Genomic DNA, 144,179 nt, shown 5'->3' with positions numbered 1-144,179 from the left:
ATTCCTCTCTTTCTCTACCCTTCTTTCTAGTTCTCTGCTCATCTCCAACTCTAAACACGATCGGCTGAGCAACAATCATATGAGTTTTATCTGTTTATGTAAGCATATCGGGTCGGTTTCGGGTTTCATGTAGAAGTCACCAATAAAACCCGACCCGAAACCGAAACCGAAACCGAAAATTGTATAATTAGAAAACCGATCCTAACCGAATTACATAGGGTAAGGTCCGATTTCGGGTTTTCTTGGGTCGGTTTTCGGGTTTTTTTCGGGTTGGACCGAGATATGTGCACCCTTAATTAGTATTATAAGACACCGTATAAAATTTATTGTATTTGACTATGTTCCGTTTTTAATGAAACTTAGGTCGAAATGTAGAGAAAAATAAGTATGTTTCAACGACATATTTGTAATGTTATTATTATTATTATAAGATTTGAGTTATAATAATAATAATAATAATAATAATAATAAACACTTAGAGTTTACGTAATAAGTAATAATAATAATAATAATAGTAATATATTAGTAATATAATAATAAAAATTTTGTGGAAAGTACACTGTGCACGTGTGAAGGTGTATAGATAGTTAGGCTGAGGGGTGTGGGGGGCTCTAATGGGGGCTTTAGTGAGGCTCCAGCCAATAATATTATGACGTGTGGCAGAGAGAGAAACTGGATAAGGGGGTTGTTGGAGCCCCCGTTGGAGCCCTGACCCCTGGTGTGGAGGGGCTCCAACAGGGGCTCCAGCGAAATTTTTTTTTTAATTTTTTTATAAATATATTCAAACAACGTATTATTAAAAAAACTCATAAATTATTAAAAAAACACACATTAATAAAAAAAACACATTAATATCTAAAATTCAAATTACAAAAAAAGTTGAGAAGATGAATTGATTTTGGGTGAAGGTTTGAAGTTGTGGTATAAAAATGGGATGAAATGGGGTATTATATAGGGAAAAAAACAATTTTTTTTTAATTAAATAAGAGCCAACGGCTCTTTGTAATAAAGCCAACGGCTCTTTGTCCCTTCCCAAGGCCACTTGCCCCTCTCTTCTGCCGCTAACCCCATCACGCCTGCCTCATTTTTCGTGCTAGCGCCCCGGTTCGCGCCCCGGTGGTGTGATGTTAGCGCCTGGGGGCGCGAGCGGAGGGGCTCTAGCGCCCCCGTTGAAGCCCCACACCCCTCAGCCTTATTAAACTTCATCAATGAATAATTTTATTCTTTCCACAAGATTTGACAGCCACGAATTAAACCGACGTACAAGAGTCGGCAACAGTTGACCATAATTTAAGAGTTGAGGGTAATTCGTGAAATCACATTTGTATTTCAACTTCTGCACATCGAATAGGGTATGTATTTTCCCTTTTATATTCTTGCTAACTAGTTAACTTTAATTATATATATTATTGTAGTAGAAATATAAATAACATTAGGAATCCCATGGTAAACTATATGATCCGAATTTATACCCTGTCAATATTAAAAATAATAAATAATCTGGATAGTCAAGATTAACAACTCACTGGAGTAGGATGTATAGTATTGGCATAACCTGTCTAGTACGTGCACAACTGGTTTTGTGGTATGGTATGACCGCTTTGGTCATAAATAGTTAAGATAAAATGTAAATGACTTGGTATGGTTGTTGAACCATAATATGTTTGGACTTGAATGGTTGTGCACAATAATGACAGCTGTTATGTAAAGGGCCTACGACTGTTAGAATATTACTTCATAGATATATATAAGTAACCTAGTTTATTAAATTATAGATTCCAGTTAAAGTGGGACAAGCCAGAGTAGTTGAAGAAGGCCTGTTCAGGTGAGTTACTTAAACTATTTTCAAAATTCTGATACATGCTCATAAAATTGTTTGGACTGTGATTGATCTTGTATTTGCATGGCACATATGGTGTGGCACCCAAGGTGTTATATATATTATAATGATCATTATATTTTCCCGAAGGGACATACACTTAATACAGCAGCAGACGTACGTAAAGTCTGTATGTGTGAATATATAATGTTGACCTGGCTTTAACGTGAAACAGGAGGGTTATAATTATGGCATGACATGCAATGAGCTCATACTTGATCAATAAAAATTGTTTTAGTATCAGTTTATTAAATATGTCGGTTTATGTGACTCACCAGCTGTGTGCTGACGTATTTTTACCCGAGCATGTTTTTCAGGTTGATAAATAAGGGCATGGAGTTAGCTGCTAAGTGTTGGAATAGTTTTTACGCTTTGTTCTATTATAGTTACGTTTTGTAGTATGTGTAATAGTTAGATATGTAATAGATATTTTAGTAGTTTTTATATATGATTACGTTTCCGCTGTAAGTCTGTGCTGACTGGTCACTGTTAGTGCCCCATCCTGGGTGGGGTGTGACATATGGCCACACTTACGGGTATATGTGACCATAGAGTATTGTTTGTTAGCCACTTATAAGTTTTATATGTGGCTACAACGGTGACAGCAAACAAAACGTGTGACCGTTAGTAGTAAATGGCCACACTTTAATTGTTTCATATGTGGCTAAAAGCTTATGCATGTGGTCACACTTAAGGGGTTTATGTGACCATAAAGCATTATTTTATAGCCACTTATAAATTTTTATGTATGGCTAAAAGCTAACAGTCACATTAAAATAAAAGTGTGACTATTGATAATTAATAGCCACATTCTAATTTTTTTGTGTGACCAACCAGACATCCACCCTTCAGTAACCAATCTGAACCCTAATCCATCACCAGCTGCTAATACTTTCATCACTCATTAACATCGATTGAAGCTCATCTTGATTAGGTAGGTGATTTATACTTTAATTTTGAGAAATTTGGTATTCGAGGGTTTGAATGTAAGCAATTAGGTCTTGGATTCAATCGATTAGTATTCGTTCTAATTTAAACAATCTTGCTACAAGTTGTAAGTGACATTTTTGAATCTTTACTTTTTATCATTGTTGGATTTATATTTTCTAACGGGGGTTTTTAACGTGATTAATTAGAACCCTAGTGATGTCATAAACATGTTAGGGTTTGAGATTTGTTGAGAACAGTTGGCTGACATATTCGTTCTCATTTATTTATTGGTCTGTAACTCGCTGTTAAATGATGATTATTGATCGATTTTTGATTTTAGGATATAGTATTCCGAGTCTAGTTTCCAGAAAGGAAAATTTTGTAATTTTTGGATGAGTATTGAATACCTTTTATGATTTTACAAAAACATATGTCAAAGCTGATTCGGGGAGTTATATTCTGGTCCATTTTTCGGACACCATAACTCCCTAATGACAAACGCAAACGGGTTGGTTCCACTTCTGGAACTTAGTATTACGAGTTTAAAAGATAACCCAATTGGTCTTACACAATTTGGTTTGATGAGTTGATAGAACCATTAAACTAGTTTTTGTTGCGCAATCTGTTGAACTCTTTGTACCTATCTGTAATGGTTGAATTATTGTGAGTTTTCTGTGCTTGAGAAAAATATAATAAAAATTGTTTGAGAAACCTGATTCATATATCATAATGTGGTAAATTTTGTAGAATTTATCCTTAATCTTTTCTTTGTGAATAAAATCAGTTTGTACATGCTAGAATCTGTCTCGTGAACTGAATGATCATAAGTTAAGTTGTATGATGAATATTTGGTTGCTTTGCCATGATATGATGTGTGGATACATGTTAGGACTTTCGGTACTGTTGACATTACTTATTATCACCAACGATTCGTTGGGTCAAGTTTGTGTTTGTGTGTGAGTTCATACGTGGGTCTTAGAGTCATGTGTTGTTGAACATACTCTCATAACTTAAAACACTTGTACTAGGTAACAGTTAACGAGTCAAATGCATTCATTTGGTTTTGAGAAAACTCTGTTACACGTGACACCAGGTTTTGGATTGAAAACACGGACATACTTGCATACTAGTTTTGAAAACACTAAACGTTTGCCTATACTTGTTTTCTGGATTAAAAACACAAAACGTTTTGAAGTATTGGTTATGTAACCTGCTAAAACGGGCAAAAACGAGCTGAACTGTTGATTTTTTATTGCTGAATTGCTGCAAAATTGGTCAAAACGTGCTGAAACGAGCAGTTAAGTGCTGAAACGGACTGAAAAATCGATGAAACGAGCTGTTTAACAAGATGTTTGCTGTAAAAACGAGCTGTTACGTGCTGAAACGAAATGAAAACTTGATGAAACGAGCTGTTTAACATGCTGTTTGCTGTTAAAACGAGCTGTTAAGTGTTGAAACTGACTGAAAAATCGCTGAAATGAGCTGTTTAGCATGTTGTTTGCTGTAAAAACGAGTTGTTAAGTGCTGAAACGAGCTGTTAAGTGTTAAACGGACTGAAAAATCGATGAAACGAGCTGTTTAACATGATGTTTGCTGTAAAAACGAGCTGTTATGTGCTGAAACGAACTGAAAACTTGCCGAAACGAGCTGTTTAACATTTTGTTTGCTGTTAAAACGAGCTGTTAAGTGCTGAAACGGAATGAAAAATCCCTGAAATGAGCTGTTTAGCATGTTGTTTGCTGTAAAATGAGATGTTAAGTGCTGAAACGAACTGGACTGGAACGAGAATTTTAATGATAAAACTAAAACATTTCCTCCGTTGTCCTTGTTAAAAAAAAAAAGACTCGAGACCCGTTTTGACCCGTTCCGACCTTGACCCATTTTGACCCGGACCCGTTATGACCCGAACCTTTTGACCTTGACCCGTTCCGACCCGAACCATAAAAACCTTTTTTTAGTTAACCCGTTCCAACCCTGACACGTTTCGACCCTAACCCGTTCCGACCCATAACCCGTTTCGACCCAACCCACTTCATTTGCCACCCCTATGTTTAATGTATATCGACGGGTTAGGTGAGTTGTACCTCTTAAGACACAATTTAAAATTATATGCATAATGGGCCATTAGAGATTTTAAGGCCCAATATGGCCCATTAGGACATGTATGACTTGTATTTGTCTATTATGGTCTAATATGACTCCCTATAACACGATATAACCTTTAAATATCTAATGTTACATATCACATGCCATAATAGGCCACTAAGAGATTACAAGCACTAATATGGCTCATTAGAGCGACTATGACATGATAAAGGCTATAATGGGCCACTAACACCAACAAGTCCCAATAAGACCTATTGATGAAAGTATCACATGTTATCGGCCATTAACATCTAACTATGACTAATGACATTCCTATACAACCTTCTTAGAGCAACTAAGATGTGATAAAGGCTATAATGGGCCACAAACACCAGTTAAGGTCCAATAAGGCCCATTGATGAAAGTATGACATATTATTGAGCTTTAACCAAACTATGACTCACTAAACTCATATTCAACCCTTTTAGAGCAACTATGATATGATAGAGACTACAATGGGTCACTAACAACAATCAAGGCCCAAGACGGCCCATTAATGCAAAGTATGACATGCTACTGGGCGTTAACACCAACTATGAGTCACTACACTCCTATACAACCTGTTAAATTAACTATGACATGATATAGATATATTGGGCCATTAACAACAATCAAGGCCCAATATGTTCCATTAATAAAAGTATAACATGTTATTGGGCGTTGACACATGACTATGGCTCACTACACTCATATACAACCTCCTTGTAGCGACTATGACATGATAGGTAATATAATGGGCCACTAATACCAATCAACGCCATTTGATGAGACCAACTATGACTCACTACACTCCTATACAACCTGTTAACGTAACTATGACATGATAAACCCATACTGGCCATTAACAACAATCAAGGTCCAATAAGGCCCATTGATGAAAGTATGACATATTATTGGGCGTAACCAAACCATGACTCACTAAACTCATATTCAACCCTTTTAAAGCAACTATGATATGATAGAGACTACAATGGGTCACTAACAACAATCAAGGCCCAAGACGGCCCATTAATGCAAAGTATGACGACCAACTATGACTCACTACACTCCTATACAACCTGTTAACGTAACTATGACATGATAGAGATGATATTGGCCATTAACAACAATCAAGGCCCAATATGGCCTATTAATAAAAGTATGACATGTTATCGGGCGTTGACATATGCCTATGGCTCACTACACTCATATACAATCCTCTTGTAGCAACGGGGACATGATAGATGCTATAATGACCACTAATACCAATCAAGGCCCATTGATAAATGTATAACATGTTGGGCCATTGACACAAATCAAGGCCAAATAAGGTCTATTGACGAAAGTATGATGTGTTTCAGGCGTTAACACCTAACCATGACTAATGACAGTCCTATACAACTCTTTTAGAGCAATTGTGACATAATAGATGTTATAATGGGACACTAACACCGATCAAGAACTAGTATGACCCACTAATGAAAGTATGGTTTATTGGACGTTAACACTGATTACTACACTCTTATACAACTCTTTTAGAGCAACTATAAATATCACTTGTATTTATTTTATATGTTTTTATATTTAAAATACAATTTTTTTATATTATATAAGTTTTAATTAGTTGTTATATATACACACACACACACACACACTAACAACTCTTTATTTTAATTATTAAAAATAAATTAAATTCATATTTAGTTCATATTAATTTCACTTCTCTCAAAATTTCAAATTAAATTCAACACCCTCTTTTCTTTAAAAAATTATAAATTACCCTCCTATTCTTAAATTTAATTTAACCACATATTTAACCTACCTTTTTTTTCTTTGTCTTCATTCCTTCTTATTATTCTTCTTCTTCATCTCTTTACACCCACCATAATCCTCAATCATTAATTCTCTAACCCACTCAATTCTTAACGAAATCCTTTGATTCCGGGCTCGAATCTAATTATTTTTGCGAGAGGAATTCACGTGTGGTGTCGGTTTTCATCAATTCTATCTCGTTTTTTGCCGGATTCGTGTTGAGTGTGAAGAACCCTAAGAACCAAGTTTGGGGATTTTCAATTTTAAGTGTTATTTCTTGTAATTGAAGCTTAGTACATCTTCTTTCATTGCTAAAAAGGTATGTATTTCACTTGTTTGATGACAACAATTTGCTGACATATTCGTTTTCATTTATTTATTGGTATGTAACTTGATGTTAAACGATGATTACTGAACAATTTTTGATTCTATGATATAGAACTATGAGTCTAGTTTCCAGAAAGGTAAAGTTTGTAATTTTTGGACACGTTTTGAATAGTTTTTATGATTTTACAAAAACACTGGTCAAAGCTGATTCGGGGAGTTATATTTTGGCCTGTCTTTCCGACACCATAACTCCCTAATAACAAAACCAAACGGGTTGTTTCCAGTTCTGAAAGTTAGTATTATGAGTTTTGAGACAACCCAATTGGTCTTGCACAATTTAGATTAATGAGTCGATAGAACCATTAAACAAGTGTCTGTTGTGTAATCTGCTGAACTGTTGGTACATATCTTTAATGGTTGAATTATTGTGAGTTTTGTATGTATGAGAAAAATATTATAAATTTTTTTTGAGAAACCTAATTCATATATTCTACTGTGGTAAATTTTGTAGAATTTATACTTATTATTTTCTTAGTGAATAAAATCAGTTTGTACATGCTATAATCTGTCTTGTGAACTAAGTGATCATAAGTTAAGTTGTATGATGAATGTTTGGTTGATTTGCCATGATACAATGTGTGAATACATGTTAGGACTTTTAGTACAATTACATTGATTATTATCACCAACAAGTCGTCGATTCAAGTTTTTGTTTGTGTATACATTATGTCTAATGTGATTGTGCGTGATAGTCGTCGTGCTTTGAGGTTTCACCTCACATTAACCCTTTACTAGTTATGATGCTAATATTTTAACAATTTTAGGTTCAAAAAGTTAGAGCCGAAATGGAAAAAATTGAAAAGAAGTCAAGAAACGAGTTGGAAGAACGAGCGCAACGAATGGAATAAATGAAAAAAGAACTTAAGGAAAACGAAGAAATGAGGCAAAAACAATTTGATTAGTTTATGAGAAAGTTTGAGGTCGGTAGTAATTAGTAGTAGTTTCAAATATTTTGAATTCATAACTTATTAGTGAAGGTTTGTTAATGTAAACTTGTTTTGAATTTATGTTATTGTGTTTGTTAAACTTATGAAATAGCCACATTTATATATGCGTGATCAGAAGTAATATAATAGCCACACTTTATATTACAAAAGCATTATGTGTGACAAACGGTAAGACAATGGCCACACCACAAACTACAAAAGAGTGTTTGACTGGCAAGTTCACATTTTTAGCCACATTGATAATAACCTCCAGTGTCTATATGATATGATTAGCCACACAATACTTCACTATGTGTGACGAAAAGTTTGACAATAGCCACACTTTAAATTACAAAAAGCATTATGTGTGACAAACGGTAAGACAATAGCCACACTATAATCTACAAAGGAGTGTTTGGGTGGCAAGCAAACATTTTTAGCCACTTTTAATGTAATTTCTAGTGTCTGTATGATATAATTAGCCACTCTATTTTTAATTTAAGTGACCATTTCTTTGCTATATCTACACGGTATAGGTCACAATGCAAGCTTAACACAACCCTATTGGCCACATTATTATAAAATTCATGTGGCTTAAACATGAATTCATGTGGCTGTATACGTGCACTGGTCACTCATACTAAATAGTCATGTGGCCATTTTCTACCGTTTAGCCACACTTATTGGAGAGGATTATTGATGGCCAGCAACTAATGCCTGTACCCTTTAGCCACACTTATTACCACATAAGGCCACTAAAAACTGTGTGTGGCCATATCATACCCACGGTGTCACGACCTTTGGCCACATATGACTTGAACCAAATGTGTGTGGCTAAAGGCCTACGACCACACTTTTTTCGTGTGGCCGAAGGTAAATTTTCACGTAGTGTAAGGGTGTGTTTAGGATTCCTTATTTTCCTCTCCTTATGACTTATGAAGGTTGAATAAATCATTTTTATGTTTATAAAGTGTTTGGGAACACATAAGGCCTTTTAAGTTTATCCTTATTATCAAAGTTAAAAAATGAGTTTTCAATAAGTTAGGATTTTGTAACTTATCTCCTTATAGTTTAGAATACTCATTCCACCCTTTCATTCCACCCAAACACTTTTAAAAACAACTTATTCACTTATACAAAAAGAAAAAATTACAAATTTTGTCCTTTTGAATATCCAAAAATATGGATAGAGTCCTTTGCGAAATGAGTTTCACTTTTTATCCTTTATTTGGGTTTTTGCCTCGGTTTTAATCCTTTACACTAACGAGTGTTAAGTTTTCCAGTTAAGTCATCCTATGTGCATTGCACATGAGGGCATTTTAGTCAATTAACCATTTGAAGGATTGTTTGTGTGATAACATATAAGATTTGGTTCTCTTATGAATTTATGAAAAATAATGAATTAAATTATATTAAAAAAAACCTGAGTATATATATTCAGTTAATAAGCTAAAGAAATTAATAACCATTTTTACCACAATCTCCACGGCTCAAACACCACCAACTCCAAATTCCATACACCTTTTACAAAATATTTCGAAACCTGAAGAGGTAGGTCCCAGCAGAGCCCAGTTGGACCCACAGGACTCACCTTGAAGAGAGACGTCTGCGCAGAAACCAACTGGATCCGCAGGACCCACCATGCTCAGAGACGTGACGTCCTTACGCGCAGTACGCAAGCTGTTCCCGCAGGAAATGCCTCCCAATGGTGAAGTACTCCGCCTGTTCCCGCAGCTGCGGATACAAGCCATCAGGGAAGGCCACCCGTGCAGCAAGGCTGCACGCACAAGGCACTTAGCTCTCAATAATTCAGTAGTCACCTGAAGGAATGAGCAAAGCCGGGAACAATCCCGCACAAAGGCGGGAGGGGGAATACTCCTGCCCAAATGAGCCAGTCCGTACGATACTGGAAGATCTTTTGTACTGTACCTGACGAGGTATAGGCAAAAGATCTGACCAGAGATACGACAGCCCATTGACAACAGTATGGCGAGCAGCATGCTCTTGTACTGTATGTCACTATTAGCCGCTACCTACTCACCAACTCCTGTCATACCACGTGCATAGCCTGCAGTTGGTGGAAAAGGAATAGTACACAGCAGGCCTGGTCACTGTCAGCCGCTGCCTACCCACCAACTACCAGCATGGCACGTGCGTAGGCCACAGTTGGTAGAACAGGAATACTATTCAACCGGCTATACCCTCTTGGAAACCTACCTTCGGCTATAAATACCCCAAATGGTATGATCATCTCATCTTATCTTGTATCTTACATCTTATACCTGATATCTGCTCTAGCAATCTCTTAATATACACTTATATTCAAGAGCAATCTAGTCTGATTCTCACGCCAGAGGGTGGTCACAAGGAGGTACCCCCCTTTCTCAGTGACGAGCTCACGGTGTCTGTTTTGCAGGTTATCAGAAGAACCATCTTTGCCGGGTCTAACCCCTCGTGGGAAACATCTATTTAACCCCCAGATTATCCGTAATCTGCCCGGGGTCGATTAGTGTTTCTTCATTGGCGCCATCCGTGCATAAAAGCTAGAACTTCATTTATTTTCAGTTTTTTCAAACTTCTGGAAAGATGGTTAAAGAAACTCCGGTAACCACAACCCCAGCTACTGAGGGGAATACCGGCGACTACACAGTTTTTACGAACACTACCCCGGTTACCCAAGCCGGGGCAAGTGCAGTAAATTTTACGAACACTACCCCAGTTACCCAAGCTGGGGCAAGTGAAGTAAATAATCGCTCACTGGGATTCACCGATACCCAGTTAGAGAGACAACGAACGAGGCTCCCCCGCCAAACACTCGATGAAGTTAAAGCGTGGGTGGAAGCACGTCAAAAAGATTTCCAAGCTGAGTTGTATGAACGCTTACGTTCACTCCAACAGCCTGAGGAATTCGGAGAGTACTGGGACAATGATTCGGAGGAATCCGATAGTGACGCAAACCCTCGTCATAGGGCGAAAGGGAAGCGTAAGGAAACGGACTCCCAACCGAGAAGGCGTTTTGGAGAAACCTTCAAACCAAAAAACGCAGGTGGAAACCCACGTGACTTCTCCAAAACATTTACACCAACTGCTGCAAAGGCGGGAACGTCCAAATTTGCAAGGGACATTGCGGAAGCAATCGTCCCGAAAAGTGCCAAACAGATGTCCAACATCGGCACTTACGATGGTATATCTGATCCAGACGATCATTTGAACAGGTTCATAGCGGGGGCAACCGTCAGTAGTTGGACGGAACCTACGTGGTGTTACATGTTCCAAATGACGCTTGTTGGGGCAGCTAGAGCGTGGTTCGATCGTCTACCGGTCCACCACATCTACGATTGGGAAGACTTCCAGCAGAAATTTAGCCAACAAAGAAAGTATACCGAAGAGCAATGGATAATCCTCAAATGCATTCGAGAGGAAGATGAATCTTTGCCAGACTTCATCACTCGCTTCAACTCAAAGAAGCTAAGTCTGGGTAATATTAGCGAAGATCTTGTTCGCGCTGCTTTCATCCAGGGCGCGAACGACCCAGAGCTCATCCGCACCTTAACGGGTAAAGATGGCATGCCATCCACATGGGATGCCATCATGACAGCAGCTAAACGCTTTGCGTAAAAGGAGAAGCAACTGGGTAGAGATCTCCCCCAGAGCACAAACCTCTACACCCAGAAAACAAAAGAAGACAACGTCCTTACCGCCCGACTAAACAAAAAGCGGAAGCTAGGCATTTGGCAGTCAAGGGTAAACTTTGTCACCTCATCCGGCTTGCAACATCGGTTAGGCGGAAGGGATAACGTACAGTCGAACCAGAACTCCAGGTGGACGCCACTCACCAAAAGCGTCACCGAGATATTCGCCACTGAGGAGCTCCCATGGCCAAAGGCTCCAATAATCCGACATCGTCACAATGCTGATCGGAGCAAATACTGTGACTTTCACAGGACAAAAGGCCACAACACTGAAGAATGCACAGACGTAAAGTACATCGTCGAAGCATTGTCAGAGATGGGACGCTCGCACACCTCGTGGCGTAACGAACGCTGAGCAGGCTGATGCGTGTAGAACCCCAGCTGGGGAAAACACGAATAAAATTGCAGCTTCAATGCCGGAGACTACATACTGCGTAAACAACGAGATCCCGAACCAGGTGCATATCGGCTCGATGGCACTCCCATCCCAACAACATGGAAGGGAGCTCAATTACACAGTTTGCATGTAGATCAATTCCAAATTTGTAAAGAAAAGGCCCAGAGCCACTTCTAATGGAAATGATTCTCCTTAGAACATCGACGCTGATGATTTTACATTTATACTTATGAACTTTCCACACGGATATGCCGGTCTTCACCGCATACATAAGTGTGAAAGAAGTCGTTGCGTGGGGAAGGCGGCAAAACCCGCATAAACCCAAAAAACGGCAAACCTTCACGCAGGTCAGTTAAAGGTAAAGTTCAGTCATCCCACTAAATGAAAGTGCCGGTCTATCCGCACGAATCATGATAAGAGGAAACTGAACACTAACCTATTAACAACCGCGCGTCGAACGGTAATTTATTCAACACTGATGCCGGTACTCACCGCATAATTACGTGGAAAGTCGTTGCGTGGGGAAGGCGGCAAAACCCGCATAAACCCAAAAAACGGTAAACCTTCACGCAGGTCAGTCATAGGTAAACTTTGGTCATCCTACTAAATGAAAGTGCCGGTCCTAACCGCACAAATCATGAGAGGAAACCGAACCTATTGACAACCGCGCGTCGAACGGTTAACTTATTCAAAATACTTTAGAAAATTTCTAACAGAAGGATGAGGAAAACCTCCACGCAGGTTAGATGTAGGTAAAGTTTAGCCATCCTACTAAGTGCAAGTGACGGTCCTACCCGAACAATCACGAAAGAGGAAGCAAAACTTCAACCTATTATCTACTACGTTCAAAGGTTAACTTATTCTAAACACTTAGAAAATTTCTAAAAAGATGAGGAAAACCTCCACGCAGGTCAGATATAGGTAAAGTTTAGCCATCCTACTAAGTGCAAGTGACGGTCCTACCCGCACAATCACGAAGGAGGAAGCAAAACTTCAACCTATTATCTACCACGTTCAAAGGTTAAATTATTCTAAACACTTGGAAAATTGCTAATTTAAAATAAAGTATGCATGAGCAAGTCATATAACGTTTATAAAGCAAGTCATCCAGTGAAAGTAGCGGTCTTACCCGCACAAAGATTTATATTTCATAATATTCATTACAAGAATGGCCGGGTAACTACCCGCCTACAAGAATATAAATCTATACAAGCTAAACCTATCCTAACAGTGGGAAGGGATCTTCAGGATCAAGCTTCAGGACCACTTCCACTTGGACCAGCACCATCAGTAGAGCGTGGCGGTTCAAGGAAAGCTTTAAGGATAGCTAGCCCATCATCAGCAGCAGCAACTTCGTTCACCTTCTCCACCACCGGATGCGGGAAGGCGGCATACTGATTCACTGTTTGGTCATAAACAGCTTCAGTATCCACATCATACAAAGGGAAGTTGGAAGGCGGGATGCCTTTCTCAACAAACCCTAGACCAAGCAGGAAGCCGGCCTTTTCCCCATCCTCATGAGAAGCGTTGAGGGCTGCGCTCTTGGCATCGTCGTATGATGTGTCCGTGAAGACTCGATGCACAACCTACAAAAAAATATACAAGTATCAAAACCTTTTCTATTTACAAAGAAAAGCGTGAAGACATTATGAAGCTAAGCTTACCTGAGACAACGCTTCTCGAAGAAGCCATTCCTTGGTAACCAGAGCTTCCTGGAGGGCAGCTTGAGCTTGGTTACGGGCGCGTTCGGCTTCACTTTTGTTAAGGTTGGCAAGCAACACTTCTTTAGCCGCAGCCTCTTCAACGCCCTTTAGCTTCCGCTCAGTATGGTCAAGCACCCCCCTCTGGTCCAAGATCTCTTGGAGCTTCTTGGCGTCTTCCATCGCCAAGGCATCATGAGCCTGTTGGAGCGCCTCTAGTTTGGCTTTAAGTTCCTCATTCTTGAGGCGTAAAGGCTCAGCAACAGCTTCAGCCTTGGTGGCCCTCTCGGTTGCGTTCCGTGCAGTTTCCTTAGCCAGCCGAAGCTGTTCGTTAACAGCTTGGGCAGCCTTGGAATGGGCCTCGAGCCGGGCCTGAACTTCAACCTCGAGGGCCTTGAAGGCCTTCTCCTTTTCCGCAGCCACTGCGGTAAGCCTCCTATTCTCCTCCCGGACAGCCCGCGCCTGAGCTACTTCTTGGATGCGAGCTGCTTTTAACTTGTCGTTTTCACGACAAAGCAGCTTGACGCGCGGCTGCATCCGGGCCAGGAGAACCCGAAGCTCATTGGTTAGCCTACCCTCCTGGTAGCTAGCCATGGCTTCCCCCAACGCACCATTGGGAGCTGCGTGACGAGCCCACTCCACGCACTCCACAGGCGTGCGAAGGGTTGTTCCTCGGCGGATGTTCCATCGTGGAACATACACTTCATTGGAATCCGACACTGCAAATAACAAAAAGCAGTTAGGAAAAGATGATAAAAAAAAAGGCCAAAAGAACCCTACGCACCTGTTGGGTCGACAACAGGCCGATAGCCGCCAAACCCCTCACCTGAACCCAAGGGAAATCCATCCAAGAGGTCAGGCAGATGGGAAGGAGGCAGAGGTTGGCGAGAAGCCCCAAGCATACCTGGAGGATCGGCCATAGCTGCCGACGTCGGAGGAGGCATGGAGGCCGCCGCGGTAGAAACCAACGGAGGTGAACTCACCGGAGGTGAACTCACAACCGTGGTCGCCGCTGCGGAAGTACCCGCAGGAATAGTCACCGCCGGCTCAGTAACAGATTCAGTAAATATGGCACTGACAGCCGGCGGAGATGTCATCGCAGTTGGAACAGTTGGCTCAACTGGGTGAGCAACTGAACCAACAACTGAAGCAGGCGCAGCCGCCTGGGTCATCGCCTCAGGTAGGTTGACCAAACCTACCGTCATGGGTCCGGAGGTGCTCCTCCCCGCTCCACCCTGGAATGCGGTAGCATCCACGCCTGCACAAAGAAGATATAAGTATAATGGCGGAAAGATATGAAGTTAAAAAGTAAAGGAAGTTTGTACTTACGGGTTTTCTTGAGCCTAAAAGTGCGAACAGGCGGAATTACAAGAGACCCTCTCCCCCTTTATATACTCATCGCAATTAATGCGATGAATTTAATGCAGAAGAGAGAGAAATCGCAGGTGCAATGAAACTATGACACGTGGCAAAGTGCAAGCTGGCAACAGCTGTTGAAAGGACGCGTGCCATTAATTTCGCGGCCACGCGCCCGAAAAATTGCGCCCACGCGTCTGAAAAAGCGTCTGGAATGACCATGTACTGTCACGTCACCATAACTTCCTGCACGTCCTGACACAGTCAGAAGAAACCGTCGGACGACGTTTCAACAGTTTGGACTGTTCTTATCCTTTCACCAACTCTTCGAATTTCAAAATTTCAAAAAGATTCAAAAGTAAGCGGGAAAATACCCCTTACCTTGGCAACCAAGTAACTGTAAGACAGGTGCGAGTACAGTGTTAAGGCAAAACCCTTCACATACTTAGCACCTGCAGGGAATTGAAGCCAAGAATACCTCGGCGACCAAGTAACTATAAGACGGGTGCGGGTACAGTGTTAAGGCAAAACCCTTCACATACTTAGCACCCGCAGGGAATTGACGCCAGGAATACCTTGGAAGTAAAGTAACCGTAAGACGAGTGCGGGTACAGTGTCAAGGCAAAACCCTTCACATACCTAGCGCTCCGCAGGGAATTGAAACCAAGAAGGATCTTCTTGGCAATGCTTGCGGAAATGGGAATAACATCCCCGCATAGCGGGAACGTCGAGAACTACATTGTTTGAAGCTTCAAAATGGAATTGGTGGTTTTAACATAATTGATCACTATGTTCAAAACTACCAAAACCTCATGGAGAATCCACACAAGTGTGACTCAACGCTCCTGACTTGCGAGGAGGTTACAGACCTACCCGCATCATACCCAAAGATCAAGCAGGAAAGTCGGGAATTTCTGCAAGTGACATAAGGACTTCCGCGGGAAGAATCCCTATGGAAAACCTTAAAACTAAACCCTTTTCAAAAACCTTTTGCTTAAGTCCAAAAGTTCACTTCACTTATTAAACACTCATGAGAAGAACATTGGACTGGGGGGACTTGAAGAGGTAGGTCCCAGCAGAGCCCAGTTGGACCCACAGGACTCACCTTGAAGAGAGACGTCTGCGCAGAAACCAACTGGATCCGCAGGACCCACCATGCTCAGAGACGTGACGTCCTTACGCGCAGTACGCAAGCTGTTCCCGCAGGAAATGCCTCCCAATGGTGAAGTACTCCGCCTGTTCCCGCAGCTGCGGATACAAGCCATCAGGGAAGGCCACCCGCGCAGCAAGGCTACACGCACAAGGCACTTAGCTCTCAATAATTCAGTAGTCACCTGAAGGAATGAGCAAAGCCGGGAACAATCCCGCACAAAGGCGGGAGGGGGAATACTCCCGCCCAAATGAGCCAGTCCGTACGATACTGGAAGATCTTTTGTACTGTACCTGACGAGGTATGGGCAAAAGATCTGACCAGAGATACGACAGCCCATTGACAACAGTATGGCGAGCAGCATGCTCTTGTACTGTATGTCACTATTAGCCGCTACCTACTCACCAACTCCTGTCATACCACGTGCATAGCCTGCAGTTGGTGGAAAAGGAATAGTACACAGCAGGCCTGGTCACTGTCAGCCGCTGCCTACCCACCAACTACCAGCATGGCACGTGCGTAGGCCACAGTTGGTAGAACAGGAATACTATTCAACCGGCTATACCCTCTTGGAAACCTACCTTCGGCTATAAATACCCCAAATGGTATGATCATCTCATCTTATCTTGTATCTTACATCTTATACCTGATATCTGCTCTAGCAATCTCTTAATATACACTTATATTCAAGAGCAATCTAGTCTGATTCTCACGCCGGAGGGTGGTCACAAGGAGGTACCCCCCCTTCTCAGTGACGAGCTCACGGTGTCTGTTTTGCAGGTTATCAGAAGAACCATCTTTGCCGGGTCTAACCCCCCGTGGGAAACATCTATTTAACCCCCAGATTATCCGTAATCTGCCCGGGGTCGATTAGTGTTTCTTCAAAACCTAAGAAGAAATTGAAGCAGAAAATGTGGCGGCCTGTACCTGAAATATTTCAAAACCTAGGCGAATCGAGAGTACCATGGCGGCGACCTGTACCTAAAAATGTGGCAACGAGAGAAGACAGAAAAGAGTTAAGAATTATGTGTTGAAAGTGCAAAACTGGCTGATTTGTGCAAAACGAGTTAGGGTTTATGTGTCGGTGATGTAGATCGGTGAAGTCAAGTCCTTTTTCCGGCGAGGTCGGTTTCATATATGCGAAATCGTTTTCATATTTGGGGTTGTTGCCGGAAGAGACGCGGATCGGTAAAGACAAATTAAGGATCACTGTGTGGTGGCGGGTGTTGGGCCGCCGTTAAGACGAATGGTGATGGTTGTTTTCAGGCGAAGGATACGGCGGCCGTTGTGATTGTTTTTCAAAGTGTTGACATGAGTAGAATGTGAGGACTATCGGATCTGTGCGTCGTTTCGTCAATCTAACCGACAACGATAATCGATAGTGGTAAGTAAGGTTAAGAGTCGATGGTGGCAATAGATGTAGTGGTGGAGGGTCAATAGAGGGGATGGTGAGAGTGATGAAGTTGGGTTGATTTTAGGGTTTGGTAGTGTAGGTGATGAAGTGCATATCTTTGAATGGGAGAACCAAATCTTTTACGTTATCACACAAATAGTCCTTCAAATGGTTAGAAGACTAAAATGCTCTTATGTGCAGTGCACATGGGATGCCTTAACTGAAAAACTTAACACTCGTTAGTGCAAAGAACTAAAACCGAGGGAAAAACTCAAATAAAGGATAAAAAGTGTAACTCATTTTCGTAAAGGACCCAATCTGTAATTTTGGGTATTCTAAAAGACAAAATTTGTAATTTTTTATATACAAAAATGTCCTTTTTGGTCATTTACATTAATAAGTTAAACAAAACACTTTTTAAAAAACAACTTATTAACTTATGTTAATCCAAACATTTTTTTGAAAACTCCTTATTAGAAAGTCACAAGTCCCTTTTCACTTATTACAAAACGACCTGTTAAACTTAAATATGGAATCCCAAACACACCCTAAGCACCTAATCCCACCATAGCCAAATATCTTTTTCATGTATTAGGAGGAGGGGGTGGTGCAAAGCTCCTCACACACCACCTCCAATGGTGGTGTGCCACATCACCAACCCCAAATCCATCACATGTGATGGATTTTTACGAGGGGTGGTGGTGTGGTGTGATGGAAATTTTTGTTAATAAATACTAAAAAATAAAAATAAAACAAGATTACATTAAATAAAGACAACTAAATTAAAAAAAAATGACAAAAAAAACAAAACCTACTATCCTTTCCAACCCCACTTTTCGCACATCTCGCGTTTGCGTTGAAATATGATCGATTTAAAGGGTTCCTCAAGATGATCGTGCGGTTGTAGGAGGAAAGTTATATTGACGTTTTTTTTTGTTTTCAATCAAATGGTTGATATACGTCTTCTCACGTTTCATTTTTAAAATATGAGCCTGTTTATTTCGCTCCTTCGTCTCGGCCATTTCCGCCATCTTAGCCGACTTGTATTCGGCGAAGTTTTCGGCCATCGCTTCCTTTCCAAGTCCTGACGATTCCCCACTTTTCTTGCGATTCGGCTGTGCGGGTGTGGGTATGTCTTCGTCAGGATTTTCTTCGGGTTCCTCGTTCAAGTTCATGCTCGGCATGTTGCGTGACAATCCGCCGGTAGACGTTGTGCAGTCCCCAGTCTCAGAAGTTTTTGATCTTTTTGAAGAAGATCATTTCTTCCTTGGAGCCGTTGGTCCATTCAAATCGACCAAGGGAATCGGTTCCCACTTCGCGTGACGTCTCGCAATCTCCCACGCTTTCAAGTGGGGAAAATCCTTACATTTGAAAACTCGGACATATTCGGCCAAAGCGTCCTTTATGATAGTCGCCTCGCTCGCTCCGCTTTGTGGAGTTTGGGACTGCAAAACATTTAGAAAAAATATATATATCAAATTGTAAAAATAAAGTAATAGATTATAAAATAAATAAACTAAAGTAGTTAACTCTTGGATGTAACAAGCATTAAATTTTGACATTTTTTATTCAAATCTCCCCACTTGCCAATTATTTGATCCTTGTTTCGTTCGGTTGCGCCGGGAAGTTGCGAAAAATGGTCTTTAGTACGTCTCCATAATGCTTCTTTTTTTGATGGTTTGAGTGTTTTTTTGATTCGGAGCAATGTAAATAATCCTTGGTCAAGGTGACCTCCTCATCGGGCAACCAACGCCTAGCACTTTTTTGATACGTCTCTTCATCTGCGGATTCATCTTCATCCAAACTTTGCACTTAGTGACGAAAAGCACTTGCTAATTGATGTATAGCCTCGTTATTGTCTAGGGGATCGGCGGACATTTGAGACGGTTGAGATCCAAACATTTGAAAAGCATTATTTGGATAATTTTGGGTAGAAAAAACTGGAATAAAAGGTTGGTTTTGATACGATTGATTTTGGGACGGTTGATAATAACGTTGTTGTTGGGAAGGTTGTTGTTGGTTTTGGGACGGTTGAAAAGATTGTGGATAATAAGGTTATTGTTGGGAAGGTTGTTGTTGGAATGGTTGGGTTGTGTTGGGTTCGTCTTGTAACCAAAATCTCGTCAGTTCGCCTAGATGTTGTTAAACCTTTCGTCGGGTTTGGGTTTTCTTTGAACCCGATCCACGTTTCTTAGAACCCTCCATTTGATATGTTAAAATGATGTGTGTAGTAGAAGATTTTGAGTTGGATTTGAGTTTAGTTTGAGTTGGATTTGTGTATGTTTTGAAGATATGTTTTAGTTATTTATATAGGTAAAATAAGTTTTTTTTTTTAATTTTTAAACCCTCCAACGGCTCCCTCCCATTCTCAACGGATACCTCTCCTCGATAAACACCCAACACTTGCGTGATGACTATCACGCAACCACACCCCATCACGCGTGACCCAACACTGGCGGCGGTGTTAACTTAGCCATCACGCGTGATGGGAGCCTCCTCACGCAATGCCCCGCCCCCTCTTACTAATAACTAATTATAGAGTTGGGTTAGGAGGGAGGTTTTGGATGGATGTTGAAGCCCCCTCTTTACAATAAAAGAAATTAAAAAATAAATCGAAGCTTCTTGAAAGAGTTCACGTGCCTTTGACAAAGGCATGTGATTTTTAACCCAGTAGTTTGATTTGGTTTGTTTTAGTTAAAGTAGAGTAATTTAAATCCATTTAATTTCATTCAAATTCCTTCTTGGATATAAGTGTTTCAGGGTGATAAGAGGACATTGTTGTGTTGCTATGGTTTTTATATCATTTAATATGTAGGATTCAAATTTATAATAATGTGTTACTGGATATCATGTTAAGAGGCATAGATTTTTCGATATTTAATTTTTCAGAAGCTATTTTGCCTCGCGAGGAACAAAGAGATCGAGCGATCAATTGTTTAGTACTGTGGATTTGTTGATAACTTGAGGTATATATAATGAACATTACCTTCAATTTACTTATTTTTGAGCAATACCACATTATTTAAAGTTCTTTTAGTTGCACCACAATAGCTAAAGCATCACATCATGTGCTAATTTCATCATAATCTATCGTGTTAGGATAGTAAGCAAAAACCAGAGCTTTATAAAAATTAAAATAACCCCGATTTATGGTTTCGCTTAAGCTTCAAAATTTTTGAGCCAACCCTACATACAAATCGATCTGTTGGGACTTGGGATGAATAAAGTGCAAAAGACAAGTCATAATATGGTGATTGGTTTCATATCCTGTTTCCTATCTTGTCATCTCACAAACATATTATTATGCACATCGGCCCCACTCTTCTATTTATACTTTTAAAACATACATCCATTATATTAGCCACGTTGTTAAACTTTGACCTCTAAATTCATTTGCCCATAACGTATTCAGATGCAAGTCTACCCGAACTTATTTGATACTTTGCATTTTTTATATAAAAAATTAAAATAATATATCTTAATTCCATTATTGACATATTATATAGGTAATCATAATAAATTAAAATGACCTGATATAGTATCTTTTTTCCAATAATTTCGCTGTCTGTTCATAACCAGCAAATTATTTATTTACATATTTAACGGGAAGTAACATTTTCTTTTTCTTTCGTTTTAGAACATTACAATTATTTATAGAAAGTTAGTTACATCTCTTCGATAAGAAAACATGACCTATTTGGTTATTTTTATTTTCAACGAATAGTTAGTCATAACCATTGTTATGGTGGTGACTAGGTTGGAACCTGACATGAAACCAGCCGATTAATCATCTGACTTATGAACCAGACCAGATGGTTAATATTGAACTGGTTCACCAATTCTGAACCGGTCGGTGACAATTATATCAATGCTACACTCGCTTTATTAAAGTTAAACCAGATTTACTTGCATTGAATTTCATTTATAAAATCAAGTATTTGAATTCATTTGATTTCGATCAAATATGTTTAGCTATTAAAATTAAGTTGATTTCTTACATAGATATACTTCACATTCTTCTCTTGATAGTATTATAGCTTAACTTCAATTTAAAAAGTTAATTAAGTAAAACTATGTGACGATTTCATAATTATTAATATACTAGATTATTGATTTTATGAGTAATATATATCTACTTCTACTATTATAATAAATAAAAACTCATTTGTGCCACTTGGCACCTAATTGTACCATGTTTACGCCACTTGTCAAGTTTTTGTTCAATTATTAAATAAAGGATAATCACAATTGGTAAATGGTTTTGTAATTGACACTTTCTTTAAATATGTCTCTCTTATTATGAGCTAATCTAACTATCTATATAATTGCCTACTATAAAATCCTACGTGTCGCTCTCACATCGCTCCCCTCCCTTTCTAAAGCCACCAGATTGCTTTGTTTGTGAATTAACCTGTTTTTATAAAATTTGCGGGTACGGTTTTTTGATGGGTTTGGATCTGAATAAACGGATTATATCCCACAAACTCTCTCTATCTCTTCTCGCCTCATTCTGAAAATTCTTCAGCACAGCCATGGTTCCTCTCATCTAATTCTTCATCAACGTTCATTGTAATTACAAATCATCATCTGAATCGAAGGTTTGTTTGACTTTAAACACCGTGATTTACTTAATATTTTCTTTAATCATACATAAACCCTAATTAGGATCTGTATTCATCTTCACAATTGGATTCACGGTTTCTCGATGGTGTCGTGGCTGTACGAAGAAGGCGATATCTGGTGGCTCAGCAGCGTCGGTTCGTATTCAGCATACTCACTTCTCATAGCTAAAATTTCATCATCTTGAATCATTACGGTAACTTTTCAATCCATTTTGTTTGTTCCAAATTCGCTGAATTTTATGAAACCTAATTATTTATACATGTTGTTTGATTTCTGTTTGAACTTATTGTTTATAATGTCCTTGATTTTGATGCACCTCATCAAGTCAGAGAATTGAAAAGTAACTTGAATAGGAATTGCAATCAAAAGATAGTCGAATTGCAATTTAATAATTAATAAAAAAATCATCAACATTATTGTACGTAACTTAATCGAGAGGTGTCGTAAAGCCTGTAACAGATCTTTGATCGATTTGTGTTGATTAATTTGGTTATGTTATATTATTATATTGCTTCAAAGATCTACACGGGTTTCTGAGATCTCTCAATTAAGTCATCGAAATAGAAGGTGCAAACAAGCAAACTCACTTTGTTTTCTAATAGGGGTGCCTCGAAATTCCTAAACTGATCTAAATCGACCGGTTTAGGGCGGGTTAGGATTGAATTGCTTTGGTTTACAAGTTGAAAAACCGGATTTTACAGTTTGGTTTATGGTTTAGAACTCTCGAGTGTATTCATGGGATTGAGAAAGGCTACTGGGTGGGTGATAGATTCATCGTCAACGCAATATCGAGTATGCTTACACATTGGTTGTGTAAAAATGGGAAGATTTGCGAAGCCAGAAAGTTGTTTAATGAATTTGAAAAGAGTTCAATTCCAAGTGTTATGACATATAATACACTCCTTTCGGTCATGTGCTCAATTAGATTGCATTATTATTAGCTTATGTACATATTCTAAATAACACTTATTTAAATATCTATGCGATGATGTGGATTATGTAAAGACTTTAAAATTTTTTTTGGAAAAATAAAGTATTATTGAATTAAACTGATTTAAAGTTTGATATGATACAAAAGGGAAATTTGTATATTAATACTTTCGTATTCTCGGTTACATGTATATTTTAACATGATCAAATATCAAATATTAGTTACTAAGCCATAAATTTTCTCACATGCAGCTATGCTTCTGGGATTTGATGATTACATTCCACTGTACGCAAACGTTAGGGGTTGCGACAAACTTGACGAAGTGAATTACGCCTTGCAGTAGCAAGAATCCGAGGCGAAATTTGCAACAATTGGTATGAACACTAATGTTTTACAAATGTGTTCCTTAAACAATAATAAATGATTATTTTTTGAAGTGACTAAATGCTAATAATTCATTCAACTGAATTTCACAAAAGATGAAAAATTTAGAACTTAAATATTCATTTGGACATTATTCTATAGTGTGTGCAAATTAGTTTTGGTTGGCAGGTAAATAGTTACAAAAATATGGTGTCACAAGTGGTAGATATACTTCTAGATAAAGATCGATTCAGCTCAAATCTCAGTTTGATAACCTCGCCTTCCTTCAATCATGAAACCCTAACCACACACCGCATTTCCGTTGTCCAACATCGATCTCTCAAGATCCGACACATGCAACCATCAAGCACCACCGATGCGCCAGAAACAATCGAGCACCGATCACTCCAAATCTGTCTTGTAGGCAGGTTATTTAAATCGAGAACCGTCTATTTGGTATTTGATTTGGATTTGCAATTGTGTTAACAGATTTTGGGTTTAAAATATTGTTGTTCTGCTTGATCAGGTCGTGTTGATAATCAATAAGTGGTGTAAGCAATTCCTTTCAACTGAAGTATTTGAATCTAGAAATAGAACGATTTATAAACTGATATTCTTTTACAGCTTATTTTTAATGCGTTAAATTGGTTCCACTTTGTTTGCAAAGAAACATGGTATTTCTCGACAACCCTTGATTGTAGTTCACTATTTCTAAAAGAAGCCTGTTCGAGTTTTACCAAGAAGTTCATGGTTTGTTACTATTTTTGTTCTTTTTGTAATAGATCTTTATAGTAAACCTATAATTCTCAAGAAATTTATTATTTTTATTTATAAACATTTTTTAGTATAGTTTATTGAATTTTAAGACTCGCTCAATCACTTCTAACAATGGTATATATATATATATTCCTGCAGCTTCGCGACTGTGTAGCGGATGGTATTTATCCTTAAAATGTCTAAAATCTTTAAATGCATTATAAAAATATGAAATTGTTACCCTAAGGGTTGTGAGATGGATGGGTCACACAGTTTGGGTAATATGTTAAAACGAGTTAACATTTTACTATGGGTCATAAATAGTCTGGTAGGTTGGATATGGCTGCTACTTGTTAGAAACACTTTTCATAGATAATTTATGTTAAATACGATTACATAATAAGTTATATAATGATAATATGGTTAATGATATTAGATTGAAATTCTTTTACATTTGTGGATGACAAAGTGTCTAAGAGTTAAGGCTGTCTACATCTTACCCTTCTCAGACCCTACCATAGCTTTGCTATTGGTGGGATATACTGAGTTCGATGATGATGATGATGAAAGTGTCTTAAGAGTTGGTTGATATTTTTTGGCGTCAAGCCCTCTTGATTCGGTTGGCGGATGAATGAATTTCAAAACCTTTACCTTTGTATCTGTTGGTATTCTGTGATAAATTAGTCATTGAGATAGTGACAGTACCTTCATTGATGTACCTTTATACGCCTTTGTTAAAATAAATAGCTATAAGAAGGTTGTGAATGCTTTTGTTTTATGAAAATGAATAAGTTGGTTATGTGAATTACATGTATAAATGAATGATAGTGTAAAAAATGTAAGGAGGTTTATGACAACTAAATAAATGTTTGTGGCATGCAACGTTAGTTGGTGTTGTGTGTCAAGTGATGAGACAGGTTTGTGAAGACTTTTCTATATAATTTGTCGTGATGACCCAAAGTCATTTCTAACTATATTATATCCATTTTGGTTTCTAAATTGTATTTGTCTAGATAATTTTGTATGACAGGCCTACTTTGGAGAAACTACCATTGGAAACCGAATTCTAACAACCATCCTCAACAAGTTAAACATTTATTTTATTTTATTAAAATAGCTAGATTTTAATTAACATTCGTATGGAATTTGCACTAGAATTTGTGTAGTTCTGTCATCGTTATAAAGTGTCTTGCACGACATGTAAGTTTAGTTATTTTTATTTGATGTTGTTATAGGCCCTGCTAAAACTAATGCACTTTGCTTCATTTTCATTTACTGCATAGAACTCTAAATTGATAAGGCAGTGCACCAATAGTTGCAAATATCAAAGCTCATGGTGCCCGGTGAATAAGACTAACACTACATTCTCGGGTTTAAAATACAAGGAAAAGAAATAATAAGATTGGATAGGGGAAGAAAGGGAAATAAATTCTATATTTAAAAGGAATTCTCGAGTTAAAATAAAATAAAAGAAAATGCTAATTATATTCTTGAGTTAGATCGGAAGGAAATGATAGAGAAAAAAATTATAACTTTACAATTATGTCCTCATAACAGCATGGAAAAGAGAATTAAGATAGAGTAAATTATTAATATTGCAATGTGTTATAAACTTTTTCTTCACAATCATGCCATATTTGACTAGAAAGTTTTGAAGGAAAAAAAGCCTAGGTTTTCTTTCCATTCTCTTTCCTTTTAAATAAAAAAAAACTCAGGAATTAAAACAAGAAAAATTTTCTTATATTTTATTTTTCAAACCCTTAAACTCAAAACTCAAGAATGCATTATAAATGTAGTTGTGTGTAAAAGATTACCTAAGAGCATCCACATCCTATCATTTATCTCTAAATTTAAAATTAGACCAAAAATCACTATATTTTCTCTCATTTTCAATTAAATAATACTTTTATACCTCTACAATTACTATTTCTTTCTCTTTCACTCACAACCACTTTAAAAATATATTATAAAATTATAAAAGATGAACAATAACTTTTCAAATATACAGAAAAATCATTGCATCCCCCCCCCCCAACACTATAAACCATTCCTTATATTATAAAAACTCCAATCACATATTTTGATGGATTGAATGCGAATGCTCTAAGACGTAACTTCTGCATATCAACCTCTTTTAGAAAAAACCACAGTAGAATAGGTAGTGGAGAAGTAAGAAGTATTTAGTTTAATTTGCAGATTGAATCGAAAGTAGAAACTTATAATTTAATATGGATAACATACTATATACATTCATTTACTAAGCTGAAAAATCATCATATCTTAAACAACAAAATATTAGCCACAACTATAATTAAAATAAATATTATACGTTCATGCAACTTTTAATTTTACCTAAACACATCATATATGAAAAACATATATTCACAATAATTTAGGGGAAAAAGCTAAAAGTAACCCGCGTAATACGCGGGCTAAAAACTAGTTATTTATGAAGTAATAACAATAACTAATAATAATTGTGTAGCATTGTAATGTAATATTATTATAATTTTTGAGACTTTAAGAATTGAAGTACCTTCACCGGACATGACTCACATGAGCGCATATTATTCTTCCATGAATCATTATCATAATTATTATTTAAAAAACAAGATTAAAGTACTTAGCTTAAAGAATCAGTGCTCGGTTTTTATCATTTCAACATGACAGTAATTATAACATCACGAAAATATCGGGCTAAAAATGTCAAGTTTTCAAACTCCAGGGACTAAAATAAAAAATCCGTCTTCTAGACCTATCGCGCTACGCGACAGACCAAGAGAGACACCCATCGCGTACCGCGATGGGATGTCTGACAGATCGTGACACGTGTGCCACGTGGCACATGGTGGCAATGTCTGCTGCCACGTGTCACCACGTGCCGCAACGTGGCTCGGTGCCTGCCACGTGTCGCCACGTGGCAGGTCTAGGCACTGACTCAGCAAGCCTACATCGCGTACCGCGGTACGCGATGGGCTTGCCAAGTGACCTATCGCGTACCGCGATGGGGTCCAAAGTCAGCCCTATAAATTGCAGCTACGGGTTCAAGCCAAACACACATCAAAATCACACACTTTACTCTCTCTCTCTCTAACTTCTCTCACTACCTCGAAATGTGTGCCATCGATCCACCTCGTTTTACGTGCCTTGTTACCTCGTTTTCCGTGCCCGTCATCTCGATATACGTGCCACTTTCCGACAATGTTTCAAGGAAGGAGGAGGTGCTGCCCTGACGTCCCGATGACTGCCTCGAAGTACGTGCTATATGGTGTGCTGGTCTGAAACCGGAGACAATCAATTGTCTGGACCTGAAATAGTCCAAGAAACCACCGACAAAGTTCTTCAAATCCGCGAACGACTTAAGACGGCACGTGATCGCCAAAAGAGTTACGCCGATGTCCGTCGTAAGCCGTTAGAATTTAATGTCGGTGAAAAGGTTCTTTTGAAAGTCTCGCCATGGAAAGGCGTAGTCCGCTTCGGCAAGAAGGGCAAACTAAGTTCTCGATTCGTTGGACCCTTCGAGGTACTCGAACGAATTGGTACAGCCGCATACCGGTTACGACTGCCCGAGGAAATGCAAGGATACACGATGTATTCCATGTTTCGAATCTGCGTAAGTGTCTAGCCGACAAATCTCTTTCAATGCCACAAAAAGACGTAGAAATTAATGAAAACTTAAAATTCATTGAAAGATCAATCCAAATTGAAGATTTTAAAACAAAGAAACTCAAAAGACGAACATTGAAAATCGTGAATGTAAGATGGGACTCACGAAGAGGGCCTGAGTATACTTGGGAACTCGAGTCCGAGATGAGAAAGAAATACCCCCACTTGTTCTCGTAAGCAATCTCGAGAACGAGATTTATTTCAAGGTGGGGAGGATATAACATCACGAAAATATCGAGCCAAAAATGTCAAGTTTTCAAAGTAAAGGGACCAGATTTGCCAAAACCCAAACTCCAGGGACTAAAATGAAAAATATGTCTTCTAGACCTATCGCGCTACGTGACAGGCCAAGAGAGACACCCATCGCGTACCGCGATGGGATGTCTGACAGATCGTGACACGTGTGCCACGTGGCACACGGTGGCAGCGTCTGCTGCCACGTGTCACCACGTGCCGCCATGGGGCTCGGTGCCTGCCACGTGTTGCCACGTGGCAGGTCTAGGCCCTGACTCAGCAAGCCTACATCGCGGTACGCGATGGGCTTGCCAAGTGACCCATCGTGTACCGCGATGGGGTCCAAAGTCAGCTCTATAAATAGCAGCTACGGGTTCAAGCCAAACACACATCAAAATCACACACTTTACTCTCTCTCTAACTTCTCTCACTACCTCGAAATACGTGCCATCGATCCACCTCATTTTACGTGCCTTGTTACCTTGTTTTCCGTGCCCATCATCTCGATATACGTGCCACTTTCCAATAACGTTTCAAGTAAGGAGGAGGTGCTGCCCTGACGTCCCGACGACTGCCTCGAAGTACGTGCTATAAGGTGTTGGTGTCTCGATAAGCGTGTCAAGGGTTGATCAAGCGTGTGTTGATAAGAAAAATAGAGTCGACGTGCTGCCCGAGTGTGAAGGGTATTTCTAAGCCAAGCAATGTAGGCATAATGTCCGACCAAAATAATAATAAAATATTACAATGGCTTAATACCCAAGTCGATGTTATTCTCTATAAACAAAGAAAGATATAACAAAGAAAGTAAAGAAAAGAAAGATAGAGTATATATACAAATATATATATATATATATATATATATATATAAAAGATTATTCTTTGTTATAAAATATATATTATTTAAGTATAATAAGTATACTTAAATAATGAAGAAAGAAATACGTTTCTTAATGGAGAAGAAACGTCGGGTTTTATAAACTAAAGGTTTATTAATATTACTTTTCAACTAAAGGTTTTAAAGTAAAATAAGAGATTATGAACTAAAGGTTCATCGAGTTAAATAAGACTAAAGGTCTTAAGCCGGATCGTGTATCCGACTAATAAAGTTTATAAGGTGCGAGATAGCAAGAAAGACTCAACGGACGGTGTTGGAAGCCGATCCCATTGAAAGGTTAATACGCCCCACTTTTACAAACTTTTTTCAAACAAACATGTTATGTGTAAAACTTTACATGAGGCTACGTGTCTCTAAAACCATTGTAAATAAGAGTATAAGCCTATACCCCGATACCCCGGGATGGGAAGCCTGTGAACATTGATTGGTGGTATCGGCGTTTATTAAATTATTTTGTAGCGGGAAATTTTATCAGAACCGTAGTTAGGAAAAATTATCAGAGTTATAAAAACACCATGATTATTATTATGATAAAATGAGAATTTAATCCCTTTTGATACAATCATAAGTTTTACAGGGTTAAACCCTTATTTACAAAACACGTTTCTTTATTCTGGTGACAAGCCACTTATTTAAGCTGGAAGCCCGCAGGCATCATTCCTTTGTCTCTAACAAGTCACCTGAAACATGTTTAAAATATTTGATCAGCAAGAAATACTGGTGAGTACATTCATTTGAAAATGACACAGTTTACAGTTATAGCATTAAGATGTTTTTACATCTGTCTGCTTACAAATTACCGAAAGGTACTTGTCACTCGACCGTATCTATGACTGTGGTCATATTACTTATTGGCTAACACTTGTCCAATAAGTAACGTGTAATAGCCAGTAGGCAAGCCTTGTATACAACACCCCATAATTCCAGTAGTAATCATCCCGTAAGTCTACAGAGACTTAATCACTGTAATTTATTTAAAATACTTTAAAAATATATTTGAAAACATTTAGATCATTTGCCATGAGTTTTATAGGTTTTGAAATCATCATGACAATGTCGGAAAAATAGTTGTCTCATGCAAATGTGAGTTGTATAAAAACTCGAATGTCTCACCTTGCAGGTTTACAATTAAAGAAAACCTCCTTGTATTAAGCACCTAAGATAAACACAATGTAGTATCACTAGATTATTATAAAACTAATAATCATAACGATAATCACGAGAGTAGAAACTTTACACGATGGCACAATGTCATACCTTAACAGGCAGAGCTTTTGGATTCGTGTATATTTCTTTCGATCGGATAGGGTATCGCTACGACACTCGGGTATTATACTATCTCTTAATATTATATGTATGTGTGTGTTTTCAGAGAAAGAAAGAAATTTTGTGCGAAGAAATGAAGTCCCGTTCACTTCCTATTTATAGCAAGTTTCGGACCCCATCGCGGTACTCGATGGCCATAAATAGAAAGTTGTCGCGTACGCGAAGCATCTTATAGCTTCGCTGAGTCATCCTAGGCCTGCTACGTGGCACTCCACGTGGCAGGCTACGTGTCATCTGCGTAACCTTCACGTCGCGGTACGCGATGGGTAACCCAAACCCGTCGCGGTACTCGATGGAAGGATTTTTATTTTATTTTAATTTTCAACAAAAATACTAAGGCGGCCCTTAATGCGGCTCGCGGTGATGCGAGCGTGCGAAGTGCGCCATCAAAGCGCCACATTGCGCCCATCGCACTTCGCCCGTGCCCGTGCCCGTACGCGTGCGCGTTCGGGTGCTTCGCACTCTCCGCTAGGACCACTGGGTGTGATATGCCTTATAAGAACATTAACATAGAAATTTTCTTCCTTATAAAGTGCTCACTAGTTTGTTAATCTAGCGATGTAGGACAAGAGTTTACAAACCTATTTATACTATGGTGGTTCCTTCTCCATTTCTTTCCTCCACCAATGTGGGATGGAATTTTCTCATTTCATTTCCTTATTTTTTCCTTTAATTTATTTTGAGGCTTGTTATAGTCTCCCCTCCTTATTTTGAATCTCGTCCTCGAGATTTACTTGGAATAAGTGTGGGTACTTTCGTTTCATTTCGGATTCCAATTCCCAAGTATATTCTGGTCCACGCTTTGAATCCCACTTCACTTTGACCAGAACTATTCTTTTATGCTTGAGATTCTTGATCTTTCTACCTTCAATTTGCAAAGGTTTCTCAACGAATTTCAACTTTTCATTTACCTTTATATCTTGAAGGGGCACTTCTAGTGTTTTATCAGCTAAACATTTTCTTAAGTTACTTACATGAAATACATCATGTATACCTGACATTTCCTCTGGTAATTCTAGCTGATAGGCTACTGGTCCAATTAGTTTGAGAATTTGAAATGGTCCAACAAATCGTGGACTTAACTTTCCTCTCTTACCGAATCGGATTACTCCTTTCCATGGAGATACTTTCAGTAGCACTTTGTCTCCAACTTGAAATAGCAATGGTTTGCGTTGATGATCCGCATAACTTTTCTGACGATCTCGTGCGGTCTTTAATCTTTCCTTAACCTGATCTATCTTATCAGTACTTTCTTGTATGATTTCAGGGCCTGATAATTGTTTTCCTCCTATTTCTGCCCAACATACTGGAGTTCTGCACTTTCGTCCATAAAGGGCTTCAAATGGGGCAGCGTTAATACTTGTATGATAGCTGTTATTATAGGAGAATTCTATTAGTGGTAAATGGTCATCCCAATTTCCACCAAAATCTATTACACATGCTCTTAGAATGTCTTCCAATGTTTGTATGGTCCTTTCACTTTGACTATCAGTCTATGGATGGTATGCTGTGCTCAAGTTTAATTTTGTTCCCATAGCTACTTGGAAACTTTCCCAAAAATGAGAAGTAAAACGGCTATTCCGATCCGATACAATGGATAATGAAACTCCATGTAATGAGACAACTTTGTCTACATACTGCTTAGCTAATTGTTCCATTTTGAAAGTTTCCTTCATTGGTATAAAATGAGCTGATTTTGTTAATCTATCCACAATCACCCAGATTGTGTCATTACCTCTTCTTGTAGTAGGTAATTTAGTAACAAAATCCATTGTTACTAATTCCCATTTCCATTCTGGCATTTCTAATTGTTGAAGTAATCCTGATGGCTTTTGATGTTCTGCTTTAACTTGTAAACAAGTTAAGCATTTTGAAACATAACTGGTTATGTCCTTTTTCATTCCTATCCACCAATAGATTTTCTCAAATATTGATACATTTTATCTCTTCCAGGATGCATTGTGTATTTGGATTTATGAGATTCTTCAAGAATCTTTTCTCGTAATCCTCCTATGATTGGTATCCAAGTCCTGTTCCCCATTCGGAGAATTTTATCATTTCCTTTGACAAGTAGATGAATGGTACCATTTCTTTTCTCATCAGCAATATTATTTTCTTCTATTGCTTGTTTCTGAGTATTCTTTACTTCATCAATTAAATTGATTTGAAGTTCTAACCTTAGAGCTCGCACTCTTTTAGGTTTCTCATGCTTTTTTCTTATTAATGCATCGGCTACTATATTTGTCTTACCTTCGCGGTATAGGATTTCACAATCATAGTCGCTAAGAATTCTCATCCAGCGTCTTTGCCTCATGTTATGCTCCTTTTGCCCAAAGATATATTTTAAACTTTTATGATCTGTGAATACGGTAAACTTACTACCATATAAATAGTGTCTCCAGATCTTTAGGGAAAAAATTATTGCTCCCAATTCTAAGTCATGTGTTGTGTAATTCTCTTCATGCTTCTTTAATTGTCTAGATGCGTAAGCAATGACTTTCTCACGTTGCATTAATACACATCCCAATCCTGATTTAGAAGCATCACAACAGACTGTGAAATCTTCAAGTATTGGGGCATTTGTTAACTTTTGCTTCAAAGTTATAAAAGCTTCTTCTTGCTTAGGTCCCCATTCAAACTTGACATTCTTACACGTTAACTTGGTTAACGGAACTGCTATTCGGGAAAAAATTTGAATGAAGTGTCTGTAGTATCCTGCTAATCCTAAGAAACTTCGTATTTCTGTAGGAGTTTTAGGAATTTCCCAATTAGTAATAGCTTCTATTTTGGAAGGGTCCACGTGAATACCTTCATGGTTAATTAGTGTCCTAGAAACTGTACTTCTTGTAACCAAAATTCACACTTTGAGAATTTAGCATAAAGCTTCTCTTTTCTCAATAGCATCAAAAGTGTATGAAGATGTTTAACATGATCTTCACTGGTTTTGGAATAAATAAGTATATCGTCTATAAAAACGATTACAAATTTATCCAAATATGGTTTACATATTCGGTTCATCATATCCATAAATGCAGCTGGTGCATTGGTTAAACCAAATGGCATGACTGTAAACTCATAATGACCATATCTTGCCCTAAAAGCTGTTTTAGGAACATCTTCTTCTTGCACTTTTAATTGATGGTATCCTGAGCGTAAATCAATTTTAGAAAAGTATCGAGCTCCTTGGAGTTGATCAAATAAATCATCAATTCTCGGTAAGGGATACCGATTCTTAATTGTGACTTTATTCAATTCTCTATAATCGATACACATACGCATTGATCCATCTTTCTTTTTGACAAACAGTGCTGGTGCTCCCCAGGGTGATGAGCTAGGTCGTATGAAACATTTTTCTAACAATTCATCTAATTGCTTCTTTAACTCTAACATCTCTGTTGGCGCTAACCGGTATGGTGCTTTAGCAACAGGCGCTACTCCTGGTATGACATGGATTCTAAATTCAACTTCACGATCAGGCGGTTGTCCAAGTAAATCTTCTGGAAAGACATCAGGATATTCCGATACTACCGGAATTTCTTTTAGCTCTTTTCCTTTGGCGCTAATGATTACAGAGATCATATATACTACGCCTTGTTTCCTTAGATAGCTTGCCGCTTTCATTACTGATATAAACTTTCTAGGCTTGAGCATCTTATCTCCTTGAATTGTAATAATTTCTCCTGTTGGCGAGTGAATTTCAACAGAATTTGTATTACAGAGGATTCGAGCATGATTGGCTGCTAGCCAGTCCATTCCTAATATAACATCGAATCCAGCCAGATTCATTGGAAGTAAATTTGCTTTAAACTGATGGCCTAGTATGTTTATGTTTTCTTCTTGGAGTACTTCATGAATATGAATGGAATTTCCATCCGCCATCTCTACCGTGCAGACTTGCTGGAGTTTGGTTAATAGTTGATTTAAGGCTTGGCAAAACTTTTTGTTTATAAAACTTTGGTTTGCTCCGGAATCAAACAATACTTAGCGTAAACGTTATTGATAAGGAATGTACCCGCAATAACGTCTGGAATCATTGCTGCTTCTTGTGCAGTAAGCTGAAAGGCTCGTGCATTCTTCTTAGGTCCATCTGTGTTCTTTACTTTGTTGTCAGGAACCTTTGTCAGTTTTGAACATTCTGGACGGATGTGGCCAGGTTCTCCGTAGTTGTAGCAAACACGACTTTCCTTTCTTCTACATTCTTCATCCGTATGTCCAGCCATTTTGCAATAATTGCAATACTTGGTTTTCTTAAAAGCGCATCTCCCTGAATGTCTTTTTTTGCAAATTTTACAGAAAGGATGAGCATAAGATTGCCCTATTCCTTTCTTCCAGAATTCTTGGGTAATCTTCTGGGCTAGATTTTTCTTTTTGTTTTCTTCCTGAGTTCGGACTAATCCGTCTGTCAGGGTATTCTCTAGCTCGACTATTTCTTCAATAGTCTGAGGTCTAGCTGACTTTACCAGATCACGGATTTCACTTACTAATCCCCAAATATAACGAGAAATTATTACTGATTCTGGCGAAGCCAAAGCCAGCACCATTCTCGCATATTCGAAGAATTTTGTCGTATACTCACGACACTTCACACCTTCCATCTTGTGGTTTAGGAACATAGTAACAATCTTTTCTCGTTCATGAGGAGGACAAAATTTCCTTTCTACTATTTCTTTAAACTCTTCCCAGGTCATAGTATAAACATCGTTGTTTCCCTTTGATTGGAGGATTGTGTTCCACCATTCTATTGCTTCATTAACGAAGAGATTAGAAGCATATAATATTTTATCTTCTTCAACACACTTGCTGATTCTTATAATGGCTTCCGTATTTTCTAACCAGCGTAATGCTGCAATTGATCCTTCGTTTCCAGAGAATTCGGTTGGCTTACAGGCCAAGAAATCCTTGTAAGTACAACCGCGAACTTTTTGCTTTTTGGGTAATAAGTTCCTACCTCCTCCGTTCACACTGTTACTAGCCACAGTGTTAGACTTTCGCTTATTACTCTCAGTCTTATGCCTAATTACATAAATGGGTTGCTTAATAGCATCAGCAATTAAAGGAATTGCTTCCGCGATTTTCTGAGCTATCATATTTTCAATAGCATTCATATTCAAATGAATTTATTGATTGGAATTTTCATGATTGTGCTTGTTTTCGTGATTATGGTTGTTTTCGTGATTAGAACTAGCTTCATTTGACATCTGAATTACATACAAGAAAAGAATTATTAATATCGTAATCAAATAATAAGGTAAGCAAGATATTAATAACACATAAGCATAAATAACACGTAGGCACAAAATATGTCAAAATCGTCGATCTTTGCGACATTTACTCTTTTTATATATATATGCATCACTATATTTTAGATCTACACACCTTTGTTACATACATACACTCTTTATTTTTTTTATAAAAAAAATTACGATAATGAACATATAAATATTATATATATATATATATAACTTTATATATAAGGATCTCGGTCGTAAAACTTCCAGAGTAGGGTCTCCCCAACATTCCTTAGTCTATTGGCGTGATCCATCAATTCTTCCCCATAGTGACAGAGCTCTGTTGTCATCTCCGGTGTCATAGTGGGGTAGTTTGCGGTTTCTGCCTGGAACGGTGCATATGGGTTATTCATCATTGTTTGATATTGCCAATCATTGGTCCACCATTCCTCTATTTGAGCTTGACTGATAATATCATCATGGGGAAATGTATTATTTGGGTCCTGGGATGGCATATTCGGGTTGCTGGAGCTTCCTGCACCTATATCATTGATTATGGGTTGAAAGATTTCACATTCATCTAGGCATATGCCTAGTTTATCCTCCATTGGTATTGTTGACATGGGTGGTGGTAAAGTTGGTGGTGGCTCTATTGGTTGTTCATGTTGTGGTTGAATTGGTTGTTCGGGTTGTGGTTGAGTTGGTTGTTCAGGTTGTGGTTGAGTTGATTGTTTGACTGTGGTTTTTCTTTTCTTATTTATTTTCAATCTTTGTTGCCAGTCTCTAAGCCTTCTTCTTCTTTTAGGCTTTGGTTTTTCTACAGGTAGGGCTTGAAAGATTATGGGCTCAGGTTGTTGTTGACTAGCTTCTCCTTCTTCTATATCCGTGGAGTTAACGGATATGTGTTCAAAAGCTTCAACTAGCACACTCATGTTGTTAATCAAAAACAATAAAACAACGAACTCCAAGAGAAAATAGTATTTATTTTCACGTGTGTTTAAAATCTTTATACGTATAGTTAAGACATAGGTTACTGCATGTATTTCCTAACTCTTAATTTCTAAGATTAGGTATTATTAAAATACCCATATTGCTTAAACCAGTGGCTCTGATACCACTTCAGCTGTCACAGCCCCCGACCCCGATACCCCGGGATGGGAAGCCGTGAACATTGATTGGTGGTATCGGTGTTTATTAAATTATTTTGCAGCGGAAAAATTTTTCAGAACCGTAGTTAGGAAAAATTATCAGAGTTATAAAAACACATGATTATTATTATGATAAAATGGGAATTTAATCCCTTTTGATACAATCATAAGTTTTACAGGGTTAAACCCTTATTTACAAAACACGTTTCTTTATTCTGGTGACAAGCCACTTATTTAAGCTGGAAGCCCGCAGGCATCATTCCTTTGTCTCTAACAAGTCACCTGAAACATGTTTAAAATATTTGATCAGCAAGAAATACTGGTGAGTACATTCATTTGAAAATGACACAGTTTACAGTTATAGCATTAAGATGTTTTTACATCTGCCTGCTTACAAATTACCGAAAGGTACTTGTCACTCGACCGTATCTATGACTGTGGTCATATTACTTATTGGCTAACACTTGTCCAATAAGTAACGTGTAATAGCCCAGTAGGCAAGCCTTGTATACAACACCCCACAATACCAGTAGTAATCATCCCGTAAGTCTACAGAGACTTAACTGTAATGTATTCAAAATACTTTAAAAATATATTTGAAAACATTTAGATCATTTGCCATGAGTTTTATAGGTTTTGAAATCATCATGACAATGTCGGAAAAATAGTTGTTTCATGCAAATGTGAGTTGTATAAAAACTCGAATGTCTCACCTTGCAGGTTTACAATTAAAGAAAACCTCCTTGTATTAAGCACCTAAGATAAACACAATGTAGTATCACTAGATTAGTATAAAACCAATAATCATAACGATAATCACGAGAGTAGAAACTTTACACGATGGCACAATGTCATACCTTAACAGGCAGAGCTTTTGGATTCGTGTATATTTCTTTCGATCGGATAGGGTATCGTTACGACACTCGGGTATTATACTATCTCTTAATAATATATGTATGTGTGTGTTTTCAGAGAAAGAAAGAAATTTTGTGCGAAGAAATGAAGTCCCGTTCACTTCCTATTTATAGCAAGTTTCGGACCCGCGATGGCCATAATTAGAAAGCCGTCGCGTACCGCGAAGCATCTTATAGCTTCGCTGAGTCATCTTAGGCCTGCTACGTGGCACGCCACGTGGCAGGCTACGTGTCATCTGCGTAACCTTCACGTCGCGGTACGCGATGGGTAACCCAAACCCGTCGCGGTACGCGATGGAAGGATTTTTATTTTATTTTAATTTTCAACAAAAATACTAAGGCGGCCCTTAATGCGAGCGTGCGAAGTGCAAAGTGCGCCATCAAAGCGCCACATTGCGCCCATCGCACTTCGCCCGAGCCCGTGCGCGTGCGCGTTCGGGTGCTTCGCACCCTCCGCTAGGACCACTAGGTGTGATATGCCTTGTAAGAACATTAACATAGAAATTTTCGTCCTTATAAAGTGCTCACTAGTTTGTTAATCTAGCGATGTGGGACAAAAGTTTACAAACCTATTTATACTATGGTGGTTCCTTCTCCATTTCTTTCCTCCACCAATGTGGGATGGAATTTTCTCATTTCATTTCCTTATTTTTTTCCTTTAATTTATTTTGAGGCTTGTTATAGGCGTACCGGCACTTCAACTATGGATACTGCTAATTCTCGTGTCAACAAGGAAGGAACAACTCACAAACCCAAAATGAGAGTAACAATGCCTTACGAGAAGATACACATGCCGACAATGACTGAAGAAGAACCCGAAGAGGAACCAGAAGAAGAATCGGAAAAGGAACCAGAAGGGAACCGGAAGAGGAAACCGATCCCGAGGAAGAATACCCGGACAATCCAAATGAAGTAACCACACCAGAGGAAGAGCAACACTCCACCCCAAGTTATGGTTCTGTCGATCCATACATGAAATTTCTTCACGAACTCAAGGAAAAGGCATCATCAAGTTTCCCACCATACCAAGGCGAGATTCCATCCATTGAAGAACATGCCAATAAGATTCGTGAACAGAATGAAGCAGCCGATGTATTTTTCAATTTTCCCTCTGAAGAGACTGCAACTCCATACCCTGATCCCAAGAACCACTATGACGTTGTGATGATGGGTTACCGCGACCCACCTCCAAGATACGGGTATCCGACTGATATGCCTCTGTCTCAGGAGAAGCATTTGGACCGAGCCTTGCACGAAACTGATGACCTTAGAAAGAAGATTGCTGTGTTAGAGAAGAAAAAGAAGAAGATAGGAGACAAGATTCTTCGTAAATGCAATAAGTTGACAAAGGTGGTGAAGAAATTTATGAAAGACTAGGTGGATAGTGATGATGATGTGTACAAAGAATGAAGTTTATATATGTAAAATAGTTTGTATGATATGTGTGATGTATGTATCATATGTAATAAGGATAGGAAATTATATATCGCTTAAAAACGATATATAAGTATGTTGTAAAATAATATACATATCGTTTATGATATGTATATGAATGTGAAATAAATAAACTTGTATATTAAGAAAAGAAATGTGTTAAAATTTCAGATAAAAGAATAAAAGATAAAAAGAATGTCTAATCGAGAGGTTTCCCGAAAGGAAGCCGAGAGACGAGAAGCAAAAGGGAAAGGTCCCGAGAAAGAGGAACCAATTCCCGACAAATATATGAATCAAATCCAACAATTGATCAGAAAAGCTGTTCGGGAAGAATCTGAAAATAGATCCCGATCTAGACAAACAAGACATACTCAATCTGAAAATCCTTCCCGAAAATCTATTTCTAAAACCCGTACCCGACCCTCACATGAGGAAGAAAGCGAGCATGAGTCAAACGCCTCTGAGGGCGTTAGAAAAGAATTTAAGAAACTTAAAATTAGTGGATGCTCGTTTAAAGATTTTATGTATTATGGGCCAAAAGAATTTCATGGCGACAAATAAGCCATCACAACCGTAAGGTGGCTCGAAGAGATGGAGACAATCCTTATAACAAGCAAGTGTTCGGACGAGGAAAAGATTCAATACTCCGCATTGATGTTTAAAGGCGAGGCACTTGAGTGGTGGAACACGCTGATGATGAGTAGAGGAAGAGAGGTAATGTATAGTATGACTTGGAACGAGTTCAAGGAGTTGTTAATGTCAAAATTCTGTCCGATGCATGAAACGGACCAAATCCAAATCAAGTTCTTGGCTCACAAGGTTGTTGGAACAAACCTTCGTGAGTATAATACAAAATTTCACGAGTATTGTCGTTTGGTACCCCAGCTAGTCACGCCCGAGTCTAGCAAAGTTACACGTTATATATGGGGACTGCCACAAGAAATTCATGATATGGTGAGATCGCACTTGCCACAAACCGCTGACTCCGCGATGGAGTTAGCCGGTTATTTGATGGGCGGAATGATCTGCAACAAGGAAGAAGACAGGAAGGGTGTAACATCACAAGACTCCAAGAAAGAAGGGAATACCCGTTTCAAGGGTAAGGGAATTGACCAACGAAGGTTTGGCTTCAACTCCGGCATCCCACAATGCAAAATCTGTAAGAAATATCATCGGGGTAGATGCCTTTTAGCTCCACGACTTTGTGAATCATGTCACAAACCCGGCCACGCTGCGGCCGATTGCTGGAAAAAGAAGATGACCTGCTACAATTGTAAAGAGATGGGACATCTTAGCTTCGAGTGTCCCAAGAACAAGCCTGCGACTGGTGGTGCGGGTGGTAGCGGTCAGAAGAACGAGCCCAAGAAGGGCAACGCAAGAGTCTTCGTCCTCGATACAAAGAAAGCGGCCGACACACCGGAAACCATCACCGGTACGTTCCTTGTTAACAACGCTAATGCTAGAGTCTTGTTTGATTCAAGAGCCAACTTAAGTTTTATAGATTATAACTTTTGTAATCTATTAAACAAACCTTTAATCAAACTAAATAAAACTCTAAGCGTCGAGACCACTAGTGGCGAAACTATTAAAATCTCCGAAGCTTTAGAAAATGGAAAAATCTTATTAGCCGGTTATGTTTTGCCTATTCAATTACTACCCATGACTCTTGCTGGTTTTGATGTTGTATTGGGTATGGATTGGTTATCCGATAACCATGCTCATATCCTTTGCAATAGCAAGACCGGAACTTCAAGCCCCGGATAAACGAACTATACGAATTGAAGGGGATAAAGACGCTGGTCGAGTTACCCTAATCTCCATGATAAGGGCTAACAAATTTTTAAATCAAGGATGCTTAGCATTCATGGCCTACGTCACCGAAGAATCCAAACCTAAAGAAATCAAAGATGTTCCTGTTGTTTCTAATTATGCCGATGTATTTCCCGATGAACTACCCGGCATTCCTCCCGATCGTGAAGTAGAGTTTAGAATCAATCTTATTCCTGGTACTGCTCCGATTGCTAAAGCTCCATATCGCCTCGCGCCAACTGAGATGAAGGAATTGAAGAAACAACTGGACGAGCTTCTCGAGAAACGATTCATACGACCAAGTTCATCGCCATGGGGAGCGCCGATACTATTTGTCAAAAAGAATGACGGTTCCATGCGCATGTGTATTGATTACCGAGCTCTCAACAAAGTTACAATCAAGAATCAATATCCACTTCCCCGAATCGATGACCTTTTCGATCAACTTCATGGTGCTAGCTTCTTTTCAAAAATCGATCTTCATTCCGGCTATCACCAACTTAAAGTTCAATCCGAAGATATCCCGAAAACCGCCTTTCGAACAAGGTATGGCCATTATGAGTTCACCTTTATGCCATTCGGACTTACTAATGCGCCAGCTGCATTCATGGACATGATGAACCGAATTTGTAAGCCTTACTTGGATAAATTTGTTATCGTCTTCATCGACGACATACTCATTTATTCTAAGTCTAAGGACGATCATGAACATCATCTTAGAACTCTACTTGAAATCCTTAGGATCGAGAAGTTGTGCGCCAAGTTCTCAAAATGCGAATTCTGGTTACACGAGGTGCAATTTCTAGGTCACATTATCAACGTTAACGGCATTCAAGTCGACCCCGCTAAGATTGAAGCTATCTCTAAGTGGGAGATCCCACAGTCGCCAACCGAGATTCTAAGTTTCTTGGGATTGGCCGGCTATTACCGTAGGTTCATTGAAAATTTTCCCGAATCGTTGTTCCCCTAACTTCTTTGACTCGTAAAAACATCAAGTATGAATGGGGATCAAAGCAACAAGAGGCGTTCGATATACTTAAACAAAAGCTTACCCAAGCTCCTATACTGGCTTTGCCAGAAGGTACCGAAGACTTTGTTGTCTTTAGCGACGCATCTCATTCCGGTTTGGGATGTGTGTTAATGCAACGAAAGAAAGTAATCGCTTATGCCTCTCGTCAACTCAAGGTGCACGAAAAGAACTATACGACTCACGATCTAGAGTTAGGCGCCATAATCTTTGCACTTAAGATATGGAGGCACTATCTCTATGGAGTAAGATTTATCGTGTACACCGATCACAAAAGCTTGAAACACATCTTTGAGCAAAAAGAGCTTAATATGCGCCAACGATGCTGGATGGAAACTCTTAACGACTACGACTGTGAAATCATTTATCACGAAGGTAAAGCCAACGTTGTGGCCGACGCCTTGAGTCGTAAGGAGCACGAAAAGCCAAAAAGAGTCCGAGCGTTAAGGCTAGAACTTCAAATTGATCTTATTGACCAAATCAAATCTGCTCAAGCTCAAGCTATCCACGAAAACAAGATCTCCGATGAAAAGCGTAACGGCACCATTGACTTGTTAGTCAAAGGTGACGATGGTATCCTTAGAATGGGAAACCGAATTTGGGTACCAATCATTGGAGACTTGCGTGAGAAAATCATGAATGAAGCTCATAAAACAAAGTACAGGATGCATCCCGGTAGTGACAAAATGTATCAAAACCTCAAGTCGAACTACTGGTGGAATGGAATGAAAAAGGACATCGCTTCGCACGTTGCGAAATGTCTAACTTGTTTGAAAGTCAAGGCTGAACACCAAAAGCCTTCGGGATTGCTTCAGCAACCCGAACTTCCCATATGGAAGTGGGAGTTAATAACCATGGATTTCATAACCAAACTCCCGAAAACGACTCGACAACATAATGCTATATGGGTGATTGTGGATCGTTTAACAAAATCCGCACACTTCATTCCTATAAATGAGTCGTACTCAATGGATTGATTAGCGCGTATATATGTAAACAACATTGTTGCTTTGCATGGAGTACTAATATCTATAATCTCTGATCGAGACAGTCGTTTTACGTCTCACTTTTGGAAAAGCTTCCAACAAGCAATCGGTACAAAACTAAACCTTAGCACTGCCTATCATCCACAAACCGATGGGCAAAGCGAAAGGACAATTCAAACGTTGGAAGATATGCTCCGCGCTTGTGTGATAGACTTAGGTGGAAGTTGGGATGACCACTTACACTAATGGAATTTTCATATAACAATAGTTATCACACAAGTATTCAAGCCGCACCATTCGAGACATTATATGGTCGGAAATGTAGAACGCCCGTGTGCTGGTCTGAAACCAGAGACAATCAATTGTCTGGACCTGAAATAGTCCAAGAAACCACCGACAAAGTTCTTCAAATCCGCGAACGACTTAAGACGGCACGTGATCGCCAAAAGAGTTACGCCGATGTCCGTCGTAAGCCGTTAGAATTTAATGTCGGTGACAAGGTTCTTTTGAAAGTCTCGCCATGGAAAGGCGTAGTACGCTTCGGAAAGAAGGGCAAACTAAGTTCTCGATTCGTTGGACCCTTCAAGGTACTCGAACGAATTGGTACAGTCCATACCGGTTACGACTGCCCGAGGAAATGCAAGGATACACGATGTATTCCATGTTTCGAATCTGCGTAAGTGTCTAGCCGACGAATCTCTTTCAATGCCACTAAAAGATTTAGAAATTAATGAAAACTTAAAATTCATTGAAAGACCAATCCAAATTGAAGATTTTAAAACAAAGAAACTTAAAAGACGAACATTGAAAATCGTGAAAGTAAGATGGGACTCACGAAGAGGGCCTGAGTATACTTGGGAACTCGAGTCCGAGATGAGAAAGAAATATCCCCACTTGTTCTTGTAAGCAATCTCGAGGACGAGATTTATTTCAAGGTGGGGAGGATATAACATCATGAAAAATCAAGCCAAAAATGTCAAGTTTTCAAAGTCAAGGGACCAGATTTGCCAAAACCCAAACTCCAGGGACTAAAATGAAAAATATGTCTTCTAGACATATCGCGCTACGCGATAGGCCAAGAGAGACACCCATTGCGTACCGCGATGGGATGTCTGACAGATCGTGACACGTGTGCCACGTGGCACACGGTGGCAGCGTCTGCTGCCACGTGGCGCCATGGGGCTCGGTGCCTGCCACATGTTGCCACGTGGCAGGTCTAGGCACTGACTCAGCAAACCTACATCGCGGTACGCGATGGGCTTGCCAAGTGACCCATCGCGTACCGCGATGGGGTCCAAAGTCAGCTCTATAAATAGCAGCTACGGGTTCAAGCCAAACACACATCAAAATCACACACTTTACTCTCTCTTTAACTTCTCTCACTACCTCGAAATACGTGCCATCGATCCACCTCGTTTTACGTGCCTTGTTACCTTGTTTTCCGTGCCCATCATCTTGATATACGTGCCACTTTCCGATAACGTTTCAAGTAAGGAGGAGGTGCTGCCCTGACGTCTCGACGACTGCCTCGAAGTACGTGCTATAAGGTGTTGGTGTCTCGATAAGCGTGTCAAGGGTTGATCAAGCGTGTGTTGATAAGAAGGATAGAGTCGAAGTGCTGCCCGAGTGTGAAGGGTATTTCTAAGCCAAGCAAGGTAGGCATAATGCCCGACCAAACTAATAATAAAATATTACAATGGCTTAATACATAAATCGATGTTATTCTCGATAAACAAAGAAAGATATAACAATGAAAGTAAAGAAAAGAAAGATAGAGTATATATACAAATATATATATATATATATATAAGATTATTCTTTGTTATGAAATATATATTATTTTAGTATAATGAGTATACTTAAATAATGAAGAAAGAAATACGTTTCTTAATGAAGAAGAAACGTCGGGTTTTATAAACTAAAGGTTTATTAATATTACTTTTCAACTAAAGGTTTTAAAGTAAAATAAGAGATTGTGAACTAAAGGTTCATCGAGATAAATAAGACTAAAGGTCTTAAGCCGGATCGTGTATCCGACTAATAAAGGTTATACTCGTACTATAGGTGCGAGATAGCAAGAAAGACTCAACGGACGGTGTTGGAAGCCGATCCCATTGAAAGGTGAATACGCCCCACTTTTACAAACTTGTTTTCAAACAAACATGTTATGTATAAAACTTTACATGAGGCTACGTGTCTCTAAAACCATTGTAAATAAGAGTATAAGCCTAGCCCTCAGGCTGTGGTATACGTTTGTCTGGATCCTTACATATGTGGTATGCGGTGGGCACATCGCACCACGCCTGGTCACGACCTCCAGCCACGATGAGCCGGACCAAAGTATGTCTGAGTGAGAATGACCTTGTGTATATTTATGGTACCTAAGTACGTCGAAACGCTGCGGTGTTTTGCTGAGGTGATCTAGTGTAGAGACTCGAGATTATGATGATTGTTTAACTTGATTATTCCTAAGCCAAGATGGGCCGAGGCTTACGTGGTCTCGAGGGGTAATTAAGTAAAGAAAATATTTTAGCGTCAGCATATTCACCAGCATTCGTTGCTGACGTATTTTTATAACATTTTGCAGCTAATCAGGAATAGAGCTTGAATGACGAAAAAGCTCAAGAATCCGATGGTTCGGATAATTTTGTGTAAATATTAAAATATGGTGGTTTTGTAAACTTATAAACAAGTAAAACTAATCGAGACTTTCGTCTCGTCTTTTGTATTGTAAATATTTATAAATATGATCCTTATGTTTTTATAAAGTCTTCCGCATTAACTAGCAACTCTGATTTATTTACAAACATGGTACCAACTATGGTTCACACTCCTAGGCCCGAAATGGGGGTGTGACAGTAATCTTTATAATTAATCATATTATATATACAAGTGTCCAGTTCAAAACTAATTTTGAAGTAGAAAATTTGTGAATCACATAAACACTTATACATCATACATAAAATATGATCGATGTTGTGAAAGAGAGTATATATGTCTACATCTGCGTCATTTTGCAAGTTTTTATTTTCAATCATTAAAATTGGTAGATGGAACCAACCCTTTGTTATAAAAAAAATTATATTAATTTCTATATAATTTATCACTCATGCTAACTTTTGTGCCTCCCTAAATCATATATGCCGTAATTGAATTTCTCCCTAAATCATATCATACACAAAAAATTGCAGTTTGAAATCTTATCTGGAGAATCAGAAATCAATCACATAATCTTAAGCTATTCCATATATCAAATCTCAGTTACGTCGATTTATCTGTAAATACTTCATGATTTCTCCAAAACTCGATAATAAACCTCTAAGGTTTATGATTTGTTTATTTGTTTGATTTTGGTTGAATATATGATAATCTAGGTTAACGTCTTGAATTTTTTTACAATACGATTGAATTTGTTAAATAGTATTTTCTAATTTCTATCACTATATATATGTTTTTATTAATGACTATGTTAAATTTGCTCATGGTAGTAGATCTTTGAACCCATAGGGTTCCAATGTAATTTTCAAAATAGGGAAAACGTTGATGAAACTTTCAAACTTAATAAATTCGATGTAATTGTTACGTTTATGACTAATTTTGAGAACCGATAATGATGCATCTGTAAAACATGTCTACTTTGTTGATATAACTGATGAATTGTGTAATCATTTTTATATTTTATATCATAAATGAAACAGTGTTACAAATCTATGTATTACTTCTTATTTGTGTAACTAACTTATTTGCAAAGTTAACATATATTATTTTTTGTAAAGAGTATATAAGTAAAATAAATAGATGTATTCATTTATGAATAATCATATGTATTTCATAGTTTAGCATGAGTAACTTTTTTGTTAAGAATTTATTGGGTTTTCCATTTATCATAATCATCTGATCATCTTTTTGGTAGTTTCTCATATTTTGTTTATAAATCAAAAATGTATAATTTAATGTTACTAGCATAAGCAGACACACCACTACAAACTTTTTCAATAGAAACAAGTTTCTTTAGGGTAGTGATGTATCCCAAACATGTTAATACATTTGTTTTTTTATATTATCTATGAATCAAATATTTGATTAATGATATTATTTTCTTATATAATTCAGGTATCACTAGCTAGGCATGCACAATCATATTAAAAAAATTTATATATATTTTTTAGATAACTATATCATGATTTTTTTTTTCTTTTGTAATTTATTCGACTTTACAAATCTTGATATTCATTTATTATAATTAAAATATAATTTATCCAACCCGTGTATCACACGGGATACTAACCTAGTTATTTTATATGGATGAATATTGCATATTTACCATGGTGTACGTGACGTAAGATAGGAGGACTGTGAGCCACGTTACCATGGGATCAGCTGACCAGTAGTGACCACGTGGCAGAAGGAAAGTCCAGGTGGCATGGCTACATACTACAAGGTTGTATTCTTTATTTTATTTTATTGATACGAGATATTCAGTTAACAAATAAAAAAGAATGAAGATGACAATTTTGCAACTAAAAAAAATCATACTTGAGAATAAAATAACGATTTATTTAGAATATACGATCATTTGCTTAGTAGTTAATATTATAATTGAATTCGAAATAATTACTATACACCACTAATATACAATTCAAAATTATATTAAAGATTGTGGATAAAGATGAAAACAAGAATGTTAATGACTATGAAATGGATTGTTGTATAGTACAGAATAATAAAATTGATTTCCATAATCATGATGCATATAAAAAAAATTAAAAAAAAACAGTGATTATTCACACATCCTTTTTTGATATTCATACACCCTTTTAGCACACATTTATATTTTATATACACACTATAAAGGGTGTATGAATAACAAATCTATAAAAAAAAGGTAACACACGAGCACTTTCTATAGTACTTTCTTTCAAAGAAACTTCCTTTCAGAAATCATGATAACCAGATTGTCCAGAACCATAATCATTTATAAAATGTAGAAAGAAAGAAATAAAGGTTATTATTGTTGAATCCACATGGTTTTTATGTATACGACTTCCATAAATATATTATTATGCATTATGGATGCCTTCTATGGAGAATTAATAGTATTACGTTGAGAATTAGTATTATGTTAAGAAGTAAGAACCATAAAAACGCATAAAGCATGAATACGTAGTGCACTAGTAGTTTTCGAAATTTTTGTAAAAACATTTGTGTAACGAATACTATATAGATGTTTTTACAATTTTTGATACGTAATATAATTTTAGGATTTATTTTTGTACTACAAATAACAACATTAATAAAATATATAAACTGAACAATAAATAACATTTAAGTAAGCAAATTTTATTAATTTAGAATTTCATAGGTTTGGATGATTATTAAATTAACGTACAACAATAGATATTTAACACGAATCATTCACACGTTCGTTGCTTGAAAAGAACAAAAACAAATAGCATACTTTAGTAAATATAATTAAAATTATAATACGATTTGAAGCATTTTAAAGCAATTTAAATTTTTTTTAGCATATTCTTGAAAGCGGATGTTTATGTGATTTTAGTCTCCCTGCCTGACCATCACATATCAATAAAAATTTTATTGGTGGAATGGTCTGATGGCGTATCTCAGTATCTAGGATGCCACTAGTCTAGACGATATCATTACCTATGAAAGGTAGCGTTGTATCACGAAGTAGACCTATCACTTTTAACTGAAATCAAACCGAAAAGAGAAAACATGATGTAACACCCCGTAACCGCAGCAGAAACGTAAACGGGATGCAACAGACACATCTGATATCAACAGCATTGCTTATAAAGAAAACACCACTACATTAATTTAAACGTATTACATTGTTCCGAGTTTCGTTACCGTCTAGGCGTTATCACATAAGTTTTACCGATAGTACGTTAACATGTTTAATACAAAATATAGACCCTTAAGCTTCCACAAAATAGCACACATCATCAAGCACGTATCACTCATTCCATTTTGGGTGTACCTAGAAAGCATGTAAAGAAAACGGGTCAACTACGAATAGTTGGTGAGTTTCACTAATTTAAATAAGCCATGACAAATCATTATAATAATAATAAATTAGCGATGTAATTATGCTGAGCCTACAAGTGAAACCTCTGTTAACCCAGAAACACATCTAATAACCTCTGGGGACACTGTTAACCCAGAAACACATCTAATAACCTCTGAGGACACTGTTAACCCAGAAACACATCTAATAACCTCTGGGGACACTGTTAACCCAGAAATACCTTTAATAACCTCTGGGGACACTGTTAACCCAGAACACTGTTTCGGGCCTTACAATATTAGCAACTCAGACAATTACCATCTTAATACATTACCGTACGATTCCCGTACAATAAACATTATATAAATACATTCATTTCCATGCGATCGGCATGTACTTAAACACTTTGATAAAAACATGCTTTCCGCCCCGGGAAAATATTTAAAACAGTTCAGTAAAAAGGGGCTCGTGAAACTCACCTTTTCGTGAGTAAAGATGTAATACTGTGCGCGGCTACCGGTCCGGATCTGTAATACGATCCCTAAGTCGTTACTACACAATTTCTATTAATATAACTTAAATTCGTGTTAACCGGTACGTCTGGGGACACTGTTAACCCAGTACCGTACACGATCCGGGGACAATGTTAACCCCGAAACACTTCTCAAGACTTAGATTGTGATATCACTTAGAGTTCTTTAGTCAAAACTACCATTAGTTTGTTTTCTCGTTTTGCGTGCCTAGCACGGTTATCCGTCTTTATGTTTTCAAAAATGAGTTTGGTCACATACGACCCGAAAATAGTTGTTACTGATATTTTAATTAAAGTGGTGAAATTAGAGCTCGGTTTAGACACCCCGTTTGGCCGCGGGGCCCGTTTCCGTCTTTAATATACCGGAAACTGCTAAATCGGGTAAAATTACCCAAATCATCCGAATTATTTTCGGATGATTTATTTTTACTTGATTAACTTAGTTTCATGAAAATAGTTCATTTTTAAGGTTTTTATACACCGGTCAGCTCGCTTAGGCGAGCTTTGCCGGTTTACGCGTTTTAAGCTTTAAAAGTTTGTTTTTATGTTCTTTTTAGCACAAATAAATATCCGCTTAGTCTCGGATCTTGAAATTTTGCACAAATCAGTTTTTGACAGTAAGGAATTTTATAAAAATATTTCCAGAATTAATTTCTATACTTAACATTTATTTATCTATTTTTAAACGTCATTTAAACACCAAATATGTCGAAAATACCAAACGACCTTAGAAAAATCCCAAATTTTTCTGGGATGACCCCTGCCATCCACATAGTTCCCTGTAATTTTTCCAGAACCAAAATCTCATTTTTCATGCCATTTTCACCAAAACCGAGCTAGAAAACCCTAGAACTCGTTTTACCGAAAAGCCTACTTAGACTTCTTCAATGGACCTGAAATTTTGTGTGTGACTTTTATATGTTATAAAAAGCTTATCTGAATTTTTCCAGAATTTTTCATGATGTTTAGCTATTTTTCACCATTTTTAGCCAAAACCGAGCATTAAATTCACCAAATATTCATCCTTTATCCAAAAATTACCAAATTTTCACAGATCTCATATTTTCATGTGTTGATCATCTCTGTGAAATTTCATGACCCAACTCTAAGTCTACCACAATCTGTCCAAATCATACAAATCATACGAAAAACCGAACTACCTTGTGTCTCTAGCTTTAGATCGCAAAGATCTTGCTTTCTAGCCTTTGCTAGCAACTAGATACAACACCTACAAGCACAACAAAACCACACCAAGCAAGTTATACCCACAATCAAGCCATTTCTTTCATGGTTTCGGTTAAGACATCAAAACAAAGATTTTAACCGTAAAAATTCGTTTTTGACTCTTTTAACTCCTTTCTTGGACCAAGATCCCTTGTATAACTTGTATACATCACTTGATCATGCAAGAATCGGTTTCATCTCGGGTTTTCACCCATTTTTCACTTGAAACCTCATTTTCTCAAGATTTTGGAATTAAAAACCAAGATTAAACCATAACAACATGTTTATACCTTGTGGATCTTCTTAAAAATCAAAGGTTGTTTTGGTTGAATGTGTAAAGGGTTGAGAGGATTTGGAGAGTTGGAATGTTAAAAAAAAGAAAATGATATGTTAAAGTGGGGAAAGTGGACCGATCGGTCCATGTTATGGTGTGGGGTGGGGCCCACATCTCAAATCTTGGCCACACATTCGGATTGTGTAATCCGGATAATGTTGTGGATAATCTGGTTCAGTTCGTTTTTCGGTTAAACGTTTAATTCCGCTCAAAACGAGGCCAAAACGGTCGTTTTTCGGCTTAAAAATAAAATTTATATAAAACCGATTTAAAAACTTTAAAAACTTAAACCATGACATTTATTGACTTAACACATCATATTGTCGGTAATTGTGCATCTTTTTCGGCTTGATCGATCGTCTCTTGCTTGGTTTGATATTAAAGGTTTCGTTTAACGTACCGACGTACCATTAAATCGAAATCCTTTTTCTGTGCTATAATTCACTTATCCCGAAGCTTTAATACTTCATAAACCTTACTAAACATCATATATTTCTTCTATAATGTAATCCCCGATTCGTTCGGGTTTCAATAACCGTTCATCGGTTAATCGTAATTCCAATACGACTAGCTATACATTCGAGTATAATTCGTACTGTGAATCTTATATACTCGTATAAACACATTATAATTCATATATTCAGTATTAAATAACACATAAATGGTATATTCCGGCTAGGGTATACCTGAATTTGCCGGAATCGTTACATTCTCCCCCCGTTACAAAAATTTCGTCCTCGAAATTTTACGCGTCAACTACTTCCTTTTGAGGAAATAGGTGGGGGTATTTCTTCCGAAATTCGTCCTTTCGTTCCCATGTATATTCTGGGCCTCGTTGCGAGTTCCATCTAACTTTGACCAACAAGATCTTATTGTGTCTAAGTTGCTTGATTTTCCCGTCCACTATTTCTATGGGTTCCTCTACGAAATTAAGCTTATCGTTTAATTGGACACCCTCTAGTGGTAACACCGATGTCTCATTTGACAGACACCTTTTCAAGTTCGACACGTGAAACACGTTGTGAACTGCACTTAATTCATCAGGCAGTTCTAATCGGTATGCTACAGGACCGATTTTTGCAGTAATGTCGAATGGTCCAATGTATCTAGGGGCTAACTTCCCCGCCTTTCCAAATCTGACTACTCCTTTCCAAGATGATACTTTCAATTACACTTTATCACCTTTCTCAAATGATAACGGTTTTCTACGGGTATCGGCATAACTCTTCTGCCGATCCCGTGCGGCCTTCAGATTGTTCTTAATTTCAAGGATTTTGCTAGTCGTTTCCTGGACCAGATCTGATCTAATAACCTGTGTGTCGCCCACTTCAGTCCAGCAGAGTGGTGATCGGCACTTCCGTCCATACAATGCTTCGTAAGGTGCTGCCTTTATACTGCTATGGTAACTGTTATTATAGGAAAATTCAACGAGTGGAGATGTTGATCCCAATTTCCCTTAAAATCCAGTACGCATGCACGAAGCAAATCCTCCAGTGTTTGGATGGTCCTCTCAGACTGACCGTCGGTCTGAGGGTGGTAAGCTGTGCTTAGATCAATACGCGTTCCCAGCGCTTCTTGTACAGCTTGCCAAAGATTGGAGGTGAAATGGCTATCTCGATCGGAGATGATTGAGATGGGTATCCCATGACGAGACACAATTTCATTTATATAAATCTGCGCAAGTCTTTTGGTGTTATAATTATTTCTAATCGGAATAAAATGTGCCGACTTGGTTAGTCGATCCACGATTACCCAAATTGCATCGTGTCCACGGGACGTCTTAGGGAGATGTGTCACAAAATCCATCGTGATTTGCTCCCATTTCCATTCGGGAATTTCCGGTTGTTGTAACACCCGAGGGTTTCTGGTGCTCCGCCTTAACCCTCGCACACGTCGTACACTTGCCGACGTATGTGGCTATATCCTTTTTCATACCCGGCCACCAGTAGAACTCCTTCACATCCTTGTACATCTTATCCGATCCCGGATGTATGGAATATTTCGATTTATGCGCTTCGTCCATGATTAATTCTCGAAGGTCATGGAGGGTCGGGATCCAAATCCGATTTTTGAAATAGAGAATTTCGTCCACGCGCTGTTCGAAATTCTTCTCGCTACCGTAAAGTCCCTCTTTTTCCAATTGTTCCTCTTTCAACGCCTCGCGTTGAGCGACTCGAACCAGGTCCGTAAGGTTCGACTGGACTATCATTTCCAGTGCTCGCACTCGCAATGGCTTAACTCGATCCTTCCTACTCAAGGCATCGGCTACGACGTTAGCCTTGCCGGGGTGATAACGGATGTCACAGTCATAGTCGCTTAACAACTCGACCCATCTTCGTTGCCTCATATTCAGTTCTTTCTGATCGAATATGTGTTGCAAACTTTTATGATCGGTGAAGATGGTGCACTTTGTACCGTAGAGATAATGTCTCCAGATTTTAAGTGCGAAGATAACTGCTCCCAGTTCTAAGTCATGAGTAGTGTAATTTTTCTCGTGTATTTTTAACTGTCGAGAAGCATAGGCTATAACTTTATTATTTTGCATCAACACGCATCCTAACCCTCTCCGGGATGCGTCACAATACACGACAAAACCATCGTCTCCGTCGGGGAGACTTAAGATCGGCGCTTGGCACAATCTTTGTTTTAGCGTTTGAAACGCCGTTTCCTGCTCTTCACCCCATTCATACTTTCGATCCTTTTGGGTCAGAAGGGTTAAAGGTTGGGCGATGCTGGAAAAGTTCTCTATAAATCGACGATAATATCCAGCTAAGCCTAAGAATTGGCGGATTTCCTTTGGCGATTTAGGCGCTTGCCAATTCTTAACTGCTTCAACCTTACTTGGATCAACGTGTATTCCTTGATGGTTTATAACGTGACCAAGGAATTGCACTTCTTGTAACCAGAAGTTACACTTGGAGAATTTTGCATACAACTTCTCCTGATTTAGAAGCTCTAAAATTAATCTTAAGTGTTGCTCGTGCTCTTCTTTACTCTTCGAGTATATCAAAATATCGTCAATAAACACGATGACGAATTTATCGAGGTAGGGTTTACAGACTCGATTCATGAGATCCATGAACACTGCTGGCGCATTTGTTAGCCCAAAAGGCATAACTAAGAACTCGTAATGGCCGTAGCGAGTCCGGAATGCGGTTTTTGGGATATCCTCCTCCTGAATTCTAACCTGATGGTATCCCGATCTAAGATCAATTTTTGAGAAGTAGCTCGCACCTTGCAGTTGGTCGAACAGGTCATCAATTCGGGGAAGAGGATACCTATTTTTAATTGTTAACTTGTTCAACTCCCTGTAATCAATGCACATTCTAAGGCTCCCGTCCTTCTTTTTCACGAATAGTACAGGTGCACCCCACGGGGAATAACTAGGACGTATAAATCCTTTATCCAACAATTCTTGCAACTGGTTGGATAATTCTTGCATCTCTGATGGTGCAAGTCGGTAGGGTGCCTTAGCAACAGGGCCAGCTTGAGATAATAGATCGATTCTGAATTCGACCTGTCGGGTTGGCGGTAATCCAGGAAGTTCCTCTGGGAAAACTTGTGGAAATTCGCGTACCACTGGGATATCGTCCACCCGTTTTTCCTCAGGATCCGTGGCCGCCAAGCTCGCTAGATACGCCACGCATCCCTGGCGTATATATTTTAACACCTTGAGGTGGGATATAAACGGTATCATATTGCCCGACTTCTCACCCTGCACTAATACCTCTTCGTCATCCGACACCCGGATCTTGACGATTTTCTTTTCACAGTTTATTTCTACCTTGTTACGTGCTAACCAATCCATTCCCACTATCACGTCAAAACTACCCAATTCTACCGGTAACAAGTCAATCAGAAAGGATTGTTCGTTCAGAATAAAAGGGCAATTCCGAACTATCTGATTAACTATCATGGTTTTACCGTTAGCGACTTCTACGGTGTAAGGTTCTATGGTTTCACTAATTGGAAGGTTTGCAATCGATAGGAATTTAACAGAAACAAAACTTCTATCGGCGCCTGTATCAAATAATACATAAGCGTAATGATCAGAGACGAGGAATGTACCTGTCACTACGCTGGGGTCCTGGCGTGCTTCGTTCGCCCCCATCACGAATGCTCGGCCTCGCTCCGGGTTAGACGACGATGCCGGACCCGCGGTTTGCCGCCCATTTCCTCCCTGGTTCAGTTTCGGACAGTTTCTCTTGAAGTGCTCTGTGCTGCCGCATTCAAAGCAAGCACGGCTGGTGGTCATCACTTGATTTCCTTGTGGGTTTTGTTGTCGGGCTGGTTGGGTCCTAAATGGCTGCGCACGGATAGGTTGCGGTTGTCGGTTCAGGTTGTTCAGGTTTGTCCTACATCTCGGTGCGGAGTGCCCTTCCCTGCCACACCGATGGCACACTACCACCCTGCACTCGCCTCCATGTTGGTAACCGCATTTCCCACACCTGGGAAACGTCCTTGTCTGCGGTTCCTGCCTTCCGCCCGAACTAGTCATGGCGTAGTTCTGGGCAGCGGGCCTAGCACGTTTACCTTGCTGCTTTTCCTGGATCCTATGGTCATGTGTACCCCGCTTTCCCCCAGCGGATTCTCCCGCCACCTTCAGTGACCCGCTCCTTACGAAATCATACGTAACGATACCAGCTTGCGTCACCGCACCCTCATACGTCTGGTGTCCCCCAGAATTGACTATACTCCTTACAACTGGAGTTAGCCCCCAAATATAACGCTCAACCCTCTTCGACTCTGGGGTGACCAACCATGGTACCAATCGCGACAACTCATTAAACCGGTTCGTATAACCCAAATGGTCTGCCCCCTGCATCTCCAGGTTCCACAATTCATTTTCTAATTTCTGCAATTCGTTTTTCGGGCAGAAATGTTCCAGTACAAGAGCCTTAAGCTCTGTCCAGGTCATGCGGTTTGTCGCCGCCTGACCCCGGGTCTGCACTATCGTGTTCCACCATGTCAAGGCATGGTCCGTGAATGTGCAGGTGGCGTACTTTACAACACAATCCTCGGGGCAGTTGCTGATGTTCACAACTGATTCTATTTTCTCGATCCACTTAACCAACCCATTTGGTCCTTCAGACCCGCTAAACTCTAGAGGTTTGCACAACATAAAGTCTTTGATCGAACATCCCCTGGATGCAGGAATCGGTTCAGTACGGTTCGTCTCTACAGTTGGTATAGGGCCATTACTGTCCGTAACGACCACCCTAGGCGGTGCGTCATTACTCGGAATCGTGTTATCATTCTGTGGAGGATTAACATTTTGTTCCCCGTCATTATTGGTGGTCGTTTGATTGCTCGGAGGGGTTGGATTGGTCGAATTGTTAATACTGGCGGCGATGCGCGATACTATATCCGGTATCGCCGCCTCTAACTGTTGAGCAATCAAACGGCTCACATCTACTTCCGACATTTGAGCTGATCGTTTTGGTGCCATTCTACACATCATCAAGAAAATAAATATAATTAATACAAGTTCCAATCATAAAACACAACAAACATTCCATTCATTAACAAACATTAGTACATATTACATCCATGTCAGTTCACATACTTTCCTGTCATCATTACATAAGTTAAGTTTTCATACATAGGGCCTTTGTCGGCATCATCTCGACATAACCCGCAATGGGTCAGTGCTTGAATGATACCCAAAAGTATCTATAAAGATATACCCCAAAAGAGACCCCCTAAGGGCCAGTGGTTGTATTATAACTACACAAGATTCACTCTATGTTAGCATCACCACTTAACTGCTTACACAGAGTATCAAAAAGCGGTCCATGACTTCTACCATCCTAACATCACTAAACACGGTGGTATACCAACCCCACCAACACAGCCACCAACACCACCATCACAGCCAGCATAACCCGGATCCGCGTCTCCATCCGGCCGATCATCCACTGGGAGTGTGAGCACTCCCTCTTCAGCTGCGTAATCGCATACTGGTGGTCCAGTATGCAGTCCCCCAGATACATCCGCCTCTGCACTCCCACTGTCAAGGCGGCGGAGTGCTCATTCACCTGCTCGGTGAGCACTCGAAGCCATGTCGCCGCGTCCCTTTCCTGCCTAGGGAGACCCCACACAGGTGGAGTCACAGGCTCGGGCTGGGAGCGGGAGGACTCGCCCCTGCGGGTAGCAGGTCTGGGTGGAGGCGAGGTAGGTGGGACATGAGGGACGCTGATCCGCGCCGTGAGGCGGGGTCCGAATCCGGGAGGGACAGGGATGGCCTGTGGTGCGGGTGGGGTAGGGGATCTGGCAATCCTGACTGGGGAGGACTGGCCAGAGCTCCTACGACTAGCCTCGCTAGGCTCAGAGCTGGATGATACGCGTAGGCTCCCAGAGTTCCCGGAGCTGACTTCCTCCGGGTCCTCCTCCACCGACAAACTAGGAGTTCTCGACATTCTTACCTGCACACAAGTTAACAAACATATAGTTCTTTCCATAGTGTAAATCATAATCAAATTAATATGCACTTACTTATACAAATTGACCACATAACAATATTATCATATATTTGCACATATGTTGCCAATTTAACCTATTAAAGTCCCCCGTGACTTCCCCTAAATTCCCTCGTAAGGAAAAGTCTGTTATTATGTTCCGGACCATAATAACTCACTTGTCCATCCAAGTTCATCCAGACCTTGTCACAATAAATTATTAGTTGATATTCAGATCCTATAACACTTGAGCTACTGGTTATATTTTAGGTATCTTTTAAAGACATCCTAATTCTTTATAACCAATGGCTCTGATACCAAGTTCTGTAACACCCCGTAACCGCAGCGGAAACATAAACGGGATGCAACAGACACATCTGATATCAACAGCATTGCTTATAAAGAAAACACCACTACATTAATTTAAACGTATTACATTGTTCCGAGTTTCGTTACCGTCTAGGCGTTATCACATAAGTTTTACCGATAGTACGTTAACATGCTTAATACAAAATATAGACCCTTAAGCTTCCACAAAATAGCACACATCATCAAGCACGTATCACTCATTCCATTTTGGGTGTACCTAGAAAGCATGTAAAGAAAACGGGTCAACTACGAATAGTTGGTGAGTTTCACTAATTTAAATAAGCCATGACAAATCATTATAATAATAATAAATTAGCGATGTAATTATGCTGAGCCTACAAATGAAACCTCTGTTAACCCAGAAACACATTTAATAACCTCTGGGGACACTGTTAACCCAGAAACACATTTAATAACCTCTGGGGACACTGTTAACCCAGAAACACATTTAATAACCTCTGGGGACACTGTTAACCCAGAAATACATTTAATAACCTCTGGGGACACTGTTAACCTAACCTCTGGGGACACTGTTAACCCAGAACACTGTTTCGGGCCTTACAATATTAGCAACTCAGACAATTATCATCTTAATACATTACCGTACGATTCCCGTACAATAAACATTATATAAATACATTCATTTCCATGCGATCGGCATGTACTTAAACACTTTGATAAAAACATGCTTTCCGCCCCGGGAAAATATTTAAAACAGTTCAGTAAAAAGGGGCTCGTGAAACTCACCTTTTCGTGAGTAAAGATGTAATACTGTGCGCGGCTACCGGTCCGGATCTGTAATACGATCCCTAAGTCGTTACTACACAATTTCTATTAATATAACTTAAATTCGTGTTAACCGGTACGTCTGGGGACACTGTTAACCCAGTACCGTACACGATCCGGGGACAATGTTAACCCCGAAACACTTCTCAGGACTTAGATTGTGATATCACTTAGAGTTCTTTAGTCAAAACTACCATTAGTTTGTTTTCTCGTTTTGCGTGCCTAGCACGGTTATCCGTCTTTATGTTTTCAAAAATGAGTTTGGTCACATACGACCCGAAAATATTTGTTACTGATATTTTAATTAAAGTGGTGAAATTAGAGCTCGGTTTAGACACCCCGTTTGGCCGCGGGGCCCGTTTCCGTCTTTAATATACCGGAAACTGCTAAATCGGGTAAAATTACCCAAATCATCCGAATTATTTTCGGATGATTTATTTTTACTTGATTAACTTAGTTTCATGAAAATAGTTCATTTTTAAGGTTTTTATACACCGGTCAGCTCGCTTAGGCGAGCTTTGCCGGTTTACGCGTTTTAAGCTTTAAAAGTTTGTTTTTATGTTCTTTTTAGCACAAATAAATATCCGCTTAGTCTCGGATCTTGAAATTTTGCACAAATCAGTTTTTGACAGTAAGGAATTTTATAAAAATATTTCCAGAATTAATTTCTATACTTAACATTTATTTATCTATTTTTAAACGTCATTTAAACACCAAATATGTCGAAAATACCAAACGACCTTAGAAAAATCCCAATTTTTTCTGGGATGACCCCTGACATCCACATAGTTCCCTGTAATTTTTCCAGAACCAAAATCTCATTTTTCATGCCATTTTCACCAAAACCGAGCTAGAAAACCCTAGAACTCGTTTTACCGAAAAGCCTACTTAGACTTCTTCAATGGACCTGAAATTTTGTGTGTGACTTTTATATGTTATAAAAAGCTTATCTGAATTTTTCCAGAATTTTTCATGATGTTTAGCTATTTTTCACCATTTTTAGCCAAAACCGAGCATTAAATTCACCAAATATTCATCCTTTATCCAAAAATTACCAAATTTTCACAGATATCATATTTTCATGTGTTGATCATCTCTGTGAAATTTCATGACTCAACTCTAAGTCTACCACAATCTGTCCAAATCATACAAATCATACGAAAAAGTGTCTTTAGCTTTAGATCGCAAAGATCTTGCTTTCTAGCCTTTGCTAGCAACTAGATACAACACCTACAAGCACAACAAAACCACACCAAGCAAGTTATACCCACAATCAAGCCATTTCTTTCATGGTTTCGGTTAAGACATCAAAACAAAGATTTTAACCGTAAAAATTCGTTTTTGACTCTTTTAACTCCTTTCTTGGACCAAGATCCCTTGTATAACTTGTATACATCACTTGATCATGCAAGAATCGGTTTCATCTCGGGTTTTCACTTGAAACCTCATTTTCTCAAGATTTTGGAATTAAAAACCAAGATTAAACCATAACAACATGTTTATACCTTGTGGATCTTCTTAAAAATCAAAGGTTGTTTTGGTTGAATGTGTAAAGGGTTGAGAGGATTTGGAGAGTTGGAATGTTAAAAAAAAGAAAATGATATGTTAAAGTGGGGAAAGTGGACCGATCGGTCCATGTTATGGTGTGGGGTGGGGCCCACATCTCAAATCTTGGCCACACATTCGGATTGTGTAATCCGGATAATGTTGTGGATAATCTGGTTCAGTTCGTTTTTCGGTTAAACGTTTAATTCCGCTCAAAACGAGGCCAAAACGGTCGTTTTTCGGCTTAAAAATAAAATTTATATAAAACCGATTTAAAAACTTTAAAAACTTAAACCATGACATTTATTGACTTAACACATCATATTGTCGGTAATTGTGCATCTTTTTCGGCTTGATCGATCGTCTCTTGCTTGGTTTGATATTAAAGGTTTCGTTTAACGTACCGACGCACCATTAAATCGAAATCCTTTTTCTGTGCTATAATTCACTTATCCCGAAGCTTTAATACTTCATAAACCTTACTAAACATCATATATTTCGTCTATAATGTAATCCCCGATTCGTTCGGGTTTCAATAACCGTTCATCGGTTAATCGTAATTCCAATACGACTAGCTGTACATTCGAGTATAATTCGTACTGTGAATCTTATATACTCGTATAAACACATTATAATTCATATATTCAGTATTAAATAACACATAAATGGTATATTCCGGCTAGGGTATACCTGAATTTGCCGGAATCGTTACACATGAACTCGGACTAAACCAAACCATTATAACCCAGTTCTATTATTGTGTCTGATTTTTGGGTTTTGGGTCAAACCGAACAAAGTTTTTGTTTTAAAATGTTATTATTATATCAATAGTTCGCATTCCAATCGTATAGTGATATGCATTCGATTTGAAAAAACCTACACCATAGACCGATTCAAGATGATCAATCTCCAAATAGACTTATAGAGTGAGTTAGACTCTAAGTATAAAAGAGAAGAAGAGAACCCTATCTTGAGACAATTTTCTAATTATTATATTTTTTTTTCTCAAACCGTTATTATAATTAATAGGAAACCAAAGACATAAAGATAGGTTAAGGTAAACATTAAAGAAACATTAAACATTAAAGAAACCTAATTAGTGAATAATAAGAAAACTAAATAATAGATAAATTTAATTAATATTTTGGATTATATTAGGATACTTATCTTCCATCCATGAAAATTTTGATTGCTTAATGTATATATCTGTTCAATTTATGGCTATCCGTTACCAAAGCAACTAAAATCGAACAAGAAATCGTTTAACATGATCAATCGAGAGCCTTAATTCTCTCAGTTACGGTAATTCTTGGTCATCGTTTATCATTGTTATTCAGCCATGTTTATTTGTTGATGATTCTCTTCATTCACGAATGATTTGTTTACCTCATAGGAAGTATATTGTTGCAACTTGTAACATCTAATACGTATACGTGATCATCAATGCTATGTGCTAACTAAACAAGTGTAATTGATGTTTCAAGAGTTCATAAATATCAAATGGTTTATAGTTGAACTGAGTTGTGTATATTTTTATTTTATTTTTCTTAGATACTCAGAAACCTAGTTAACCCAACCAGAAAAAACCGTGAGAGATTTTGATTGGGTTTCAGACGTTCAGTTCTAGATTTAAAATTTTGAAACCCAAAAATACCAAACCGAAAAGCTCAAAACCTAATATAATAACCCAAAAACGCCCCTATCATGGAGTAATATCTGAGCACTCGTCATAGTTTACCTAGTACATAAGGTACGGGGTCAAGCAATACCTTTTATATATTTTTTATATGTTACTTATATTATCGTTTTTCAACCGACCCTCAGATTTTTGGATGCCGTTCGGTGTATATTTTTTTAGGGGAAAATTAACATACAAATGAAATTCACGTTCTAATTGTGAGAATCAAGTAGAGTAATTATATATACAAGTAAAGTAATTACATAATTACTCTATCATGTAATTACATAATTATTATACTTGTATATATATAATTACTATACTTGTCTACTTGATTTTCACAATTAGCACGTTAATTTTATTTATATTTGATACAAACTCAAATTTTGAACGCAGGGGTAAAATAATTTAGTACTTTTATGCCCAAACTTTTATTCCATTAAAAATTAAGAAATTAGTCCACTTAAACAAATATATGAGAAGCCCAAAAAATATCAATTAAAAGTCCATTTTATATTTTATAACTATTTTACACTCGTGCTTTGCCAGCGTGGATCAACTTATTTTTAATTTTAACAAAAACATAGACAACAACAACAAACGTAACTTTAGTAAAAATGAACAATAACATAACTTAAGTTAACAAGAAACCTTAAACTAAAAAATGTGTTATCCAACAAACCAATTGGGCATGCATATTATATATTGAAAAATTATCCTTTCAAACAAATCATTCTCTGTGAAAAAGTCAAGTAACAAATCAATAATTTCTTTTTACCTCCATGCAATTGATTTCCAAAATCACCCGTTGATGGTTCTATATTTACATCTTTTTAATGCAATAAAGATAAGATAATATGCAAAGAAATTTGTAAATTTCATGAATATTAGTTTTGTAAGTAGAGTGAAGATTATATAAAATATTAGAAAATTTTCACCACTTAGAAGCTCATTTTACCAGTCACCCTTTATCATTTTCTTCTAAATGTTTTAAATAAATTAAGAACTTTCTGTTAAAAAAGTTTGTGATACACGTCGTTCATGTAACACTCGTGCATTTCGTTAAGGACTTTAAAAAAAACAGAAAGTATTAATATATTTACCCTTGAATATATTGAAAATAGAAGTGCTCTTACTGCTGCTAGCCAAAAGCAAGAACATGGACTTCACTTATATTTGATCACATTCATTTTGTGCCTTATGGCATTGTATTTTATTTAACCAAGCCGAAATTTCAGACGCCAAGTTGAAAGAAATTCGAGTTAAAAAATATAGTTTCTATGAAAGTCTCGTTCCTGCCTCCTTCCTTAGCAAGATAATATACAATAGTAAACAAGTAGACAGACCAAAGGATTCCAAACTGTCAGATGCATGTTCAACAGCACCCAAAACCACCGGCAAAACAACACAAAATCTGTACTTGCAGCACTCACACCGGCCATGTCTGCAAATATGCACTAAGATTCCTACAGATGATCTATTTCATACTCTTGATGGATTTGTTTCTATGATCTGGATCACCAACTATATGCACATGTATGCATCAATATTTAAATAATATCAATCATGAATGTGCACATACATACACAAATCTATGGTGGTTACAATAATCTTTTATTAACCGTAACTTCAACTACAGATGACAAAAACTTTAATAAAAAAGATAATATTTTCACTTGACAAATGCATAAACAGATTTACCCTTGTTCAGTTCCTGAACTCGGGTGCAAACCTAAGCTATAAAATCAACATTTTTTTGTACCGTATGCAACTATACATCAATCCTATAATGGGAATAACTTTTATCTACAAATTAGTATATAAAGAAGGCAGAAGCCAAAGATTAAAAAGAGCCGAGCCTGTCGACAAGCACCACGACAAGAACGCCATTGCAGCTGACAATTGGTACCTGCTGCACATTTTTTTACCACAAAAGTATGCACTGGCTTCTGTTATCATGAAATCAGCCACACTGGCAGTTGAGCATGCTGCTGCTAGTGATAAGAATGAGAGAACCTGTCATCATTTTCAAACTTGTTATCATCAGACAAACAGACGGACAGTTAAAGAACGTTTTTTTTATTATTAATTTTGCAAACCAGGTATAAAAAGAACGTACCCAGTCGCCTATGACGATTATCGACACGATTTGTACTTGACGAGATGGACGCTTTATAAACACAGAGAATGCATCAACCATTGCGAGCGTTAAACTCCATGGTATTGTTAAACCTTTGATTGTCACCAAAAAACTGAAACAAAAATATGAAATCAGTCATCATATGACTTACTATAATCAAAGATTCAGAAACACAAATGCACATGTCAGTATCAATAATCCTAAAGCCAGCATAACGAATCCTAAATTATCACTCATGTGAAGTGTTAAAACTTTCTATACGCAGTTAACGCAGAAAAATATTTGAGATATCGGTTATCACGGTGGGAAATCGGTAATTTTAATATAATGCAGAATTCACATATATAGCAATTCAATATACTCTCCTACCATTAACAAATTAATATTTTGGCCTTTTGCAACTTACAAAAGACTAACAATTGTAGCAAGTAGGAACTGTTTAAGACTTAAAACACTAACAGTAAACACTAAAAATTGACAGTTAAGAGTTAAAAAACTGATATCGGGAAAATCGGTGATACATATGTCGAATATGGGTCAATATAGCCGATATTATCGGTACCGATATTTTGACTGATATTCTGTTAGAGATCCGATAACCGCTATAGCAGGGATATTGAGTGCATTTCTAAGGCATCATAAAATTGAGTGCATTTCTAAGGCATCATAAACAGTCATTACACACCATTAAAATTTAACTTTGTGAGAATAGTTCATTAATTTAATCATGAAGCAGATGACAAATTGTTTGTTTATAAATCAGGAAGCAGGTGACAGATTGTTGGTTCACTAATCAGGAAGCAGGTGACACAAATTGTTGGTTGTTTCCCAAAATGTAACAAACACAAAACAGACTCTGTTAACTGCAACAATAATTTATTTAATTTTGCCTAATTCAGAATTAGAATCAATGAATGAATTCCAAAATTGAAGAGCTTGATCGGCCTAAAACCCTAAATTAGCAATCAATAAATAATCAAAATCAAATCAATAGGACTACCAGAAAGAGGTATAAGCGTAGAATTCAACACCGAGGCACATGAAGAGAAGCGAAGCGACGGAGAAGATGGCCTGGCCTAACCTCAGTGCTAAGCTTGCACTCGTTCCAACGGCACCTGGAAACTCTTCTTCCATTTAATTAATAATAATAAGTGTGTTGTTGTTCTCAATTAGAAGGTGCTGACAGTTGTGATTGTCGGTGGTTGGATGGGACTGTTCATAGCCATCGGCGATGGTGCGTGCAGGCCATTCCACGTTTGATCAATGAACAAGAAGTAAAGTAACGACGTCAGATCGAAAGAGACGACAATGGATTCATATTATAATTATTATTATTATTATTATTGTTACCTTTTCTTTTGACCTCTTTTCTGTCCCTTTTTTAATTTTCAAATTGTTATTTTTTTTAAATTATCCGGGCAGTGAATTTTAAATACAGGTTCGTACTGGTCAGTTGAACCAGTTATATTTTTAGACGGTTTGATAGAGTATTGAACCGTCGGTTTCTTAAAAATACCGGTTTAAGCTTAATAGATTTTTGATATTTTTTTGCCGCTCATATATTTTAAAAATGACTTTTAGCTTAGCAGATAAAATTAAAATGAGTAAACCAGTAAACAAAGTCATAAACCTATTTTACACTTTATTTTTTTTTAACTTTGTTTAAAAATCAAGTATTTTTTATTATTTTTAATTATGAATTAATTTTTGAATTATTTTATTATTGAGTAATGTACTTTTGGACTATTTTTTTAGTTGAAAGTTGCATTTATATAATATTATAGAGTAATTATTCAACCCGGTTGAACCTTTCGGTATAACACGATTTAACCAATGAGTAAAATACCAGTTTTTGAAACATTTAATCTAGATAACTCAATGACAAAAGACGACCTTGTATGTCAAAATCCTCATCTCATGTTTAAGAGAAATCTGTCACCCGAAGGCCTACTACTATAAAACCCAACTGAGACCAACCTAAAAGTTTACTTTTATTCAATGTCAGTTGAGTTAAAGCTGGCTTAATTTTTATATTATTATTATTATTATTATTATTATTATTATATGACTTGTAGATGTCTTTTTCAGGATTTATTGTAACTGAATTGACATACTTAAATGTGAATGTGATTAAATATTCAACACCATGTGTGATGCATATCCAAAGTCATAATGTATCCATTGACCATTAGCTTTTTGAGGAATGGTCTCCTCTGAATGAAGAAAATAAGTATAAGGCTTGTTCTATGGTCGAGCTTACTATTGAAGATTGATATTGTATATGATTGACTAACATGACAACATCCTAAGGACCTAAGCAAAACTACTTTATCTTGTTGTACTTAAAACCTGATTAATGAAAGAAGCCGATAATGAGAATTTGACTAAAACAACTTCAATGGCGAACGGCGAACGCAAAACCAGAAATTGAATAGATCATCAAAGAACATAAGAAAACATTGTTGAAGTTATATGCAACAACCAGGAAAACAAAACAATCATTCGCATACATCATTCGGTTGACCTTAGAAATTGTGATCGGAAGCTTGACATGCCCACAACATAAGAGGGCCATTTGGAAGCATTAAGTTATGGAGGAATTGATAACGTTAGTTCAAACAGTCGCTCAAAGATTACTACTTGTCGTTTGATGACTTACCGAATATTTGCAAAGAATATTCAGTAAAATACGATCTCCCCAAAGATTTACGCAAACTTTCCTTTGTGCTCTAAAATACGACCTCCCCTCATCGCAAACTGCCGATTTCCTCTTTATTCTTTCTTCCGGTTCTATTCGGCCCAACGGAGCTCCATCTAAGTGTAGCCATTTCTAGTCACTAGTCAGCCCAATTAGTTTTTGGATAAGTGATAACTGAAACAGATTGCAGTCCATGTTTAATTGTTTAAAACATAGTAAAGCAAAGCCCTTCACGTTGATTGATCAAGTCATCAAAATAATTTCATTGTGTAAAATTAATACCAATTACTTATTATCAAATACTTCGATGTAAAAGGAAAAAAACATAAATATAAAGTTGCAACAATTAAATATTATATAGCTTTCAACAAGTGAAAACATTTAAAAAAACACGATGATGACTAAGTTAATTTAACTGATGTCAACGTATAGCTTACTAACTTTCATAGTTTCTCGACAAATTTTTATGCTTTGTATATTGTTTTTAAATATTCAATTATGTCATTCTGCCTCAAAGTTATTCTCCGGTCACAACATAATAAAATACGCCATTGGAGTATTTCTAGAATAGTGAGCATATATAGGCAATCAAGCTACATTAAGGCGCATTAAAATTGAACCAGCCACGCCCCTTTTGTTAGGTTTTAATGATGTGGATAACCCGAGCTCACAACTCCACAGATGTTTCATATGATCCGTGAGTCTTGATTTCGAATGTCCTAACTCGAGTTTAATGCTCTGAATATGTTTTTGAGGATCCAGAACTCGTCCCCGACTTGTTTGATCCAGAGTTTATTAATAACAAATGAGCCATAAATCATTTTGGTGTATTTTCACTATAGATATACTAAATTGCTTAATCATCTCAAAATTATGGTATGCATTGCATACAGTATTAAACAAATATATAGGCATACCATAAATTTAAATAAATCATGTTGGCGTATTTTACTGATTATTGGTGCATTACACTGATTATGTTCATCACATTCTATCTCAACATCCAAAACAACTCATCCATCTATGACAAACCAACATCACCGCTTATTGGCTCTCGAAAAGGCTTGTTAATCATAATTAGATACCCGAAAATATATCACAACATTCATTTAATTATAAGTATTGTTGATAATATACAAGCCAGAAATACAAGAATACTAAAAACTCATCACTCCAACTGCGCATACCAAACACCCTGAATCTTCACATCCTTAGGAGCTTTAGCCCCAAGGTCAGTATCTGAAGGCTGAATACTCTCAAACACCCCAATCACCTCACCTGTATCCGGCTTGCTCGATGTCACACTCAACGTGATCCTCCCCGTCCCTGATGCTGTGTTCTTTACATTCTCCTTTTGCAACTCCTCTTCATCCCCTCTCCCGCCGGCTGGCAGAGCCACAGCATTGTCATAACCAGTGGACCCACCTCTACCCTTTGGATCAAGAAAAGACGACCCTCGGTATGATGGCAATAGAAACTCCCCACCAAAGCTCTCGGGTTTACCCGAAGCCACAAGTTGCTTGATTGTAAACAAGAACGGGACACGTTCACCTCCCGGAAGCTGAACGGTCACAGCAGCATAGTCGATCCCGTCTTTTTCTTCAAACTTTATGGTCCCGTCGGATGATACTTCTAGCGGGCCCTCAATTTCATCAAGGGTGTAGGTTAAACGGGTCATGAGTTTGGTTTTCTGGAAGTCTGGTGGAGCGTTCTTGGCTATACCCTCGGCTTTGACTGTGAAAGATGTTGGTTCTAAACAGAACTTCTTGGCGTTGTATTTGCCTGGTTTGATTGCGAACCCGTCCACACCGCCTTCAATGGTTGGGCATTGGTTAGCGGTTCCGGTTCCTTTGACTTCCAAGTATGTCTTGCTTTGAATTTCATCAAAAGTTAGCCTTTTTGGACTTCCCTCAGCACTTGCTCCCTGATATACGTTTACATTTATTATCATTAAATCATCACATAAAAGTCCATGTTTATACATGAACTAGTTACACATAACATAAGCTAAATAAACGTGATCAAAAGCTATCCTATGATGCAAGCATAATCAAAGCTTAAGGAACCAGATATAAATTGATATTCATCGGTTAAAACCGGTATGCTCACTTAGACATTTCAACAAACAGTTGGCATGCAAGAATTAACAATCCCTTACACAAGTAGTAATAAGGAAAACCAACAAAATTTGGAATACCAAGATCAATGTATGAACAGATAAACAATGATACACAGTTGTACTCACACAGGCATTTCAACAAACAGTTGGAGTGGTAAAATCAATATAAGAAGAAATTAGTAATACCCACTTAAGCATTTCAACAAACAGTTGGCATACTAAGATCATATAAATACCCAGTTAGGCATTTCATCAAACAGTTGGTGTGCAAGGACATACCGAAACAACAAGAGCGGAAGTGGCAAGAGCAAAGCCAGCAATCCTGGCTGCGTCAGTGCATCTCTGAGCGAAGTCCTTAAGGTCAGCTTGAAGAGAGCAAGAGACCCTAGAATATCCAGAGGTGGAGTCAACACGGAAGGCCTTGCAGATGCTGGGAGAAGACTTGAGTTGTTGTACCTTGGCCGGAGTCATGAATGTTGCTGCTGCCTGTAAAGAAGCTGCCATTGTGTTGGTTCTCCAAAACCCAATTGGAGAACTTGGGGTTGAAGAAGATATGAATGTATGTATGGTTGAAGTGGTTTTGATGGGATAAGCAGATAGGATAAGGTGTTGATTCATTGGCTGGTTTAAACTCTATGTGGTGTTTGTCTTGTGACATGTGCCTAAGGATCAAAATACTACTTCACTCTCATTTATTTTACACGTGGGACTGCATCATAATTTTGCTATTATCTAATTATTATTTTATTAGATTTTTAATTAATAACATAATGATAACTAGGTATTCAGATATGAGTGTTTTCAATAAACTTCAGCTTAACAGGCATTAGAGAGAAAGTGAAGATTTAGGTTGGCGGTTACATGGTTTAAGTTTAAATCCGATTCTAACAAGGTTTTAACATAGTGGGCGGGACAGGAGATAGTGGGCTTAGGCTACCCAATGCTATTTATGATCATGATTATATGGGGTCGATTGGGTTATCTCAGATAGCCGGGCTTTATTCGTTGTTCATTCAAAAAAGAAATTAAGATATAAGTGTTGTGCTAGGGACAGTTCCCGTAAAAGAAAACACAAACAACACAGACGTTAAAAACGTGAAATAACAAAATTTAGATTCGATAAAAGCAAATATAGCCCATTTTAACACCTTTTCTTTTCTAAAACACAACTCATTTTAAGGTAAACTCATTTTAGTTAGAACACGTTTAGACGAAAGTCTATTGATACTTTTATCTAAAACAACACATTTAAACCGAGTGAAGTTTGGTAAGAAGATGTTTTGATCCAGCCCAAATTTGGAACCGTTGTAGACAAGTATCATTCATTTTAGCATCCACCTCTGTAACACCAAACAAACTTATAACTCAGCTCCGCCTTTAAGCAACCTTACGGAAGCATAAGAGTGTTGTCAAGCCTGTTTTGAGAGCCTTCAACGGTTTTTCAACGAATGTAATAGCCTCTTGGAGTTACTACTTGCTAGTGGAGGTGCCTTTATGAACCGTGTTTTTCATTTCAAGGTATTTGAGATATAATGGGTTGGGTTACATTTTACAAACAACACGAAAATAGGGTAAGCTATTAATCAAATAAGGCCCGAGAAGCATTGTCGGCAGCCCAAGTTAGTATGTACTTCGGTTTTTAAATTTTAACAAAAAAATGTAAATTTATTTATTAATTGACTTAAGAAAACATTGTTCAATCAAATTAATCAGCAACTTGTTTCATTGACTATTATAATTTGGTATATTCTAGACTATTATAACATCAAAATTAATTAAGTTTTATAACATACATAAAGTAAGTAAATAGTTAAATAGGTAAAACAAACCTTATATTGTTATTTGGCAACTATATTCAATAAATACTTGTGTCAGTATAATAGATATTAATTATTCTAATTATTATTAGAATTCAAAAACATACTAAATCATCTTATTTACATTATATAAATCTTAAGATTGAAAACCTTAACCATTATAATCTCTCTCTCTCTCTCTCTCTGTTTCGGATTACTATTTCCATCATCGCCAATTCCGGTAAGGGAGATTAATTATTTCCAGTAAAGTTTAATTTGATACTCTAATAGTCCATTCTTATATTATTTATTATTTCATTAACAATTATTTTTCTTTTCCCTTTTTGTTTTTATTGATTTTAATTATTATATAATTTTCTTATAATCTCTTTAGGTTCTATATAAAAATAAAAATTTCAATGGAGATGTTGAACTATTACGGTTTTCCGGTAAGGTATGATGTTCAATGAACTTACTTTCAAGAACGGACGATATTGCGGTTAAAATTATTTATGTTTATTAGACGAATAATATAATATTCAAATATATAATATAATTTCTTTACGTGACTAATTTTCTATTTTCCACACTAGTTCTAGACTATTGTAACATCAAAATTAATTAAGTTTTATAACATATACATAAAGTACTCCTCCGTAAATAGTTAAATAGGTAAAACAAACCTTATATTGTTATTTGGCAACTATGTTCAATAAATACTTGTCAGTATAATAGATCTCATAAAATCTAGAGTTTATTCATATAAAAAACAATACTTCAGTGACTAAGTGATTGCTTAGTTGTATTTAAAAATTTATGTTGAATTGCACTTGCCACACACTGATTCATTGTACCAGTTTTTATCAACTATTAACACCTGCTTAGTAATTTTTAATAACATTCATGTTCATTTAGTATAAACAAACTTTTTGATTGGGTTACATTCTACAAACCAAACAAAAAACAAGCATATCCACTAGAAACCCATCTATAGTAATGACATTGGTAGTGTCTGAAGTTAAAAACAACAAAAAATAGTATAAATTTTTAATCAAATGAGGCCCAAATCAATTAGCCATGTCCCGCAATCAAGTCTGAGCAAAGCTTAAAAGTAAACAGCCTTAAATAGCGGAAACGCGTTTATTTAGTTGTGTTAGCTTATGGTCTTTTTATTTAACAGGTAAAAGTGTAAAACAAACCTTTTGCTTATTTTGTATACATGTGTTTTTTCTTTTGTTATTTATTGATTTATGTTGAATTGTATTTGTCACGAACTTTTTTGATACACTGTAGTTTTTTTCCCCCCTAAATCATCATCACCTGCTTGGTAATTTAACAAAATTCATATGCTCATTTGATAAGAATAAATGTGATAAAACTTGTTGATGTTTATCAAGATTTAGTATGATACTTTTGAGTTCACATTATAAGTTCTTCTTATGATGCCTTAAACATTATTAAGACCCCATTGAGAATTGCGTAGCAGTGTTGCAATAACTTAATATAACTTTAAACAAAACAATACTAACAGAAAAGAACACAAAAAACGTATACAGATTCAAAGACCAAAAACCAACAAATAATAACTTAGAAACAAAAATCAATCATAAAGAATGTTAAAACAGGAGTTAAAAAAACAGCAAGTGGCTCAAAAGTGCTTGAAAAATAATCACAGTGATCGATCCCTCATAGTTATAATATGAGACTAAGGGGTGTGGGGGCTTTAGTGGGGGCTTTAGTGGGGGCTCCAACCAATAATATTATGACGTGTGGCAGAGAGAGAAACTAGATAAGGGGGTGTTGGAGCCCCCGTTGGAGCCTGGCCCCTGGTGTGGAGGGGCTCCAGCGAATTTTTTTTTTTTTTTTATAAATATATTCAAACAACGTATTATTAAAAAACTCTTAAATTATTAAAAAAACACACATTAATAAAAAAACACATTAATATATAAAATTCAAATTACAAAAAAAACATACTAAAAATTAAACAAACAATAATACTTAATAATAACACTAATCTAATACAAGATCATCGGGTCGCCTCGCCCACAAATGTTCAACCAACTCATGTCGAAGATTCCCGTGTATCTCACGGCTCTTGATATTTGCTATGTTATGAAGTCTTTGTTGATCACTGATTGTGGACGGTTGTGGCGGAATGTCACCTTGGTAGTTTTGGCAGATAGCTTTGCCCTCGTCTTCTAACGTCATGTTGTGTAGGATCAGACACGTGTAGACGACGTCCATTATCCTCTCCCGAGTCCAATAACGTATCGGGTTCGCCAGCACATAATATTGTTTTTTCAGAACTCCAAAAGCTCTTTCAATATCTTTTCTAGCAGACTCTTGCTTCTTCGTAAAATACTTCCGTTTATCGGCGATTGGATCTGTAAAAGCTTGAACTGACAAAGTCCATTCGTTGTAAATACCATCGACCAGATAGTACCCGTACTTGAAGAGTTCTCCATTTGCAACAAAAGATTGAGGTGGTTCAACTCCGTCGATAAGGTCGTTGATCAAATGTGACTGATCGATAACATTAAGGTCGTTATTTGACCCAGCAACACCAAAAAAAGCATGCCAAAACCAAAGATCCTGTGACACCGCCGCCTCAAGTATAAGGGTCGGCCCTTCATGATCACCACGGTGGAACTGACCTCGCCAGGCCGTTGGACACATAGCCCATCCAACATGCGTACAATCGAGGCTACCTAGCATCCCAGGAAAACCATGTTTTTCTGCGTGCACCTCATATATGCGTTGGATGTCATACATTGTAGGTTTACGCAGATATCTCCGAGAGTAAATCGATATGACTCCTACGTATATAAATACGATATAAGTATATATATATATATCTATAGTTATAGGCATTAAAATAATCTATAAACATATAATATATATTAAAAAATGTAATAAATATTTAATAAAAACTAAAATTAATGTTTTTTACCTTGGCAGAAAAAATGAAGGGATTCACGTGCAACCCTTTTCGACATCTGTAAATACTCATCCAAAGCGTCCGACGAAATGCCGTACGCTAATTGACGGATAGCAGCCGTGCATTTTTGAAGAGAGGTAAAACCGGGGAGACCCCTAGCATCCTCCCTTTGTTGAAAAAAGGGATACCGTGCCTCTAAATCACTTGCTATACGCATGAACAATTGTCTGCTCATTCGGAAACGAGTTCGAAAATCCGACTCCTCGTATTCTGGTTGAGGGCTAAAATAATGCCTAATCAAAGTATCGTTAGCACCCGATCGATCACGATCACGAGGTGGTGCTCTAACTTTCGGGACTCGAGGTTGATGGACTTGATTTTGCAAAAGATTCACCACGGTTGCGGTCAAAACTCCCCCTATATGAAGAAGCAAATCATCCTCTTCGGAGGAGTCGGAATCAGACGAGTACCACGACATTTTTTTTGTGTTCATCATCATTGCCACTTTTCAACCTTCCTATTTCAAATCATAACATAATAATAATAATAATAATCATAAAACAATAATAGGTTTGGGATTCAGAATGAGTAGGAGGTTATTTGTTCAGTCACTTAGCATTGAATCATGCTTCAGAAGACATTGTCAAATAAAATTTATCATCATTACTCCCATTCAAAACAAACTAATTAAATCAAAATAAAGTTGTATTGTTTCTCTCAGACAAATGCCTCGATTTGTCGTCATGATCTTGTTAAGAATGGATAATCAGACTCGTCATCATGAATTAATCGTCATAGAGAAACTTAAATTAACAAAATGAAATAGTGGAGCTAATAATGGAAGTGATTTTACTATTTAAGTACAATAATAATAATACCTGTACTTGAGCAAGATGATATCAAATGAAAATGATTGCTTCGTGCAAACACAACATGTAGTTCATATATAGGAGCCAGACTCACTTTAGCTGCCTGCCACACACACTTGACTCTACTTTTTACATATTAGGGTTTAGGGCATCATTAGCCTACGATATCATCATGTGGCTTATTATACCATGGGTCTCTCTTTCTGGGCTTCTAATGTGTCATGGGCTCATTTTTACAGAGGCATGACATGGAAATGCTAGTTTACGAGTTCTGACTTTATCGATAACTTTAACGAAATTTACGGATTTAGATTTAGTCTAAACAAGTTTGGTACAGCTATGGTTTTGAACTCTTAAATGTGTTTAGTTAAACACGACCTTTTTATGTCAACAAGGTGAATTTGTAGGTTGATCTATTTAACCCATTTATTATTTTTATTTTAAGTGTGTTTTATGTGATAATTTAAACTGGTTGGGTATTTTATGTCACTTTAAATCTAATTGTTTTTAAAACACGCATATTATGTAAATTTAGAACTTTGAAGTAATAACATATAAAAACAATTAACATTTTTTTCTGGACTAAATAGGTTATGTGTGTCAAGTTATCAACCTTCGCTACATGTCTTGTGTTCAAGTTCATATACGACAATTTTAGGGTCCGTTTTATATACAAGCTTGTGTAAAGTTTTCAATATCGTGTCATGTTGGTCTTTTAAGGCCTCTAGTGCTAGCTCATTTACAAAATATTTTAAAACTAAAATTGTGTTTATATCATAACTAAATTATAGTTTATTAAAATATATATTGAGTGTCATTTTCTCTTGTCAAAAAGATGGAAAATATCTTCATAACTTAACTAAACACAAATGCATTGATGAAACCTTAACAGGTTAGAGGTATTCATAATTGAAATCTTCCAAAACTAACATTAATTTATGGAAAACCTGTGATATTTGGAAAGAAAAATATCTACAGTATAATTCAAAATTGGAGTGCCCCATTTTTTTAAAGCGTAAACAACATATATCTACATCCTTCGGCAGAAAATCTTCCCCGTATAGAGGGCGGGCATCAAAAACAGTGCCGCACGCTAGAGGTGCACAAAAAACCCGAATCCGGAACCGGACCCGAAATAAATACCCTGAACCGGTTTTTCTAATACCCGGGTTTTTAATACCCGACCCCGAACCCGACACTACCCGTAGGGTACGGATAGGGTATGCATTTTGGCACTAAAACTCGAACCCGAACCGGACCCGATTTGTACCCGGTAATACCCGAAAACCCGATTTGTACCTGGTAATACCCGAACCCGGAACCGAGGTTTTCCAATACCCGAAACCGGGTATTTCAAATACCCGATGTATACCCGAAAAATACCTTAAAAATACCCGAATAATACCCCTAAAAAGTGTAAACTTTTAAAAAATCCAATCTATATAAAAAAATACCGGAAAAAACCCCAAAAAACCCGTAAATAGAGTTTTTTCAATACCCGATAATAGGGTATTCAAATACCCGGTTTTAGAATACCCGGTTCTATACCCTACCCGAACCCGATGCATAGGGTATGATTTTTAGAGACAATACCCGACCCGAACCCTACCCGACTATTACCAATAACCGGTCATACCCGAACCCGGTTCTATACCCGAACCCGTGTATTTAGAAAACCCGATTTGTGCACCTCTACCGCACGCCTTACGCGCACACACGTGTCAACTGAATCACCACTATTAGAAACTGGTAAACCCGCAATCAAATTGCTGTACCCTAAATTCCCTATGTTTTGTTAGAAACTACTATTTAATTATTTAAAAAATCTCGATTTTTTATTAAGTGTTGTAAACTTGTGTAAAACGAATTTTTATTATTATTAGCATTAGTTTGTTTTTGTTTTTTTGAATTACCTCATGCTTGTGGTTTAAAAAACGTATTAGCACAACCAAACCAAATCATGTCAAGACATATGACTTAAGGTCATGAATCGAACACTGATATCACAACAGTTACCCTCAAAGGTCTTTCACAGGTAGAAAAAAGTATCCATAAAAGAGAACCGAGCCCTAGCTAACAGAATAAGCATGATAGATCAAGTACTGCCAACCTTATCTGCAGACGGATCAGAAGCCAGCTTTTTAGCTGGCGGTTCAACTGAACTCATAGAGACCCGCTTCACTCCCCTCCCCACCACCCCAAGATGCGTGACCACAGAATCACCATTCGTGTGAGCTGTTGAAACAGTAGGTGACTCAAATCCAGAACCATTAGCCATTGTACCCATGCGTGAAGAAGCACCACCACCATCACCGCCACCACAAGTCTGACTGCCTTTCCCCTTGGCCGCCATAATTCCCAGAATATCAGATAGTAGAGTAGATGGATTTGACACGCTTTGCTGAAGATCTTCAAGCTGCAATTTTCACAACAATCATACATAAATGATAAAATTTTACACCATATTAACAAAAGACTTAGCACGTGGTCAAGTTTGAAGCTTGCCTTCTTTTCAAGTTCACTCGCAAGTCCAGTGAGAATCTCAATTTCCTTTTCTTTATCAGCAACAGAATCAGTAGAGTATGAAGCACTAGAAGACTGACGGTTAAGAAGACCTGCTGACTCAGGATTGCCAGGTGGCCCTGAGCCAGCAGATCTCTCAACTTCATTTGTGAGACGCTGCAAACGAGACTTGCAAACAGATATAGCATTTTGGCAATATGGGATTGCCTCACCCTTTGAGCCAAGTTCTAGACATAAGCATATCCTAAAATTTCTGTAATTATCATATTAAGAAATTACAAAGATAAAGACCAATTCAAAATTATAAAGCATTGATCTCGAAAAAGGATACAGTTCAGCTATATGACGGCTGTCAGGTTCAGCTAATCGTTCCAACATTGACAATGCTTTCAGAAAATCACCGAGTGACGTATCAACATCCTCTATAAAGGAATCAACACATAAGTATGCATGATGTATTAATTAACAAACCAAATGCTGTTTGCAATATATGCATACCTCTTTCCAAAGCTACCTCTGCTAAAGCTGAAAGAATATCTACTTACTCCATTGTATCACCTGGTTGTTTTTCAGCAATTGCCCTTGCAACATCAAGCATTTTCCAGGCTAAATCCAGGTCAGATTCATCCTCCTCAGGCTCACTTGCTTCATCATCCTCTTCCTGATCTGCATTACCACCATCCATTATTCCCAGAAAACCAAACAGTAATATCATCTACTAATGATCATTGTGTATTACTTGAGAGCTAAATCAAAGTGTAATATACTAATTGTCTTTATCCATCACATGAAAATCCAGTTTTATCTCTGCTTACTGTTGCATTCATCTAAACTTAGTCACTTAGACCCTCTAGAGTGCATTAGAAATACTATCAATCAATCAATCAATCATACCCAGTGAAGTCCCACCAACAGCGAAGCTATAAGTAGGGTCTGGGGAGGGTGGGATGTAGGCACAACGTACCTCTATCCAAAGGGATAAAGAGGTGGCTTCCAGAGAGACCCCCAGCTTTAAAGTACATATGTTTTTGAAGCAATACAAAGGAAATCAAAGTTCAACAATAATATATAAATATTAATAATACTAATAAAATAATAATAGTAATAATAATAATTCAAATACTATATATATGTAAAGAGAATACCATTCTGGTGTGTGACCAAAATACGGGAAATATAAGCCCTAAGGTATTCCTTTCTTCCTAAAAATCCTTAACTTTAATTCTACTTCTCCAAAAATTCCTATGCATTAGAAATACTACATAGTATAAATACACACACACATTAGAACTATGCTGTATTATAATTTGAAATTTCTTCCTTTTAAATGTATGATGCTTCTGCATATACTGATAGATGGAAATATGCATTGTTTGTTCAGGTTATCTAGTGTACGAAGAAACAAGTTCATGTTTAAGTTCATAACCAATGTTACTAACCATCTTCTGAAGCTCCTTGAAAACTTGAAGCCCCTTCTTTAGCTTTACTTGAAACAGAAGCTTCACCACTTTCTGCACCCTTAGCAGAATCATGTTCAGAAGTGACCTCCTTCTTCGAAACCGAACCTGAAACTAACAGATCGGACTCTTCTTGAGCCTTGTACAGAAGTGCACAACCATACTTATAATAAGCTCTCACACATTCTGGCGCAAGTTCGCCATAATGTGCAGCCCTGATCAAGAGTAACTCATATTAGAATGCTCAACATTTCAAACTATAATTACTTTCAACAAATAACATTTTCATCTTTGCAAAGTGAATTTAACACTACATAATAAAATCAATACCTCAAACATCGTTTAAAGCTACGAAACCCTAACATGATTTCTAGGTTTCACATGTTCGCACTATGCAGTTAATATTGGCGATATATCAGTGGGGAATCAGTTATCGATCCCCAAGCAAAATATCGGTACTGATAACATAGGCGATACTGATCGATATTTTGGATGTCTTGGTTGATGTGGACTCCGAGGAAGATTTCATGGCTTACAATTAGATCATGTTTCAAATTTGACACTTTTGAGTTTTGACTTTTGATATTACTATTAATATTATATGTTTACATTTTTTATACATGTATATATATAAAGTCTGCATGATATTAAAATTACCAATATCCTATTTTTTACCCAACTATATGCATAGTTTTTGCACAGTGAATTTTGCATTTTTATACTTAAACCAATACCTCAAATCGTTTAGAGTTACGAGACCCTAACACAATTTCTAGGTTTTACATGCCCCCGGTGTAAATTTGAGCCGTTATACTAAAATTAATAAAGTGAACAATGTTAAGAGTTACAAAACCCTAACATGATTTCTAAGTTTTACATGGTAAATTAAACACATTAAACTAAAATCAACAAAACAAACATTATTTAAAGTTACGAACCCCAAACATGATTTCTAGGTTCACGCAGAGAATTAAACACATGAAACTGAAATCAACACCTCAAACATCGTTTAGAGTTAAAAAAAAAAAAAAAACCCTAACAAAATTTGTAGGTTTTAGATAACATAATAATACTGAAATAAATAAATAAAATGAAACCCTAACCTGATTTCAAGGGCACGGCTGAAGCAATCAGTGGCTTCAACGTAATCTTCTTCTTTGTTAGCCTTAGATCCTCTGTCCATGAGCTCTTCTGCGCACTCAAGTGACTTCTCCATCGGAGGTCAGACCGGATGTTTCCACCACGACGACATTGTCGTTGTTGCAGGAAGACAATGTGCCGTCCAACCCACCGGTGGAAGCGGAATCAACCGATGGTGGTGCGGGAGTTTGTGAGGTCGGAGATCCGGTGGCCATTGCTAACGGAAATGAAAAGGGTGGTTTGAATTGGGGGAAAATGGCCTTGTGCTTCAAAAACCCTTTGGCGGAAAACTTATTATATTATATATATTATGCCAAAATATTCATTCGGGCTGTGTATTTTCTATTTGGTTCATTTTCAAATACCCAAAATTCGAAAAAGTAAATAATTATTACAAAGAGCGTTATGGTGAGAGCGGGCATTGGCGCCCCTCATCCTCCATATGGGCCAATTGATCGAGGTTGTGCGTTACTAGCTTGTGGAGGGAAGGAGAAGACGGGTAGCGCTATGAGTGTGTTGGTTGAATATTGCGTGAGGTGACAGTGAGTGGCGCCTTTCACCACAACACTTGGTCTTAATAATAATTTGAAGTCTTGTACTCTTTATATAAATATCAAATATACCAAGTTCATATTTATTTTTTTGTGGTTGTTGCTGCATGTACCATATTATTATTTAAGCTCTATTTTGTGTACACACATTAGGCATGGTAAAATGAGTGGATTCATAAGTTAAGATTGGATCAAAATGAATTGTTTAAAAAAGTTGGGGTTTGGATGTTAAGTTGACCAAATTAGTTTGGGTTAAACAACGTTGAAAGATTCGTGCTCGCGAGTTGGATGATTGAACTCCGCAAAAGTCGAAAATTTTACATATGGATCAAACGAGTTATGAACAAATTAGTTTGGGTTAAACAATGGAAAAATAAAATATTGAATGACTATAAACAATAGTTATAGCAAAGACTAAAGCCTTAAAACAATAGTCCGAGGTTCAAGATGTGGCTTACATGCTTACATGCTTTCGATCGTTCGAATTACTCAGGTTGTTGACTGCTGGTTGTGGGATCAAAACGCCCACAACGGTTTCTCTGTGGCAGCAGTTAAAATGGCTATGCGTCAAAATGCTTAGGCATCCTGGTCAAGGAATGCGATGGGAAAGCCGGGTGCCAATCAAAGTTAATGCGCTAGTTTGAAGGCTGGAAAAGGAGAGAATCTCTACACGGGTTGAACTGGTAAAAAGGAAATTGAATTTGCCTAGTGTAAATTGTCCGATGTGCAATGTTGGTGTGGAGACAGTCAACCATATTTTTGTTGCGTGTGGTTTTGCTTTCGTTGTTTGGAGCAAGGTGTGGAGTTGGTGCCGCCTAGTTCCGGCCTCTAGCAACACTATCGAAGACTTGAAGACTTGGCAAGATTTCTCCTTGGTGGCGGGTAAACGTAAAAGGATTGTTCGATGTGTTATTATGGTGACATGTTGGGCTATTTGGAAAGAGCGAAACAAGAAAGTCTTTCACAATTCGGACCCGAATGTAATTGAGGTTGTAGCGGTAGTAAAAGCCCTGTCGTTTTTATGGTTAAAGGCTAGATCGAATATAGATAAGATAGATTGGATTGATTGGGTCAAGCAGTGGCGGACCCAGGATTTTTTGCCAATGGGGTCCCATATTTTCGATGTTTAAATTTTTCGGGTCGGTCGTTGTTCAGGTCGGGTCGAGGCGAAGAACATAATAAAAAACAATATCATAATAAAACTTTCTTTTCAATCATCACTACCTGAACGGGTCAAAATGGGTCGGGTTGACACATAAACACTTTGTTTTCCCTTTCTTAAACATTTTTGAGATAGAACCTAGATCCACCCTTTCATAAGCATGTGTTGAAAACCATTAACTTAAACTAGTGAAAAATAAAACTGATATTTTAAAGTGTTTGAATGTTTCTAAAGAAAACCATGCATAAAGTTGAAAACAATGATATGTATTTTAGAGGTGTTTGAATGTTTCCAAAGTTATCATTGCAACATTAGCAATTAAATGATTGATTAACACTAAAAATTAACACAAAAAACCAAAAACTAAGCCTTGTAAGACTTGAACCCATGACCTTTCAAAGATAAAACAAGGAACTTTCCACCAGACCACATCAACATTAATAGTATGGGTTCTAAGTATTAAATCTTATGGGGTCCTCAAAAAATTTAATATACCGCTTCTAATAAATTTTTAAAAAACATTGGTGTCCCGGGACCCCGATCCACACTATGTGGGTCCGCCCCTGGGGTCAAGTACCCCTTGTACATGTTGTAAATGGTTTGTTGAGGGGGCCTTAGTTTTGAGGTCTCTCTCGTTTTTTTGAATGAAGTTTAATGTTCAAAAAAAATATAAAGTTCAATAGGTTGATCATAAATTGTGGTTGTCATTAGTAATCTTCATGCCACACAATAATGGCTCTTTTACATTAACTAGTCTTCTTACCACACAAATACACAATAATAACGCTTTAACATCAACGGTCAACCTCGGCATAAACACTAAAGTATTGTCAAATAATAGTCTGGCCTTCCCTAGTTGTAGAGACACACTTTAGATTTTAGAATTATCTGAGGTCGAAACCTCGGGGAAATACCCGATATTTGTCAATTCCTATGCGTATATGAATCTTTTTTTAGGGGGTGTTTGGTAGAGGGAATTGAGGGGTGAGAAATGGAATTGGAAAGAATTCTCTTGTTTGTTTATGAAAGAAAGAGGTGAGAAATGGAAATAAACCATTTCCATTTCTCTGATTTTGTTTGACGGAGAATTAGATTTCTCGACGTTCATTTCTCCCATTTTCCTCCTTTTCCTTTCAAACTCTTTCTTCTGCAAATGAAAGGCTCTCCGGGTTTCGTTTTGGAGCTCTAATCAACGGCGGTGGTGGTCTCGGGTGCTACAACTCACTCCGTCGCCGTTTCTTCTACACATCCACCGTTTGTTACAGTCGCCGTCACGACCTCCGTCGCCGGAGCCAATTCTTCAGCCAGTGGCAGCAGCTGTACTTAGGTTAGGGTTTGCTTATTCATCATTTTAATCCTGTTTCTTATCTCCTGGTGTTAAAGCCCTAAATTTGGTTCAACTTGTAAGCTAATGCAATCCCTAATTTGACTGTTTAATCACATATATTTATAATAAATGTCTAGCTGTATAGTCGATGGACAGTGTAAGTATGCTGCTATGCATAGCATCATCTGTGAATTTGTGTGTGTTAGTATGCATAGGCTACTTGTGTAAACCAGAACTACATATGCAAACTTAAAACTTCAAGCTCTAACTGTATCTACTATTTCAGTTACCTATGTCATACATGTTGTTATTGTAATTGATTATTGTTATAACACCTACATGAACTGCCATATTCATTAATGCTTTAATCGTTATGTTTGATCAGCCCGTGTTCGTTCATTTTAAAACTCTCGTCGCCCTCCATTAATCAAGCTTCTTAGAGTGCCATCTTTAATAACACTGATCTTCTTTTAAACTTGTGTCACTTTATGTCTTACAATTTCTGTTCAATCAATCTAATTTTCTTAACTTTTGCTTAAATTTTGATGGGTGATGTTGACGTTGTATTGTTGATTTATAATTACGTGTTATATTTATTCTAAATGTAGGTTGTATTTTATATATGCCCCTTAAAATTTGTAATAATACCATATACAATATACCTAACTGAAAACTCACTATCAAGTATATTACTCATTCGAAACATTTACAGTTTCAAATCCACCTATTTCATCAACTACAACCTTTTCTAACTATGCCACTTTCTTTCTCTTTACACTTCAAACTTTCTTAACTTAAATTATAACACAAGAGAAGGCTATTTATGTAAAACATATGAAATGGATACATTTGATATGGCCAATTTTTGTTGGGTAAGTTTGGTATCAGTCAGGTTTTGATATATGAGATCATCATTAAATGTAATAGCTTATGCTTTTATATTAATTTAAAGGCCCAGTAAACCCGTTATAAGGTTTGGTTCGGTTCAGTTTCAAATTTGCATCAGTTTGATTCTGGTTTAGAGACTAAGACTTCATAAACGTTACAACTGTTTGGTTCATGGTTTAACCTAGCAATCATCAAAACTGGGTCATGAACACCCCTACACATAAACACAATTTAATCATTTAACTAAACAGATTTAATGACATAACATCTTATTAAAATTTTTTTATGCTTTTTTTTAAATATTTTGGTATGTAATTCAGATATTGGTGTTTATGCATTTACAAGGTAGAAACATTATGTGCTACTTACTGAATTTTATTTATGTGCAGGACATGGGTAAACCTTTCAAGAAACCCTTTAACAAGAACTCAGAAGACAGGCTTAAGACATTTCAAAAACCATCTAAAAAGCCTTTTAAGACGCCTCAAAAGTCAAAGAGCGTTGCTAAAGATTCTTTACCAATTCAGCATGAAGATGATTTCCCAGACTTCCCCAGAGGTTCAAGTCTTCAACTGTGTATACAATTTTTTTTTGAGTCACACATAGATATTCATGTAAGGTTTTGAGTATTATAGGTGGACAGAGTTCACTCAGTCGGGAAGAAGTAGATAAAGTTCGGGCGGAGGTTGACAAAGAGTTTGAAACAGGGAATATGGTTTTGAAGAAAACAAAGAAAGATAGAAAGAAAAGCGTGACTCGTTCAACCGAGGATGACCTGGGTTCACTTTTTGGCGATGTGAACGGTCAGAAGGTTCCTAGGTTTGCTAATAAGATCACCTTGAAGGTACATTTTTTTATGTTTAATTTTTGTTTTTGTTAGCATGTTATTCTGACATGCAATTATGCAACTTACTGACCGTTTCTTTTGCATAAAGTTTATGATCAAAGTTACGTAATGTTTTCTTTTTCTTTTCTGGATTTTTTCAGAATGTTACTCCTGGAATGAAGCTGTGGGGTGTAATATCAGAAGTGAATGATAAAGATCTTGTAGTTAGTCTTCCAGGTGGTCTTCGTGGTTTAGTTCGTGCCTCTGAAGCAACAGATCCTCTGTTACATGATGAAATGAAAGAGGTAGTAATCTTTCAAAAGCTTTATAGTTACCAGTTACTAGAGTTGGATTTTTCAGAATATCTACCCTTTATATCCTCTTGCAAAAATTTGCATTTTGATGTATAATTTTTTTTTCAAACAGGACGCAGAAGGCGATGTTCTTTCATCTGTATATAAGGTTGGTCAACTGGTTTCATGCATAGTACTTAAATTAGACGGTGACAAGAACGAAAAAGGGATGCACAGGATTTGGCTCTCTATTCGTCTTGCTTTGTTGCATAGTAGCTTCACTTTGGACTCTCTTCAAGAAGGGATGGTGAGCCATTTCAACAAATTTTTAGACTTGAGATCATAATTGTTATTCTTGAGTGAGATTGAGTGCATAAATTGCATATTGTTAAGGGCATATTTGGTATTTCTCTTAAAAAGTTGAGTTGAAGTAAAATGTCAACTTTGAGATTGAATTGGTCGAATGATAGTGTGGTAGCCTAAAAATAGTCAGTGATGTGTTATATAAGTTTTAACATTGACATAAACGTTACACCAAATATAGGGATCTAAATGGGTTTGAGACTTTGAGTTAGCTTTGATTCAAATGAAACCTATCTCACAAAAGACTTTTTTGCACAGGTTGGCATGAAAGTGAAAAAATAATGAGATAGCCAATGACATCCAAGTAGTACAGGAGAGGAAATCCTTTGGTCGATAGGGACTCTTTTAGCATGCAAAAAAAGCATTAGCATGGGTTATAAACTCTTCTGGTGTTTACTTGAAATTCATTGTGTAACAACTGATATTGTGAGTTATGATAAAAACGGTTCAAAGCAGCTCATTTGATTGGTAAAGATGTGGATCTAGGACGTTCTTTTCTTGCGTTGACAATAGAAGAGAAAATTGAGATGGTCGAGTTGTATACCGATGGTTCAATGAGATAGTTGTGTATGGTTGAAGTATGTTTTGTATATGAATTAGTTTTAACTATGGTTGATATTTTTTGCTTAAAAACTATGTTTTGTATGTGAATTGGTTTGATCAATGCATATTTTGGTTGGAATTTATGCATCTTTTTATATGTTTTTTATTTTTTAATAAATATTTGTTATGAAAAAAATACTTGTGCTAATGATAAAGTTGATATAATTCTCTGTTTATTTTCTATGTACCAAACAAGAGAAATGATTCTCAGCTATATTTCTCTACTGAAATCTCTGTACTACCAAACAGAACAGTCAATTCTCATTCTCCAGACCAATTCCCTTTCTCTGCAATTCCATTTCTCTATTCCATTTCTCTACAATTCAATTCTCATTCTCCAGACCAATTCCCTATCTCTGCAATTCCATTTCTCTATTCCATATAAAGTAGAAATGTAGAATAAAGGAAAGATGGGGAGTACGGATGTTGGGCCTAAACCAACCTACCAATTAGTCACACAATAATGGGCCAAAGCCCAAACTTCAGATCCATAAGGTTTGTGGATGTTAACATACATTTACAACTCCATTAAAAGTCAATTAAACAAAATTTTTGATAGAAAGTTTTCAAATTCCAATCTCTTCGAATTCCATGAACCAAACGACTCCTAGATGTTATGACCAAAATTCCTAAGAACAAAATGGAAATCAACGATTCCGGCTCACATACATCCCTACTCTGGAATCCTTGATTGAATTTTATTATTCCTTTACACTCATGTATTTTTTTTTCTTAAAATAAAAGATTAATAGAAACAAAGATATTACTCATGTATGCAAAAAATATTTCAGTTTAGTCTCTAATTTTCAAGTGAGCTTAACTTTGTGACAAATGAAAAAAAAAGGTTAAATGCTAATGCTTTAAAGCCAAATTTGATATACAAATATTGTATACCAAGTAAATTTTGTTGATAATTTCGAAATCCAAATCACAAGTTGGTGAATTTGAGGGACCAATATTGACAAGTAGGTCATAGTTGGTTATGTTTCATAATTGTTTTGTAATTATAGTATGTAAGGTTTTGACTAGCAAGTTAGTTTAGTATATAAATCGAGTTATGGTTAGACATTATGGAACACGAGATGCAACTGAGTTAGGGTTCATCAACAGATACACGAGTTATGTGTAATATGAGTTTTTGAGTTGTAGTTCCTCTATAATATAATACACCGAGAGTTATTCAATACTAAGTTTATATGTGTGTACGATTTGGTGAGTTGTATCAATTCGTTTTTGAAATTTCATAATATCAAATAAACCCTTCTTAAGTTCTAAATGTACCGTAATGCGTTCTAAAATGAATAGTTTAGTCACAATTAGAAATCTTGGTAATCATGCAATTATATATAACACACCGCCACACCTCAATAAACATATTATTTGGGTACCAAATGAAGAGGATAACAAAACTACGAGACAAACATAACAAAGAAGGTAAATAAATGAGATTGTGCATTGCATGAGTCGATGTTTTGAGAATAAAAGGTGAGAGTTGCGGTGCGCGCATATAATGTATATATGTGTGAACCCTCGGGTGGGCAAAAGTAAAATTGCACTAATTTTGACGTTATTTTACTAATCTCATGAAAATAACGTTAAAAGTGGCGGAAGGTTAATCAGGCATCATGTGGTGGCGTTGATAGCTGAAAGACAAGGGCACATGCACCAATCAGCCGGTGTCCCGATGATTGAGTGCTATGTGCTTTATGTCCAAGGCTTGATGCAAAACTACTATCGAGCCAGGGGTCTCACCGGAAGCAGCCTTTCTATCCCTATGGGATATAGGTAAGACTGTCTACATCTTACCCTCCTCAGACCCTACCATAGCATTGCTATTGGTGGGATATACTGAGTACGATGACGATGATGATGATGATGAGTGTGGTCTGGCTAGGATACGAGTAAACCTTAAAGGGGACGAATAAGCGTATATTGGTAGTTTATATGATGTATCATTGTTTGCAATATGTATGATATATGAACTCAAGGATTCCATATATATGGCATTACGAAACTAAGGTATGTAAGCCAAAATTGATCAAATGGAGCCACATTCAAGTGATAAGGTTGTGCTTTGTGGCTTTAATTGTTTCAAATTACAGGAGTAAATGGAGGCGGATCCTAGAGGTGACTCCATGGTGAGTTCGTCATCAACTGTCAATATATTACAAGGTATAAGTAAATAATCAAAGCAAATTCCACTACAATTGAGGTAAATGGTAAAAATACACTTTGGATCCATTTGTGAATGTGTTTTCGATCATAAATGAATATTAGAGGTCAAAGTGATGACTACTACGGGTACATGATGATCCTCTATATAGTTTACTTTATGTGTTGGCGAATTATTATTTATTACCAAATCAATTTCAAATTCTGGCGCATAAGTAACCACAAAAGTTTGACCTAAACTGTGGAACAAGATCAAATCATGGTTTTATTTATGTTTTATTATTATTATTATTATTATTATTATTATTATTATAGACACTCACTTCGAACTTTAAATATGTGTTGAATCATGAATTTGTATGATTGAAATTTGAAGTCGGGGTGAGTTTAGGGTTATACCTTAACATAAGACAGGTTGACATGTCACTATTTCAAAATCAAAGATGAAAAATATATATAATAAATAATCTCTTGATATATTCATAATCGAAGGTTGATAAATAACTATGACAGTCTTGGTAAACCTAATTTCTTTTTGTTATCATATGGTGTGGATTGTCCATTGTTACTCAAAGAGCTCTTGAGTATTTGCTATGAAGAAAGAATTACATTGATCAAAAAGCTCAGTGAACCACACAAAATTAAAATAGTAATTCACAAGTATAAACATGTGTAGTAAAAATATTGGAGATGTGGTAAGCTGTTATACAATATCCTAAGGAGTCGTACATGTGGTAAGGTGTTATACGGTGCGATAAGGTATCCTACGGTATGCTAAGGGGTCGTACGTGTGATAAGGTGTCATACATTTTGTTAGGTTGCGTACAATGTTTAAAGGAGTTTTTCAGGGTCGTAAGGTCTTGTATCCCATGTTGTTATAAGGTGTCGTATGCTATTACAGTGAAATATATTTTTTATGTGATTTTATCAAGTGATAGGTACAACAAGCAAAAATAAGATCATGTGTAGTGGATAACGTTGTGCGTCATGTGAGGCCACATTAGCATATGAGCATTATACACGACATGTGTGTAATGGATAACTCTCATTTCGAATCATTACCTCATTATTATTTTTTATTAAAAAAACATATAAAACAACCACCAGTTATCTTCCCCATCTTTCTCCCATTCCGGCGCTTTGTGGGAAGCGCCATCGCCTCAAAACAGCCCATAGCGACCAAAGGGGTGGTGTTCCTACTTCCTAGTGCTATACGGGTGCTTTGGGTGGAGAAAGCGTCCCACTACACCTAGTCTAAGGGATACCTTTATATTAACCCTTTGAAATACGATTTCACTTTGAATGCTTAAGGATGTGTTTGGGATTGCTTATTTAAAAGAAAAATGAATGTTTGTTAAAAGTACTTATTAACTTATGAAAGTTTTAAAAGAAGTTTTTAAAAATATGTTTGGATTAGCTTATGTGTTGGGGAAAACTAAAATGACTAAAAACGACACTCTTTTTTAAAAGAAGTGTAATGGGTTTTGAGGGTTAGATGAGTGTAATAGGTATATCAAACCCATTAAATTAATAAGTTACAAATTCCTAAATTTTCAAAACTCCTTTATTTTGTCTTCTTCATAAGTTAAAATTTATAAGACCTTATTGTTTGCCAAGCACCTTATAAACCTTATTAACTTTCCAAAAAGTTTATAAGTTATAAGTTGATGAAAATAATAAAAATTGGGTGTTAAATGTTAAGTACGAAAAGTCTCACCACTCAAAACTAACTTTTACATATGGAAATGAATGCAAAAAGGTAAATACTAAATGGCATTGCTTTCGGACCCTTTGTAGTGGGGCGCTTTCCACATTCAAAAAGCCTTAAAGCATTGGGGAACACCGCCCCTGGGGTGCTTTGGGCGCTGTGGAGGGGGGCGCTTCTCACAAAGCGTCGAACCGGGGGAGGGGGGGTGTTATTTCTGACTGGTGGGTTGATTTAGTTGTACAATAATAATAATAAGATAATAGTTGGTAGGGGCTCCATTGCCTCCCTCCACTACACAATTTTTTTTATCTAAATGTCCCCATGTTGACGTAGCACCATGGGTATGTTTGGCAAATGACTTTTAGAATCTTTTAGCTACAAGCTTTTAAAAAAAAGCTTATAATTAATGAAAATTCTTGTTTGGTTGGAGTAGCTTGAAGCTTTTAAGTTAGATAAAAGGACTTCAAGTAGTAGCGTTTAGAAAAAACCACAAGCTTTTAAGATTTAAAAATTTTGGTTCTTTAACTTCCATAACTTTTTGTTAATTTATATAATAAGTACACATTTAACCCTTATTCAAAACCAACTACCCCATGACTTTTTAAGAGACCATAACATTTTCATACGTTAATACTTTTTTACAAAAGTTACATCATAAAAACGGCATTTTATTCTCTTTAATTTGAGTATGGTTTTGTTATGCTTCTTTAACTTTAAAAATTAACATATTATGTGATTACTGGTGGTTAGGATCAACAACAAGTCGAGCCAGACAAGCTCGGGTCACGTGTAAGACTAAATTAGGGTTGAAACGAGTCGATGCAAAAAGGGATAATTTAGTTCGGTTTGTGTTGGTACGGTTTGAGTCGAAAGGGGTCAGGTTAGAATAGGTTTCAGATTAGAACATTACACCGTGCGGGCACCCAGCTAGTTTTATTAAAAGCTCCAGCTACTCTGTCAAACACCTAAATATTTCTAAAAAGATACAACTAACAGTTACCAGCTTTCAGCCACTAGCTAACAGCTTCCAGCCAACAGCTAGTTTTGTCAAGCATACCCCATATAACATAAAACGCCCCATAAAAGCTTCATCCACTACACACGATCTAAAAAGATTTTGATGCCCTAATTGACAAAGTTAGATAAAGCAAAAGTTTTAAAACACTTTCATTTCACCAAGAAGATTTGAAAGTTTACCTCTCCGTGAAAACTTAATACATAATGTAGCCAATGAACTCTTGCTTTGAAATGAATTGTCTCAGGGTGTTTAGTTTGAGGAGAAAACATGTACGCTTCTTCACATCCGATTATCCAATTTCTTTGTCGTTCACATCATTAACTCAATCAACTTATTTTTTTGGATACTTGTTGTTCTAGCTATTAAAAGTCATCGAACTAAAAGCCTTCATTTGATAAGTGTTGTTTTAATTTCATATAATGCATTGCTAGTTTATTGTGATCATTTATATGCCGTTAGAACCAATATGATGACAAGAATAAATTCAATCAAATAGAATACTTCGATAAAATAGCCTCAATTCAAAATTGCTCAAAGAAGTCGATGATCTTTGATTCTCAAAAAAGATCATAACACCAACAAAATCCTTGTCTTTAATCTAACTCACTCGATCAAATGTAAGTAATTATAATAAAAAAGATGTAATAGTCTAATAGATCTATGTTTGATGGTTGTTTGGATTAGCACGTACGAACTAGAGTATGACATAGTACATAACTACATATACAATCTCAACCGAGTAAAAATAAGAAAATAACAACTATAAATGGAAACTATCTATACAGTATAATATTATATTTTATAACTAGTTAATGAGTCATAGATCCTTATAGTATCTTTAAGGATAATGTTAATTATTAAAAGATGCTGATCTATATATAACTTATAGTCATAACGAAAAGTAAAAATAACTTAAAAATGAAAAATTGTATATATATATATAACAATTGCAAACTTTCTTTTGCAATAGGTGTTGTACCATGTGAAGCATGATTTGTACCAAATTCTGATTGGACCTTCGAAGCACTACACTACAACCACCGCCTCATCTATCTCTGCGTATGAACACCCACCCTTCAACAATGGATTGTTGGCATCATCGTCTGTCGAAATTGGTACCCTAGGTGTCGGTGGTAGCACCGCCTGTTGTGGGGAGGTGTTGCTTCTGAAACCTAGGATTTATAGTTATGGAAGACGCATCACCGTTTTAGACTTTGTCTCTGGTTCGCTTCAATTGTTTCATCGCCATTCACTGATAGCAGTTTCTGTTCATCTACGCCAGCAGCGGCGACGTCGACTCTCTGGAGGCCAAAATCACTTGTGGCTATTGAAATCGTGAGCATCAGCATGGTAGTTTCAAGGCCTTTAGCTATTGTTCTTGAGAAATGACCCGCTCTAGCCCATTCCTCGAATTAAGTTTTTATGTGATCCCTATCTACCAAAATTTTTACTTCTGGTTCCGGCGAACGAGACATAAAAGAAAAACTCTAAATAGCGACAAAAATAATTCTAATTTGCTTGTTCCTGAAAAGATTCTATCGTCTAGACGTCGTAGAGAATTGAGAATTCTAATTTCTTTCAATTGAAAGAATCAATATAATGTTCATAGAAATCAATTATTTTGCAAGGAGAACAAGATAAAAAACTGGAGTCAAGTTTTGGATGAAAGTGAAAATTTTGACATAAAAAAAAGTAAATTGATTAAATTAAAGTTCTTTTTTTGGCCTAATTATCGATTAGATGATTTAGCTTGTATGAATCGCTATTGGTTTGACACCTTCTTCCCTATCCTAATTCTCCAGAAAATGAACAGAAAATCAAAATATCAGAAAAAAACAAGTCAAAATCGATTCAAAAAATAGGTTAAGTTTTCATTGAATGCAATTCTAACTAACTCTAAACGTGAAAAAATATATTGGAATAAACGAAATAGGTAAAAAACTCCCTCGATGGTCATACAAATTAATCAACGAGTTGGAGCAATATTTTATAAAATGACGAAAAGAACAAGGCATAATGCAAGGGCTGGATAAGAAGGAGAAGAAGGAGCCGAGAAGAGGGTATCAGCAACAACTGGTTTTATTACGGGACAACTCATAATGTTCATATTGATCTATTATGCACCTCTGCATCTAGCACTGGGTAGACCTCATACAATAACTGTCCTAGCTCTACCGTATCTTTTGTTTCATTTCTTCTGCAATAATCACAAAAACTTCTTTTATTATGGATCTACTACCAGAAATTCAATGCGTTCCGCATAGAGAGATTGAAATCGTTCGATGATGGCGAAGGCGGTGACTAGGACAAAGCATCGTTACCTCTCACCAGTATGTACTGATTCGAGCTTACTATGTTTGCTGTAATTTTGATCGGAAAAACTAATTAGATTATAAAGGTGTTCTGTTATATCTTGATTGTGATATACTCATGTGAGTTATGAGTTTTTTTTTGTCTGTTAACTAGATGGGCTTTGAAGCTAGCAACACGGTTTATTGAGATGACAAAGTTATAAAATTTGTAGATACATCATCCGGAATTAGGTTTGTGTAAAAGGAATGTCAAATGCATTTGTAAAGATAGTTTATAGTATGAAGGTCAAAGTAGTAATAATAAAGCTGTATATGAATTGCTAAGAGTTATAAAACACACAGGCAAATGAGTCTACATTAACAACTGAATGTACTATCTTGAATTTTGTGGTCAAAGGGGATGGCTTTCTGTTCATTCATAATATCTGAGATATCAAACTAAGAGTTACAAAACACACAAGCAAATTTGAAGTTTATAAGTAGTACCATTAGTAAGTTAAATTGTGCATTTTTTCACAAGATATTTTTTTTATCACTTTGTAAAGACTTAAGGGCATTAACCATATATTTTACAAGCTTAGTTGAATCTTTTGAAATTTGATTATTATTATTATTATAATTATTATTAGCTTTTATATAGCTGTTAAACTGTGATCTTATTATTAATATTATTATAATTAGCAGTAGTTTTTATATAGCTGTTAAACTTTGATTTCCTTTATTTTGCTTCATACACATGTACTTAGAGCCGAGGGTCTTTCTGGAAGCCACCTCTTTATTCCTTTGGATAGAGGTACGGTGTGCCTACATCCCACCCTTCCCAGACCCTACTTATAACTTTGCTGTCGGTGGGATTTTACTGGGTATGATTGATTGATTTAAGAGTATACACGAACAGAGGCATGTTTGGGATTGAGTTTGAAAACACCTTATTGGCTTTTTCAAAAAGCCAATAAGTTAACTGGTGTTTGGCAATTACAAAAAAAAAACTTTTTTATTTTAGCTTTTCAAAAGGGTTAAAAGCAGTTTTCAAAAAGCCCCAAATCCTGGTTTTTTAAAATGGTTTTTTGAAAAACCATAAGCGCTTTTAAAACTCAATCCCAAACATAGTCTAAGTAGACAATGCAAGTTTGGACACATATTTGATTGGTTGCTAGACTTTAAATGTTTAATAATCTAAAAGATTTTTTTTGATATATAACATTGTATTATTTATGTTTTTTAGGCTATAAAGACTTTGGCTATCTATACATTACATACATTTTATCCTATTCTAAAAAAGTATGACTTGGTGCATTATGAAAAAATACCTATGTGTTTCTAATGGAAACACATTGTCAGTTTTGTGATCAAACATCATGGTAACAAACAAACAATGATATGTTTCTTTGCAGAGATAAGAGTGATTTCAAGAACTAGATGTTCAATTGGATAAAAAATTGGCAAATATGTGGGTATTAACGAGTCAAAATAGCTTGGAGGGTGGCTATGAATTGGACGGATTAGATTTACTAATGGTGAAACATGATGAAAGTGAGATGTTGCAGAACATGTACAATGAGTGCTTGCTCTTGCTTACTCTTCATCCAAGATAGAGATGGACCGCAACAGTGAAGTTTTTTGTTTTTTAGTGAAAGAGATGAATTATGTACCAAACTATATATAATCAAAGTTTGGTCGAGCGTGTGAAATTTGTATTTTCATATAACAAATCCGCCATCTAAGCCTCAAGTAGTTAATCGCAATAACGTTTGAAGTTAAGTTTTTTTGCACAATTTAACCCCACCCCCAACCCACGCAACGTGGGGGGTCTTAATACTAGTTAATAATAAAAAAAACACTTGGAAATTATTTGAAAAAAAAATACGATAAATGGCTAAGTTTGAAGCCACAAGGTTCCGATTTGGTGACACCTAGTTGACGGATTTATTAATTTTCTTTTTTTAATATGATATGTATCTTCTCTTTTGTTTTGTTTTTTAAATGTTGTTCATATATTGTAACGACGTAATCGATACAGGGCCAACTTGTGTCAACACATTACCGTAACACTAGGGTTTTATCAATGTTTGGGTTTTACCAACAAGACTCGGGTTTTACCAAGCCCGGATTTCAATGCTTGGGTTCTACTAACGACCAAGTTTCAAAGCTCATGTTTTAACAACACCTAGGCTTTATTGATAACGCATGAGTTTTATCGACATAAAAAACATCGTTTTAAATATTTTAATTTTTTTATATGTAAGCTTGTCAAATTTAGTTTTTCGGTTTTAAGGGGGTGTTTGGCCTAGTTTATATTTTTGTGCTTATGCTTATATCTTTTAGAAGCTTATAGCTTATTTTATATTATTTGATAAGCTTTTTTTAAGTGTTTGGATTAGCTTATATTCTACAAGTTGATTATACATCTTAATAAGTTGTTAAATCCATCATTTTTAATTTGTTATAGTAATAAGTTACTTCAATATTATTAATCCATCACCATTTGAAGACAAATGAGTAATTTACCCCCTTAAACAAATAAGCTTTCTTCAAATAAGCTAAAAAGTCATCTTCAAATAAGCTTCTACAAATTAGCTTATATAAGCTTATAAGCCTAAGCTAAAAAAGCTAAACCAAACACCAAATGAAACTTATTTAATAAAAAAAACTAAAAAAAAGCTATAAGCTTTGCTAAAAAGCTAGGCCAAACACCCCCTAATTCTAGTATCATAACTAACAGTCTAACATAACCGATAGAGGCTGAGTTCACGTCAACTAACCGCAAACAAAAGAACTTGTTATTTTTAAAACAGATTATAGTCATAAAGAAAAATAAAATAAAATATTAATAATAAAAAAACATTTGGAAATTATTAAAAGAAAAAAAAAGAGAAAATGAATAACACCGGCATCTCCTGGTTGGAGATGTAGTGGGTGAACTTGTGGCAGAGATTTGCTGAAGTGGTGGGTATTCACCAGGCACCACCAGCCTTCACACAAATATATATAAAAGCGCAAGGGTGTGGGCCAGGCTTAAATAGTAACCGAACACGTGTCAACACCTCACACTCCCTTGCTTCGTTTCCAGCCTCAAATTAAACCCCTTTTATTTATTTCCAATTAAAGAAAAACCCAAGCCAAAAATGTTTGTGGCTCAGATTCATCCTTACTCTCAGACTCTCTAGGCCTTTATTTCACTGCTTCTTCTTCCTTCATTTCGACCGATTCATTCCAGTTATTATTATTATTATTATTCACTTGCTTGCTTTATGGAGTCTTTGTAGCTGTGTGCTGTGCTCATGTGAGATGAGTATGTATCTTTTAATTTTTGGTTTTAATATTTCTCTTTGCATATCTTCTGATTATGTTATTGTTTCCAAAGGTTTTGGCATCAACAACCTTAAGCTTATTTTGGTGAGATTCTACTATCATTATTACTGCTACTGCTGCTACTATTATACAAGAGTATGTATATATGTGTGTGTGCTGAATTTATCATGAATCTAGGAAATTACATATAGAGGACTTTGAAATTATTGTTAATTAGTTACTGATGCATATGTTTTTTTATTAATATGTTTGATTACATGGACTTGTGGTGGTGGTGCTGATATTGTTGTTACATTTGTTCGATCCGCTTTTGAACTAGTGTTACCTTATTAAGTTGTGTTGAATTCTTCCTTCTTCAACGGCTAAGCGATTTGGATTTGGATGCAACGAGGGGGATTTCGCATCCCTACTTGTTCGGTTCCACAGGATTTGAAGCAGCCGCTCGCTCGCTCTAGATGGAATCCTCCTCTGCATATGGCGAAAATCTCAACATCAAGGTTGTTGTTTACTTGTTTATGTTTTTTCATAAAACCATAAATTATCCATTTTATGCTTGTTAAATTGAATTTAAATATATTATTTTCAGACAAGAAAACCATATACAATAACGAAACAACGGGAAAAATGGACAGAGGAGGAGCATAACAGTTTTTTGGAAGCCCTAAAACTATATGGGCGCGCTTGGCAGAAGATAGAAGGTACCAAGGGTTTTTTACACTTTTTCTTTTTCATGGAATCTTAGAATCATTGCCTTTTTTTCATTTATGATAATATGTTACTTTGGGTTCGCGTATCGATCTGCATATTACATTTGTTTATCACCCTAGGAGAATGATTAAATCGAGATACCTTTTTTTTGTTGCTAATGCAGAACACATAGGAACTAAGACAGCAGTGCAAATCAGAAGTCATGCACAAAAGTTCTTTACAAAGGTCATTTTAGTTTCTTTCACATATGTGTTTTATCATAAATTTACATCATAAGAGAACCTATTTGATATATTTGTGCTGCACAAAATCTTGCTAACATTTAGAACCATATTTTTTTTATTTGCAAAAAGAAATAACTAATACTATGGGTGAGCAAACGGGCCTTACTTGCAATACCCGACCCGGACCAGGACCCGGTTAGCGATATTCTCATGACCTGGGAACCGACCCTGTCGTAAATAACTGGATCTGATCGGTTCGGGCCTCGCGGGTCTTACCTAGTTCATGCTCACCCCCATAGTAGCAAACGGGCCTTACCAGAATGCTTGACCTGGACCCGATTAATGGTATTCTCAGGACCCGGGAACCGACCCTATTATAAATAACCGGATCAGATCGGTTCGGATCTCGCGGGTCTTACCCAGTTTATGTGCCACCCCTATGGGAGCAAACGGGCCTTACTGTCATACCTGACCCAGATCCGATTAATGATATTCTCAGGACCCGGGAACCGACCCTATTGTTATATAACCTGGTCTGATTGGTTCGGGTCTCATAGGTCTTACCTGGTTTATGCTAACCCCTAGCTACCAATATTGAGAGTTATTTATTACATTGGGTTATGGAATTTCATGAGGTGCCAACTTTGGTGAAAGTTGAGGTGTCTGGGTGCTTACTCTAAACCAACTTAGCTTGGGCGCTGGTTATCAAACGTTTAGGCATTTGTTATGTTTAGACGTTTTCCCTTAGCTTTTGGAACGTTCAACATTGAACTTATGTAATTTGACTCTTCCAAAGCCGACCTCATAGGTATTGGCCTATTGGAACAAAGGATGACTCTCTTGATGCCTCGATGGTTATCTACAATAGTCATCAACCCTTTTGATCGGTGAATAAAGTTAGAAATATGCACTTGGTTCATATGAAATCTTAGCCTAGTTTTCTAGGTCCCTTGTGCAAACTTGGGGAACAAGTACTAATCCTAATTGACTACTATATAGACTCCACTCTATGTAATTACTAATGTGCTATGAATATTGAAATCAATATATCTCTTCATAGTTGTCAAAGGCGCATAGGGTAAGCCTTGGTCTTGGTCAAGGTGCTTAAAAGCGAGAGCATGAGATAAGCAAGGCGTATAGCGTAAATATACATGTTCTTGTTAGGCATGTTTAGACCATTTCAAAGCCATTTTTGGATGTTTTGACCAATTTAGTCGAAATTTGAAGAATTTTATTGGAATCTTAATATTTGATCGAAATCTCGACGGTATCTGGCTGGAATCCTACCTAAAGATTGTTGTAGCGCCTAGATGGCAACAAGGTGATCGTCGGAGTGCCTGGATAGCAGCAAGGTGTTGTCTCTGCGTCTCGCCTAGCCTAAGGACCTGCGCACACCCAAAGGCTTTTGACAACCCTATAGACATAGCTTGATCACATTTATCAAGTGAACTATGCTATATTCTCTCTTTAAAATAAATAAATAAAAAATTCTTGCACTTTTGATTTGTCTTGCAATATTTTGTGAGTGTTTGCTTGGGTCACACGTTTTTCAACAAATTGGTATAAGAGCCGTCGAGTTCATGACTTCTTTTTCTTGGGAGCAACTGCATGAGAGGATAAAGCAAGGATAAACAAGTTTGATGTCCGCGATCCTGGATTCTAGAAGATGCATATCAAATATTTCTAGTACTTGAAGAAACTACATGAAGCATTGTCTGAACTAAAACTTCCGAAGACGAAGCATTGGGATTGGGATCTTTTAGATTTGCTGGCACTTGGTGTGGTTAGATTGTCTTTGATGAAGAGCGTTTCTTACAACATCGTAAATGAAAAGACTACTTATAGTTTGATCAAGGCTATTTTCCAACACGTCGCCTCAACCATCACTGATGAGATGCGTCATGCACTTCTAAGAACTAGCTGCCGGCTTGCTGATGCTGTGCATCAATTCTTGCATTCATCTTCCACCGTCGTGTAGTAATTCCAGCAGCCATAACCACCACTGTGCATCAATTTGTATTTACACAACCACCAAAGCTGTGTTTTGTTGCAATATTTTAACCTAAACCCCGTCATGGCCGCTGTTTCTCTCAAAACTCTACTGTTTATTTGTCAGATCTTACTATCTATGAAAACTATTAGTAGCTGATCCCTTTCACTGTCTTTCTAAACTTCCATGGGTCATAACTACAGTGGATTGGTGTTTTGATCTTTATCACATGGAGATGATTCAAGACAGCAATGTATTACTTTCTGAGACACCCCTCAATAGTCAATTTCAAATGGAGCTATGCGTAATCATGATCCGGTCATTACTCTTCACCTTCACATTCACCTCCATCCTCTTACATTTGTCTCCCTGATTCTTAGTACACTTCACATTCCTGTTCCAGATATCTTTTGTTCCTGATTTCCTGTCCCTATTTCAGATTCCTATTCCTGACTCTGTTCAGTATTCTCCCTACATGTTCCAGATACGTTTCTTTTCAAGAATCGTTCGCCTGTTCCAAAACCACGCCTATTGTTCCTGCTCATGTTCTAAGAGTGCTCTGCTCGTCTTTCGGCACTGTTCAGCTACATTGTTAACCCGGTGTAGGGCTGTAAACGAGCCAGCTCGGCTCGTTTGACTTAAGGGAGCTCGAGCTCGGCTCGTTTTGAGCTCTTTTTATAAAGCTTGAGTTCGGCCCGTGAGTCGTTTTTGAAGCTCGAGCTCGGCTCGTTTATCATTTAATAACTTATTTTATACATTTTTAATTATTTTTATATAGGGCAAATACCATAAAAAAACCAACACACTTTTTGGTTTTTTATGTGCAAAAAATTGGACTTTTATGAGCATAAACAAAAAGTGTGTTGGTTTTTTTATGGTATTTGCCCTTTTATATATTCCGAGAAAAACCTTAACGACCTGTGTAGTACCTTAAATGAGCCAAAGCTCGGCTCGAGCTTGATTGTGCAGTGTGAAATTAATACATAGAAGTCCAAAATATTTAAAAGTTAAAAAAATGCACTAGGATCGTTAAGGCTCGACAAGCCTAAACGATATTTCCATACAAGGCTCGAGCTCGGGCTCGATAAACGAGCTTTATTTGAGACTTAGGCTCGATAAGGCTCGCTCGTTTTCAAGATTTTCATTGATCCGCTCGAGTAGCTTGCTTTATTTGAGGCTTAGGCTCGATAAGGCTCGGATTGTCTCGAGATTTTCATCGATCCAATCTCGAGTAGCTCGTGATAAACTCGGCTCATTTGCACCCCCGACCAAGTAGAGGTGCACAAATCAGTTAAAAATCTTAAACCGGTTTGGGTAGAAACCAAACCGGTTCCTAGTCAACGCAGTCAAAACCGTTTCTTGGAGAAACCAGTCCGGTTTGGAACCGATTTGAAGGATGGACCTTGAGCAGGAATGTTTTTCTTTGCAGTGCAATGTTTTTCTACATGGTCTTTCATAGTTGAATACTTGAATTCGAGTCGAGTTTGAAAAAGGTACCTCATTTCTTGCACCGAGTACGCCTTGAACTGTCAGTCATCTCGCATAAATTTAAATGTCGAAAAATTTAGGATTTTGATTGGTGGATGAAACTTCTAAAACGTTGAGGCCAGTTGATGAAACACAGATTAACAGATGCTTAATATTCCTTGGTTGCCATTTTTTGAGAGTATTGACTTGTGAAAACATATGTAAACGAGTTGGGTTTTGCGTTTTTGAGTGCTATGAGTAACCAAAACAACCAATACCTATTTATACTAACACATGGGGGTAAAATGGCCATATACGGTCAAAAATCGATTCCCAACGGATAGTATAGCTTGTAAGGGCTTAAACCGGTTCCTGTTCAAAAACCCCAAACCAGTCCTGAACCTACTGTTCCAAACCCTTTTTTTTCCCTACCTCTGTAAATCCACAGAGATTACAGTTCAGGCAAGTCATATTCATCGGCACTGGTCACCGCGTAGCTGCCTTACTGTTCCTGGTTTCTGTTCAGGACACTGCCTTTCTCTATGCAAAATCAAGCCATTGCAGCCTGCCCTATTCTGGCTATTTCCTTTTTAAACTGGTGGTCCAGACTTAACCACCGTAGCTGACCCGCTGCCTCCCAAATTTTTCTGTCATTTTTATTAAAGATTTTTGTCCAATTTGCTCTAGTGGCCACTGCCCAGTAATCGGCCCGTTCGAGAATCGCCTCAGTCTAGAATTGTAACAGGTATAATGATGTTTGAGTTTAGGAGGACTGGAGGCCGTGTGTCTAAATTTTATTTTATTTGTAACAAGTTGGACATGATTAGAATCTATGCTGCACCTTGAGAGGGAGTGTTAGTTCTATTTATTTATTAATGTTTTAGACTCCACTGGTATATGGCCCGTAGGCCCAAAATAGGTATTATTATTATTATTATGTGTTGTTTCCCATGTCAGTGTCATCAATAAGCCGATCTAGGCAGTATGTCACCTTCATTGATGATCCCACGAGGAAGTTATGGATTTATTTCCTGTAAATTAAGTTACGCTGCTTTAAGAAACGGTAAAATTGCTATTGAAAACAAGGCTAGATTTAAAGTTAGATGGTGTAGGTGTCTACAACATAAAATAATTCATTAATTATTGTGCTGAATATGAGATAGGATAAACACTCCGAGAAACACCTCAGCAGAATGGGTTGGTGTGAGAACGAACATGGCCTTGAATGAAAGGGAAAAGAGTATTGGGGCTTCATGCACACCTGGGAAGATCTGTAAACACGCCAACCTACTTGATTAATAGGAGATAAGGTTGAGGCAATAGCCAAAATGATACATCCATTGGGTATGGTTCATATCGGGGCGAATCTTATCCAAAATGATACATCCATTCAGTTTTTAAGATAACTCGAATAGGAAAGTCTTACAACGAAAATGCTCTTCAGTCTTCACAAAGAAGATACCAACTAGAAAAGATTATATTATGTTTGAAGACAATACAAAAGTTGACTTTGCACACACTGATAGGTTTGCAGAGGTTGGCGAGTTTAGGAACCAAGTTATGAAATTGGTAGAAGCTTATATTACAGTGATACATTTGAAACACTCCATGAAATTCCAAATTCAAGGAGATCCACTACTATTTCACTTTAAAGGCCCTCATCACTTTAAGAAGCAATACCTCAATACTAGATAGTGTCCATTAGTACTTGTTTGCTATTGAACACTTGAGAATAATATAAGCAGGTGATCTCTGTTTGTGTGTAACACACGATGATTTCATATAATTCATATTGATGAACTTTAAGAATTAGAAGTTTGTTTTGCGGATGAAGCAGATAACTGAATAACAAGCTTAATCAGAGAACACGCTCCATTTTTAACGTGACAATCTAGAACACACTTTTAGCAGCATTGTATTTATGTATTAGCTAGCTTGTTGCTGTAAATTCTGAATATTTATCTTCAATTGGATTTGGATAAGATTTGTAACATTGTAATCTAAATCTTTCTTCTTTAATGTGTTCTGTGAAACACTTGTTAGATTTCACAGCCACTGGCGTTCCAAAGTTGGCTTGTATAATGACCTAGTTTTGCATTACACATTTCAGCTTTTACAAATGTAAAACTCTTTCGCTAAGTGTTATAAACTTATTAAACACACGTTGAGTATATCTAAACTAACTTATAATGAAAACATTTTCATCATCAAATCTATACAATGTAAAATTAGGACTAACAAAGTTTTACTCCAAAGACTTAACTTAAATTTTGTTTTCATTGTTATAGCTGGAAAAGGAGGCTGTTGCTAAAGGAATTCCAATAAGCCAAGCTCTTGACATGGAAATTCCTCCACCGCGCCCTAAAAGGAAACCTAATTATCCTTATCCAAGAAAAACCGACTCCAAAACTCAAACACAGGTGGCAGAAAAAGAAGAGAAACAAGCAACTCTAGTTTCTTCATTACAAGTAATGGACCTGGAAAGAAATCCCCTCCCTGAGGTATACATTATTCACTCACTATTTACCTGTACTCTTGTTTATTTTTACTTCATTCAGTTTCTTTCATACCAGAAACAAAAAGAGAAAGTAGAAAATCCTAAAACAAGTGAGGTAGCTCAAAATGGTACTTATGAACACCCTCAAGAAGTTCCATATGCATCCGTGTCCTCAGAAAATGAGAATTTCATACCAAGATCAACTCCAGATGTTTTCAGACACGATGAAACAAATGCATCTTACATCACCATTGAAGCCAGAAAGCATCAAGAAATGGACCAAGATGGAATCAAGCACACAAACATTACATCTAATATCTCATTATTCGAGCGCTCACACCTTCCACATGAGAATAATATCATACAAGGGCAATACTCTAATAAGCCGGTAAATTTAACCAATGACATAAAGTGCGTGCAAACCTACCCAAGACACGTTCCTGTACAAGTTGTAGATGGAAGCCAAGAAAACACTACAAAAACTAGTGTTCCTCAAGATATGTCATTTCATGAACCAAAAGTTTATGAACACCAGAACCCTAACGTATCAGTTAACATAGCAACAGCATCTGAAACTAGTGTTCATCATAACAATGCTACCTTTCATCCGCTTTTCAACCCATTTAGTGATAATAATCAAGAAAGCTACCGATCGTTTCTCCATTTTTCATCTACAGTCTCTGGCCTCATTGTTTCATCTCTGCTACAAAACCCTGCAGCACACGCAGCAGCAAGCTTTGCAGCTAAATTTTGGCATCCAATCAATACAGAAGTTTCATCTGCAGATTCCTTTTCCAAAGACCAGTCAAACCCTGAAACTACTACTACTCCTAGCATGGCAGCCATTGCTGCCGCCACAGTGGCAGCTGCAACAGCATGGTGGTCGGCTAATGGTCTACTTCCTGTTTGTACTCCTTTTCACCAAGGGGGGTATTCTTGTACATTTGACACACCAGTAGAAGGGAATCTAGTCAATAAGGCTCCTTCAGAAGGTGTTTTGCAGGAAGAGAAAATGGATGAAGAAAAGACTGAGTCTGCTGCTGACCTGTCTTCATCTGAAGACTCTGAGAAAAAGTTGAACACTGAAGTAACTCCAGTTGATGCTAATGAAACCGCACCCGTTTGGGAGCCCCATGATTCAAGCAAATTGGCTAATGTTAAGAAACAAGTTGACCGCTCTTCTTCTGGCTCCAACACCATTTCCAGCAGTGAAATTGAGACCGATGCGTTAGAGAAACATGTGAAAGAAATGGAAGAAAATAAAGGGTCGGATGTTAAGGAGTCTAACTCACGTAGAGGTAGAAACACTATCACTACAACTGATTCATGGAAGGAGGTTTCTGAAGAGGTAACTAATTCATAACCTATGTCATATTTTCTTGAAGTTAGAAACAAATATGTAACAATATATAACTTGTATTTGTTTATTTGTCACACGCAGGGACGTATTGCTTTTCGAGCCCTATTTTCCAGAGAAGTGCTGCCACAAAGCTTTACCGATTCTCACACAATAGCTGGAAAAAACAGTGAGTTGGACCTAAACAGAATGAGTCACGAACCATGGGAGAATAATAATGATAATAATAATAATACTAATAATGGTTTATCAGTGTTGAGAGGTGAGGAAGGTGTGCTGCGAATGGGATTAGAAAGTGTGAAGTTGAATGTTAATCATACAGGGTTTAAGCCATACAAGAGGTGTTCGGCTGAGGCTAAAGAAAACAGCAAACTTATGAGTGCAGCATCTACAGGTGGCGGTCAGAATGATGAGAAAGGTCCAAAGAGAATGTGTTTTGAAACAGAAGCATCAACTTAATTGATAGCATGTTGTTGTATATTATTATGTTAGCATAGCCCTAAAACTGGACGACGCTTGTCGTGTAGTTTGTGGATGCTATATGTTTTACAGTTTCTTCTTAATATTCACCATAGATTATTATGCTTTGTGTAACGGATTTATATTTATTATTCCCCAAACTACTCTGGAGAATGAAATTTGAACTTTTGGGAAATGTATATTTTGAGCATCAACTTTCAATAAAGTTCATGACTTGTTTTGCAATATAAACATTTTTCTTGTGATCATTAGTCCAATATATGTATTCATGTAGGTCTGTGGCTTTATACATAGCAGCAAACACCAATATATTCCTGATCTTGATAGCTTCATGTAAAGTTTTTGCATGAATCAAGTTCATGTAACTGATAACACGGCTGAGATAATTGCTTACACTATTGTAAGTTACATTTGAGGTACTTGCATTATTCAGTTTAAATTTTTTTGTTAACTGATCTTCAGTTTTTTCATCTGCACTTTCTGCTTATAGTCTCGTATGCAAGTGACTTGTATGATTTGCTTGTCAGCTCATGCTAGTAGGCTCTGATGTTTAGAAACATGGTCAGAAATTGACCAAAGTTACAAAATTTTTGAGCTAGAACTCGGAAATATGTAATGTATGTTTGCATGTAAATGTGGTTGGAGAAAAACTCAGAAAAAAAAAACGACATCTTGATGAAAAGGCCCCGGATAAGGTTATTCGAAACTTGGATGCTCTCAGGAGGAAATTTTAGTGGGGAGGACCAAAGGTGGCATTGGCGATTAAGACTGAGAGATCCAGGTTTTGGAATAAGGTGATTCACGCCTATCACCGGACATTCGATTGTGGCTCAATTATTGGGTGGGTAGTGGCCCGTTATGTCAGACATTTCTGGCTCTTTTTAGACTTGAGGCTCAATGTCTTGCCCTTTTTGTGAGGGGTATCCAGAAAAGGTAGACCATGTCTTTACGGTTTGTGGTTTCTCGACCGAGGTGTGCAGTAAGGTGGCTTCGTGGGGTCATCTACCTCCAATATATGCTTTTACATTTAAAAATCTCCAAACCATTCACAAGCACACGACCGGCTAGTTTAGCCAGAAGGGTGGTTCAATCGGTGATGATCTTGACGAGTTGGGCCATTTTGTATGCTCTTGAACAAAAAATTTAATGGTACCATAAATGATTTTTTGGTTTTCTTAAAAAATAGGTTTTTCTTACTAAGAGAGTGCACACCTTCCAAAAGTAAAAGAATCTCCTTTTCACTTATTACAAAGGAATCCACACTTTAAATGATGGCCATAAATATATATCAAAAGAGAGTTCATAATGATAAAATGGTTCATGAAATTAATTAAAAGTTGATGCTCAATATATGCATGTTCCAAAAGTTCTACATAGTAGTTAAGCTTTCTGTATCAACCAGAAACTACACGACAAAAGTTTCGTGAGGTTTAGGATTAGCCTAACAACATAATATACAACACACAACAACTTACTGTATTGATCAAGTCGACGCCTCTGTTGCCACCCGCATTCTCTTTGGACCTTTTTCGTCACTCTGATTACCTGCACCTGCAATCTTGCTGCTTTCTTTAGCCTCAATTGAACACCTCTTGTATGGTTTGAATCCTGTATGACGATGACTCAATCTGGTTCGGTCCAACTCACTAATGTTGATCATGTTCGGTTGACCCTTCTCGGCTACTGTATGAATATCAGAAAAGCTTTGTGGCAGTACTTTTCTGGTGAAGAGTGCTTGAAAAGCAAGTCGCCCCTGTAAGTCAACACATAAGCATATACATGTTAATATGATAAAAATTATAGGTGGCAATCATGACCAGTTCAACAAAGAATTGGTTGATTTGGGTCACCTTAAATTATAAAATTTTACTTAAAAAGGGTCAAACGGGTTAGAAACCGAAAGTTTTGGTCACTGGTTTGTATTAATCACTCAGTTTTCAGTTAATTGGTTTTGGTTAATCGGTTTATGACATGGTTCTGGTTCGGTTTCAGGTCAATTAACCAACTCATCTGATTTGTTTGATGTTGCTGATGTCGGTTATTGCATGCTTAACCGAAACCAACAGCAAACGATCAGTTAATCCAAGCCCTGATAATTGAACCATCATTTTATGTCAGTTATCAATGAGCAAGTTGGTTTGTCGGAACCTGTTTTGGCTTGGCTCAATTTCGGTCAAAACCTGTTTACTTGAACCAAATTGAAAATCTTTTAAACAACCCATTTTGAACGGAACGCATGCGTTATGACCCAAACTCGCATTCCCCCCCCCCCCCAAAAAAAAAAAAAAGTTTGCCAGGCTCTTGGTTTAAAAGGGCGCGCCTCAGGCGTGAGGCGCTCAAGGCGTTTTTGAAAATGCCTTATTTTACGTAAGGCGAGAAAATACAAGAGGTGCCTTGAGGCAGCGCATTAGCGGGTGAGGTGTGAAGCGTTTGAGGCAGCGCCTCATGTGATGCAGTCTAAATTAGATTGAAAATGTAATTGTTTGGGTCCATCTGCTTAAAATATTAGCGCTGGGCTCATCCATAAAACATTACCCAGCCGTATTATATATATTTATCACTCTATCTTTAATTCAAACCACTCTTTAATTTTCATATTCAAAGTTTATCTTCTCCAAATGTCAACCTTCTAGACGTTTCAAGTTTATCTTCTCCTCAGTTATTACTCCCATCTTTTAAATCGGTTCAAACTCACCTAATTATTACACATATGTTTATGACTCAAGAGGTATTTTTCTTCATTATTACTTTTTACTATACCTTTTACTTTTTACTCTAAGAAATAAAGTGTTTTGCAATATCTAAGTATGTTTTTATAACGTTTAACCTATGTATTAAGTATTCATGTTTAGTTTTACAAATATGTTTTATCTTTATGATTGATTTTCAAGTAAAATATGTCATGTATAATTAATTTTTATATTGAGCGACTCATATACGTGAAGCTCTTGCTTCGCGCCTAGCGCTTCGGATTTTTGAACCAAAACGCCTCGCCTCGCCTAACGCTTTTTTTAAACCAAGGCCAGGCTTAATAAAAACATAGACATTGACATGAATAAAAATGACTTGCCTCTTCGGAGACCTCCTTCCAAGACTCGTTAGGTGTTATGGTGTTTCTACCCCTACGGGAAATAGGCTCTTTAACATCTTCTACTTTAGTTTCTTCCGTTTCTTTCCCGTCCTTCTCTAAAACATTTGTGTCAATTTCACTGCTGGAAGTGGTGTTAGAACCACATGATGACCGGTCAACTTGTTTTCCAATACCAGTCAACTTGCTTGAATCCTCCACGGGTGCGGTTTCATTCGTATCAACTGGAATTACTTCAATGTTTAAATTTTTTTCAGAGTCCTCTGATGAAGACAGATCATCAGCCGATTCAATCTTATGTGCATCCATCTTCTCTTCACGCAAAACACCTTCTGAAGGAGCCTTATTGACCAAATTTCCATCTCCTAGTGTCCCAAATGCACAAGAATAGCCGCCTTGGTAAAAAGGAGTACAAACAGGAAGCAGACCATGAGCCGACCACCACGCGGTTGCAGCTGCTACTGTTGCAGCAGCAATGGCTGTCATGCTAGGGTTCAAATGATCTCTAGAATAAGAATCTGTAGACGAAGCTTCCGGATGCCAAAATTTAGCAGCATAGCTTGCTGCTGCATGGGCTGCAGGATTCTGTAACAGAGATGAAACAATGAGGCTAGGGATTGTAGATGAAACATGGAGAAACGATCTGTAACTGTCTTGATTATCACTAAACGGGGCGAAATAAGGATGGAAGGTAGCATTATTATGATGGCCAATAGTTTCAGATGTTGCTGATACGTTAACTGACAGGTTAGCGTGTTCATAAAGTTGTTCCAAATTATTAGCATTTGATTCATGAAGTGGTGGTTCTGTGGGGATGCTAGTTTTTATCATGATTTCTTGATTCAAATCTACAACTTGCACAGGAACGTGCCTCGGGCACGTTCGCACACCCTGTATATCATGTGAGCTCTCAAATAATGAGCTAGTAGAAGAAATGTTTGTGTGCCTAATGTCATCTTGATCTGGTTTTTGATGCTTTTTGGTTTCATTGGTGATGGAAGATTCATTCGGTATGGAATTTTCGTTTTCTAACAATGGAGCTTCTTCAACAGTAACATTTTGAACTTCCTCACTTGTTTTCTGGTATGGATATAAACCGAATGAAGAAAAACATAAGTACATGCATACAGTAAGTTAATATATGCATAAAAGCTATATACCTCAGTGGGAGGTTTTGCCTCCAGGTCTAATGATTGTAGAGAAGAAACTAAAGTTTGTTTCTCGTCTTTTTGTGCCACCTGTGTATGACTTTTGGGGTCGGGTTTTCTAGGATAAGGATAATTCGGTTTCCTTTTAGGGCGTGGAGGAGGAATTTCCACATCAAGAGCTTGGCTTATTGGAATTCCATTAGCAATAGCCTCCTTTTCCAACTATAACAATAATAAGGAACATATATTAAACAAAACCCATATTAACTGACACGTATACGACACAATTTTCAATACACACGTATACATACATGTATACACATGTACACACACATATATAGGGTTAGGGACTAGGGGTGTAAACAAGCTGAGCTACTCAAGAGTGGATCGCTAAAGCTCGAATCGAGTTTAAAAATTATTATATATAAAATTATGATAAAATAACTAAATAATATATAGTATGTTACATATTAAAAATTATAATAGAGAAACATATATTAAAGTTAACTAAAAATGCATATAAGTTAACTAACAAATGATAAACAAGTTGAGCTTTATAATATAGCTCGAAACGAGCTGAGCTTACTAGGGTCGGCTGTTTACACCCCTAGAAGTGATAACATGGAAGAGATGAGGGGAGGGGGGATAACGGGATATGTGACTCTATCCTTCCTTCTGACCCTTTTTTTTTGAATCATTCCTTCCTAATCCTTCATAAACTAATTTTTTTATATACATCCTAAACTACCCAATTTTTAAGTAGCATAATTGTATTCTTTAACTGCTGTTGGATAAACAACTTTCAACATCTTGAGCAAATAATATATGGCAATGGGTAAGAAAAAGATCTTTTAAACACAGCAATTTTAAAAGCAGAACATAAATTAAAATAAGTGAAATCTGTTATGTTGTATTTGAGACAAATCTCATGATAAACTGATGACTACGCGAAAGAAAGCAATGACCTTTGTAAAGAACTTCTGCGCATGACTTCTGATTTGCACTGCTGTCTTCGTTCCTATGTGTTCTGCAATTAAAGGTAGTAATACATACATAAGATAAATATCATCATCATCATCCAAAGATGGTAAGACTCCAGGTAAAACAAAAGCATCAATCAAAAACCCTAGGTACTTTCTATCCGTTGCCAAGCTCGCCCATATAGTTTCAAAGCTTCTAAAAAACGATTATGCTCGTCTTCCGTCCATCGTTCACGTTGTTTCGTTATCGTATACGGTTTTCTTGTCTGTAACAAATTTAATTCAATTACCATAACATAACATAACATAACATCTATGGCTGTAAACGAACCGAACATTTGGCGAACAGGTCGGCGGGAAGTTCATTTAATAAATGAACAAACACGAACAAGATATTTTGTTTGTTTAGTTAAATGAAAGAACATGAACAGAGCTCGCGTACATTCATTTGCATTCGTGAGCGTTCTGTAATGTGTTCATTTATGTTCGTTTTGTTTATGTTCGCTAGTGAAAGGTTTGTTGTATATTTTTATAATATTTTATTTGTAATAACCAACCTAACATTTAAATTTTATTATTCTATTGTTTATGTTCAGTTTGTTTCGTTAACGGTTTGTTTTATAAAGTCTTGCTTCAACTGACAACAAATCTAACTGGTGTTTCGTTGATTTTTAGAGTAAAACCGAAGATTGGGGGATGATTATGTATTTATGTATATGATTATTATTATCTAAAGTGTTTAATTTTAATTTAATTAAGGTGATTATGTCTAATGTTATGGATTAAGAATATTGCTCTTTTTTTTTCTTAAACAGTATATGTTCGTTTGCGTTCGTGAACAACTTCAATTCCTTAACAAACGAACACAAACAAGATTTTCCGTTCAGTTAGCGTTCCTGAACCGTTCGTGAACAAGTTTAATTTTAAGCGAACGAACATGAGCAAGGCTTTGTTCAGTTCGGTTCGGCTCAATTCGTTTACAGACAAATAACATAACTTTGAAACAAAATCATAAATAATAACCAACCTTAATGTTAAGTGTCTCCCCGGAGGCCAAGGAGTTGGAATCCATCTATCTAACAACCTTGTTTCATCCCTCTTATCTTCCAATTCCAACCACCAAATCAAATAAACCTAATAATAAGCTAACACTAGTGCAAAATAACAATAACTGTAACAAACCCCATAAGTATTAATTAATTAACTAACTGGGTTTACTTAAAATTGAACCTGAAACAGTAGAATCCTAACCACCAAAACCAGCTTCACATATTAGATCCAAAACCTTTAAAAGATATTATTATCAATTATTACAAACCCTAGATAGATATAGAAACTGAAGCAGTAAAGAATACATACTTGTCATGAGTTGAAGTTGTGATCAGTATGTACAAGATTCATTAGAGGGCACAAATCTGGTGGATCAATGAATGAATGGAGAAAACAAGGGTGAATCTGAGCCACAAGTTTTGATTTTTTATTATTTGGAAAAATAAATTAGAGGTTGGCATCGATTGGAGAGAGTGACAAGTGGCGTGATCCTAGTGGTGGGACTTGCACTTTATGTTTTGGTGTTTAGTTTGGTCGTACAATTGGATCAAATCTCAGCCACAAGTCTTTCGGATGCTACTAGACGCCTCGTGTTCTTTATTCATTTTCATTTTCATTTTCATTTTAATTTTAATCCAAAAGAAAAAAATATATCGCACTGTCCAAATGTCCAATCAAATGATAATTTAATGGGATTACGGTATTGATCCTTTTATTTTCAAAAGTTGCATTTCAAGGCTGCCAAGTTTTAAAATAGTTTTTAAATTGATTCTAAATGTTCATAAGTTAAAATGGTTCCTTTTTATAACAAAAAAGTGATATGATTATAAAAGTTAAGAGTACTTGTTCAATTTACACATTGGCTTTCAAGTTCGAAACCCGAATGAATTGCTAAATGCTAAATCGTCAATAAAACCGACCAGTGAACCAAAGTGTTTAGATAGTTATTACTGACTGCTTCGTTTAGAACAGTTCAATAGACATTTACCATATTCGCAAATCCTTGAATACTTGTTGTGTAGAAAGCTAGGTGAATGGATGCAACAAAAATGGTGACACACAAACCTATTCAATAAGACAATAATTTTTGGTAAAAATATTTTTGAAACCTTAACTTTATATGTAGCCCTCTATTGTGTTTAACTGTATAACGTGTTCTCCTTAATATGTGGCAGTGTCAAATCTACTGGGGTGTCCCCTCTTGTCGGGCTTAGGGACACCGGTTTGTTGTTAGGCAGGCCGTGTTAAAGGTAGAAGCAGAAAAATTGCTAAGCACGAGAAGGCGTGTGTGGAGAATCAACACGCCTTCATTCCTTTTTTGCTTTTGATACATTTGGGTCTCTTGCTCCCGATGCTGCTACGTTTCTAAAAAGAGTTCAGCGGGTCGTGCACAGTAACTCAACGACGCCAAAGAACGATAATTTTATTTTCAGTAGGATCGGTTTTGCCATTCAAAAGAGGGTGGCGGCGCAGCTTGTTGCCCGCTTACCTGCCTCTTTATTGTAATTGGATCCTTTTATTTGAAATGACAAGTCTACCAAAAAAATAAATTTTAATATGAAATAATAAACTTATCAATATTGAAAACAATGACACATCCAGTAGCGTAGTAAATATTTATTATGTTGATTATAATATATTAAATTGGTACTGTACTATAAGATGTCTTCATTAAACTGAGTTTTGCGTGATCGTTATTTGAGATATAAGTGGGCTGGGTTACATCAAAAAAAAGTAGTAGAAATATTAATTCCTACCCTACAATATTAATCGAATCATTGTTGCATGATTTTCTTTTATGCGGAGCTTCGGTTTCCCAACTCGTGTCGGCAAGTTTCATGAATATATTAATTGTTTTCCATTTGAAGATCTTGAATACAACTTGTTACAATTTTGTACATATAAATCATATAGTTTCTACTTTCTATATCTGAATTTGGGCTGAAGCCCAAGCAGCATCACAGTAGGCCCAAGTGTATTTGTTTTATTTATTCTGTCTTCTTTTTAAGTTTTTAGGATCGCTAAAAATGAAAAATATAAACGTCGAGCTCTTTTTGCCCAAAATTATTCCAATAACCTGGACCATAAAAAACAACAAATATTTTCAGGCTTTGGTTTTATTCAACACATCAAATTATATTTCAAATACTGAACTTTAAATTCCATTTACAGTGTTCACTACTGATTATTTTATCTTATTGTTCTTTTTCTTCTAAAATTTATTTCTAATAAACTTTGTTGAATGGGTTAGGGTCTGCCTAAAAACTGGCCGTCTAAGTTCGAGCTAGTACGAGTCATGGAAATGAACAGGTTCAGGTCCATCAAACCGAATTAATTAGCACTCCAGTAAATAAAATTATGCTAGTAAACATGCCTTAGGTATGAAAATAAAAGGTCTTCATTTTGCTACTTGTACCAAAAACTGTAGAAGGTGAACACTTTTGTACCAAATTTTGCAACGAATAGAATAAAAAATAAATGAACATGAAAATAAATAAAGATATCAAAAGCATTGGAGTCCAAAATTACAAGTGGCGATGGAGTCAAAATCCAAGTTTTGGGAATAAACCTTAGCAACAATGATTTTGTTCAAATAAGCATTACACCATAAATAGACATAAGCAAGATTGTCTCTAGAGAAAGTAAACTCAAAGCAGAGCAATTTAGACTAAAGTTGGACAAAAAACATATTGATGAAAATGACTCTTAAGTTATTTGAAAAAACAAACATATTTGTGGTTAGTTGTTTTGCTTTGTAACAATAAAGTTTGAAAAGACCCCGAATTATTGTTTTGTTTTAAGCCTCCTACAAGGTTAGGCCGCATAAGTAATAGAGTAATAAACATTACACAAAGAACAAATGAATACAAAACAAATGCAAAGTAGTAATACTAGAGGGACTGATATTATATACATACATAAAAAACAAAGTTTGTTGTCACAAGGTTTTGAATGCTATTGTTTTGGCCTTTAAAATAATTATTTTCAATCATAATTCAATCTACCTATTTGGTTTAATGACTTTGGTTGACTTTTATAACTCTCTTGATCATGTTTGTCCAAGTTCAAGTCTTAACGTTAACAACTTAATTTTTTTTTGTTAGTTATCATGTCTTGTAGTAGGTTTTATTATTGGTTTTTTTGTCATGTAAGTTTTATTTCTTTTTCATATTGTTTTGTTTAACTATACGATAATCTAACAAAATTATTTTTTATGTTTGGTTCTCGTACATGTAATGAACCTAATAAATACCAATGGAATTTGCATCGGCTCGTCGTCGTAATGTCCGGGGTTTTGTTTTAAAAATGTTATCTTGACGGAACTATTTTTTTGTTTTAAATTTGATTGGTGATACCGATCAAATTTGTGTCAACTCGCCGCTGCAGCAACCATGTTTTACTAACCGAATAAACGTTGTTTTTAAATATGTTCCCCCTCAAAATCGAACGTGTAAGTTTCATTTCATCTGGCTAAAGTAGGTCAAATAAAGAAAAAAAAGAAAAAGAAAGGAGTTCTCGCTTTCAGGTTCTAGAAAACTCCAAAAAGATATACTCCTTACTCAAGTTTCCGGTAAAGATCAAGCAAAACTTTATTGTTTTTGTCTTCCTTATTCTTTTTATTTAGGATTTATGAATTATTCATTCAGTTATGACATAAATGAAATGTGAAATTTTTGAGTGTATACTTCCTCTTGAAAGATGAATTTCGTAATTCCTAATAAAAGAGGGCACCTTGAAATTCATAAGGAATGTACTTATGTATGTCCTGTTTCATTCAATCTTTTAGGTCCCGACTTCACCTCGACGGTTATATGTCATAAGAATCACTAATACTCCAGATGTTTACTAACTTGTGTTTAATGTTATCTCGGTACGAACCTAACCGATAACAACAGATTTTTGTTGCCGCCCCCGTAAACTCGGCGGGTTTTCACCTAGTTACCTTTTAAAAAACCCTTAAACCCTAGAAACCCTCCTCCGTCGTCACGATGCACCATCTCCGGCACCACCACCGGCGATTACACCCTCTTACTATCTCCTTCGCCGCCATCCACCACAAACCCCATAACCCACCACCGCCAAAACCCCCAAAACCACCGCAAAAGTCTGCCACATTCACACTCCATGACCACACGTGGGACGATCCGCACAGCTGGATGTCGAGCCTGAACGATAAAGTGGCGATGCGTCACATGGATGTGTACGTTGAGCAAGAAGAGAAGTATGCTGAAGCTGTTTTAAACGACACCGTTCGCCTTCAGTCCAAGCTTCAATCGGAGATGGCGTCTCGAATGTCGTCTCACCTTTCCACTCCACCATTCCGCTGGGGTCCCTGGTAAATCTTTTTTATTCCTTGGGTTCGGGTTTAGTGTAAACGGGTTCGGCTCAATTTTCGGGCTCAAACCGAAAATTGAACTCATTTGGTATTTTATTTTATGCCAATATTTTGTAAAATTTAGAAGAGAATTTGACATAAGATTTTATAATAAAAATTGTAACTTTAAAGTATTAATTTGTGAAAACTAAATAAAAAAAGTAAAATAATTCGGGTTCGTATTTATGGCAACCACTTGTGTTGTCTTTGGGTTTAAATGTCAAACATGATTTTCAGGTTGTGTCGGGTAGGACAAACTAGTGGCTAGTGTACACCAAATATTAGCTTAGCTTAGTGTATATTTGTTGCTTGACTGTTTTAATCACAGTTGGGGGTGTTCAAAAACCATCCAAACCGAGCTAAATCTGCCGGTTTAGGAGTGAACGGGTTTAGTTTACGGTTTGGAAAACCGAGTTTAATGGCTCGGTGTATGGTTTTGAATGAACCGTCAAAACTGAACTGGCAGGAATTCTAAAGAAAAGTTGATTTTATAAAAAAATATATTTTTTTCGTGTATGGTAATCAACCAATTATAATATGTATAGATTGTTAATTTAACCAACTATGCTATTAATGTTTTATTTTCACTTTATTCTTGTGAACCTTTTTACACTATTTAAAAGGTATAGATTTAAAAAAAAAATCTTGCATTTTACTTAACTTTTGAAGATCGAATGGTACGATTCCGTGCTAAAAAGCCCGGACCAAACCGGCAAACTGTCAAAACCAGACTGGACTGGGAACACCCCTATTCGCAGTATCACAATGTTCTTTCATTTTGTATATTTGTGTTCAGACAAAATCGGACTCTTTTCTTTTATGTGTTGGTTAGATTTTGTTTTTGAAATGGAATCATATTAGTTTTTCTTTTGCAATTTGGAGGTGGAATTCAGGTTGTATTATAGGAGAGTTGAGGAAGCGAAACAATACCCTGTACTTTGTAGAAGATTAGCTGGTCTTAATGATGAGTTCATTTCACACAAAAGTCCAACTGCTGGATTTGATTTCACTTCTGGTAAGAGAATTGAACAGAAGCTTATTGATTATAATCAAGAAGCAGAAAGATTTGGAGGTAACTGCAATTTCATATTGTTTCGGACTTTCAACTCGTCTTTATGGTTTATTAGTTATTAGTCTCGGTTTAACGTTGGAAAACGTTACTTAATAGGTTATGCATATGAGGAGTTATCAGAAGTTTCACCTGATCATAGATATATAGCATACACTATGTATGACAAGGACAATGATTTCTTCAAATTATGCATTCGGGACTTGAATTTGGGCTTGCTTTGTAGTAAGCCACAAGCCGATTGGGTTTGTAATGTGGCGTGGGCGAAAGGGGGCCAAGCGCTGCTATATGTTGTCACTGATCAAAACAAGAAGCCTTACAGGTTGGCTTATTATATTTATGTTAAAATGATTGTTAATTTATTATGTATAATGTATATAAGCATGACCCTTTTTTCTTTATTATGTGATTTAGATTATATTGTAGCATGCTCGGATCCAAGGATGAAGATGTGATGCTCTTAGAAGAACCAGGAGAAAACGTGCATATTAACATTAGACATACTAAAGATTTTAACTTTGTGACTGTAAATATATCTTCAACCACATATTCAAAGGTACTCTGAACTCTCTTTTCAAGTCTTTGTTGACTTTTGTTTGTGCACATGTCATTCTTTCAACAAGCAGCTGAAGTGCAATTGTTTTTTAGGTCTATCTGATTAATGCAGCAGATCCTTTATCTGGTTTGACACTCGTGTGGGAGTGTGAGGCGTGTGCACATTGCATTATTGAACATCATCAAGGCTATCTTTATCTTTTCACCAATGCTGACAGATGCGGGCAGTCTGTGGATTTTCATTATCTTCTTCGTAGCCCTCTGCACAATTATGGTCCTAGAAAGTGGGAGGTTAGTGTCAGATGGATGAGTTATACTAAAGGTGGCAAACTAGACGGGTTGGGTAAGGGTCAAAATGGGTAATGTTTATTATGGGTAGAAATGTGTCGGTTTGTCTTGACCCAAAACATTGTTTGTTCTGAAATTTACCTTTTTTATTTTTCTTAAATAATTAGTGTTTTAAACGTATAATGTATATATGTGTGAACCCTCGGGTGGGCAAAAGTGAAATTGCACTAATTTTGATGTTATTTTACTAATCTCGTGAAAATAACGTTAAAAGTGGCGGAAGGTTAATCAGGCATCATGTGGTGGTGTTGATAGCCGAAAGACAAGGGTACATGCACCAATCGGCCGGTGTCCCGATGATCGAGTGCTATGTGTCTTATGTCCAAGGCTTGATGCAAAATTATTATCGAGCCGGGGATCTCACCGGAAGCAGCCTCTCTATCCCTATGGGGTAGAGGTAAGGTTGTCTACATCTTACCCTCCTCAAACCCTTCCATAGCTTTGCTATTGGTAGGATATAATGAGTACGATGATGATGATGATGAGTGTTTTAAACGTATGATTACAAAAGATTGACTTTTTGATTGAAATGATTTAGGATATTTTATGCACTAAAACTAAGAGTCTGTGGCTTTCGACCTGTTAATTCATTTATTTTAAAGCTACTTTTTCATTTGACCCAAGATAGAAACATAATCTAAGTTGATCCATTATATATATGGAAAATCGTTTACATGAATGGTAGGCTTTAGGTTTTTTTCCCAAAGTTTTAATCACCCATTATACTATGAATAACATACATCTTAAACCCATTTTATTTTAATTTTTCTCTAATAAATTTTCTATGTTATTTTTTAATAAAATTTTAAATCACATCTATGTTTTTCTCAACATTCCGATATAAATTGTATTAAAAACGAAGTAGTACTCAATAAGTATTTTTTGGTATCATAAACTCGACACACATGCTTTGATAGGTCAGATTGTAGATATACATCACCATGTTTGATTCATTTTCTCAATATTCTGACAAAATTAAATAAAAGAAGTTGTACTCAAAATAAAGTATTTTTCGATACCCTAAATGGCTTTCGCGCGTGCTTTGATAGGTCAGATTGTTGATATACATGTACAAAATTTTCCCACCACATTGTTTTGCCTTGTGGCACAGAAAAAAAACTTACTAGTTTGTAATAAATAGCAAGTCAACCTTGCTACCTCTTAAGCAACACAAATGTGCCGTTTTTTTGTGAATATCTTTCACATTGTTCATGTATTTGAACTTGAGGTGGTTTGGTGTGTAATTGTATTTTCTTTCTTTTTACGTTTTGGTTGTAGAATGTATTTATTGATGACAAAGACTTCATCATCGAGGATGTTGACTTTAGTAACTCGCATTTGGTACTTATCATTCGAGAGGGTGGAAGATATAGACTTTGTTCAGTTGCACTGCCTATGACTAGCAGTAAGGTATTTATGCTCCAAAAACGTTCTTTTATAGATTTGAATGTTTGATGATAATTGATATTTCATAATATGTTTTCTTATTTACTCTGTGTGTAACAGGATGCAGTTCATCTCAAAGACTTATATCCCAATTTTCTACCTCTTCCAGAATCTGTTTCCCAGATCTCACCTGGAACAAATTATGACTTTTATTCATCAATCATGCGGTTTACAATTTCATCACCTGTGGTATGTCATTGTTAGTTTGTTACTCCTAGCTGAAAGCATGAATTAAAAGTTAAAACACAACTATGATGCTTTCCTAGTCTTTTTTCAGATGCCTGATGCAGTGGTTGATTATGATTTATCAAGCGGTAAGTGGGAAATTATTCAACAACATAAATTGCTTCATGAAAGGACCCGTGTTTTGTATGGTACAGTTTCTTCTGGTGTGAATATACAAGTCAACAATAGTGAAGCCAATGCAGAAAATAATAACCCTTGGAATGATCTTTCTGAGTTTTATGCTTGTGAAGAACACGAAGTTATTTCTACCGATGGAGTTACCGTTCCTTTAACTGTCGTTTATTCCCATAAGCGAAGAAAAAACGGTCAAAATCCCGGGTTACTTCACGGGCACGGTGCTTATGGTGAATTACTAGACAAAAGATGGCGTAGCGAGTTAAAAAGCCTTCTCGACCGCGGTTGGGTTATTGCATATTCTGATGTTCGGTTCGTGTTACATGGTTTACTCATATTAATATAAAATATAGATCACATTTTTTATGTTTTGCTTCTTAGGGGTGGAGGTGGTAGAGGAAAGAAATGGCATGAAGACGGTCAACGCACTAAAAAACGTAATTCTGTCAACGATTATATTTCGTGTGCAAAGTTTCTTGTTGAAAACCAGATCGTGCACGAAAACAAACTTGCGGGTTGGGGATATAGTGCCGGAGGACTTTTAGTTGCTTCGACTATTAATATCCGTCCAGATTTATTTCGTGCTGTTATTCTAAAGGTACATCATTGAATGCACACTTTAATGTTTCATTAGATGCATGTTTACAACAAACAGTCACTTTTTAAGGTTAAATTGTTTTGTGTTTTATTAGGTTCCGTTTTTGGACCCGGTGAACACTCTTTTCAGCCCCATTTTACCACTTACTCCTGTTGACTATGAAGAGTTTGGGTACCCTGGAGACAAAGAAGATTTTGAAGCCATTAGAGAATATTCTCCTTATGAGAATATTCAAAAGGGTGTTCTTTATCCAGCTGTTTTGGTCACCTCATCTTTCAATACAAGGTTAAATTTCAACATAAGAAAATTTGTTGGTTTTTTTTTATAATGATATTAACTCTTTTAAAAACATAAATTATTTTCTTTTGTTTTCAGATTTGGAGTATGGGAGGCCACAAAATGGGTCGCACGTGTACGTGACCGCACTATTTATAATCCAGATCATCCTCTAGTTCTCAATTTAACAACGGATATAGTTGAAGAAAACAGATATTTACAGTGTAAAGAGTCTGCATTGGAGGCTGCTTTTCTCTTGAAGATGATAGATTCCTAGATAATGTTTCTATTGGAGGTCAATTTTGTATGTACATTCTAGTGTTATGGTTTTGCTTTACAAAAAGTTGTGAAAGCTTTATGATGAGTTGGTCAACTCAACTTTGTCACCATGTAAAAGCTGCTTTTTTAAGCCAGTGTACTATAACCATAAAAATAAAAGGTTGTCAAACATGTCTCCATTAGTTTTTTGTTTTCACTTTGTACCATTCTTTTTAACCCATAGTGCGTGTTGTATTGAGATAAGTACATAATTATCAATTATTTTAATTGACTAATCATTAAAGAAACATACCTTTAAACAGCCACTTATTATAAAAGTGTTGATGATGTTGTAATTTGATGATCATTATTTGTTCCAATATGATTATATATCAATCATATCATGCAAGTCAATAGCATATGGTAAGTGATACTTCAATGATCAAAGGCATGTGTAAATGGCAAACAAGGTTTGCTGGCCATGGCCTACCACCCCTTATTAAAGCTAATGGTACAAGTTCTACATCAAATGCTTTTGAAATGACATCTTAAACACCACAATAGTCAAAACCTGTAATTCAAATTCATAAATAATTTACAGCATTCGAGTCGATATATGTTATCAAGATTCAAAATGATAATCAAAACCGGAATCTTTTCTTGAAAAAAAGTATGCAGGCATGCAGCTTTGTAAAGCAAATCAAAATTCCAAAAATGAGGTTTCAAGAAACATGAATGATGCATATGAAGCAGAAGGTGTTTTGTTATAAAGATTAGTGAGATATAAAAGCTATTCTAGACATGAAACCTCTAGAATTAAGGAATCAAAACCATGAAGCAAATAAAATAAAAACATAAGAATGAACAAATACATCAACATGTGCTCAAGAATGACATCAAGATTCAGGCCCAGAAGAAAAAGACAGTATCTTTTTTAACCATTTCTTGCTGCACCTGAATGATCTCACATTTTAAACCATAAAACACAAACCAACTTATAGGTTATTATTATTCTTCATCTTCCACAACAGTCGAAAGCCCGACTTCAATATCGAAATCTGGATTCAAGAACTTGGCAACAAAAGCCCATAGTGTATAAACATCACTAAAGTTGGTCAAAAATCCCAAAGAAGCAGTCACCACTTCAACCCTAATAAACCCACTTATCCCATTATGCCCTCCGTTCTCCATCGGCGTGCAAAGTGTCGTATCTTCACGTTTTGGGGCCCCACGGTGCGGCTTCGCGCTATCCAAGATCCGTATATGACTAAGTATCCCGACACCAAGTGAAATCCCACTTGCTTCTGCCAATTTCTGAACGGTTTCTGGGTTGATTAAACCTTTTTTTCGGTCTCTAACATTAAACGCCACCGATGCACCCCGTTCGTATTTAATCTTCGGCCCGTATATGTGAACCAGTGGCACACTTTCTTGCCAGTCTGACCCGGGTATACGCAACTGAAGCAGTGATGTCACGAGCCAGTTGACCAAAAACCGTAACCGCAGAGTTGTCTTATTCAGACCCAACATGTTTACATGATCAAGATGCTTGCATGTGATCTCGGGTTCCCTTCTGCTCGATTCTTGAACTTCATCGTAATCTCCATCACTAACATAATCATCATCTTCAACATTTGCAGCTAAAAGATCTTCACTTTTATTATGTTCTTGTAAAGTAAATGACACCCGTCTTCCTTTACTTCCCGGATCTTGCTCGATTTCATCGACCCCGAATAGCCGTCGACTACCCGGAAATCGATTCCCTTCTCTCCGTCCCAATAACCGAAACTCCCCTTCGGTTTCCCGTCTTATCGCACTTTCTTTAACCTGAGAAGTGATTTTCGAGCCCGACCCATTTTCCCATTGGCCCGTATCGGTTTCGGTCTCTTCTTCGATCTCATGAAATTTGTGATGATTTGGAGTATTGTTAGTTGCTTCCATAAAATGATCTTCTTGCGGGTCTTCTTTAATCCGGTCCAATTCTTGAGAAACCGACATAACAGCTGCATCAAACGACAACATTCGGGCCTCGTGATCGTATACTGGACTATTAGCAATCTTTGAAGTCGGTTTAGGAGACGATATTTGTTTGTTTTTGTTCCGACCCGTGAACCAAAACGGTGGCAGGGGAGACGTTGAAGCCCTATCAGGCTTATTTTTCACCTGACCGCTATAATCAGACCCTATTGGGCTCTGCCCAAGATCAATCCATAACGAATTATCAGACGACTCGTCTTCACTAAAAACCGGGCTTTTCATCACCTCACCAACCGAAAACGTTTCACTTTCTTCATGCTCCATTTCAGTATCAAACACTTCTCTCACTTGAGCCGAAGTATACGCGCCGGAAAACGCGGGTAACTGCGGGCCAGGCCGACTTTCCGACACAACATCAGCATTCCCCCCAATTTCATCGTCTTCAATCCCAGCCAGGCCCGGGATCCCATCAACTGAATCACTTAAATATAAAGGAAAAACCGGGCTGATCTTAACCATACCTGATCCAGCATGGCCCGATTGATTTTGAAGACTTCTTATCACCGATTTCTTGATGAGAAGACACCCGAATCCAGTCGGGTCATACCCGAAAACCCGGTAAAACGACGTGATGATGAAATCAGGTCGAAAAAGTGACAACCCGAGTGAATCCATGTCTTTCGGGCCCAACGCCCCTGCATCAAGCAGCACGTGCCAGTTGTTTTGTTGAGCTAAAGCCATCCACTGATAAGAATACTTAGCACCCGTAACTCGCGATTGAACCGGGAACACAAAAAGGCCCGTTGCAGAATCTTTTTTCTTTTTCTTTTTGCTTGAAATTTGTTTTCTTAAATCAGTTGAACAGAGTTTAAGTGTAGGCCATTTGAACCATGCACTTTGAACTTTAGCACCCTTTTCTTTAGCACTCTGAGCCATCCAATTAACCGACTGGCTCTCGTGGTCAAACATGGTCAACAGTTTCTTGTTAGTATGAAAAGGGTATGATTCTGCTAGCAGTTTGAAAGCAGAGCCTCTGCTGACAGTGAACACAAGCCCGTATTCGTTCTCGGGGATGTTCAAATAATCCATAATCCGAGTCTTGATATCATGTTCCACAGTTCCTTTCTCAGCACCACCATAAAGAGCATGATTACTCAAATGAGCAGTTATTTCAGATAAAGTAAACGTAGACGACTCCCAGTAATGGACCGTTTGCAGAAACGAAAACAACCCGAATCCACAATAATCAAGACAAACCTTTGGACCAGCATCAGACAGATGGGAATAATCATCTGACCTCAAATGATCAATCTTTTCTGAAGACTGGTACTTTGGGTACATTGTGAGGAACTTGGAGAACGACTGGTGGAGATCGGGGATCGAATCTTCGGTTTCAAACGTTCGGTCGGCTGCAAGCGCGGTTGCTCTGAGGAACTCCTTTTGTGTTTCGAGTCTCGCGAGAGATCGAGATCTTCCCAAGGCCTCATCTTGATTGTTGACTAAAGCTTCTGACTCAATATCTTGAGATTTGATAAGTGACCCATCTTCAGAAGCTTCTTCCAAAGCTTCTCTAAGCTTGTGTTCTTGCAATCTTCTTAACACTGATGGGTTTTTCTTGAGGTTATTATTATTATTATTATTATTATTATTATCATCTGGTGCATAAGGGTTTTCAGACCCATTTTTCTTTCTTCCTTTTTTGTCCAAGATTAAAGAAGCACAGTGGGAAATTGGTTTCCATAGTGAAAGATGCATCAAAACAGCTTATGGGTTTATGCTCATATGCTAATTAAACTGACCCAAGAAACTGATAACCAACAGATTAAAGTGTTGGTTGGGTTATTAACACAAAAAGTCAAACCCTAATTCCCCTCAAAAAGCAAAAAAGGAATCAACTTTATAACATTCCAAAACCAGTCAGTTTTGTGTTAAATAATCCAAATCAAATCCAGAGGAAGAACCCAAACACAAAAGATGAAATCTTGAAATTTGGGGAAAAACAAGAAAAGTCAATGCAGCAGTCACGCCCAAAAACCCCTTTGAATCAAGATTCAAGAAACCCACAAAGAGAATTGAAACCCTAGATCCAGAAAGAATTAAAAAGGGTCAAAGGGGTTAAAAAATAAAAAACCCAAATTTGAAAATCAAGAAATAATATTGAAAAAAGGCCCAATTTTTATGAATCGTGAGTGTTGAAGATGAGAGTGAGACTCAATAAAAACATACCTCTATGATTGTTGATGTGTGTGTAATTGTGTGTGTGTGTGTGTGTGTGTGTGTGTTATTGACTGTTTCTGTTCCTGAGGCTGAAGCTATTAAACCAGCAAGTGGTGTGAGTCATGGCTTGTTTTTTTAACGAACACCCTACTTACTCTGTTATTGTCCCATTTAATTTTTTACTTTTTAACATCATTGCTTTACTTAATTAAATGCCAAAACTTTATGAATAAAAGTCAATTGGAATGTTGAAAAAAGATGTTGATAACTTTTTAAATTAAAGTCCACTCTCTGTTGAGATTATGTCACTAAATTTTTTGAATTAGTATAATGGTTAAAAACTTTATTTTACTCATTTTTATAAGTTTACATCCTAGAAAAATATTGTGCGTTTAAAAGAAAAGGCAATTATTAGGTTTAACAATATTATATAATGTTACTTGTATGTGAAATGAAGAAAGTTTGCAAGTAAACAAACCGGTATTAAGATACTTATCTGATTAAATATTTTTCACGAGTTTTGAACAAAGAAAAATAAAAGATAATACTTGTAAATAATATGTTGAAGTTAGTAAAACTTAGCGTTATTAAAAATTATAGAGTAATCATAACTGTAATTTAGTTTTTGATACACCAATTTGTATTATTACCACTCAAGACTATAAATGAATATAACTTAATACTCGTGAACCCTATGGATATGGATACAAGTAACGGAGTTAGACAAGATTTATAATCAAGTTTAATCTTATGTTATTAGTACATGTCTTGCTATCATTTCTAGTCTCACAATTAAAAAATATATAATTCTCATCCCGCATAATAAAATTGTTTTTCAAAGGATTAAGATAAAAATATATACATTTTGTATTATAATTATAGTTTCAATTGACCTGTAAATCATTACTAGTGAGTTATTATAACTAGCCACCAAAGAAAAAGGTTACTTGTTATTGTTATGTAATATTTTTAACATATTGCAATTTAGTGTAATCTTGCATGTATCATAAATCATAATAGATTAATAGATCATAGCCCACACTTTCAATCTTGGGTTACTTTATGGACAAACTTGTTTTAATAAATTTGTTATTTATTTCATCAGTCATCTAACCAATATCGTAAATCATAGGAATGATAATTGATAACTATATATAATGATGAAATAATTAAATCAAATTATATCCACTTCAATATCATATATATATATTTGACAATTCAAAAAAGATGATTCATGGCATGCATAATGGAATTTTTTTATGTAATTATTATTGGTATCATCTCTCACATGCTGTGCTACAGTGATATGGTTCAAAGTCAAATATTAGCTGGCTAATAAAAGCTATTTTCTGTCCACTCCTCAGAGAACTCAACCTCATCCTATGCATATTTACGGTTTTTTTCATACATACAAATCTATAGGTATAGTGTTGTGGTTTTGTTGAGTTTAAATTCTTGCAATTGCAATTGTAATATCTACACGTTACATTAGGGGATTTTTTTGCCTATGGTGGATTTTTTTTCGAAAGTATTATGAGTGTCAGTGATCAAAATAGCCGTTTAAAAAATAATATAGAGTTTTAAGTATTTAAGTGTGGTGAAATTTGATGTTTAAAAACATTTTATACATAATGTTGGATTAAATTTTGATATTTTTGTATTTACATGTATAAGATGGGAAAGGCCACTTTTATTAACTTTTATCAAGTTTCTCTCTTTTTAATATGTTTATAGGTTTTTTATTCATTAGTGTATGTAATATAAAAAAAGTATCGGTGGAATGATCGATATTTCAAAAGTCATCCAACTCGCATCCATCATACACCGCCAGTGTTTCAAAAATCGTCCAACCCACATCCAATACTTACGAGTGTGGGTATTTGAATATATAACGTAGGTATTGAATTTGGTTGGATGATTTTTTAAAATATTGACGGCGTTATGATGTCAAACGACTTGTTGGTGTCCAACGTGATGCTATGTTGAAAGAAGTCGAGCGAACGACAGTTTGTAGATAGAAAATAATATTCTACCACGATTTATAATCTGAAAAGTATTACTTACTCTCACGTGGATGGCACGTGGCCATTTTTCATTAAGACGGACAATAGCGTTTGGAGCTAAGACCATGTGTAGTCGTAAAGCTCCACATCCAGGGGTTATGCACCACGTGACGCCCAGTCAGAGTTATGGTTTTGTACAAAAAACAAGTGTAGTCATAAAGCCTCCATAACTTGGAGGAGGCGGTGTTTCCAGAGTTATACACTTGTTTTTTGGTGCCATTCTCAGCGTTTTATATACAACGCTTGCAAAAATGAAATCAACATAACGCAGGGGGGGGCGGTGTACCCCCCGCGTTTTGGTTCACAGCGCTGATGGCAAAGCCACCACTACGGGTGGTCTAAATGTGCAACCCGCTTGCAAATGTTAGATTAAGTTTGTAATTTTTCATTTCCAAGAATCAGCAATTACCCTTTGTATAATTTGAACAATTTATCAAGCTTAATCCAATAAAAGCTTATAGAATTTTATCAAATAACGAAGTTCCTAGTAATAGGGAAAGAAAACTCATATTTTCTCATTTATTCTTATACTGACTGCAGCGCGGCGCATGTGATTTGTCCGTCACTAACTTGACACACACTAGGTGGTAGGGATGAGCAAATTCGATACTGGTATCGATTGGTACCGGTATTTCCGAATTTTTTAACCTTCAATACCGGTATCGTCCGGTATTAGTACCGAACTGAAAATTTCGGCACCGGTATCCAAAATTTGCGATTTTCGAAACCGGGATTGGTCTGTACCGATACGGTACCGATCTCATCCCTACTAGGTGGGTTGTGATGGGGCAGCAACGCACGTAGGCGGCCGAACCTAGCCACAAATAGGGATCGCGGGCGCGAGGGGGGGGGGGGGTTTCTATTAAGTTTTTTTTAAAACTAAATATAACAAAATAAAATTAAGTTAAAGAGTACATAAATGAAATATAAAGTACAATCAAAGATTGTTTTAAATCAATGCTGTAAAAGTAGGTTTACAAGGTCGGGTATTCTCTGGGTACTCGCTACAAGGTCTATCGCCAAAGCGAGTTTCTTTTACTCTGCCTAGTTATTAACAATCGATCAAAGGTAGTCAACCTCAGCCAGAATCACATCTAGTGTGTGAACTTGAATAGATTCCGACTTTAAAAAATTCCAAAAATTAATTTTTTTTATATTTACCATATCCGAGCACACCCAACTCCCCAGTCGACCGAAGATCCACTAAAGACTTTTGCAACCTTGCTTTAAATACAATAAAACCACATAAACTAAGAATAAACGATTACATGAATAATAAAAAAAACAAAAATAAAATTTAAGATTTCTTTTTCTTTTTGAACAACTAATTATTCTTTCATTTTTCACCCATGTCTCAAGTGAGACTAAAACTCACTACATGAATAATAAAAAAATAAAATTAAGATCACTGAACTTTTTTTTTTCACTTTTCACCAATGTTTCAAATGAGATTAGAACCCACAACTATTTGGTTATAAATAACTAGGTTAAATACCCGTGTATACACGGGTTGTGTAAACAATATTATCAAAATAACAAAACAATGTGAAATACTTGTACTAATTTGATATTAAATGAATGAATATGTATTACAACGTTGAATAAAAAAAAAGAAAGAAAACTATGTGGTAAATTTTCATTAATCTTTAAAAATTTCTTCATATAAAACAGTTGTAGTTACCCTCTTTATCTAAAAATGACTTAAAATCTCTAAAACTTTCGTTGTATATAATGTTCAAATTTATTTAATTAGCTTTTCTTACTAATAACACACAATTGTTACTAAAAGCATAAATCATTTAGTACTAATATTAATTTAGGGGGTGTTTGGGAATCTTTATTTACCCCCTTATAACTTATTTAAGGCATAAGTTATAAGTTACAAACTTGTAACTTATACCTTATACACTCACAAAACCTAACTTTTCTAAACACCTTATAACTTATAACACATAAGTTATAAGCTATAAGTAGCTAAAATAAGGAATTCCATACACCCCCTTAATATAGGGACTTATATTTTTAAGAAGAATAGTGTTTATTACAAAAGATTGATACAACTCATACAAATACTTAAATAAACAATACACAAAGTTTAAATAAATATATAATATTATAAAGCAATATAAATTAATATCTGGGTTCATTTAATATATATATATATATATATATATATGCATAACACTGGATACTAAGGGGTGTTTGGGTAACCTTCTAAAACTTGTTTATTTGCTATTTGTTTGTTGAAAAGCAAAAAGTGTTTGGAAAAGCTCCTCCAAAAGCTTCAAAATAGAGTTTTTAAGTGATTTTTGCTTTTCAAAAAAGCAAATCTTAGCTTACTCAAACACCCCACAAAAGTTTAAAACAATGTTAATCCACAAAAACTGAAAAGGTATTTTAAAACATAAAAATATTATTTTAAATATAGAAAACAACTTCACTTTTTTAAAGCAACCAAACATCCCAAACAACATGAAACCATTATAAGTTTTGGATAAAGACCATAAGATATTTTGGTCATATTCACTTGTATTTTTCCTGAAAGGTATTTATCTAGATTTGATTCACATGAACATATGATACCGCATGACCGACAATGAAAATTACCGTTGTTGGATGGTTGTCCAAAACATAACATTTAAACATTTATTTTTTATGTGAAATAAACCAATTTTAATAAAAAAAAATATGATAGTAAGATTATATAAAAATTAGTTTCTATGTTTTTTAGCATGTTGTTATAATTATTGTTATTATTATTATTATTATTATTTTGTTTGGAATATAATAGAAGTTATAATTATAGTCAGAAAGTGAGATTTTATAAATCATGAATGTTTATAAGAATTAAAGTGTTAAATGTAGTTTATAGTTTAAATTAAAGATACGATTAAGTACAAAATTGAAAGTATTCACTTTTTAATATAAAAATATTAAGACTATTATTTTGTATAAGTCATTAAATTGGAAAAAAACAATGGAATGTTATATTAAACTTTGTAAAATATATATTGTAAAAGGATATTAATAGGAAACATTTCTCCTTGTTAAAAATAAATTTCATGGGAAAAATCAAGTTAGAATTATTGTCTTTTGATATTAGATAAATGGATAAATTATGGAAGGTTTTAATTATTTATTTTAATAAAATAATTAAGAACTGAAGATGAAAAGATAGTGGTGCCACTTGGCAACATATTAGGCCAATTAGGGAATATGTGATTGAACAATCATTTTTGTTTATTATAATAGTAGGTACATCTTTGTCATTAGACCAATCTAATGGTTGTAATTAAAGATTAAATAAATGAAATAGATTTCATAATTAAAAAACATAAAAAATAAAGATCATATTAAATCATATAAAATTTACATAAAATAGAATTCAGTATTACATAAATTACTAAAACACAATTAAATTAAAACGGGTAACCCGAATTCGTTTCATGTCATACTCCCTTTCCCATTGATCATTTGGTTCGATATTGTCTTCTACTAGCTCATTGTCATCGTACCCGAATAGTTTTTCCATCGACAGTTGTTATACATTCGATCATACAGTTCCAATAGGTTGTCAAAACAATCCGGCTTCAACTTCGTTTCCCGAGGGTTTTGGTTGTTGTATAGCCATAGGAGAGTCTGAATGTTGCATAACCGGGGGAGAGTTTGGTTCTTGCTCGTTACGGGGAAAGAATTTATCAAAAGCCACATTCCAATTGAAGCTATCATCGTCGCCCCACAAACCTTCATCGTTAGGAGGGCTTGGTTCTTCAACATGTGTATAAGATATGAGTCAACTATGTATAAACTGAATACAAATACTCTTAACACAATACAACGAGTCAACTATGCAATTTGCAAAATAAGATATGATCAAACTTGTTAATAACTTAACTATAGGTTTCCTTTATAGAAGGTTTGATTTTTTTTTATTAAAAAAACACAATGAAATTGTTGATAAAGAACACTCAAAACAAAAGTAAAATTACATCCAAAGCAAAGTCAATTGCATCTCTTTAAAGCAAAAGAAAATAGTATGTATACAAATACATAGTGAACCATATCATATTATGTTTTAAACTTTAAACACCATGAACAAAGCTTCTAAACTAACTCTCAACCCTAACCAAGCAAGCCCCAATTTCACTTCACAAATACAAACAAATGCACCTAGATCATGTTCCAAACCGATCCGACTCGTGCCCAAAACAGGTCGTTTCCTATGCACAAATCTTAGCATCCGCGCTCTTCATTTTCATCTTCAACGACAGTCGTGAGTCCACATTCTCTAATAAAAGACGGATTAAGGAACCGTGCGATAAAGACCCATAGTTTATACACATCATCAAAGTTAGTCAAGAAGCCTAAAGAAGCAGTCACAACCTCAGCTCTCACCAGCCCACCATCCATTGGTCTACATAGTGTTGTATCAACAAGATCCATCATCCCATTGTTCTGCATAATCTTCACATGACTAAGAATCCCGACACCGACAGAAATCCCGTTCGTTTCCGCTAACTTTTGCACAATTTCAGGACTGAATAAACCGCGGTTTCTGTTCCTAACATTAAACGCCACACACGCACCCCTTTCATATTTTATCTTGGGCCCGTAAATGTGAACAAGCGGGACCGAACCGTTTGAGCCCGGTAACCTTAACTGAAGCAACGAAGTCACTAGCCAGTTGACCAAAAACCGCAACCGGAGTGTCGTTTTGTTGAGACCCAACATGTTTATGTGGTCAATATGCCTGCATGATATCTCAGGCTCCCTTCTATCTGATTCTAACTCTTCACAATCATCTTCTTCCATGTGTTGTGAAAATGAAAAATCTTCATTTACTTCAAAACCGAACGATACGCGTTTATTTTCTTCCCGTCCCCCAAGTAATCTGAAATCGCCTTCGGTTTCTCTTTGTAAAACCGCGCTCTCATTTCCATTTGATGTGTTTACTTCACATTCCTCGATCTCCTGACTCGCAACATTCTCATTTTCTCGGGTTTCTTTATCGACAATCTTGTCTGCGTTTTTTAAAGACGAGGCTTTGGATAAATGGGATTGTGAGTCAACCGGGCTCGGGCCTAAATTAATCCATAACGAGTTATCAGACGACTCGTCTTCACTAAAAACCGGGCTTTTCATAACCTCCCCAACCGAAAAGCTACTCGTTTCTTCAAATATCGAGCTACCACCGTCTTTATCTGACCCGTTACCATGATCTGTTTTGGTGTCAAACACATCCCTCACTTGAGAAGCAGTGAACACACCCGAAAAGGCCGGTAACTGCGCTCCGGGTTGACTTTGACTTTCAGTCAACCCGTCTCGTTTCCCACTAACTTCAACATCATCAATCCCAGATACTGGGATTCCATCGATCGAATCACCCGAGTAAAGAGGAAAAACCGGGCTGATTTTGACAATACCCAAGCCCGCATGACCCGATTGGTTATGAAGGGCTCCAATCACTGACTTCTTAATAAGAAGACACCCGAATCCAGTCGGGTCAAACCCAAAAACCCGGTAAAAAGACGTGATGATGAAATCTGGCCGAAAAAGTGACAACCCGAGCGAATCCATGTCTTTCGGGCCCAACGCCCCTGCATCAAGCAACACATGCCAGTTGTTTTGCTGAGCCATAGCCATCCACTGATACGAATACTTAGCACCCGTAACTCTAGACTGAACCGGAAACACAAAAAGCCCGGTTGCAGAATCTTTCTTCCTCTTTTTCTTATTCGAAATCATCTTCTTAAGATGGGTCGAACACGGGTTCAATGTAGGCCACTTGAACCATGCACTATGAACCTTCGCCCCCTTCTGTTTCGCACTCTGAGCCAGCCAGTTAACCGACTGGCTCTCGTGGTCGAACATGGTCAACAGTTTCTTGTTAGAATGAAAAGGGTATGATTCTGCTAGCAGTTTGAAAGCAGAACCTCTGGTAACAGTGAACACAAGCCCGTATTCGTTCTCGGGTATGTTTAAATAATCCATAATCCTAGTTTTAATATCATGTTCAACTGTGCCTATATCTCCACCACCATAAAGAGCATGATTACTCAAATTTGCAGTTATCTCAGACAACCCAATAGTTGAACTCTCCCAGTAATTAACAGTTTGCAGAAATGAAAACAACCCAAATCCACAGTAATCAAGACATACCTTTGCAACAGTTTCTTCATCATCCAAGTGTGAATACTCATCAACTCTCAACTGGTCAATCTTTTCAGAAGACTTGTACTTTGGGTACATTTTAATAAACTTTGAGAAAGACTCATGGAAACCAGGTATGGAGTCTTGAACCTCAAAGATCCTATCAGCAGCAAGAGATGTGGCTTTCAAGAACTCCTTTTGAGCTTGTAACCTTACAAGTGATCTTGATCTTCCCAAGGTTTTGTCTTGAACATCAATGGAGTCTTCTTCAGAGTCCATGTCTTGGGATTTGATTAAACAGCCATCTTCAGAAGCTTGTTCAAGAGCTTCTTTGAGTATGTTTTCTTTGACTTCTTGGTTATGATGAGACCCATGCCTTGTGTTTCTGTTGTTTTTATCAGAAACTAGAAAAGAACAGTGGGAGAGGATGGGCTTCCAGAGTGAAATATGCATCAAATAATCTTGAAACTTGATGATAATGATAATGAAAATTGAATCTTTGAATGATGGATGATTGGTAACACAAAAAAGAAAGATGGGTTTGTGTGTTTTTGTTTGTTTGTTTGTGTTTTAATGTTTAATGTTTATTATCACATTGAAAAAGCAGAAAAAATGTTAAAAGACTGAAAGCCTAGAATGCAAAAAAGCAAAAGTTGGGAATTACTTTGAAGGATTTTAAGAATCAAAACTCCTTTGATTCAAACTTAAAATGAGGAGGGAAATTAGACAAAAGAGTTGGCTTTTAAACAAGGAATAATAAGTTCAAAAAACAACAAGAACACACAGTCAGGAAAGAGTGAAGATGACTCTAGTTGCAAACTAACTGGCCACTTTAAAGTTTAATCTTCAACGGGTGTCTTGAAACCAAATTTAATACAGAACCTTTCACCATAAATCTTTGCATTTAATATTGGAGGTGAGTGGGACAACTAATATAGTTCAAATATTATTGATTATTATTCAACTTTTACTTGTACACAAACAGGGACTGTTTCTTTGGTTTTCTTTAATATTAAATCTTCATTTTTTTTAGGCATCGATTATTCAAACACTCTTTAATATTATTCATACACCTTTTTAACACACATCTATCTTTTATACACACCCTATAAAGGGTATATGAATAACACATCTCTTTTTTTATTCGTTAAACTTAACTATAATTTAATAATAATGTGTAATGTATGTGTTTTAAAAAACGTATTAGAAAAATATGTTCATATTTCTACAACATGTCAGGAGAAAAAAATATTTAGCAGTTGTTTAAGGTTCTAAAAAAGTTGACTTGTCCTCAACTAGAAAGTAAAAAACCAATTTGTATGGAAAATGACATCCTAACTAATTATATAAATGGGTAGTTAGGGTGTTAAATGGGAGGTCAGTGGTACAAATATTATACTGTATAAATATTTAGTCGTTCAAAAAGAAAACAAATTATATAAATGAAAAGAAAATTCATTTATGTTTAGTGTTGTGATACATTAAAGTTTTGAAGTTTGTTTTTTTTCTTTCATAATTTTTAACTAAGAATTTAAAGTTGAGCTCTATATGTATAATTACAAGTTATATTTTTATGACAATAACAAATTTTTAATTAGGGTATTTGTTTTTCAGAAAAGAACTTGTTGATCTTTTTTGTCTACTCCGTGCAAATGTTGAGGTATACAAATTGTTTGTTTTGAAATATATTTTATTAAAAAATGTTTGTGCGTCCTCTTTTTAATGTAGACATGGACCAACCACTTTTTAAAGTTTTCCACCCTCTTCTCATATCTCAAACCCAAAAAATATTTTCTTCTTCTTCTTTAGAATTTAATTGAAAAGTTCTTGCGTTTCGGTTTATTTTAGCAATTTTTAAAAATAAGCAGTATTCTTTATGCAGACTTCAGATGTTTAGTCTGCTTCTTCTATTTTAGATGTCTGCATATATTTTACCTATGAAAAAACAAACAGAACCTAAGTATTCTAGTATGTGTTTTATATTATACATACATACGTCTATTATTATTATCATTTTATAATGTCTTCGAAGGTAATTTATATTTTTTGATATGTTTATTGACTTTGATATATTAAAGTTTTACTTGATTTGTTTAACCAAAAAAAAAGTAGATACGTTGAATTTTATGAAATTTGTCATTTCTTCATCTATGTCTTCGTAAGTTTTAATAATTTAACTCTTTTCGTAAATAAAACACTAGTATAATCCAGTCAGGTGTAATTATTTAGTATTTACTATAGAACCAAACCATAAAAGTTTTTTTTAGTTTGACCAAGTATAGTCGGCAGCATATCAAAGTTTTTTCACTTTGGCGTTAAATTGGTTTCGACTTAAACATACCGTCTTTATTAGGTTGGTTCCATATTTATTGAACCAAACCATAAAAGTACCAGGAAATGAAAGCAACCACACTTTGACTTGTTTCACTATTTTCTGGACAAGAACACATATGGTTATACAAAGTCATAAATAATGTGACAACCCGGGATAATCACTATGCATTTGTTTTTCTAGGTTTATATTTAATGTCATAACATGACTATTCAAATATATTATTATTATTATTGTTATTATTTTCCATTTATATACGTATATGTAAATATTAAATTTGTGTGTATTTGATTAGATGAATGTAGAGTTACACCCTTGCCTTAGACCAAAGTCTCTCCACTGATCATCTTTCAACGCATCCCAATATTTCTTTGATAAACCTGAACGTAAAATTCTCCACCCCTGGAGCTTTATCTCCACCACAAGCCCACACCGCTTTAATCTCAATAGGTCTTTACATTATCCTCGAAACTGTTACTTAAAATTGGTTGTTTTATATACACACAGATCGACTCATGTACAAATTTTTGCCTAAAAACAATGGAGAGGCCGCATGCACATGAGTTTTATAGGAAAGGATGGATAATTGTGTCTATTTGCAAAGCATATTTTTGACACCCATATTAGCACCATAATCATAACAAAAACCCACTTTTTTTATAATCACAATGTCATTTCAGACCTTAACACACAATAAAACTGTGTAATTTCATTTGTCACAAACCCACTTCGTTTAAAATGAGATAACAAGTGTAAATGACATAATACCATGGTTATATTAATCTCACAATGTGGTAGAACTAATATATTGAAAAAAGTAACACAACCGACAAAGTCTTTAATTAATTAAAAAAGTGCTGTCACACTAATCTCAACCATTAAATTAACTTGATCAAAAACAGAATCCGTTTTGTATTTGATCACTCTAAACATGCATATATGTATGACTGTATGAGTGTGAGAGAAAGAAATAGAGGGGTTGAATTTGTTTGTAGTGCGTATGCTATGTCGTTTATCAAGATTAGTGTCTTGTTATTTACAGCTTTGATATTGTTTTAATCTATGATCATATAATTTCTAAAAAAGAACATGTATTGGTTTGATCTATATTACTTTTACGGAGTAATGTTATAATAATATTTTGGCAAACCAAGATATATAAATGTGAGCATTTCTATACATCTTTTTCGGGTGTGTTGGATTTTCTTTATTTTTGGAAGACGAGTTATTGAAAAGAGGGGAAAACATATGCGTAACAAAAACCTATAAACATTGTTCGATAAACATAAATCGGTGGACTAGTCGTATAAAATATCATTATTAATAAAGTTTATAAAAATCTTCTGGTAACGATGACGCTACACATTGACTCGTAGGAAAAAATTATTCATAATCATAATTTAGTTCTTTTGAATTTTGACTAGTTAACCACCAAGCCTAATAATATAGAAGGAACATGAAGAGGTAGGTTCCAGCAGAGCCCAGTTGGACCCGCAAGACTCACCTCAAAGAGGGATGTCTGCGAAGTTGAACCCGCAAGACTCACCTTCAACAGGGACGTTTGCGCAAAGGCTAAACTCGCAACTCACCTTGAAAAGAGACGTCTGCGCAGAAACCAACTGGATCCGCAGGACCCACCATGCTCAGAGACGTGACGTCCTTACGCGCAGTACGCAAGCTGTTCCCGCAGGAAAAGCCTCCCAATGGTCGACGTACTCCGCCTGTTCCCGCAGCAACAGATACTAGCCATCAGGGAAGGCTACCCGCGCAGCAAGGCTACACGCACAAGGCACTTAACTCTTAAATAATTCAGTAATGTCACCTGAAGAAGGAGTGAGCAAGCCGGGAATACTCCCGCCCAAAGCCGGGAAAACTCCCGCCCAAATGAGCCAGTCCGTACGCTACTGGAGGATCTTTGGTACTGTACCTGACGAGGTATGGACAAAAGATCTGACCAAAGCTGCGACAGCTCACTGACAACAGTACAACGAGCAGCATGCTCTATTACTTAATGTCACTATCAGCCGCTGCCTACTCACCAACCTGTCGTAGCACGTGCATAGCCTGCAGTTGGTGGAAAAGGAATAGTACACAGCCGGCCTGGTCACTATCAGCCGCTGCCTACCCACCAACCACCAGCATGACATGTGCGTAGCCCACAGTTGGCAGAACAGGAATACTATTCAGCCGGCTGTACCTTCTTGGAAACCTACCTTCGGCTATAAATACTCCAACACCTTGGAACGGTATCATCATCTTCTCTCTAGCTACTTCTCTTAATATACACTTATATTCAAGAGCAATCTAGTCTGATTCTCACGCCGGAGGGTGGTCACAAGGAGGTACCCCCCCTTCTCAGTGACGAGCTCACGGTCTGTTTTGCAGGTCATCAGAAGAATAACCATCTTGCCGGACATAACCCTCGTGGGAAACATCTATTTAACCCCCAGATTATCCGTAATCTGCCCGGGGTCTTTTAGTGTTTCTTCATTGGCGCCATCCGTGCATAAAAGCTATAACTTGAATCTTTCAGTTTTTTTTCAAAACTTCTGGAAAGATGGTTAACGTTACTCCGGTCCCAAGGCCAGGGAGTAACCAAGAAACCCCGGTAACCACAACCCCAGCTACTAAGGGGAACACCGGCGAGTACACACGTTTTACGAACACTACCCCGGTTACCGAAGCCGGGGCAAGTGCAGTAAATTTTACGAACATTACCCCGGCTACCCAAGCCGGGCAAGTGCAGTAAACAATCATCCCCTGGGATTCATTAATACCCAGGCGGAAAGACAACAGACGAGGCTCCCCCGCCAAACACTTGAACAAGTTAAAGCGTGGGCGGAAGCACGTCAGAAGGAATTCCAAGCTGAGTTGGATGAACGCTTACGTTCACTCCAACAGGCTGATGAATTCGGAAGCACTCGACAACAGCTCAACATGAGCAGTGAGTGCGAGTATTCGGACGATGATCGGGAGGAATCCGACACCGACGCAAACCCTCGCCATAGGGCGAAAGGGAAGCGTAAGGAAACGGAATTCCAACCGAGAAGGAATTTTGGAGAAACTTTCAAACCAAAAAACGCGGGTAGAAACCCACGTGACTTCTCCAAAGCTTTTAGACCAACTGTTGCAAATGCGGGAACATCCAAGTTTGCAAGGGACATTGCGGAAGCAATCGCCCCAAGAAGTGCCAAACAGATGTCCAACATCGGCACTTATGATGGTATATCCGACCCAGACGATCATTTGAACAGATTCATAGCGGGGGCAACCGTCAGCAACTGGACGGAACCCACGTGGTGTTATATGTTCCAGATGACGCTGGTTGGAGCAGCCAGAGCGTGGTTCGACCGTCTACCGGTCCACCACATCTACGATTGGGCAGACTTCCAACAGAAGTTCAGCCAACACTTCAGTCAACAAAGAAAGTACACTGAAGAGCAATGGACAATCCTCAACTGCATCCGAGAGGAAGATGAGTCTTTACTAAACTTCATCACGCGCTTCAATTCAAAGAAGCTAAGTCTGGGCAGTATTAGCGAAGATCTTGTTCGCGCTGCTTTCATCCAGGGCGCGAAAGACCCAGAACTCATCCGCACCTTAACGGGTAAAGATGGCATGCCATCCACATGGGATGCCATCATGACAGCAGCTAAACGCTTCGCGGAAACGGAAAAGCAACTGGGTAGAGATCTTCCCCAGAGCACAAACCTCTACACCCAGAAAACAAGAGAAAACAACGTCCTTACCGCCCGACTAAACAAAAAGAGGAAGCTAGGTATTTGGCAGTCAAGGGTAAACTTCGACACCTCATCCGGCTCGCACCCTCGGTTAGGCGGAAAGGACAACATGCAGTCGTCGAACCGGAACTCCAGATGGACGCCACTCACCAAAAGCGTCACCGAAATATTTGACACCGAGAGGCTCCCATGGCCAAAGGCTCCAATAATCCGAGAGCGTCACAACGCTGATCAGAGCAAATTCTGTGACTTCCACAGGACAAGAGGCCACACCACCGAGGAATGCTTAGACTTGAAGGACATCGTCGAAGCATTTGTCAGAGATGGGACGCTCACGCACCTCGTGGCGTAATGAACGCTGAGCAGGCTAATGCGTGTAGAACCCCGGTTGGGGAAAAGACGGACGAAACTGCAGCTACAATGTTGGAGACTACATACTGCGTAAACAACGAGATTCCGAACCAAGTGCATATCGGCTCGATGGCACTCCCATCCAAACAACATGGAAGGGAGCTCAATTACACAGTCTGCATGTAGATCAATTCCAAACTTGTAAAAGAAAAGGCCTAGAGCCACTTCTAATGGAAATGATTCTCCTTATCACATTGACGCTGATAATCTTACATTTATACTTATGAACTTTCCACACTGATATGCCGGTCTTCACCGCATACATAAGTGGGAAAGTAAGTCGTTGCGTGTGGAAGGCGGCAAAACCCGCATAAACACAAAAAACGGTCAACCTTCACACAGGTCAGTTATAGGTAAAGTTGGGTCATCCCACTAAATGAAAGTGCCGGTCCTACCCGCACAAATCATGATAGAGGAAACCGAACTAACCTATTGACAACCGCGCGTCGAACGGTTAATTTATTCAAAACACTGATATGCCAGTCTTCACCGCATACATAAGTGGGGAAGTAAGTCGTTGCGTGTGGAAGGCGGCAAAACCCGCATAAACACAAAAAACGGCCAACCTTCACGTAGGTCAGTTATAGGTGAAGTTCAGTCATCCCACTAAATGAAAGTGCCGGTCTTAACCGCACAAATCATGATAGAGGAAACCGAACTAACCTATTGACAACCGCGCGTCGAACGGTTAACTTATTCAAAACACTGATATGCCGGTATTCACCGCATAAATAAGTGTGAAAAGTTGTTGCGTGTGGACGGCGGCAAAACCCGCGTAAGCACAAAAAACAGATGAGGACAACCTTCACGTAGGTCAGTTATAGGTGAAGTTCAGTCATCCCACTAAATGAAAGTGCCGGTCTTAACCGCACAAATCATGATAGAGGAAACCGAACTAACCTATTGACAACCGCGCGTCGAACGGTTAACTTATTCAAAACACTGATATGCCGGTATTCACCGCATAAATAAGTGTGAAAAGTCGTTGCGTGTGGACGGCGGCAAAACCCGCATAAACACAAAAAACGGCAAACCTTCACGCATGTCAGTTATAGGTGAAGATCGGTCATCCCACTAAATGAAAGTGACGGTCCTACCCGCACAATCATGATAGAGGAAACTGAACACTAACCTATTGACAACCGCGCGTCGAACGGTTAACTTGTTCAAAACACTTGGAAAATTGCTAAGTTAAAGTATGCACGAGCGAATCATATATGGTTTATGCGGCAAAACAAGTGCCAAATTAAGCTATAATATGCATGAGCAAGTCATATAACGTCTATAAAGCAAGTCATCCAGTGAAAGTGACGGTCCTACCCGCACAAAGATTTATACATTCCATAAAAATTCAAGTATTACAAGAATGGCCGGGTATCTACCCGCCTACAAGAGTGTAAATCTATACAAAAACATAAACCTATCCTAACAGTGGGAAGGGATCTAAAGGTTCAGGCTTTAGGACCACTCCCTCCAAACCCACTTGTACCCGCACCATCAGTTGGCTGTGGCGGTTCAAGGAAGGTCTTGAGAATGGTTAGCCCATCATCAGCAGCAGCAACTTCGTTCACCTTCTCCACCACCGGATGCGGGAAGGCAGCATACTGGTTCACTGCTTGGTCATACGCAGCTTCAGTATCTACATCATATAGAGGGAAGTTGGAAGGCGGGATGCCTTTCTCAACAAACCCCAGACCAAGCAAGAAGCCAGCCTTTTCCCCATTCTCATGAGAAGCGTTGAGGGCTGCGCTCATGGCATCGTCATAAGATGTGTTCGTGAAGACTCGATGCACAACCTACAAGAAAAAATACAAGTATCAAAACCTTTTCTAAGCACAAAGAAAAGCGTAAAGATATTATGAAGCTACGCATACCTGCGACAACGCTTCTCGTAGAAGCCATTCCTTGGTAATCAGAGCTTCTTGGAGGGCAGCTTGAGCTTGGTCACGGGCGCGTTCGGCTTCATTCTTGTTAAGGTTGGCAAGCAACACTTCCTTAGCAGCAGCCTCTTCAACGCCCTTCAGCTTACGCTCAGTATGGTCAAGCATAACCCTCTGATCCAAGATCTCTTGAAGCTTCTTGGCGTCTTCCATAGCCAAAGCATCATTAGCCTGCTGAAGCCTCTCTAGTTTGGCTTTAAGCTCCTCATTTTCGGCGCGCAGAGGTTCAGCAACGGCTTCAGCCTTGGTGGCCCTCTCGGTCGCGTTCCGCACAGTTTCCTTAGCCAACCGAAGCTGTTCGTTAACAGCTTGGGTAGCCTTGGAACGGGCCTCGAGCTGGGCCTGCACTTCAACCTCGAGGGCCTTGAAGGCCTTTTCCTTCTCCGCAACAATTGCGGAAAGTCTCCTGTTCTCCTCCCGGATAGCCCGCGCCTGAGCCACTTTTTGGATACGCGCAGCCTTTAACTTGTCGTTTTCACGACAAAGCAACTCGACGCGCGGCTGCATCCGGGCAAGGAGAATCCGAAGCTAATTTGTCAGCCTACCCTCCTGGTAGCTAGACATGGCTTCCCCCAACGCGCCACTTGGGGCCGCGTGACGCGCCCACTCGACGCAGTCTACAGCCGTCAGAAGGGTTGTTCCCCGGCGGATGTTCCACCGTGGAACATACACCTCATTCGAATCCGACACTGCAAAAACAAATAGCAGTTAGGAAAAGATGATAAAAAAAGAGAATATGCCAAAATAACCCTACGCACCTGTAGGGTCGACAACAGGCCGGTAGCCGCCGAACCCATCACCCGAACCAAACGGATATCCATCCAAGAGGTCAGGCAGATGGGAAGGAGGCAGAGATTGGCTAGAAGCCCCAAACATACCTGCTGAACCGGCCGGGGGCGAGGTAGTCGCCGGCGCCGGAGGCACGGTCGAAGCCGCTGCGGTAGAGACCATCGGAGGTGAACTCACTGGAGGTGAACTCACAACCGTGGCCGCCGCTGCGGAAGAACCCGCAGAAAATATCACCGCCGGCTCAGTGAAGGATTCCGTGAAGATCGCACTGACAGCCGGTGGGGATGATGTTACAGTTGGAACAGTTGCCTCAACGAGATGAGCAACTAAACCAACACTTGAAACAGGCGCAGCCGCCTGGGTCATCGCCTCGGGTAGGTTGACCAAACCTACCGTCATGGGTCCAGAGGTGCTCCTCCCCGCACCACTTTGGAATGCAGTTGCATCCACGCCTGCATGAAGACAAGATAGTTAAATATAATGGCGGAAGGATATGCAGTTAAAGTAAATGAAAATTATACTTACGAGTTCTCTTCAGCTTGAAGGTTCTGATAGGCGGGGACGAACCCGATGGAGCCGGCCTCTTCACGCCGCTCACCGCCGTCATCCTGGGCTGCTCAGAGGTGACAGCTGTCTCAACCTCTGGAACAGTGGTCTCACCACCACCAGGGTTCCCCGCCGCCGCCTCGCTCTCGGTCTCCGAGTCAAACCGGTTAACCTGATCGGCGGTGGAGGCAACCTTCGCCTTGCCCTTCCCGCCAGCAGCCTTCCTCCTCGCGAAGAAAGGACCATCTGCGGATTCCTCATCAGAAGATGACAAGATTAGAGGAATTCCAGCAGAGGTTTGAGCATGGAGAGGGCGGGGGTTAAAGAGTTCCTTACCTGGCCACGTGGCACTCAAAATCTCATGGCCCGGCGGGTAGAACTCCACAAACCGATCCACCGTTTGCTCAAGGATGGGCAACTCGTTCTCATCAAGAGCACGAGTACCCAGCCGAGCGGGACCACCAGCCTCCCGCGGATGCAGAAGCGATTGTAAGTCATTCCCCTCTGAAACAAAAAGAGAAACAGTTAGAAGAAAAACCCTAAATCAGCAAGAGGATGTGAATCATACCGTAAGGGATATAGTTCAAACCGTATTCGAGGACGATGAGAATCTGTGGCGCCTCCGCCCCAGCATCCTTCCACACCCGGCTCATCCCGAGCATCACCATCCCGGACTCCGCAAAGCGGTAAACCGGAGACTGGACCCGGGAAATCTTGGAGAACCATTCCGCCTCCTGGTAGTTGGAGGCATGAAGGTTCGGGAGAGCTCTCCCGTTCTTGAACGTCATCGCTATGGGGACGACGCGGGCTGAGATATAGAAGAACTCCCGCATCCAGGACCGAAGACTGCGCTCGGTAGCGCAGATCTTCAAACCCTTGATCCGAGTGACCAAGGTATACCACCCCTGGATGCACCTCCAGGAATAGAAGGTCATCAGGCGGTCGACATGGGGCTCCACGCCCAGAATGAGGCACACCCATTTAAAATGGCGAATCTTGGCGATCGCCATTGGGTGTACCTCCATCAGATGTACACCGTGTCTCTCCAAAACACGGTACACAAACTTCGTCAATGGGAACCTGAGATTCCCATAGACGAAGAATGCGGCATACACCCCTATCTTGCCCTTGGGGGCATCGTACACCGTCTAATGAGGCTTAGGAAACTCAGGCTCGAAAGGCTCGAGCATGAACTTCCTAATAATGTACTGGTACAGGTCGACGGTAAGAGCACACTGGCACTCACCAGCAGTACTCTTATCGTCCTTATCATAAGTAGACGACGGATTCTCGGCATACACGTCAGACTCCTCGGCGGTAGCCTCAAGATCATGAACGGAAGACATGTTTTGGATGTGAAGAACGATTTCAGGAGAATGCTCGACAGAAAAGTTAGAGTATTCGCCGAAAATCGTTTAGAAGAAGAAGAGAGAGGTGAAAATGTGAGTTGAGATGCATCATCTCCTCCCTTTATATACTCAT

General features: G+C 37.3%; 7 protein-coding genes, 1 non-coding gene and 1 pseudogene across 11 annotated transcripts; 2 read left to right on the top strand and 7 right to left on the bottom strand.

Annotated features, from left to right (window-relative positions):
- Window positions 1-63,775: 63,775 nt before the first annotated feature.
- LOC143595094 (CASP-like protein 5C3) lies at window positions 63,776-65,337 on the bottom strand. Its single transcript, XM_077074225.1, has 3 exons — window positions 65,181-65,337; window positions 64,160-64,292; window positions 63,776-64,056 (listed from the first exon to the last, which is right to left on the bottom strand). Exons 1-3 carry the CDS (start codon window positions 65,312-65,314, stop codon window positions 63,847-63,849), a joined length of 477 nt encoding a protein of 158 aa, XP_076930340.1. The 5' UTR covers window positions 65,315-65,337; the 3' UTR covers window positions 63,776-63,846.
- Window positions 65,338-67,960: 2,623 nt separating this feature from the next.
- On the bottom strand, window positions 67,961-69,547 carry LOC143595701 (oxygen-evolving enhancer protein 1, chloroplastic-like). Its single transcript, XM_077074657.1, has 2 exons — window positions 69,277-69,547; window positions 67,961-68,802 (listed from the first exon to the last, which is right to left on the bottom strand). Exons 1-2 carry the CDS (start codon window positions 69,499-69,501, stop codon window positions 68,047-68,049), a joined length of 981 nt encoding a protein of 326 aa, XP_076930772.1. The 5' UTR covers window positions 69,502-69,547; the 3' UTR covers window positions 67,961-68,046.
- Window positions 69,548-74,446: 4,899 nt separating this feature from the next.
- On the bottom strand, window positions 74,447-74,535 carry LOC143596776 (small nucleolar RNA SNOR75). Its single transcript, XR_013146779.1, has one exon. It is a non-coding gene; the product is annotated as a small nucleolar RNA SNOR75 (small nucleolar RNA).
- A 1,977-nt stretch (window positions 74,536-76,512) lies between these two features.
- Window positions 76,513-80,009, bottom strand: LOC143595084 (NASP-related protein sim3-like; annotated as a pseudogene). Its single transcript, XR_013146461.1, has 6 exons — window positions 79,687-80,009; window positions 78,566-78,798; window positions 77,625-77,792; window positions 77,458-77,548; window positions 77,109-77,379; window positions 76,513-77,019 (listed from the first exon to the last, which is right to left on the bottom strand). The product of XR_013146461.1 is annotated as an NASP-related protein sim3-like (transcript).
- A 16,442-nt stretch (window positions 80,010-96,451) lies between these two features.
- LOC143595684 (protein LATE ELONGATED HYPOCOTYL-like) lies at window positions 96,452-105,288 on the top strand. 2 transcript variants are annotated; one of them, XM_077074648.1, is made up of 6 exons: window positions 96,452-96,755; window positions 96,845-96,956; window positions 97,130-97,191; window positions 102,936-103,148; window positions 103,221-104,492; window positions 104,586-105,288. In XM_077074648.1, the coding sequence occupies exons 1-6, from the start codon at window positions 96,714-96,716 to the stop codon at window positions 104,958-104,960; spliced, it is 2,076 nt and encodes a 691-aa protein (XP_076930763.1). In that variant the 5' UTR covers window positions 96,452-96,713; the 3' UTR covers window positions 104,961-105,288. The 2 variants fall into 2 exon arrangements, with proteins under 2 accessions (XP_076930763.1, XP_076930758.1); XM_077074643.1 differs by having other exon boundaries at window positions 102,936-104,492.
- Window positions 105,289-106,307: 1,019 nt separating this feature from the next.
- Window positions 106,308-111,666, bottom strand: LOC143595673 (protein LATE ELONGATED HYPOCOTYL-like). The gene is made up of 8 exons (XM_077074637.1): window positions 111,553-111,666; window positions 111,428-111,482; window positions 111,225-111,348; window positions 110,352-110,463; window positions 110,183-110,244; window positions 109,230-109,439; window positions 108,052-109,149; window positions 106,308-106,734 (listed from the first exon to the last, which is right to left on the bottom strand). The coding sequence occupies exons 3-8, from the start codon at window positions 111,267-111,269 to the stop codon at window positions 106,465-106,467; spliced, it is 1,797 nt and encodes a 598-aa protein (XP_076930752.1). The 5' UTR covers window positions 111,270-111,348; window positions 111,428-111,482; window positions 111,553-111,666; the 3' UTR covers window positions 106,308-106,464.
- Window positions 111,667-115,236: 3,570 nt separating this feature from the next.
- Window positions 115,237-120,741, top strand: LOC143595657 (uncharacterized). Of its 2 annotated transcripts, none has more exons than XM_077074625.1 (11): window positions 115,237-115,583; window positions 116,516-116,694; window positions 116,791-117,013; window positions 117,106-117,247; window positions 117,340-117,537; window positions 118,873-119,004; window positions 119,101-119,229; window positions 119,318-119,712; window positions 119,782-119,998; window positions 120,093-120,283; window positions 120,374-120,741. In XM_077074625.1, the coding sequence occupies exons 1-11, from the start codon at window positions 115,237-115,239 to the stop codon at window positions 120,549-120,551; spliced, it is 2,331 nt and encodes a 776-aa protein (XP_076930740.1). In that variant the 3' UTR covers window positions 120,552-120,741. The 2 variants fall into 2 exon arrangements, with proteins under 2 accessions (XP_076930740.1, XP_076930747.1); XM_077074632.1 differs by having other exon boundaries at window positions 115,258-115,583; window positions 117,118-117,247.
- Window positions 120,742-121,348: 607 nt separating this feature from the next.
- Window positions 121,349-124,822, bottom strand: LOC143595648 (uncharacterized). Its single transcript, XM_077074616.1, has one exon. The coding sequence runs from the start codon at window positions 124,262-124,264 to the stop codon at window positions 121,541-121,543; it is 2,724 nt and encodes a 907-aa protein (XP_076930731.1). The 5' UTR covers window positions 124,265-124,822; the 3' UTR covers window positions 121,349-121,540.
- A 5,988-nt stretch (window positions 124,823-130,810) lies between these two features.
- LOC143595640 (uncharacterized) lies at window positions 130,811-133,764 on the bottom strand. The gene has a single exon (XM_077074611.1). It carries the CDS (start codon window positions 133,390-133,392, stop codon window positions 131,023-131,025), a length of 2,370 nt encoding a protein of 789 aa, XP_076930726.1. The 5' UTR covers window positions 133,393-133,764; the 3' UTR covers window positions 130,811-131,022.
- Between the last annotated feature and the right edge of the window lie 10,415 nt (window positions 133,765-144,179).

Source organism: Bidens hawaiensis, unplaced genomic scaffold, assembly GCF_021521415.1.
Source record: "Bidens hawaiensis isolate Kalapana, Puna unplaced genomic scaffold, B.hawaiensis_p1.1 tig00001721_1, whole genome shotgun sequence".
In the NCBI taxonomy this organism is placed as follows: domain Eukaryota; kingdom Viridiplantae; phylum Streptophyta; class Magnoliopsida; order Asterales; family Asteraceae; genus Bidens; species Bidens hawaiensis.
The sequence above is the reverse complement of the archived record's forward strand: the minus strand, read 5'-3'. Positions and strand labels throughout refer to the sequence as shown.

Excerpts from the sequence above, each read along its gene's own strand:
- LOC143595094 (XM_077074225.1), bottom strand. The coding sequence starts at position 65,314 with ATGGAAGAAGAGTTTCCAGGTGCCGTTGGAACGAGTGCAAGCTTAGCA. Across the intron at positions 64,293-65,180 it reads TACGCTTATACCTCTTTCTG|TTTTTTGGTGACAATCAAAG; the intron begins GTAGTCCTATTG and ends TTTTTGTTTCAG. Across the intron at positions 64,057-64,159 it reads TAATCGTCATAGGCGACTGG|GTTCTCTCATTCTTATCACT; the intron begins GTACGTTCTTTT and ends AAATGATGACAG.
- LOC143595684 (XM_077074643.1), top strand. The coding sequence starts at position 96,714 with ATGGAATCCTCCTCTGCATATGGCGAAAATCTCAACATCAAG. Across the intron at positions 96,957-97,129 it reads CGCTTGGCAGAAGATAGAAG|AACACATAGGAACTAAGACA; the intron begins GTACCAAGGGTT and ends TTGCTAATGCAG. Across the intron at positions 97,192-102,935 it reads CACAAAAGTTCTTTACAAAG|CTGGAAAAGGAGGCTGTTGC; the intron begins GTCATTTTAGTT and ends TCATTGTTATAG.
- LOC143595657 (XM_077074625.1), top strand. The coding sequence starts at position 115,237 with ATGCACCATCTCCGGCACCACCACCGGCGATTACACCCTCTTACTATC. Across the intron at positions 117,248-117,339 it reads CTTCAACCACATATTCAAAG|GTCTATCTGATTAATGCAGC; the intron begins GTACTCTGAACT and ends ATTGTTTTTTAG. Across the intron at positions 119,713-119,781 it reads ATTGCATATTCTGATGTTCG|GGGTGGAGGTGGTAGAGGAA; the intron begins GTTCGTGTTACA and ends TTTGCTTCTTAG.
- LOC143595640 (XM_077074611.1), bottom strand. The coding sequence starts at position 133,392 with ATGCATATTTCACTCTGGAAGCCCATCCTCTCCCACTGTTCTTTTCTA.
- LOC143595701 (XM_077074657.1), bottom strand. The coding sequence starts at position 69,501 with ATGGCAGCTTCTTTACAGGCAGCAGCAACATTCATGACTCCGGCCAAG. Across the intron at positions 68,803-69,276 it reads CTTCCGCTCTTGTTGTTTCG|GGAGCAAGTGCTGAGGGAAG; the intron begins GTATGTCCTTGC and ends AACGTATATCAG.
- LOC143595673 (XM_077074637.1), bottom strand. The coding sequence starts at position 111,269 with ATGGATTCCAACTCCTTGGCCTCCGGGGAGACACTTAACATTAAG. Across the intron at positions 110,464-111,224 it reads GGGAGACACTTAACATTAAG|ACAAGAAAACCGTATACGAT; the intron begins GTTGGTTATTAT and ends AATTTGTTACAG. Across the intron at positions 106,735-108,051 it reads GGAAGGAGGTCTCCGAAGAG|GGGCGACTTGCTTTTCAAGC; the intron begins GCAAGTCATTTT and ends GTTGACTTACAG.
- LOC143595648 (XM_077074616.1), bottom strand. The coding sequence starts at position 124,264 with ATGCATCTTTCACTATGGAAACCAATTTCCCACTGTGCTTCTTTAATC.